This window comes from Thamnophis sirtalis, unplaced genomic scaffold (assembly GCF_051295495.1).
Source record: "Thamnophis sirtalis isolate CommonGarterSnake01/CBP01778 unplaced genomic scaffold, rThaSir2_p1.2 scaffold_4, whole genome shotgun sequence".
Classification (NCBI taxonomy): Eukaryota; Metazoa; Chordata; class Lepidosauria; order Squamata; family Natricidae; genus Thamnophis; species Thamnophis sirtalis.
The window spans coordinates 113790526-113934704 of record NW_028261384.1 but is presented as its reverse complement, the minus strand read 5'-3'; the positions used below and the strand labels follow the sequence as shown (position 1 = coordinate 113934704).

The 144179-nt window shown below is 37.1% G+C and overlaps 11 protein-coding genes and 1 pseudogene across 11 annotated transcripts in view; 1 reads left to right on the top strand and 11 right to left on the bottom strand.

Moving 5' to 3' along the window:
* Positions 1-3890, bottom strand: part of LOC148046275 (vomeronasal type-2 receptor 26-like) — a 10656-nt gene extending 6766 nt beyond the window's left edge. Inside the window, exons 1-3 of the mRNA XM_087714651.1 lie at positions 3805-3890; positions 2789-2938; positions 1784-2075 (exon numbers count right to left, since the gene is read on the bottom strand). Of these exons, the coding sequence (XP_087570777.1) occupies positions 1784-2075; positions 2789-2938; positions 3805-3890 (528 nt within the window). The remainder of the gene's footprint in view (positions 1-1783; positions 2076-2788; positions 2939-3804) is intronic.
* A 3301-nt stretch (positions 3891-7191) lies between these two features.
* LOC148046274 (vomeronasal type-2 receptor 26-like) lies at positions 7192-16902 on the bottom strand. Its single transcript, XM_087714650.1, has 6 exons — positions 16712-16902; positions 15680-15971; positions 12484-13344; positions 11427-11654; positions 10836-10962; positions 7192-8093 (listed from the first exon to the last, which is right to left on the bottom strand). Exons 1-6 carry the CDS (start codon positions 16900-16902, stop codon positions 7192-7194), a joined length of 2601 nt encoding a protein of 866 aa, XP_087570776.1.
* Positions 16903-20566: 3664 nt separating this feature from the next.
* LOC148046273 (vomeronasal type-2 receptor 26-like) lies at positions 20567-31279 on the bottom strand. The gene is made up of 5 exons (XM_087714649.1): positions 30986-31279; positions 29937-30164; positions 28619-28745; positions 25651-26519; positions 20567-20892 (listed from the first exon to the last, which is right to left on the bottom strand). Exons 1-5 carry the CDS (start codon positions 31277-31279, stop codon positions 20857-20859), a joined length of 1554 nt encoding a protein of 517 aa, XP_087570775.1. The 3' UTR covers positions 20567-20856.
* A 2566-nt stretch (positions 31280-33845) lies between these two features.
* LOC148046272 (vomeronasal type-2 receptor 26-like) lies at positions 33846-42111 on the bottom strand (annotated as a pseudogene).
* Positions 42112-46207: 4096 nt separating this feature from the next.
* LOC148046271 (vomeronasal type-2 receptor 26-like) lies at positions 46208-55730 on the bottom strand. The gene is made up of 6 exons (XM_087714648.1): positions 55540-55730; positions 54537-54828; positions 51334-52194; positions 50049-50276; positions 49456-49582; positions 46208-47109 (listed from the first exon to the last, which is right to left on the bottom strand). The coding sequence occupies exons 1-6, from the start codon at positions 55728-55730 to the stop codon at positions 46208-46210; spliced, it is 2601 nt and encodes an 866-aa protein (XP_087570774.1).
* A 3447-nt stretch (positions 55731-59177) lies between these two features.
* Positions 59178-64397, bottom strand: LOC148046270 (vomeronasal type-2 receptor 26-like). The gene is made up of 4 exons (XM_087714647.1): positions 64389-64397; positions 63542-63769; positions 62221-62347; positions 59178-60076 (listed from the first exon to the last, which is right to left on the bottom strand). Exons 1-4 carry the CDS (start codon positions 64395-64397, stop codon positions 59178-59180), a joined length of 1263 nt encoding a protein of 420 aa, XP_087570773.1.
* A 502-nt stretch (positions 64398-64899) lies between these two features.
* Positions 64900-69433, bottom strand: LOC148046269 (vomeronasal type-2 receptor 26-like). Its single transcript, XM_087714646.1, has 3 exons — positions 69219-69433; positions 67675-67966; positions 64900-65829 (listed from the first exon to the last, which is right to left on the bottom strand). The coding sequence occupies exons 1-3, from the start codon at positions 69431-69433 to the stop codon at positions 64900-64902; spliced, it is 1437 nt and encodes a 478-aa protein (XP_087570772.1).
* Positions 69434-71671: 2238 nt separating this feature from the next.
* Positions 71672-89537, bottom strand: LOC106555872 (vomeronasal type-2 receptor 26-like). Its single transcript, XM_087714645.1, has 7 exons — positions 89477-89537; positions 87650-87833; positions 85237-85528; positions 76119-76979; positions 75440-75667; positions 73844-73970; positions 71672-72573 (listed from the first exon to the last, which is right to left on the bottom strand). Exons 1-7 carry the CDS (start codon positions 89535-89537, stop codon positions 71672-71674), a joined length of 2655 nt encoding a protein of 884 aa, XP_087570771.1.
* A 3127-nt stretch (positions 89538-92664) lies between these two features.
* Positions 92665-101008, bottom strand: LOC148046268 (vomeronasal type-2 receptor 26-like). The gene is made up of 6 exons (XM_087714644.1): positions 100917-101008; positions 99774-100065; positions 98050-98913; positions 97026-97253; positions 95139-95265; positions 92665-93566 (listed from the first exon to the last, which is right to left on the bottom strand). Exons 1-6 carry the CDS (start codon positions 101006-101008, stop codon positions 92665-92667), a joined length of 2505 nt encoding a protein of 834 aa, XP_087570770.1.
* Positions 101009-110347: 9339 nt separating this feature from the next.
* Positions 110348-114984, bottom strand: LOC148046267 (vomeronasal type-2 receptor 26-like). The gene is made up of 4 exons (XM_087714643.1): positions 114910-114984; positions 114574-114801; positions 111698-111824; positions 110348-111249 (listed from the first exon to the last, which is right to left on the bottom strand). The coding sequence occupies exons 1-4, from the start codon at positions 114982-114984 to the stop codon at positions 110348-110350; spliced, it is 1332 nt and encodes a 443-aa protein (XP_087570769.1).
* Positions 114656-119470, bottom strand: LOC148046266 (vomeronasal type-2 receptor 26-like). Its single transcript, XM_087714642.1, has 3 exons — positions 119355-119470; positions 117937-118228; positions 114656-115892 (listed from the first exon to the last, which is right to left on the bottom strand). The coding sequence occupies exons 1-3, from the start codon at positions 119468-119470 to the stop codon at positions 115026-115028; spliced, it is 1275 nt and encodes a 424-aa protein (XP_087570768.1). The 3' UTR covers positions 114656-115025.
* A 5573-nt stretch (positions 119471-125043) lies between these two features.
* On the top strand, positions 125044-130182 carry LOC148046265 (vomeronasal type-2 receptor 26-like). The gene is made up of 3 exons (XM_087714641.1): positions 125044-125159; positions 126283-126574; positions 129248-130182. Exons 1-3 carry the CDS (start codon positions 125044-125046, stop codon positions 130112-130114), a joined length of 1275 nt encoding a protein of 424 aa, XP_087570767.1. The 3' UTR covers positions 130115-130182.
* Positions 130183-144179: the final 13997 nt, after the last annotated feature.

Sequence of the window (144179 nt, the reverse complement as noted above, 5' to 3'; positions counted from 1 at the left end):
GAATTCCATTGAGATGGTAGTTCTGGAAAGCATAACTGCATGGAAGGGATTGGAAGTGTGTTGATTGTCATTAGTGATATCTCCAGATCTGAAGGAATTACTGATATGGATGTATCTAAAACCAAGCTGCAGATTTGTAAGTGATGGATAATTGCTTTTTCATATCTTTTAAATATCAAAAGAGGATATGCCATCCCTGTTTGTCTTCATGCATGGGTATACATAGTAGTTTTGACTACATGCACACAGGTAGACAAAGGGATTTGTATCTTGATGTCAAATTTCAAATGATTAAATTTCTACAGCTGAAGGTGAGATAAAACAGTTACATCAGCAATAATCACAATTGCAGATTTCACCTAAATTCATATTCTTGCAAACCCCTTTTCTATATAACAATTTTATAAAGAAATGTGTAGCTGCACAACTAATCATAATCTTGTCATCATAACCATGGGGGAAACATCTCTGCCATACACTAGCATTGCTGATGTTACCTGGTTTGGGTAATAAAATGTCTGTAAGGAAACAAGCAAGCTCAAATATGTCAAGGACATCATACATCAAAACATTTAGGACACAACTTGAAGCTTAGCATAATTTACTGCCATCTCAATAATGTACAAGGCAACAAACTGATTCAAAGTTTATAAATTCAGAGTTCATAAACATAATCAAAGACTCTTTAGGTTCAGAACACAAAGCTTTCATTTACAAAACACAGCTTAAGGATTTTTCTATGACAGTAATAAAGTTTTGATTTGAGTTGAAGATGTAGGACAAAGAAGTGTAAGATTTATAGAACACACCCAATGTCAAGGGGTAGTCAAAAGACATGATGAAACTTTCTTAATTTCATAACAGACATGGTTTTAACTGGTAAGTGGTACACATTTTAAATTATACCAGGTTTAATAAACTAAGATAATTTTCAGAAGACTGGCACTGACAAATTAGCCACGCTGTAGAAATCTACAAATAATTTAAAGCATTTGTGAAATATGATACATTCAGATTAATGAGCCACCTAATTATGGAATGTAAGACAAAACCAAATTAGGGCCCAGAAAGGAGGAAACCCAGCTTCTTTCAATAATTTGCAATAAATTTAATAGTTGGCCAATGTGCGTTCGGTTCCACCACAAAAGCGCGTAGGACAAAATCGCGCTCGACAAAAGCGCGCTGTGACGTCATCACAGCGCGACGAAAAAGATCGAAAAAATGTAAAAATAAAGCTAAAACCTTCCCCTAACCCCCCCAAACCTAACCCTAAACCTAACCCTAACCCTAACTCTTAACCTAACCCTAACCCTAACCCTAAACCTAACCGTTAAAGTAACGAAAAACGTAACGCTAACCCTTATCCTAACCCTAACGCTAACGCTAACGCTCTAAAGCTAACCCTAACCCTTACCCTTACCCTTACCCTTACCCTAACCCTAACCCTAACCCTTACCTTTATGTGAATCGGCTTGCTTTAATTTAATTTTTATTAAATTTTTTTTGAATTTTTCGATCTTTTTCGTCGCGCTGTGATGACGTCAAAGGCGCGATTTTGTCGATCGCGCTTTTGGCGTCCGCGCTTTTGACGGGTCACGGTGCGTTCAAGGCACAAAAACAATCACATCAGTTTTTAATTGAAAAAAGTCAAATTTCAGGGGAGACATTTTTCAATTCCTGAATCATTTACTAAAATATACCTAATGTTGCCAAACAAAACTGTATTGTAAATGTAGGACTCTACAGGTAGGATGACATTTGCATGTAAGGTTGTCCAACCTACCTGTGGAATCTTAAAGATATCCAAGAGAGTTGCCACATAGAGTGAAATTTCAGCATCCAATCCTCCAATAACAGCTGTAACTTTATTCTGGAAGTTACATAGGTAGTTGGGAACCAGTCTCTCAGCTGTCGATAGAAGTAGCATGGTGGCTTGATAAGTTCTTTGAGCATTGTCATAGCTATCATAAATGTAGAAGCCCAGGGTGAGATTAGGTAAGATTTGTGGGTTTTCATTGATCTCCTTTACTGCAAATGCAAAAGCCAGGATGTGCTGGTAATTCTTAGGAACTCCACTATAATGAGAGTTGCATTAAACATCAGAAGTATATTCTACTATTTTTTTCATTATAGTCAGTAGTTACAAAATAACATGCCAGCTCCATCAAGCATATCTTGCTGATTTGATAAATCAACACTCATTAGGATATACAAGTGTATGTGAACAAAGAATTTCAGAATACAGACATTTCTTCAGGAAAATTGTGCAAATAATGTCAGGTATAAAACACTGGGGGAATGTGGAATCCACATATGTGGATTTAAAAAAATGAAAAAAGGAAGACTGGCACAGAGCCAGGGTAGCAGATACTCTTCATTGTTAATAGAAGTAGAAGATCTTGCAGGTTTTTTTTGAAGGGGTAATTTTATTAGATACAAGGTAAGTTAATTTATTTTATATAGGAGGACTATGTGGAAAAATGGGAAAAAAGCACCAAATCAGAACAAGCTACCTGCCCCACAGTAGTGTTCAAGCAGATTAGCAATAACTGAGACTTAGAAGCATGGAAGCTCGGCTATTTGGAGATAATTCGGTTTTGGAAATTTGCTTTTAATATCTCATTATATTCTACACTATATTTTGCCCAGATGAGAAGAGAACACTGTTCTTAGCATCTAATTTCAACCCAGACAATTAACTATTGCTTTGTGCTGAAAATGCTATAATTAATTATTCTGGCATTCATACATGCAGAAAAGTATAAGCAAATGTAAGTCCAATACTTACAAAAACTCTCCAGGCAATACTGGTGGGGGGTGAACTTGAAAGGTGAGTTTTTCAGAGACTGGACCAACTTGAGATGAAATTCCACCAACCATAAGATCTCCTGGATGTTGATACTTGTGATATGGAGGATAGGGATGAAAGATGCTGCATCTGTAAGTAATGCACACAACATGGGGACTCAGCACTAGGGTTAAGATTAGTAAAAATGGTCTCCCCATTACAAGGGTAAGTCACAAAGAACCCCTTTATCCCTAAGATAAAGCCATTAGCTGTTCCAAAGTTAACACCTCCTGACTTGTTGTAACTGAATCTTGGTCTGTCTAGGATAGATTTGGGGATGCTAATCGAGCCCTAAGCCTGTTTCTCTTACACGCTAAAAGGAGCTGATATTTTAAGAGAAAGAGGGAGAAGCAACATCCTATGTCAGTACTGTTTTAGTCTTTCTAATGGGCACTGAAATTCAGAAGGATTTGAGGAAACAACAGAATTAATAACAATAATCTAGATGTAGAATGAAGGTAATTATTAAGTGTGAATCCCTTAGGGAAGACCTGAAGAAATTATGTTTTTCAGAATTGGACAATTGCTTTCTTTCCTATTGTTATATGGACTACTAGGACATTGGTCAAGATCAGGAATAGGGAATATCTGAATGACTGAAAGCAACATACATATTTTGAGTGATAATGGTGATGATGAGCAATTGATGAAACTAAGATATGGGCTTTAGATTTTCATCAGTTGTTTGAGGTGTTATTCTTGCTTACTATTCTAATTTGCTAATAATATGAGCCAATTTTGCATGGACACATTTTTTTTGTAAATTTTATGTACATTTTTAATAAATTTTGATGTACATTTTTTATAAATTTTATGTACAGTTTTTGTAAGTTTGTGTACATTTTGGCACACTTTGATACATTTTGTGTACATTTTTGTACATTTTATGTAAATGGGGATCACCAAATGATTTATTGAAATATAAATAAGAAGCATTTCTGTTTAAACAAACATACAGTTTGAGACTATACTTCTTGTTCATAACATATATCCCAAATACCAAGCAGTTACTCTCAACAAGACATTGTCCTTCAAAGAACATTCCACCCAGAATGAACTGTCCACAGACTCTCGGGAAAATTTGCTGCTCTGAAAATGCTCAGGATCCATGAAGTTGAACTTTGCTAACAGGTGCTTTTCCACTAGGAAGAGAAGTCACATCCCAAAATTCCCAAGAAGTCAGAAGTGATATCCATGCCAAAGTTCATGAAACATAGGCCCAAGAAAAACCTGCATATTGTATGTGTGCTCTCATATGTGTAGGCCCTTAATAAGTTGGGTCAGTGAGTCCACTGCTGCATGGTAGCCATAGAATCCTGGACCAATCTAATCCACTCACCAATGGAAAGTTGAATTTTTCCAATTTAACAAAATGGTGGAATATCACCAGCAGCCAGCAAATTGGTGGGAAACTATAGTAATGATATAGAAGTAGCAAAATGAGCAGCCCCTTTTGACTTCAAAAGTAGCCCCTTTTGACTTAGCTATACAATGAAAGTCTGTATCTTTTTGCCCGTGGACTAGCAGTGCAGGTGATGCCAACAATATGGATGAGAGTGAAAGAATTAAGAAATTCCTTAATCCAGGTAGTAGGAAAGATGAGAAAGAGGCTGAACCTACTTTTTGGCCCTTGCTTTTAGACAATGTTCTTAATATTATGAGTGTTCATCAGAGCAAAGGAAGTATGAAATTCTCAAGAGCAACTTGCAAAAGCTACCTAAGTGCATGACGTGGAATATTTTGCAATGCTGGAGAGTGTTCCCTATATTTGTCAAGCTGGAATGTAATCTCTTTTATAACTGCAAGCTAACTTTAATAAAATATAAGTGAGATTCCTTTAATCATTGAATAGGCAGCAACTAGCCTACCTCTGCCTAGAACACTGCTGGAGCTGATGCCAAACTTTTGCATTTCTTTAGATGTGAGACAAGAGACATGAATGTCTTTCCTTTAGAGCTCCTTTTTCTTGCTGATGGCGACTTTGACCCAATATATTGCTGATTTGTGACATATATGGAGCATCCTCATTTGTGGAAGAGGGAATATCGCTTTAATGCTGGTCCCTTGTTGTATTAGTGGCGCAGTGGTTAAATGCAGCACTGCAGGCTACTGCTAGATCAGCAGGTCAGCGGTTCAAATCTCACCGGCTCAGGGTTGACTCAGCCTTCCATCCTTCCGAGGTGGGTAAAATGAGGACCCAGATTGTTGGGGGCAATATGCTGACTCTCTGTAAACCGCTTAGAGAGGCCTGAAAGGCCTATGAAGCGGTATATAAGTCTACTGCTATTGCTATTGCTATTAAACAGTGTTTCCAGGCCATTTTCTTTGTATTTTGACAATTTCCTTAGGCCTAACTTATATGCACCTGCAATGAGCTTAACTTTCTAACCTGAACAGAGCAATAATTGTAAGCTCCAGGATTCAGACTTCCTCATTTATTTCCCCAGTTTGGACTTGAAACAAAGAATAGCCATGAAGGACCTGGGAACCTCTAAGACTCATGAGTATGATAAGAATTTCTCATCACACACCAGTCCTTGCTATTCTTGTCTATATTTAATTTTCCTGTTAAGAAACTGAAACAGATATTCTCTCATTCATTCACTCACTTCCCCTCCACTGCAAATGTTCCTTTAAAAAGGTGCTATTTCACTGAAGTGTTGCAGATGTGGATTGCTACTTATTTTACTACCAGTTTGCTCATGCACATGTACACGCACGCTCACATGCAACACATGTGCAGAAGCTTACTGGTGGGTGGGTGGAGCCTCACACCACTGCCACTACCGGTTCACCTGATCCAGGCCGAACCAGCAGCAACCTACCTCTGGAGTGTTGCCTTTTTCTATTCTATATGCCAATTTCAACAAAAACATCTTTAGGTTAGGTTACATTTTGTATAGAATACATTTATTTATTGGTTCAATGTCTAAGGTTACCTACAAACAAGCAGCTTTTCAGTTATTGTAGCATAATACTCCCCTTAATTTTGCTTGCAGCTCTAGAACTACTTAGCAACTCTTGTCTGCCAATTCCCAACTTCAAGAATGAATGGAAACACATATTATAACCAAATGTATTGTGTCCATTGCCAAGAACTAAGGACTTTAGAGTGACAGTACAAATAGCATCAAGTGCTATGGAATTTTAAGAAGACATCCTTTTGGAGAGTCCAAAATGAAACTTCAATCAACATTCAATCAATAGAATTTATTAAATAAACACTGTGGTTGCTGATATAAATGACAACCAAATAAGGTTTTGCTGTTCAATACCTACAATGAGTTTACAAGCTAATGTGGATGTCTTAAGCAATTAACAATCTAAATGTTAACAGAGAGTTCATAGACTACAGTGGCTAATATTCCAGACTGTGGCTACCGTGCTTTCATATAAAGCTTGTTCTCCTACTGAGAGCATGGGGAGGCAGGAGTGGAACTGTGTAGGTAAATGACTCTGTTTTGTTGGTACAGCTAGGTGATATACAGTTTAAGGCAAGAAATCCATCTGAATTTGTGTTTATTTCTGAAGGGTGAGCTCAGATGAGAAGAAAACACAACTAGATAAACTAATTCTATTTTATTATAAGACTACATTAACAGAACTTTGCAAGTCTGAAAATACAATTCTTCCACCAACATTTAAGGAAGGTCCCTTCCGAGCCTCTTGCTCTGCCCACTGTGCAACTAGGAGCTATGCTGTCTCTTATTTGATCATCTTTAGGCAGCATGTCTTGGCCACATCTGTCTTTCCACATTCCAATAAAGCAGTAATTAAATAACCAATAATAATTGGTAGCTCTTTGAAACTGAGATCAAGATGTTAAGTCCTTCCAACTACTACATACAGAGGGAAAACACTGTTGTTGCTGAGAAATTATCCAGCTGCCCAGCTGTCACTGATACAGAGAGAATCTTGAATTGATTATACCCTAGGCAGTAGGCATTTTGCTGTGCTTCATAGTTGATAGTTACAGAGTTAGTAAAAATGATATGTTAGACTTTAGATCCAGAATTTAAACTATTTGCAACTCCTAGAAAGATAATACATAATTCTATACTAGCAGTACAATCACTGAAATTCCTTATCATCAGTAAATAATTAATAATGGGACAAAAAGTTATTGTTCTTCAGAAAAAATATTGAAAACAAAATAAAGTATCAAAAACAGATAAAATCATTGGATGCATCATTCTTCTTTAAGTAAATATTAGAATATTTAGAAAATGCAGAAAAATATATAAATCACTATCTGATAGCCACAGTTTATGAGTATTTTAATTGTATAAGAATGAAGCATTTATATTAAAATTTGAAAGAGAATAAAATTGTGATTATATTAATCAGTCCTTTTTTCTCATTAGTTGCTCCCTGTTGTTCAGGTCAGGTCGAAACACAATGATATAACATTTGGGGAAAAAGATGCAACCTAAAAGCCCAGCACTAGAAGTCAAGATGGAAAAGATCTCCACAGCTACCATGTATTTCCCTTTGGAGCTCAGGTATGCTGGGACAAAGGACAACCAAACACTACAAAAGACCAACATGCTGAAGGTGATGAATTTGGCTTCATTGAAACTATCTGGTAACTTCCTGGCAAGAAAAGCTGTAGTGAAGCTGACAAGAGCCAAGAAACCCATATAGCCAAGGACACAATAAAACATGGTTGCAGAGCCTTCATTACACTGCAGGATAATTTCTTCAGTCATTGAGGTCATATCAACATCTGGGAATGGGGGGTTCATTGACAACCACAGAGTACAAATGCCTGCTTGGATCAGGGAGCAGGAAACAATAATGCAATTAGTTAATTTTTTCCCCACCCATTTTCTCATCCTGGATCCTGGTTTGGTGGCCATAAAAGCCAGAACTACTGTGATGGTTTTTGCCAAAACAGAAGAAACAGCCACTGAGAAAACCATTCCAAAAGTTGTTTGTCTTAGGAGACAGGTAAACTTTCCTGGTTTGCCAATGAATAGCAGCGCTGAAAGGAAGCAGAGCAGGAGGGCAATCAGGAGAGTGTAAGTCAGGTCCCGGTTGTTGGCTACCACAATGGGAGTGTCATGGTGCCTTATAAATGCTCCAAGCACAAGAACAGTAGTCAAAGATAAAGACTGTGCAAGACACGCTAAACTGATTCCCAATGGTTCTTTGTAGGTTAAGAAACTAATACTTTTGGGAATACAATAACTGTGTTTCTTGTTTGGATAGAAGTTGTCTTCACATCTTGAACATTCATTTCTGTCTGAAAAAGAAAAAAAATATGTGATTTTTTTTCTCATACATATTCTGTATCCAAGATTGCATAATAATAAAGTTAATTTATAACTATAATTATAATTATATAATCTTTATTTTGAGTAATCTATATAATATTAAGATGATCAATATATCCTTTAAATGTTATTGTCATGCTAGTTTTGTTGTATTCTCATAAAATAGTGACTGTAATTATTCTGGTTCAGTGTCTGGGGATAAGCCAGATCTTTAACACTTTCTTGAAGGCCTGTAGTATCCTGTGTCTCATATAGAGACTGTAGAAAATGATTCCAAAGTTCCATCTGAAATTTTCTTTAACTGCCCCTTGCCTTGCCAGATTTTGATCACCAGGGAGAAGAGGTCACTTCATCTACTGCCATATCCTTCTTTTAAGTTGCTGTTTCAGAGTCAGGTTGAACAGTTTCTTCTCCAGACTTTCATGTATGTCCTTAAGAACATAAATCTACCTCTCCTCTGTGTTGTGGCAATGTAGGGACCATAAAATTCATAATGGAAATAGAGACTGAGTCTAACGAGAGAAGTAGTATGGAAAAATGTCTAACAGACCTGGAGTACAAAAGGAGGAGGGGTGACAGTCCATAAAAGATTTCAGTTTATACTTAGTTAGGCAAAGGAAAAGTTTCCCCTTGCACATATGTGTTAGTCGTTCCCAACTCTAGGGGGCAGTGCACATTTCTGTTTTAAAACCAAAGAGCCAGGGCTGTCTGAAGATGTATCCATGGTCATGTGGCTGGCATGACTAAATGCCAAAGGTGCATAGAATGCTGTTACCTTCCCACCAAAGGCGGTCCCTATTTTTCTATTGCAATTTTACATGCTTTTGAACTGCTAGGTTGGCAGAAGCTGGGACAAATAATGGGAGCTCACTCCAGTACGTAGAGGTAGGATTCAAACTGCTGAACTGCTGACATTTCTGAAGAACAAACTCAGCATCTTAGCCGCTGAGCCACCGCGTCCCTTATACCTAATTACAGTAGTTATAAATTAATATGGAGAAACATGACGTTAGGCTTTTAAGATTTTATTCCTTTAATCTATTAGTGATAAACATCAATCAGAAGTTCAAGTGGTTTTAGTCTTCTGATACTTTTAACTTCTAAGGGTTTGACAGTATGTGAACAAGAGGGTTTATCATAACTTTGTTGATAAAAAAGAAGTACCATATTTTTCGGAGTATAAGACACACCCTTTTCCCCTCAAAAAAGAGGGTGAAAATCTGGGTGCATCTTATACACTGAATACAGCATTTTTTTTGCTGAAACCCCACCCCTTTGCAAAAATGGCTGTGCAGATTAAATTAGATTAGATAAGTTTATTTATAGGCCGCCCTTTTCCCTGAGGGGACTCAGGGCGGCTTACAACTTATGGGGAAGGGGAATACACACAATGACGTATAAAGACAATACATAATTAAAAATAGAAACAACATTCATCATTCAGGTGGGGGCGGATTATAATCTTTAACCCCAGGCCTGACGGGATAGCCAGATCTTAAGGGCTGTGCGGAAGGTCTGGAGGGTGGTGAGGGTACGAATCTCCACGGGGAGATCGTTCCAAAGGGTCGGAGCTACTACTGAAAAGGCTCTTCTCCGCGTAGTTGCCAGTTGACACTGACTGGCGGATGGAACTTGGAGGAGGCCTAATCTGTGAGATCTAATAGGTCACGAGGAGGTAATTGGCAGGAGGCCATCTCTCAGAGCCTTTAGAAGACTTCCAAAGTGCTCCTGGGGACTGGGGAGGGCAAAAAATGAGTGAAAAATGGGCATTACTTTGCGTGTTTTTGCCCCCACTCAGCCTCCAGGAGCACTCTACAAGCCTCCTAAAAGCCCTTTTCTTTTTGAAAAAAAGGTCCGTTTTTGCAAAATAGAGGCCTTTTTGGGAGGTCTGCAGAGTGCAATTATTTTTTTAATTTGCCTCTTCAAAATCCTGGTGCATATTATACACCGGTGCATCTTATACTCTGAAAAATACAGTACATAATAAAAAGGTTGAATAATGGAACATTTATAAAAATTTGGACTTAAAGTTTGGTTGCTAAATGTGAGTACAAAAGTATATGATTGAATACCCCCCCAAAATGAGCAAAAACGGCATTTTTTTGCAAAAACAGGCCCGTTTTGGTCAAAAAATTGCATACATAGCCTAATGGAGGCTTATAGAGTGCTGCTGGGGTCTGGGTGGGTGGGGGGCAAAAATGGCTTGTTTTCTGCTTATTTCTGCCCTACCCAGCACCCAGGAGCTCTTTGAAAGCCTCCACAAGGCTATGCACAGCCATTTTGGTGAATGGGTGGGGGTTCAGGAAACAAAAAATGCTGTATTCGATGTATAAGATGCACCCAGATTTTCAGCCTCTTTTTTGAAGAAAAAAAGTGCATCTTATACTGTGAAAAATACAATATGTCTATAATTATAGTCCAGGAGACCAGGGCTGTAGAAGATGTGGAAAAATGATCTAAAATGGGTTCACAATTGCAGTGATGTTTCATAATGTGTAAATGAAAATCTGGTAACCTAATTTAGCCATGATTATCATCATCCTTAATCATCTTTTTTTTAATTGAATATTCCTAAGAACTGAAATAATGAACCCACAGATTTAGAAAATATCTTGTGTGTACTATAGAGGCTCATGCCATGTTCAATTTTATCAAAATGCATTCCTTTCTTTCTTTAGGAAATAAAATCAGGAATGATGAATATTTCTTACCATTCTCAATTGAAACCCTCCCGTCTGGGCATGGCTGACAGTCATAACAGCAAAACGCCTCTCCTTCCTTCACCTTTTTGCTGGAACCAGGATAACAGCTCTCACTGCAAACAGAGATGGGTATTACCTGGAAATTAAAGAGGAAATGAGGCTTGTTATTCCAATGTCCACATTTGAAATGATGAAATCATGTCATGGGCATCATGGATAGGATTAATCATTTGGAAAACATTTTTACATTGTACAAGCTCAATGATATATACTTATTTCTAGATTAAATAAGTGCAACCGTGAGTTGGGCAAAGACAAAAAACCCTGGATTCCTACCCTATGGCAAAAATGGGCTGGGAATGAAATATTATTGTTTTATTATTACTTATTATTACATAAGGAAATATGATGTTTCACAAATGAAAAACTAAAACTATTAAATCTTTATTTAAGAGATATTCACATATGATAATGAGGCCTACAAGTTGCTTTTCTGAAAGATTTATTTAAGAATTTCCTTTTGTGCAATAATATGAATTTGCATATCAAAGTAAAAAAAAGCATGTTTATTCAGAATCAAATACAATAATTAAATCCTACCTGGTTAAACCAGCTGTGCCATGTAATCATGTCATCATTGATGGTTAATATTTTATCTGGAGATGCTGAATGATCGACATTTCCAACTTTCATGTGAAGAAATGAATTATTTGGGAAAGCTATCAAGTTTAGAATATCAAATCCAGTTGCTACAATCCCATTCTGATCAAAGGATACTGGTTCCCCAGCACCATTGTTAAAAGCAACATTTCTCAAAAAATAGTGGAACTAAATTGAAAGGAAAAAGGCAAATAAGAGTCTACGTGGCACAGAGTGCAGTACTGCAGGCTACTTCAGCTGACGGCTAGCTGCAGTTCGGCAGTTCAAATCTCAACGGTTCAAGGTTGACTCATCCTTCCATCCTTCCGAGGTGGGTAAAATGAGGACCCAGATTGTTGGGGACAATATGCTGACTCTGTAAATTGCCTAGAGAGGGCTATAAAAGCACTATGGAGTGGTATGTAAGTCTAAGTGCTATTGCTATTTGGAAAGACTAAATTATCTTACTAGTCTCCATGTTGATACTTTTCACAATAGAATAGATTTAATAGTATTCCTTTCCCCCATTTCATTATATTGAAATTGAAGACAAAATAGAATTAAGGATATTAATTAAAAGGATCAACAGGAGAGCCCGAATTATTTTTTTGTTCAAAAATGAGACAGATCTAAGGATTATGATTAATGTCTCCCTGATTTTCCCCTGATATTTTGCTTAACAGAAAAAAAATGTTTACCATATTAGAATGATTCTTCTAGATCAGAGAATTATAAAGACACATAGTAAAACAGATATAGGAATCATGGGAGTTGGAAAATAAGCTTTCTAAAATCTGATAGAATTATGAGATATATAAAAGAAGAATAATCCCAAAATAATTCAGTCTAAAATAGCCATATAGTAATCAACACTAAAGATAGAGGAAATAAATAAAGTTCAGCATGATGAAGGAAGCATAATTTTATTTTATTTTTTAATTATAAAACATGGGAAAAATAGTCAAGAGAATTTCCGGGTTCCCATCAATCATAGTATTTTTCCTAATGAGGCTCTTACCTTCCAGATGTCTTGACTATGAATCTTCCTTCCTACTCTACCAATCATTGATCTCTCAGTATTTCTAAAGGAGGACAGAGCATGTAAAGCATGAGCTATTGCATGAACAATATTGTAGATGCTGTAGCTGTGGCCAGTCATCTCCATTTCAAAAAGAGTCCCAGGAAGGCTCTCCAAATTCTCTTTACCATTGCAAATATTCTCCTCTATATCACTCATAGTTGTATCTGGGAATACACAGTCAAAGGCTTCTTGCCAGAACTGTTTAATAAACGTATCTTTATTTGGGCTGAAGGGGTTTTGTTTCTTAGCAAACGATTTGAACTCTGGTAAAGCAGTGGAATGCATGGTGAAGGAAAGGGCACCATCAATTATTTTGAGATCCCAAGAACGTTGAAGAGGAATTAAACTGAACTCCATCTGTGCTGTCATAATCCAAACAATACCTTTTGGTTTACTTTTCACCTCTTCTATATTTGAAATATACTGAAGCCATAACAAATTTCCCATTGCAAAAGATTCTCCATTATACACCACTGCATTCGCCTTACTATCCATGATAACATCATAGATTTTGGCTGCCTGTTGAAGCAAACCATCAATTCTACTGAAATCAGTTAATTTGGGGAATCGGCAAATGAAAGGAACACAAACCCCATTTTTGGAAAAAAGAGGAATCATTGTTTCTATAAATTTTTCTCCCTGGTCATTCTCCATGATAAAAATCCCAATCCATGTCCAGTTAAAATGCAGCAGCAGAGAGACAATCCCGTTATACTGAAGTTCTTCTGGAGGAACCATCTGATAAAAGGAAAGGCCTGGAGTTTTATCATTCATTATTGGAGCAGAGCCATAAATGAACTAGAGAGAAACAGGACAAGGAGATAAGAGCAGCACTTACAGATCATTTCCAATATCATTTTCAAAACAATCAACATATAGTATATTGAATTAATAATCCTCATACCAACCCTTTCAAAGAACTTTGCCTGTTTCATTGAGATGAAAATTCCCTGAATTTCTATTCCTGGAAATTGTAGGTGTGGAAGGCATAACTGCATGGAAGGTGTTGGAAGACTGTTGATTGCCATTCAGTGATGCTCCAGATCTGGAGGAATTACTGATCTGAATATATCTAAAACCAAGTAGTAGATTTGTAGGTGATGGATAATTGCTGTTCCACATTTTCAAAATGTCAAAAGAAGATATACTGTTATAATCCTTGTTTGTACACATGCACAGGTATTTCTGGTAGTTTTTTCTACATGCAGATGGACAAAGGGATTTGTATATTGATATGCATTTTTTAAAAGTATAAATTTCTATAACTGATGGTGAATCAAAGCAATTCAAGTTAGAGAAGGGTTTTTTAAAATATATTTTGCTATATAAGAATAAAAAAAATCATAAGGAAATGTCTAGCCACAACCAATAAGAGTAAAGTAACTACAATCCACAAGGGGGAAAAAAGCTCTGTCATACATTGTAAACATTTAAGAAACCATCAAATATTTACTAAAACCTTCGGGCATCTCTGTAGCACACAAAATAACAGTATATTTTCAAGGCCTCTAGGCATTCCCAAAGTTTCTTTAGCTGAGAAGACAAAGCATCTTTTCACAGCATGTAATGTAAGGACTGGCCTATTAATGTATGTAATAAAGATTTGATCTGATTGATTTGACTTGACCATGTTTGACAAAGTATAATGTTTATAGAACGTATTCATGATTGTCAGCTGGCAGTCAAAAGACATTAAATTCTTTTAATTTCACAAGAGAGATTGGAAAGTAGTATACATTTTATATTATGCCAAGTGTAAGAAAGCAAGAAAGCTTCTAGAAGAAATTAGTGATAAATAAATATGAAAAACAAATTCTACTTATATATCATTCAAAAACAAAAATGGAAAGTTAAAGACAGAAAATCAGCTTTAAGAATATCTTTTCTTCTTTTGTTCCTATTAATCAACATCCAGATAAGCAATAAAGATGAGCAAGAACAATCTATACCAAAAACTGATATGTCAAACTGCTATATAAAAATATCCACTAACTCTCCCTTCATATCAATACACTGATTGTTCTCTCTGCAAGTTAATGTATGTGCATGCTTGAATTACTGAAATGAGGATGTTGGCTCTTGCTGCACATAGGAACAGGCATCATTCAGAAATTAGAGGAAAATGTTTTTTCAAAAGTGTTTTTAAACCTCTTTGGTCCAAGAACCACATTTGAAAGGATGAGAGTATATCATAGGATTTTTCAAATTTAAGAATAAGAATAATAGTTTAGAAAACGCTTTCACATTGTAACATCTTAGCTAAATATAATAGATTGTAGATTAAACAATGAAATCATCAGTTGAGAAAATACAAAAAAGTCTGAACTGAATCATGGCAGATCAGTTATCCTCCCTTAATTGTCACATAATGGATATTTCGGATTGGGAATCATATCCACCAACAAAAACTTTGACATTTTTCTGGATATTTTGTAGTTAATTGGAGACAATAATTATTTATTAGTATGGAATTAAATTTTACAGACGATGAAAACATTGATAGTTTTCCAAAACATTTGTCTTTAACCATATTAATTTCAAAAGTATTATTGAACATGACAAAAATATTTCTATATGCAGAGCTTGATTCATCTTGTTTGAAAGAAATTTCTCTTTAAATTATCACTGAAAACATTGCATGTTATATTAATCACTTGAATGTTGGTCCCTATGGTAACAATAGATCTTAATTTATTAGATATTAATTTCTGAGATTTATTTTGATTGAATCTTATTGAAACTTAAAGCCTTAACACTAAAACCAGGCTAAAAAGATTGTTATACTGTTTGTGAAATATGGGGCATCAAAATAAATAAGTCAACTGTTTATGGTATGGTTCACCCACTTTGCTAAGAAAATGAATCACAAAAAATTGCATATCATTGTAGTCTAAATATCCATGAGGTTATTTAGAAAAAGAAAAGCCAATCTTTTTTCAATAATTAGAAATAAATGAAATAATTGAACAATGTAAGCCCAAACCTAGAACAAAAACAAATCTGGTTTTAAGTCAAATTTTCCAACTCCTGAACTATTTACTTGAAAATACCTAATGCTGCAAAACAAAATTACATTGTGAAAGTAGATCACTATAAGTAGCATGACATTTGCATGCAAGGTTGTCCAGCCTACCTGTGGAATCTTATACATATCCAAGAGAGTTGCCACATAGAGAGAGATTTCAGCATCCAGTCCTCCAATAACAGCTGTGACTTTATTATGGATGTTACATAGGTAGTTGGGGACCAGTCTCTCCGTTGCTGCTAGAAGTAACATGGTGGCCTGATAGGTCATTTGAGCATTGTCATAGCTATCATAAATATGGAAGCCCAGGGTGAGATTGGGTAAGATTTGCGGGTTTTCATTGATCTCCTTTACTGCATAAGCCAAAGCCAGGATGTGTTGGTAATTCTTTGGAATGCCACTACAATTAGAGTAGTATTGCACATCAGAAGGATATTGTGTCCTTATATTTTCATCAGTATTTATACTATAGCAGCCAAAGCCCATCAAGTAATTTTGTCTTTCTGATATAGTATATTAACAGCAATCAGGATATAGAATTAATATATGTACAAATGTACATTGAAAAAGGAGACAACATTTATTGACTTCAGATAATTTATTCAGATAATTCTGCAGAAAAAATATGCAAACGATTTCAGACAAAAACACAGGGAATGTCTGGAATCCGCATATATAATGTCACTTTGTAAAAAAATAATAATACATCAAGTCCTCTTGCAGACACTTTTGTATTGTTGGCTGAAGATCTTGTAGTGTGTTTGAAGGAGTTATTTAGTACAAGACTAATTGATGTACATATTTTAAGAGGATTATATAGAAAAATGCAAAAAAGCCTCAAATCATCCTCTCACAAGCTGTCTGTCCCACAATATTGCCCAGAAGGTGCACCAATGGCTGAGGATTATATGTGTGGAAGCTCACCTATTTTGAGGTATTCATTTTTGGAAGTTTGCTTTAAACATCTGATTATATTCCATACTCTATTTTGTCTGGTTGAGGAAAGAATGCTGTTCTGAGGATCTCCTTAACTTCAACTAAATCAATTAATTATTATTTTGTGATAGCAATGCTATAGTCTATTGTTTCAGCAAATACAAATGTAGTAAAATAGAAACAAATAACAATAACTTTCCTTACATAAACTGTCCAGGCAATACTGATGAGGGACGATCTTTAAAGGTTATGTCTTCAGAGACTGGACCAACTTGAGATGAAATTCCACCTACCATAAGGTCTCCTGGATAATGGTACTTGTGATATGGACTATATGGATGAAAGATGCTGCACCTATAGGTCAGGCACACCACATGGGCACTCAACACTAGCATTAAGATCAATAAAATTTCCATCCCCATTACAAGGGCAAAGCTCAAAAAATCCCTCTTATTCCAAGAACAAAGCCATTAACATTTCTGCAACTTACACATCTTGACACCTTAAGTCTGAATCTCGATCTATCTAGGATCAAACCTGGGAGTCCAGAAGCCAGCCTTGTTTCTCTTGATCTCTAAATAGTATGGCTATTTTAAGAGAAAGAAAGAGAAGCAAAAGTTTACATTAGTCTTTTTTTGTTGATGTTGGGCACTAAATTTCCATGGGATTTTGATAGAGAGTAATTTAGATGCACAAACAAGAAGGTAATTTTTAAGTCAGGGTTCAGTTCCTTTGGGAAGACCTGAAGAAATCATGCTTTTTTAGAGTTCAATTATTGTTTTCACTTGAATTCTTAAAAGAACTAGGACATTTAGCAAGGATGAATGATGAGGATTTTTTTTATATATATATAATTTTATTTTTTATTACATAGACAACATCACATAACAATAAAAAAAACAATGGGAAAAGGAGAGGAAAAAAAAGGGGGAAGAAAAAAAACCCCATCATCACATACAATATGTCATTTGATCACAGGTGCATCCCTACTACGTTTATACATCCCGTATCTCTCTGTTGTATATTTAATAAACACCACAATAACCTAGGGTTTAAAAAAAGGGGGGGGAGGGGGAAGACAAAGAAGACAAAAAGACAAAAAAAACCATCATCACATGCAGCATGTCGTTTGGTTACAGTTGTTTTAACCTCTGCATCTTCAAATAATATTTACCGTCTCAGATATTTCATCTAATATAACTAAAGGCCTTATTTTCATTCTACAATATATATTTAGTTAACATTAGCATTATTTTCCCCCAGAGAGTATACTTCTATTTATTGTTAACCTTGCATTTCATACCTTCAAAAGAGATCTTATTCCTTCATTGTTCAACAAAGCATCGCTGCCTATATATACCAGTTTTCATTTGTTCCCCTATTAGAATTGCTTTATCAGCAGCGACATATCATTATAATAAGTTCTTAACCTTATACATTATATCCCCAGACCTTATATTAATACTTCATTGTGTCATTATTAGATTATTTCACAGCATAATTATATCATCATTTACTTTTTTCAATTAAGGCATAAGTATATCATTTTTCATTTCCAAAGTTTTTTTTTCCCCTAGCCACCGATAAAACAAATCCCATATCTTATAAAATTGTTCATCCTCTTGCTCTCTAATTTCAAATGTCAATTTACTCATTTCAGCACAGTCCATTATTTTTCGGATAACTTATTCCTGTTTTGGTATTGTTTCGTTTTTCCAGTTTTTTGCAAAAACAGTTCTGGCTGCTGTTAGCACATTTACAATCAGATATTTTAAGTCTTTGTTATAGGTTTCTGGTATGATCCCCAATAAAAAGACCTCTGGTTTAAAGTCTATTTGTTTGTGTGTCATTTTCTCCAACCACATGTGGATTTTAGTCCAGTATCTTTTAGCTTCAGTGCAAGTCCACCACATGTGGTAGTATGAGCCAGGTATCTGGTGACATTTCCAACATTTTTCTGATTTATTCTTGAACATTCTTGCGATTCTGGTCGGGGGTAGGTGCCACCTGTAAAACATCTTATACAAGTTTTCTCTATATGCAGTAGACATTGTCATTTTGTAATTTTGAGACCACAATTTCTGCCAATTCTCTAAATCAATCCCATACCTAAAGTTTTTTCCCCAAGCTATCATAGTTTCTTTAACTTGTTCTTCATGCAATTTAAACTCCAATAAATATCCATATAGTTTTTTAATTACTTTTTCATCAGTACCTGTTAGAATTTTGTCTAACTCAGTCATTTTATTATAAAGACCTTCAGTTTTTCTATCTTCATTATATCTAGATTGTATCTGTACATATGAATACCAGTTCATTTCCATCCCTTCTTGTTTCAACTCTTGACTAGATTTGAGCTCACCCTCTGTATTCAATAATTCTGTGTATCTAACTGTTTGTTCCTTTTTATATATTATCGGATATGAAAATGCTTCAATTGTTGATATCCAGACTGGAATTTTTAAATAATGTAGTCTTTTAACCTTTTCCCAATTTAACAACTACGCCTCCCTTATATAATGTCTTCTAAAGTAACTATGTGATTTAGTACCCTTATACCATAGGAAAGCATGCCATCCCAACAGCAAGTTGTGACCTTCTACATTCAATAATCTAGAGTTTTTTAATAATATCCATTCCTTAATCCACATCAAGTTTGTTGCCTGATAGTATAGCTCCCAATCAGGTAACCCAAATCCTCCTCTCAATCTAAAATCTTGTAGTAATTTAAGTTTTATTCTAGCTTTTTTCCCTTGCCAAATAAATTTAAAAACTATTTTATTTAAATCTTGCAAAAAATCCTTACCCAATCTGATTGGGATTGTCTGAAACAGATATAGAATTCTAGGTAGAATGTTCATTTTAATTGTAGAGATTCTTCCCATCATTGATAAATGCAAATTTTCTCATTTCTCCAAGTCAATTGCTACTTGTCGTTTTAATCTGGTATAGTTATCCTCTTTAAGAGTGCTACATCTAGGTGATAAATATATCCCCAAATATTTAACCTTACTTGTGTTTTGAATCTGCAACATTTCTGACAACTCTTCCTTTTGTGTTGCTGGGATATTCTTTGTCATGATCTTTGTTTTATCTTTGTTTATTTTCAAGCCTGCTACTTCTCCATATTCCTCTATTCTTTCCAGCAATTTGGATGCTGTTTCTAATGGATCTTCAAGAATAAAAACTAAGTCGTCTGCGAATGCTTGCAATTTATACTCTTCTCTCTTAATTTTCATTCCTCTTACTTCTTCTTCTTCTCTGATCTTTCTGTTTAAGACCTCTAGTGTTAGGACAAAGAGTAGTGGTGATAGTGGGCAGCCTTGTCTTGTGCCTCTCTTTATTTCAATAGGATCTCTTAGTTCTCCATTTACCATTATCTTTGCTGCTTGTTTCTGGTATATCATTCGTATAGTTTGAGTGAATTTCTTGCCAAAATTCATCTGCTCCAGTTGCAAAAACATAAATTGCCAATTCACATTGTCAAAGGCCTTCTGCGCATCGAGGAACATCAGTGCCAATTGTTTTTCAGGATGGGCCTCATAGTATTTCAAGGTATTCAAAATCATTCTCATATTGTCTTTAATTTGTCTTTTAGGTAAAAAGCCATTTTGATCTGAGTGGATGAAGCCATTTAAATATTTTTTAAGTCTCTCAGCTAGTATAAATGCAAATAGCTTGTAGTCTGAATTTAATAAAGAGATTGGTCTATAATTCTTGATTTGTGTTAAATCAGTCTCTTCCTTGGGTAGTAGTGTGATATACGCTTCTGACCATGACTTCGGTATTTTGCTCTCAGACATCACTTCATTCATGACTTGTAGGAGTGGGAGGGTCAATATTTCTTCAAATGTTCTGTAGAATTTCACAGGTAGTCCATCTGGTCCTGGAGCTTTCCCATTGTTTTGTTTTTTAAGTACCTCTGTTAGCTCCATCATTGTTATTTTACTTTCTAACATTATTCTAGTTTCGTCTGGTACCTGGGGGAGATTGGCATCTTGTAGGTACTTTTTAACTCGTCCCTCCTCCGTTCATAGAGTTTAGCATAATAGTCTTGTATAATATATTTTTTTTCAGTATTTCCATACTGAATTTCTCCTTGTTTATCTCTTAGTTGAAGTATTTTCTTTGTTTCTCTCTCTTTTTTCATCTTATATGCCAACCACCTGCCTGGCTTGTTCGCATTTTCAAAATAATTCTGTTTGGCACCTCTAATTTTTTGTGCCAGTTCTTCCTTTTCTAATAGGTCCATTTTGTGTTTAATTATGTCCATTTTTATTTTGACATCTTTTTTTTGTGGTGCTCTCTGTAGTTCTCTTTCAAGTATTTTATAGTCATTGTCTAGAGCTTTATGCATTTGTCTTTTCTTTGAGTTTCTCTTCCTTGTGTAGTCTATTGTCAAACCTCTGATAACAGCCTTCATTGTATCCCAGAGATTCTGCAACGACGTATCTTCTTTCCTATTTTCTTTAAGGAAAAGGACTAGCTCTTTTTCCATTTTTTGTACAAACTCTTTTTCTTTCAATATAGTGTTATTTAGTGTCCATCTAGGTCTTGCCCTTTGGCCTTTCCATTTAATTAAAATTGGATTGTGGTCCGCCCAGGTACTTGCTTCAATCTCAATTTCTTTTATGTTGGAGCTCAACTCTGCTGAGACCCATATCATATCTATTCTAGAGAATGAAGAATGTCTGTTTGAGTAGAAAGTATATTGTTCTTTTTTAGCATTTCTTTCTCTTCATATATCTTTTAGATTTACTTCATCTGTCATCCTAAAAAAGGATTTCGGCAGAGGCTTCCTATTTAATTTTTTTGTTTTATGTGTTTTATAGTCCATATTTTGATTCACAATGCCATTAAAATCTCCCATCATACAAATATCAGCATAGTCTAGTTCCAAAACTTTTTTGTGTAATTTTTTGTAAAATTCATCTTGTTTTTCATTGGGGGCGTAGATTCCAATTAGGAGTGTCTTTTTGGTATCCATAATTTCCACCATCAAAATTCTTCCCTCTTCCTCTGCATAGACTACTTTTGCTGGGATGTTGCCTTTAATATAAAAGACCACTCCTCTTTTCTTGCAGTTTGCCAATGATGAAAACATTTTCCCAAGCTTTGGTTGAGTTAATAAATGTTCATATTTCTTTTGGATATGTACTTCTTGCAGACAAATTATGTCAAGTTGTAATTTCTCTAATTTATGGAATATTTTCTTCCTTTTAATTGCCGAATTAAGTCCATTAATGTTAATTGTAATCATTTTTCTTTCTTCCATGTTTATACTTTATATACAGGATTTATCGTTCTAGTAGATCTGGGTTCTCGTTTTTCTTTACGGCTTCCATTCCCTGTCGCCCCTTCTTTCTCACTTCCACCTACTGCTCCTTCTATTTTTTCGGTCGCGGTTGCAGGTGGTTCCAGTATTTGTACTGCTGAATCGTCCTTCCCAGCTTTCTCAGCCATTTCTCTAAAGTATTCTTCGTAGAAAGCTTCTGCCTTCTCAATTGTATCTATCCTATGTCCTTGCCAAGTACAAAGTAAACCTTCCAGTATGAGCCATCTGTAGTTAACACCTTTTTTTTATCAATACTTTAGTCAGAAATTGATATTCTCTTCTCCTCTCTCTCACCTCTCTCGGAATTTGTTTGAGAACTACAATCTCCTTACCTTTATATTCTAATTTTCTATCTCTCAATTTCTGTAAAATTTGTGATTTAATTGTTTTCTTAGTAAATCTTACATGCACTTCCCTTGGGAGAGCATTTCTCATTGCATATCTTGTGTATACTCTAAAACTCTCATCAATAATTTCTATTATTTTGTCCTGGGACATCCCCAGAACATCTATCAAAATATTTGAAATTATCTGAACTAAGTCCTCTCCTTTTTCTTCTTCTATGTTTTGAAATCTTAAGAAAAATTCAGACCTATCCATCTCCCATCTTAATATTCCACTGCTCTCTCTTTCTACATCACTTAGTCTGATCTCTAGCTTCTCGGTTTTCTTCTCTCCTTCTTGAATTTTATTTTCAATTTTTTGAATTCTGTCTTTGTATTTCAGCATCCAGTTGTACATACTTTCAACTTTCCCTTCCATATTATCAACTTTTTGCACTATGCTTTGATTTTGTTGTTCCATTACCTCCATTTTTTTTACAAGGGTGTCTAACTTGCTATCTTTTCTGTCAATTCCTGCTTGCATTTTCTGCATCATTTGCATAAATGTTTCAAAGTTTGCTTCCTTCTCTTTTTCATGCTGGGATATCGTCTGTGTTGTCCTCTGGCCTCCCGCAGGTGAGGAGGCAGAGGTTGATGTAGAGCCAAAAGCAGCTGCTTTTCTACTCATAGCCAATTAGTATTAGAGAGTGGGGGGTTATAAGTATAGTGGATGAAATACATAAAGTACACAGAGGAAAGGGGGTGAGATGAGACAAGGGAGAAAGAGAAAAAAGAAAAGGGAGAAGGGAGAGAAAGAGAAAGGAAGAGAAAGGAACTTTTCCAACTATTTTGTTCAAAATTTAAATTAGATCATCTGTTGATGTCCCAATTTCTTCAGAGAAGAAATAAATGCAGTAAGAATATATATATCCTTTTTGGAGGGGGGGTCTTATATATATATATATATATATATATATATATATATATATATATATATATATATATATATATATATATATATATATATATATATATATATATATATATATATATATATATATATATATATATATATATATATATATATATATATATATATATATATATATATATATATATATATATATATATATATATATATATATATATATATATATATATATATATATATATATATATATATATATATATATATAACCCCCCTCCAAAAAGGGAAGGAGAGGTGCTTCAGCTACAAGTGGGAAAAAGAAAAAGCAGAAAAAATGTAAATAGTCAAGGGGTCAAAAAGAATGATCCAAAGGTTAAAAAGAATAATCAAAACAGAAAAAAAGTGTAAAAGATCAAAAAGTCAATGGGGATGATCAAAAAAGAAAAAATCAATGTCGATGTCTCCACAGCAGATGGTGTGAAAATGGTGTTGAGAGATGAAAGAATGTCAACAAGCTGAAACAAATGATTTTTTTCTGACTCTTTCCCCCCCTAAGATAAAAGACTTTCCAAGGTCACTCTCAGCTCTGCTGTTTTGTCTAGCAAGATTCCAGCTGCGTAAATACGTAAATCAAATGCATTACAGGGGGGATTTTGATAACAAAGTTCAAGTCCACTAGATGGCAGTGTTAGCTTGTGGTTTGTAGTTTATAGCTTGCCTTAGCCTGTTGTTCCGTAGTGTTTGTTAATTACTAATTGTTAAAATACAACCAAAAGGCTGAAAGGGAACAAAAAAAAACAAAAAAACAAAAACAAAAAAAAAGCAAATCTTCAAGGCACTTTAAGTTTAAAATTCAATGTCCCCATTAGGTTCAAAGTTAAAAATATCAACAACAAAAAGGAGGAACACAAGAGACCGATTTAAATTACAAAAGAGTCCAGCCTGGCTTCCAAAAATAAAAAAAGAAACAGAAAAATAATCTTTCAGTCGGCAACATTTATCCCCACCGCTTTTCTCACTAGTCAGCCTTATTTTAAACTAAGTTTCCAAATTTAGAGTGTTCTCTTTCCAACAAGAAAAAAAGATTTAAAACTCACACCAAACGACATGCTTATATCCACTCTCTCTCTGGGCTTTTGCAGTTGTAGTCAGCATCGGCTGATCTGGAAGTCACTGGATTAGGAGGGCTTTCCTTAGGTTCCCAGAGATTTTGCGAACATCTCTGGGACCACTGGAGTCCCCTCCAACTTTCACTGTGTCTCCGGGACAGCATAGATTCGAAACGAATCGTCCAAATAACCTGGCATAGATGGTCTCTCAGGAGCTGCCTGAAAGTCCGTCTTCTCACTGCTAAGCCCCGCCTTCTTCCCCATCTAAGTCCTGTTATTTTCTGCAACCAATGATGAGGAATTTTTGAATGATTTTATAACTCGGACTTTTAGCCGTTAAAATTTTTAAAAAACAAAAGAAATTCCCACCTACTTCAATCTTTCTTGTTTTTAAAATGAGAAATGTTTTATCTATTGTTTCTTTTAAAATATCAGGTATCTGCATTAGTATAAATGCAATATACAGGTAGTCTCCAAATATAATAGTTCATCTAATGTCCATTCAAAGTTGCAAAGGTACTGAAACATGTGACATGACCATTTTTTGCACTGATGACTTTTGCAGCATTCCCATGGTCATGTGACCAAAATTCTTTGTAATATACTCATAGTGTCCACGAATCATATTATCATCTTTGTCAACCTTATGACAAGCAAAATCAATGGGGAAGGCAGATTCACTTAACAACCATGTTACTAGCCCAACAACTGCGATAACTCACTTAACAAGTATGGCAAGATAGATGGTAGCATTTTTTTTTACTAGGGTTTTGGGCAAACTAGTAGCTTTTTTTTTTACTACAGTTCATGTGACTGGTAGCATTTCACCCCTGGGCTATAGGTAGCTTTTTAAAGGTACATGATAAATTTGAATAGTCATTAAATGAGGTCTACCTCACTTAGAGCCAAGGTGGCACAGTGGTTAAATGCAACACTGCAGGCTACTTCAGCTGACTGCAGTTCAGCAGTTTGGCTGCTCAAACCCCACCAGGCTCAAGGTTGACTCAGCCTTCCATCCTTCCGAGGTGGGTAAAATGAGGACCCGGATTGTTGTTGGGGGCAATATGCTGACTCAACAGCTTAGAGAGGGCTGAAAGCCCTATGAAGCGGTATATAAGTCTAACTATTGTTATTGCTATTGTTAATACCATGTTGGACCCAAAATGGAGAATAAAAACAAAGTTCCAGTTTGCACTACTGGATATTTCTATGGTTTTGTTGTTTTGTTGTTGTTTTAAATGTGCTTCGGAAAAAAGATTCTGGGGGAAAAAAGGGCTAGTTTCAAGAAATGATCAGAAGAGATGAGATGCATGCAGTTTCATTTCATTTTGTCAAAATTGGATAACTTTCCATAAATATTCAACATTGCATACAGAGAAAGAAGTCTAAATTAAAAACATTGAGAAAGTGGGAAAGGCTTATTTTTGTCTTATTAATTATCCTCTGATGTTTAGATCAGGCCTGAATACAATGATATAACATTTGGGGGAGAAGATGCAACCCAAAAGCCCAGCACCAGAGGCTAAGATGGAAAAGATCTCCACAGCCACCATGTATTTCCCTTTGGAGCTCAGGTATGCTGGAACAAAGGACAACCAAACACTACAAAAGACCAACATGCTGAAGGTGATGAACTTGGCTTCATTGAAACTGTCAGGTAATTTCCTGGCAAGAAAAGCTGTGATTAAGCTGATAAGAGCCAAGAAACCTATATATCCCAGAACACAATAAAACAAGGCCACAGAGCCTTCATTACATTGCAGGATAATTTCTTCAGTCACTGAGAACATATCAACATCTGGGAATGGGGGAGTCATTGCTAGCCACAAAATACAGATGCTTCCTTGGATCAGAGAACAAGAGGCAACAACGGAATTGGTTAACTTTTTTCCCACCCACTTCCTCATTCTGGATCCTGGTTTGGTGACCATAAAAGCAAGAACAACTGTGATAGTTTTTGCCAAGACAGAAGAAACGGCGACTGAAAAGATGATGCCAAAAGTTGTTTGTCGGAGAAGACAGGCCACTTTCCCTGGTTTACCAATGAATAGCAATGCTGAAATGAAACAGAGCAGGAGGGAGATAAGGAGTGTGTAGGTCAGGCTCTGGTTGTTAGCTTTGACAATGGGAGTGTTATGGTTCCTCATAAATGTTCCTAATATAAGGATTGTAGTTAAAGAAAATGTAAGTGCAAGAGATGCTAAACTGATCCCTAAAGGTTCTTCATAAGACAAGAAACTTATAACCTTGGGAATACAGAAATCCTTTTTCTTGTTTGGATAGTATTTGTCTTGGCACCTCAAACATTCATTTTTGTCTGAAATAGAAGAAGTTGTGTAACATTAGTACTTCATGCATATCATAAATCTGACTAGTATGTGATCATATTATTGCCTATACTATTAGGCAGCTACTTTTATTAATGGATATATAGGAAGGCCTGCAGATGTCAAGTAGTCATGCTTTGTCTTATACGCAATATAACCTTCTAACTTTTGCAGATTGTACTTAATATTAAGATTAGAACCTTGGTATATGAGAGACAAAAGGTGTGATAAAGATAACTGCTTTAATCATTTTGTCACTTTAAAACAATTAACAGTATTTGGATTTTTGAAGTTACAACAGCCCCCCCTCCCCCAAAAAGAGAGTACATATGACCCAGTTTCAAAGTTGAATCTGATACAGTGTCCCTGCAGTTATTCATCCTTATGACAAACTGCAGACAAGCTGCAGTATGTCTCCCTGATTGTCTAGCTCTCCATCCTCCCTGCTAGATCCTCGCAGATGCTGGTCTTATTTTGTCACCCCACTGGGTTTCACACACTTCGTCAATCACTCAATTACCTTTTGAAGATTTCACATGTTCAGGAGGCAAGAATATGGAAAGAGAACAGGTTGGTTTGTTGTTGGGCCACACAGCACAATCTCACACGTGACCATCTTTTTTTTTTTCTGAATACAGCCACAAATTGCTTCAACCCAGCAACCCATTCAACATGGCAATGAAGCCATGTGCAGCATGATTGCAGAAGCACAAACTTGGAAAATGACAGCTGCTTATGGGATGCAAGCAATGGAACAGTTTGTTTTCCTTAGTAACACTAATATTAGAGAGCTGAGATGGTGCATTGGTTAGTGTGCTGTACAGCGGGTTACTTAGGCTGACAGTTCAAATCTCACTGGCTCAAGGTTGACTCAGCCTTTCATCCTTCCAAGGTGGGTGAAATGAGGACCTTATGTGGGCAATAGGCTGAATGTAAACTGCTTAGAGAGGGCTGTAAAAGCACTATGAAGTGGTATATAAATCTAAGTGCTATTGCTATGGCTATTAACTTTGTCAGCATTAGCAAGGAAAAGCAAACCATACTGTGTTTGTTTTCCCTTGTTAACACTAACATTAGCATTTCTGTGTTAACTTGTGCCTCTATTAGGCTCCCTATGGTTTCTCCCATTCTTGAACCTCTCCTCCATGTTCCACTTAATAATCCATACATGTGCTTTTAACAATTGTATTGACAGCAGGGATGGGGTTGTTAATTGAGACAGTTCACTTAATGTCTATCTCAATTTTGGTCATAACTCGAGGAGTACATTTTTATACAATATCTATCTATCTGCACACCAAGATTGGAAGGGAACTTATGTTACAGGTTCCATCTATTAAGGAAATTCATCTTGTACCATATAAATCTGTTTAATAAATCAATTAATAAAACATTTATCATGTTAAAAGATGTCTCATCATATTATCTTACATTTCTAAAAACTATTTATGTTTAGCAAACTTTATAATTTTGAGATTCAAATTTAATACAGAAAAAGTGAATCATAATGTAAAGTCAACCTATAGGACAAAATATTATTACAGTTCCCAATGGCTAGCTTCATACATAAATGATGATTTTATTTGACTATTTATCAGGAAGTTCTTTTATTAAATAAACTATGAACTAACTTTTCCAGTCAAATACAATCAATAATTATGTTCTGATCTTGTCATTTTGTAATCTGATTCCTAGATGCCCTTTGATCTAAGGGATCTTCTATACCCTTCAAATTTACTTCAGTGATGTTGAAGACTACCGATGAGAAAAGTTGGAGAAAACAGATCAAAAAAGTGTTTAGAGATAAGTTAGCAATAATATTTCATAGATGCTTTGATGGCAGCTGTTAGATCTATAAGAAAACCTGACAACTTCTACATATTGATCTACAGTATATACATACAATACATACAGTACATACAAAATTAGATAATCTTTGTTGTTAATGCATTGAGACAGTTCAACATTCTGGTGAATATAAGTTTTTAATCTTCACATCTAAAAATGTTTTTTTTTAAATCTACTTGTTAACATTACATTATTCTTTTTATTGCCTGAATTTATTTTGAATAAGGAGGGACATGATTACCATTCTCAGTTGAAATTCTCCCTTCTGGGCAGGGGATGCAATCATAGCAGCAAAATGGCTCTCCTTCCTTCACTTTTTTGCTGAAACCAGGATAGCAACTATCACTGCAAACAGAGATGGGTATCACCTGGAAATTAAAGAGGAATGTGTTGCAATATAGAAAGATAAAAGAAAGGATGAAATTTGATGCGTATTTAAATTCAAAAGACCAGTTCAAAATGGTTATGCTAGAAATTGTTGTTACAGATGGATAAATCGCTCTATTTCAGTAGCTGTATCACTTTTGCATATCTTCACTCGGCACTCTAAGGTGAAAAGATGCCTTGAAATTGTAACTTGTGAATTATTTTCTCCCAAATTTTCACTTCTAAATGTATTTTGTATAATTTGATATTCTACATTTCAATTTAAATTGGGATTTTAATTCATTATGTGTATTAATAAAAAAGACAGAAGCCACTGGATGGAGCAAATAAATTTATGCCCAAGCTTCTCACTAGAAATTAAATCAAATGTGCTTTTTATATTAAGAAATACAACACATTCAGGGGTGGGGTCCTACCAGCTGAACAACAGGTTCACTCCATACGAACTTCACAGTTTAGCAAAAAAATTGAACTTCCACATTGCAAACAAGAAAGGAGCAAGGAATACAGCTGAAGGGAGGCAATTCAGTCTGCTGCCACCTATCAGCTGGGCTTCGGAAGAAGAAATAAAGGTCAGTATAACCCAGGGATGGGCGGACAAGCCCACTTTCAGAGAAACATAGAACCGGTTTGCTCTCGGCTTGCAGTCAGAGCTACCAATTCTACTGAACCGGTCTGAACCAGTAGGAACCCACCACCGAACACATTGCTTTCTAAGTTTGTAACATAATTTTCTAACCAGTGATGTTGCATTAATAATATTTGAAGTATGGATTCACTTTAAACATTATAAATATGTCTTCTAGAAATGTCGCATTCATCAACTTCTTAGTTAAAATTTTAGCATAAGCATTAATTACATTTTTAGTAGATTTAAAGAGAAATAGTTTATAGGAATATCTGATTTATAAGAAAACTATCAATGTTATATCTCTATACTTTGGCCCAATTAATGATAATATCAATTGCAAAATGTCTATCATGGCAATTAGGGTAGACATTTGTAACTCAGAAGTGCATTTATTATATAAATTCATATACTGAAATTAATTCACCTATTTTTTCAAAAGATTGTTAAACATAAGGAATTTCCATGTCATAATAGACACACATAATTTAAAATAAAATAATTAGATTTGATTACTAGGCTTATAATTATAATTAGATCCTACCTGGTTAAACCAATTATGCCATGTAATGATCTCTTCATTAATAGTTAAAAGTTCATCTGGAGAAGATAAGTGATTAATTTTCCCAACTTTCACACGAAGAAATGATTTGTTTGGAAAAGTAATCCAGTTGATGATATCAAATCCAGCTGCTACTATTCCATTCTGATCAAAAGAAACCAGATCTCCAGTACTGTTGTTAAAAGAAACACCCCTCAGAAAATAATGGAGCTACAGCAAAAAAAATTAAAGACCAATTTTGAGAACATTTTTCTAATCATGATGGTAGCAGTAGTCTGTCTGTCTAGAAGTCAGATTGGTGTGCATTAGGGAAGAAGAAAAAGAATTACACTACCATCAGCGAGATTAGCAAACATGTATGAAAATCTATCAGCTAAATGTTGGAAGTGCAATCAGATCAAGGTACTTACTACCCTCCCGGCCTTCTGTAAAGCTACCAAGTCCTGGCTGTTCCGACAGGCTGGGGGCTGTTGAAATATCCAGCCCTGCCTCAATTGTGAATGTTGTGCATTTTTAAATTCTTTGTATTGTCTTATTTATTTCCCTTTCCCTGTTTATTGTGAGCTGCGAGGAGTCCTTCGGGAGTAGGCGCCATAAAAAACAAAACAAAACAACAACAACAACATACTATCATATGTGGTGGACATGCTCAAAGGTGAATAAATATTGGACTAAAATACATATTTGGCTAGAAAAAATAAGACAACATATAGATTTGAAACCAGAGATATTCTTGTTTGGAATATTACCAGAAAAGTATGACAAAGGGAAAATAACTATATTTTACCTTTGTCATCCTGTTCTGGTAATATTAATATTATATGTAATAATAAGTGGTAATATTCATTTTACATGTATTGATATTACCATTAATACATGTACAATTAAATATGTGTGACGTTTGAATTTTATGTGTATTAATGACAGCAAGAATTGTACAATAATGGAAAATTGAAAATAAAGGACTGCAAATATTGTCAGGCACATCACTCATTGCCATATTAGGAAAGACACAGTTGAAAGCTTCTTGCCATGATAAACCCATCTTCTTTTGCACTGAAGGGCTTTTTTTCCTGAATAAATGATTTGAATTCTGGTATATCAGCAGATTGCATTGACAAGGAGAGGGCACCATGGATTATATCTGTATCCCAATGGAGTTGAAAAGCTGATGAAGTGAATTCCATCTGGGCTGTCATTATCCACACAATACCTTTGGGTTTACTTCTCACTGATTCCAGATTTGGAATATACTGAAACCATCTCAAGAACATCATAGAGAAAGATTCTCCATAAATTACAAATGCATTAGCTTTACTACCCATGATACTATCATATACTTTTACCCCCTGCTGAATCATACCTTCAAGTTTAGTAATATCACTAAATTTTGGGATTCTTTCAATAAAAGAAAAACAAATCCCCTTTTTTGAAAGAAATGGAATCATAGTTTGTGCCATTTTTTCTCCATGATCATTGTCCATGATGAGAAACCCTATCCAGGTCCATTTGAAATGTAGTAGCAGTGAGACAATTCCTGCATATTGAAGAGATTCTGGGGGAACCATCTGGTAGAATGAAAGGCCGGGAGTTTTATCATTCATGAGGGGAGAGAATCCATAAATCAGCTACAGAGAAGTGGGTAAAAAATAATGGACACAAGTATATAATATTTTCAATTATTTTCACAATCTGCATAGATTAAATTAAGAAACCTATTTTTTTTTTACTATTTGTAAACAAATATTCAATAAACTAATACTATTTGTTTATTGAATATATAATCACTTTCCAGTTGGGGTTATATTGGGCTTCATTCATATAAAATAGCTTTCAACATTATTACTTGAAATTATGTTTGTGATTTTACTAAATTTGTTATATACTCCATTTCTACATAAATCCTACAGGTTATTTCAACCATTCCTGAGTGTTGAATCACAGAAGTGCTTTAATGTATAAAATCCGGTTGGAGTGATTTGAAGGGATTCCAAATGTGGGTTTTTTTGTGTGTTTGGGGGGGGGATTAGGAGGGGTGGGGTGTATTCCTTAAATTTCCTGACTGTTGCATTTTAGATATTTTATAGATTAGAACACATGAATAAGTAATTGTCCACTATATATAATTTACTTTTTTGTAAAAGTATCTATCTTCCAGGGAAAACATTATCTGTTGACCATCCCCTAACCCTGCTATTTGACGCAGATTACCTATTGCATTATTATTGTGCTTCTTTTCTGACAATTAAAAATTCAAAACACAAAAAATAAAAGTAATTCCAGTGGTGTAATCTCCTGTCCATACCCTGTAGAGAAACCTCATGAAGAGATTTCATCCCTTTTTGGAAGATAATAAACGTCACAAGTGGAATAAAATAATTCTTCATAAAAAAGGCTAAAATCTTAACTCTCTTCTTAATTATAATATGAACACATATAACATTAAAAATACAGTACAATTCAGATCATGGAACAGTGAAGCTGCAAAGGAATTAGACAAAAAAAAAAAACACCCAACACCCTTACAAATGTCTGTTCCATGAAAAGATATTGGAATGGTTTTAAAAATATTCTTATAGGACAGTTTTTCAACTTCATGAATAAGTCTAAGGTTTGAATAAAAAGTTGAAATTATGCTGAACTTGAACAAACCCAAGATGTCCATTCCTCTAATTCCTTTCCCTCTGCCTCCCAGCAATTTCCCTCCTTGTAGCAAACAATAAACAGTACAGACAATATACACTGTTTGTGTATATTGGAATGAGCTCCCCGTGGAGATTCGGATGCTCACCACCCTCCAGGCTTTCCGCAAAGCCCTTAAAACCTGGCTGTTCTGTCAGGCCTGGGGCTGATGAGTTCTTGTCCCCGCTCGAATGGTGTGGCTGTTGATTGTTTTTAAATTGTGGTATTGTTTGTCTGTGTCTTTTTTTCTTGTTTGTTTCCCCCCCCCCCGACTTGGTTTGTGAGCCGCCCTGAGTCCCTCTGGGAATAGGGCGGCATAGAAATACAATAAAATTGAAAATCGAAAAATCGAATTGTGGTGTTACATTTCAGTCTATACTTGTACAGATGCCATTAAAATTGATGTGGCTTTCTGGAAGTATACCTTATTCTCTGCTATTTAAAAGAAGATACAATAGCACTGGGCCTCTTTAGATCAAGCATTTATTTTTAAAAGCTTCTTCATATTGTTAAGTTGTATAGAATAATAATAAAGCAGTCTTTAAAAAATAAGTCTAATAATTTGAACATTCTATAGGCATTTATACTTATTGACTTACCTTCTTGCAGCAAACAGCCTGTTTCAGTTTAGCCTGATTAGAAGAAAAATAAATAAATCTGTCTCTGCCTCCCAGCAATTTGCCTTGTTGCATCAAATAGCAAGTTTCACTTTCCATTTCAGCAAGCTCTCCCAATGATCAGCTGTTTCCAGCTGCAGGGATTACTGTAGCCTATTGCCATCTCTGTAAGCCCCATTTTTCCCATTTGCTACAAGGTGGTAAATTGCTAGGAGGCAGAGGCCAAATGGTAGGGAATGGTGGGTGGGCGGGGCTACATTCGGTATATAAGACACACCCAAATTTTCACCTTCTTTTAGTGGGGGAAAATGTGCGTCTGATAGTCCAAGAAATATGGTAAATTGAAATAACAATATGCTTTAAGAAAAGGGTACTGGACAAAAACAAAATTGAACAAGCATAGTTTGCAGGATAATTATCTGTTACTTAAAAAAATGATTCCGTTTTTAAAATAACAAATGAGAGGTTTTGGAGAATAGAGGAAATTTATATAAATCGGAAGCTAAAAGAGACATTTTTGTAAATAATAAACAGTGTCTACAAAGAAATCTAGATTTAAAATGTTGAGAAAGGAGATAGACACTTATTTTTATCAGTCTTTTCTTCTTATTAGCTGTTCCCTATTATTCAGTTCAGCCCTGAACACAATGATATAACATTTTGGGGAAAAGATGCAACCTAGAAGCCCAGCACCAGATGCTAAAATGGAAAAAATCTCTACAGCCACTATGTATTTTCCCTTGGAACTCAAGTATGCTAGGATAAAGGACAACCAAACACTGCAGAAGACCAACATGCTGAAGGTGATGAACTTGGCTTCATTGAAACTGTCAGGTAATTTCCTGGCAAGAAAAGTTGTTGTGAAGCTGATAAGAGCCAGGAAACCCATATAGCCAAGGACACAATAAAACATGGTCACAGAACCTTCATTACATTGCAGTACAATTTCTTCAGTCACTGAGACCATATCAACATCTTGGAACGGGGGTGCCATTGACAGCCACAAAATACAGATGCTTGCTTGGACGAGGGAGCAGGAAACAACAATGGAATCTTTTCCCCACCCATTTTCTCATGCTAGATCCTGGCTTGGTGGCCATGAAAGCAAGAACCACTGTGATGGTTTTGGCTAAAATAGAAGAAACAGCCACTGAGAAAACCATTCCAAAAGTTGTTTGTCGGAGAAGACAGGTCACTTTTCCAGGCTGGCCAATGAATAGTAGCACTGAAAGGAAGCAGAGCAGGAGGGAGATGAGGAGAGTGTAGGTCAAGTCCCGGTTGTTAGTTTTGACTATGGGCGTGTTGTGATTCCTCATAAACACACTTAGCACAAGAACTGTGGCCAAAGAAAAAGAAAGTGCAAAGAGGCTAAACTGATTCCTAAAGGTTCTTCATAAGACAAGAAACTAATTATTTTGGGTATACAGAAGTCCCTTTTCTTGTTGGGATAGGTTTTCTCTTTGCATTTGGAACATTCACTTCTGTCTGAAAGAAAAAGATATGAATGTTAATTTATCATGCAAATCATAAATTCATCAGTATGGTATTATTGTAATTCTAATAGAAACTTAAACTTTTAAGATTTTGATATGGAAAGCTCGGAAATCACAGGAGCCACCTTCATTTAGCTGATTTAAAAATAGATTTTATTATGAATTAATAAATAGTAGATTTTCTGTAAGTAAATAAATAAGAGATAAAATATGAAACCAAAGGCTTGCTAAATTTATAATAATATTGTAATTCCTATTATGTCCCTTTGCTTTATAAAAGTAAAAATATTTTATTTTAAAACAATTTTAGCCTCTATATTCTGACTATTTAATGACCATTAAAATTAATATTTTTAATTTTTCCTTTTGAGTTGCCTCAATAAACAATGCTGTCTTATTCTTTGATGGTTTCAATATGAATCTTCTTTATTCCTCTTCATTTGGATGCATGTAATTGTGGAATGGGTTCGTTTAAGATATAAAGGTAAAGGTAAAGATTCCCCTCGCACATATGTGCTAGTCAATCCCAAATCTAGGGGGCAGTACTAATCTCTGTTTCAAAGCTGAAGAGCCAGTGCTGTCCAAAAACATCTCTGTAGTCATGTGGCTGGTATGAGTAAATGCCAAAGGCACCCAGAACACTATTTCTTTCCCACTAAAGGTGGTTCATATTTTTCTACTTGCATTTTTACATGCTTTAGAACTGCTAGGTTGGCAGAAGCTGGGACAAGTAATGGGAGCTCACTCCATTATGTTCCTTTATAGGGATTCGAACTGCCGACCTTTCTTATCAACAAGCTCAGCATCTTAGCCACTGAGGCACTGCGTCTCTCAATTTAAGGTATATGGTGAATTACATCTATTAGTTTACTTCATAAAATTTGTAAAATCTATGCATATATATCATATTTAGATAGCACCAGAAAAAGAACTTAGATTTATATACAGCTTTACAGTGCTTTATAGCACTCTCTTAGCATTTTACAGAGTCCCAACAATCTGGACCCTCATTTTACCGACCTTGGAAGGATGGAAAGCTTGAGCAAGTCAGGATCAAAGGAATTGAATTCCAAGCAAAGAGAGCAGAGTTAGTAGCATACAGTACTTCATTCTAACCACTGAGCCACTATGGCTCATATGAACCATTACTCAGATGAAAGTAGAAACAACAACAACAACAACAACAACAACAACAGAGAAAAAACCCTCTTTAACCTCCTTTAAATCCATTTTAACTTTTAATGATGGTCCCCTACAGTATTCATATAAATGAAGAACTCAGATTACCAATCTCAGTTGAAACTCTCCCTTCTGGACAAGGGATGCAGTCATAGCAGCAAAATGGCTTCCCTTCCTTCACTTTTTTTTGCTAAAACCAGGAAAACAACTCTGACTGCATGCAGAAATAGATTGCACCTAGAAATAATAAAAAGGGAAAATAATGTTCTGGAATAGGAGTTTGAAACTGCTTGTCCAGTGGGCCCATTAGAAATTCTGAGAACCAATTGTGGGTATTTTCAGAGCAAGTATAGAATGTTTAAAGTTATGCAGTCAATTAAACATCTGATGATAAAGTAGTAAAGGCAGACCAGGATAGCTTATTTGACATGCTAAAAGCTTACAAGTAGTCAAATTAGTTCATCTCTCAGCCATATTATTATAACATGTGTTGTGTCATAAACTAATTGTGTCCTCTTTCAGTAATTAAAAGAACCTGGATAATATTACTGAATTTCATATAATGGATTTGGATGAGATTATTGAAATAGCAACAAATTTCAATGAGTTTTTTTGAAGTATTTCCTGTTTCATGTGTGTAATAATGCTCAATTTGACATTTAAAAAAATTCCTTTAAGTCCTTTTTATGCAATGCATCAAAGTAGGCCAATGAAAGTGATCTCTTATATTTAGGGATTGTAATCTTTCCAAGACATCTTGCTGGTTTTAAAACATAGCTCTGACATCTCAAAAAGGGGGGAAAGTTTGGTTAAGAGATTTCTATCTCTTTTAATTCATATATCCCATGCTAAGGAACTTAATTCAAACTGTGAATTCAATAATATTTATAACATTTTCTTTCACATAAATGAAATCAATAAGTCATTCAACCAATAAATAAAATTCAGATTTACCTGATTAAACCATTTGTGCCATGAAATGTTTTCATCATTGATGTTTAACATTTCATCTGGAGGATGTAAGTGATCTATATTTCCAATTTTCAGTCGAATAAATGATTGGTTTGGGAAAACAATCCAGTTCGTAACGTCAAATCCACCTCTTACAACCCCATTCTGATCAAATGAAACAAGTTTTCCAGCACTGTTGTTAAAAGATACAGTTCTCAGAAAGTTATGGAACTAAATCAAAAGAAAAATGCAAGAGTATTGGAAGGGTTAAATTATTCCTCTCCATTGTGGTAATTTTCAGAAGAGGCAAATGGATATATAGTTGCATTCTATGTATATTACTTCTCTTTTTAATAAAATTAAAAGAAGAGTTAAGAGTATAATTTATAAGGATTGTTGGAAGAAAATTAGAAAATGTATGATAGGAGAGATGGAAGATAATGGATTTCAGTAATCTCTTAATTTTGCTAACCATTCTTTTATCATTTGAATGTTACTTAATATAAAATCAACTAGATCCAGTAAATTAAAATCTGCATGCTGTTCAGAGTTAAACAGTTACACATACAAATATAGATCCATGTGAGATTTGTGAGGGACAGGAATTGAGGAAATGGAGATCAGCCTTGCCATCATGCAAACACTGTTGCTCCTGTACCAAATAAGGTCATTGGGTCCATTACCTGCCAGAAGTCTTTTTTATGGATCTTCCCTCCTATCCTGTCTGTCAGACCTCTTCTTTTATGTTTTGAGGAGGACATGGCATGTAAAGCATGAGCTAAAGAATGAATAGCATTATAGATGCTGTAGCTGTGACCAGTCATTCTCATTTCAAAAAAAGGGCCCAGCAATGGTCTCAAGATTCTCTTCCCCATTACAAATTTTCTCAGGCACATCATCCAGAACTGCGTCAGGCATATCACAGGCAAAAACATTTTGCCAGAACAGATAGATAAATCCATCTTCCTTGGCGACATAGGGTTTTTTTTTCTTAACAAATGATTTAAACTCTGGTAGATCAACAGATGCATTGTGAAAGAAAGAGCACCATTGATTATATCTGTTGTCCAATCGCGTTGAAATGCTGATGAAGCAAACTCAATCTGAGCATTCAGTATCCATACAATTCCTTTAGGTTTACTTGTCACATCTGTGATATTTGGTAGATATGTGAACCATCTCAATGTCCCCATGGTGGTAGATTCTCCAAAGACAATTATCACATTCGTTTTATTGTCCATCATAAGCTCATATACTTTTGCTCCCTGAATAATCATACCTTCCAATCCACTTACATCACTATATTTTGGGAGTTTTTCAATAAAAGAACAACATATTCCTTTTTTGAAAAAAAGTGGAACCACATTTCGAATAATTTCTTCTGCATGCTCACTATCCACTTCAAGGAGACCAATCCAGGTCCAGTTGAAATGCAGGAGCAGTGATGCCATCCCTGCATGTTGAAGGGCTTCTGGTGGAACCATCTGGTAAAAAGAAAGGCCTGGAGTTTTATCATTCATCAGTGGAGCAGAGCCATAAATGAGCTGATGAGACATGGAAGAGAAAATAATAGTCAAAACTGTACAGCATTTTCAGATTGTCCTAACAAGCTACATAATGTAGATGATAATAATAACAATTACATCAGTCATATAAGGCAATCTTCCACACTACTAATACAAATAATGTTTGCAGATCCTCTGCATTACATATTACTATTTCTATGTGAAATCAAGGAGATTGCCTTAGATTTAATAATTGCTTAAAATTAAATACTGGGCATTCAGTCAAAACTGGGCATAGCTAGTCTAGTGAAGAGAAGGAACAGGGGTGACATGATAGCAGTATTCCAAAATTTGAGGGTCTGTCACAGAGAGGAAAGAGATTTTTTGAAGGCCAGATAAGGAACAACAGAAGGAAACTGATCAAGGAGAAATTCAACCTAGAAATAAGGAGAAATTTTCTGACAGTGAGAACAATTAATTAATGGAACAGCTTGCTTCAGAAGTTGTGGGTGCTTCATCACTGGAGGCTTTCAAGAAGAAACTGGACAGCAACTTTTCAGAAATCATATAGGTTCTCCTGCTTGAGCAGGGAATTGGACTAGAGACCTTCATGGTCCATTCCAAATCTGTTATTCTGTTAAATGAATGTTTGGGTAATTCAAGATGATGCATTGAATCAAGTGCCATGACATGGATATGATCTGAAACTTCAAGGGGTTTCTAGGTTCCTAATGGCTCAAGCATTATTCCCAATGTCTTTCCATACAGTATTTAGAATATACAGGAAATACTTTTTGGTGCCACTTAGTTTGATAGAATTTGTTTAAGGGAAATAAATACAGATTTATCCTGTAACATTTTTTCCAGACAAAAATAGTACATGTGCTTTTAAAGCAGGCACCTTTCTAAATAAGTAAATAAATTTGATCCTTTTGCGTGGATGGTCAACACATCTTTAAGTGAACACCCTTTTATTTCTTATCTTTATTTCTCAGTCTATTGTTTGGTCTTTAGTTTGTCCTGTTGACTCTTTCCAATCTGTAGATGCATTGCTCCCTGTTATATAGCATAAGCAAGTCCTCGCACTTGCGAATGACAGCTCGGTAGCAGCCAGGCACGTCTTAGCCAATCAGACGCGCCTGTCAGTTGCCGAGCTGTCAAGTGTGAGTCTGCTGGAGTATAAAAGGCAGGCTATTTCCAACCGCCACCCGATCTACTCCGTAACCGCCGACGATACCGGTCTACTGTTCAGACCTCCCGGTCTACTGTTAATACATTCCTGTCTACCGCGCGTCCAGCCCGGTCTACTGTCTGTTACTTGTGTGCATCCAGCCCGGTCTACTCTCTGTTACTTGTTACAAAGTTACTGTTGATTAAATGGTTACAGTTACCTGCGTGCCTCCTGCTTCTTCATGAAGTTACAATACTGGCGACGAGGACTGGGGAAAACCTGTAACCAGAAGACAACCAACGTTACAACTGCCTCAACGCTCTACTTTCTACAAATTAAACTCAGAGCTTAACCTCACTGTAATGGCTGCCCTTTGGGGTTGGAGGTGAGACTTGGGAAGCATTCCTCGAGAGATTCGAGTGCTTTCTGATTGCGAACAACCGCCAGGGATACTCGCAAGCGAGAAAGTGCGGGGTTTTTTTGACTGCTTGTGGACCGGAGATGTTCACCACCGCAAGATCTTTTGCAGCCCCCAGAGCAGTCTATGACCTCTCTTGGCAGGAGTTAACGGATGGCCTCCAGGCATATTATGCACCGACGCCCTCTCAAATTGCCAGGCGTTTTGCGTACCGTAGGCGGGTGCAGAAGCCAGCAGAGACGGTTAACCAGTTTCTTTAGGCTCTGCGAGTCGCCGCGGCACAATGCGAGTTCCCCGACTTAGAGGCAAACCTGGCAGAACAGTTTGTATGTGGGCTGAAGGATATTTTTCTACTCTCTGTTACTTGTTACAAAGTTACTGTTGATTAAATGGTTAGAGTTACCTGTGTGCCTCCTGGTTCTTCGTGAAGTTACAATACTCCCCATTTTCTGTGATTCCCTCTCAAAGAAAAATGTGTTCTTTCTGTTATTTGTCCTGTCTTCTTATGGCCCAAGTGAGCCTTCATTATTCTGTGTGCGGCTCAAAACCTCTTTTCTTTACTACCTGTTTGGTAGTGGGAGCACCTCTGGGCATGTGCAGAGCCTTGTGCTGCCACCCCTACCAGTTCGCCTGAAAGGATGCAAACTGGGAAAATACCACCTCTAAATACCAGCTTTGAACTTATGAGCTTGCTATAATTGCCAATAACACAGGGTGCTTCTTTACACATTATATAAACAATGGAGCATACAATTCCCAAATATGGTAACATTAGAATAAAAAATAACTGTTTTAGGACATTACAGAGAAGACCTGCCATTTGTCAATTGTATCAAAATATAGCATACACATATGAATGCGGAGGATGGAGCTTGAGTGGTGATGTTTGATCCACATTCACTACTTGTCAACTTTATACCTTCAACAGATACCTATGTGCAATAGTGATTGGGATCAGCTTCCAAAAGTTTTTAAAATCTATTCACAAGCAGCAGGTAAAGAATTATTTCAGAACCACCTTTCCATATTCAATGTCAGGTAATGATTGGAGGATGGCAGTTTGTTCAAAGTTTAATAAGAATTTACTTTTTCTATCTAGGTTCTCAGTTTGAGAAGATTTTCTGCTGTGCTTTTCTTTCCTAATCTGTACTATTTCTGTCTTAAAATGGGGAAATAGTTCCCAAAATATTTTGCCATGTAACCATTTAGGATACTTGATTAAAAATTGCAATCTTATTGTTTTTTAAAAGATCTATTTATCCTTGTCATTTCCCCCCATTGTGTTGGAAAATAAAACAAATATAGCTGTGTCTATACCAAATCTTTAATTGAACTGAATCTCAACTTGAATCTTGGTGAATTTGCATTTCTGCTAATTAATTCAGACTCATGATGTCTAATGAAAAATACATAAAACAACCAATATTATATAGGCAAGATATATTATATACATGTTATTTATATACACATATGTTATTTATATACACATATGTTATTTATATATACATAGTTATACAAGCTGCCCCTAAGCACCACATTTTTCTTCTTGCTTTGTTACAGAGCCCCTGATTCCGATCTGGTACATGCAAACAAACTACTGTATTTCATTGAAAGTAAGACAGTAGATACAAAGCAAGTTAATTTATTTTATATAGGAGGACTATGTGGACAAATGGGAAAAAAGCACCAAATCAGACCAAGCTACCTGCCCCACAGTAGTACTCGAGCAGATTAGCAATAACTGAGACTTAGAAGCATGGAAGCTCGGCTATTTGGAGATAATTCAGTTTTGGAAATTTGCCTTTAACATCTCATTATATTCTACACTATATTTTGCTCAGCTGAGAAGAGAACACTGTTCTTAGCATCTAATTTCAACCCAGTCAATTAACTATTGCTTTGTGCTGGAAATGCTGTAATTAATTATTCTGGCAATCATACATGCAGAAAAGTATAACCAAGTGTAAGTACAATACTTACAAAAACTCTCCAAGCAATTCTGGTGGGGGGTGAACTTGAAAGGTGAGTTTTTCAGAGACTGGACCAACTTGAGATGAAATTCCACCAACCATAAGGTCTCCTGGATGATGATACTTGTGATATGGAGGATATGGATGAAAGATGTTGCATCTGTAAGTCATGCACACAACATGGGGACTCAGCACTAGCGTTAAGATTAGTAAAAATGGTCTCCCCATTACAAGGGTAAGTCACAAAGAACCCCTTTATCCCTAAGATAAAGCCATTAGCTGTTCCAAAGTTAACACCTCCTGACTTGTTGTAACTGAATCTTGGTCTGTCTAGGATAGATTTGGGGATGCTAATCGAGCCCTAAGCCTGTTTCTCTTACATGCTAAAAGGAGCTGATATTTTAAGAGAAAGAGGGAGAAGCAACATCCTATGTCAGTACTGTTTTAGTCTTTCTAATGGGCACTGAAATTCAGAAGGATTTGAGGAAACAACAGAATTAATAACAATAATCTAGATGTAGAATGAAGGTAATTATTAAGTGTGAATCCCTTAGGGAAGACCTGAAGAAATTATGTTTTTCAGAATTGGACTATTGCTTTCTTTCCTATTGTTATATGGACTACTAGGACATTGGTCAAGATCAGGAATAGGGAATATCTGAATGACTGAAAGCAACATACATATTTTGAGGGATAATGGTGATAATGAGCAATTGATGAAACTAAGATATGGGCTTTAGATTTTCATCAGTTGTTTGTGGTGTTATTCTTGCTTACTATTCTAATTTGCTAATAATATGAGCCAATTTTGCATGGACACATTTTTTTTGTAAATTTTATGTACATTTTAAATAAATTTTGATGTACATATTTTATAAATTTTATGTACAGTTTTTGTAAGTTTGTGTACATTTTGGCACACTTTGGTACATTTTGTGAACATTTTTGTACATTTTATGTAAATGGGGATCACCAAATGATTTATTGAAATATAAATAAGAAGCATTTCTGTTTAAACAAACATATAGTTTGAGACTATACTTCTTGTTCATAACATATATCCCAAATACCAAGCGGTTACTCTCAACAAGACATTGTCCTTCAAAGAACATTCCACCCAGAATGAACTGCCCACAGACTCTTAGACAAATCTGCTGCTCTGAAAATGCTCAGGATCCATGAAGGTGAACTTTGCTAATAGGTGCTTTTCCAGTAGGAAGAGAAGTCCCCAAAATTCCCCAGAATAAGTTGGGTCAGTGAGTCCACTGCTGCATGGTAGCCATAGAATCCTGGACCAATCTAATCCACTCACCAATGGAAAGTTGAATTTTTCCAATTTAACAAAATGGTGGAATATCACCAGCAGCCAGCAAATTGGTGGGAAACTATAGTAATGATATAGAAGTAGCAAAATGAGCATCCCGTTTTGACTTCAAAAGTAGCCCCTTTTGACTTAGCTATACAATGAAAGTCTGTATCTTTTTGCCCGTGGACTAGCAGTGCAGGTGATGCCAACAATATGGATGAGAGTGAAAGAATTAAGAAATTCCTTAATCCAGGTAGTAGGAAAGATGAGAAGGAGGCTGAGCCTACTTTTTGGCCCTTGCTTTTAGACAATGTTCTTAATATTATGAGTGTTCATCAGAGCAAAGGAAGTATGAAATTCTCAAGAGCAACTTGCAAAAGCTACCTAAGTGCATGACGTGGAATATCTTGCCTCAGTTGCAATGCTGGAGAGTGTTCCCTATATTTGTCAAGTTGAAATGTAATCTCTTTTATAACTGCAAGCTAACTTTAACAAAATATAAGTGAGATTCCTTTAATCATTGAATAGGCAGCAACTAGCCTACCTCTGCCTAGAACACTGCTGGAGCTGATGCCAAACTTTTGCATTTCTTTAGATGTGAGCCAAGAGATATGAATGTCTTTCCTTCAGAGCTCCTTTTGCTTGCTGATGGCGACTTTGACCCAATATATTGCTGATTTGTGACATGTATATCCTCATTTGTGGAAGAGGGAATATTGCTTTAGTGCTGGTTCCTTGTTGTATTAAACATTGTTTCCAGGCCACTTTCTTTGTATTTTGACAATTTCCTTAGGCCTAACTTATATGTATCTGCAATGAGCTTGACTTTCTAGCCTGAACAGAGCAATCATTGTAAGCTCCAGGATTCAGACTTCCTCATTTATTTCCCCAGTTTGGACTTGAAACTAAGAATAGCCATGAAGGACCTGGGAACCTCTAAGACTCATGAGTATGATAAGAGTTTCTCATCATACTCCAGTCCTTGCTATTCTTGTCTATATTTAATTTTCCTGTTAGGAAACTGAAACAGAGATTCTCTCATTCATTCAATCACTTCCCCTCTACTACAAATCTTCTTTAAAAAAGGTAAAGTGCTATTTCAATGAAGTGTTGCAGTGGTGGGTTGCTATTTGTTTTACTACCGGTTTGCTCATGCGCGTGTACACGAACGCTCACATGCAACACATGTGCAGAAGCTTACTTGTGGATGGGTGGAGCCTCACACAACTGTCACTACCGGTTCGTCTGATCCAGGCCGAACCAGCAGCAACCTACCTCTGGAGTGTTGCCTTTTCTTATTCTATATGCCAATTTCAACAAAAACATCTTTACGTTAGGTTACATTTTGTATAGAATACATTTATTTATTGGTCCAATGTCTAAGGTTACCTACAGACAAGCAGCTTTTCAGTTATTGTAGGATAATACTCCTCTTAACCTTTCTTGCAGCTCTAGAACTACTTAGCAACTCTTGTCTGCCAATTCCCAACTTCAAGAATGAATGGACACACATATTGCAACCAAATGTATTGTGCCCATTGCCATCAACTAAGGACTTTAGAGTGACAGTACAAATAGCATCAAATGCTATGGAATTTTAAGAAGACATCCTTTTGGAGAGTCCAAAATGAAACTTTAATCAACATTCAATCAATAGAATTTATTAAATAAACACTGAGGTTGCTGATATAAATGACAACCAAATAAGCTTTTGCTGTTCAATACCTACAATGAGTTTACAAGCTAATGTGGATGTCTTAAGCAATTAACAATCTAAATGTTAACAGAGAGTTCTAGGCTACAGTGGCTAATGTTCCAGATTGTGGCTACTATGCTTTCATATAAAGCTTGTTCTCCTACTGAGAGCATGGGGAGGCAGGAGTGGAACTGTGTAGGTAAATGACTCTGTTTTATTGGTACAGCTAGGTGATATGCAGTTTAAGGCAAGAAATACATCTGAATTTGTGTTTATTTCTGAAGGGTGAGCTCAGATGAGAAGAAAACACAACTAGATAAACTAATTCTATTTTATTATAAGGCTACATTAACAGAACTTTGCAAGTCTGAAAATGCCATTCTTCCACAATCATTTAAGGAAGGTCCCTTCCGAGCCTCTTGCTCTGCCCACTGTGCAACTATGAGCTATGCTGTTTCTTATTTGATCATCTTTAGGCAGCATGTCTTGGCCACATCTGTCTTTCCACATTCCAATAAAGCAGTAATTAAGTAACTAATAATAATTGGTAACCTCTTTGAAACTGAGATCAAGATGTTAAGTCCTTCCAACTACTACATACAGAGGGAAGACACTGTTGTTGCTGAGAAATTATCCAGCTGTCCAACTGTCACTGATACAGAGAGAATCTTGAATTGATTATACTCTAGGCCAGTGGTCTCCAACCTTGGCAACTTTAAGACCTGTGGACTTCAACTCCCAGAGTTCCTCAGCCAGCAAAGCTGGCTGAGGAACTCTAGGAGTTGAACTCCACAAGTCTTAAAATTGCCAAGGTTGGAGACCACTGCTCTAGGCAATAGGCATGTTGCTGTACTTCATAGTTTATAGTTACAGAGTTAGTATAAATGATATGTTAGACTTTAAATCCAGAATTTAAACTATTTGCAACTCCTTTGCACATCAGCAATTGGCTTCTGACAAATTCTAGAAAGGTGATACATAATTCTATACTAACAATACAGTCACTGAAATTCCTTATCATCAGTAAATAATAATGGGACAAAATGTTATTGTTCTTCAGATATGGAAAACAAAATAAAGTATCAAAAACAGATACAAACATTGGATTCATCATTCTTCTTTAAGTAAATATTTGAATATTTAGAAAATGCAGAAAAAATATATAAATCACTATCTGATATCCACAGTTTATGAATATTTTAATTGTATAAGAATGAAGCATTTAGATTAAAATTTGAAAGAGAATAAAATTGTGATTATATTAATCAGTCCTTTTTTCTCATTAGTTGCTCCCTGTTGTTCAGGTCAGGTCGAAACACAATGATATAACATTTGGGGAAAAAGATGCAACCCAAAAGCCCAGCACTAGAAGTCAAGATGGAAAAGATCTCCACAGCTACCATGTATTTCCCTTTGGAGCTCAGGTATGCTGGGACAAAGGACAACCAAACACTACAAAAGACCAACATGCTAAAGGTGATGAATTTGGCTTCATTGAAACTATCTGGTAACTTCCTGGCAAGAAAAGCTGTAGTGAAACTGACAAGAGCCAAGAAACCCATATAGCCAAGGACACAATAAAACATGGTCACAGAGCCTTCATTACACTGCAGGATAATTTCTTCAGTCATTGAGGTCCTATCAACATCTGGGAATGGGGGGTTCATTGACAACCACAGAGTACAAATGCCTGCTTGGATCAGGGAGCAGGAAACAATAATGCAATTAGTTAATTTTTTCCCCACCCATTTTCTCATCCTGGATCCTGGTTTGGTGGCCATAAAAGCCAGAACCACTGTGATGGTTTTTGCCAAAACAGAAGAAACAGCCACTGAGAAGACCATTCCAAAAGTTGTTTGTCTTAGGAGACAGGTAAACTTTCCTGGTTTGCCAATGAATAGCAGCGCTGAAAGGAAGCAGAGCAGGAGGGCGATGAGCAGAGTGTAAGTCAGGTCCCGGTTGTTGGCTACCACAATGGGAGTGTCATGGTGCCTTATAAATGCTCCAAGCACAAGAACAGTAGTCAAAGATAAAGACTGTGCAAGACACGCTAAACTGATTCCTAATGGTTCTTTGTAGGTTAAGAAACTAATACTTTTGGGAATACAATAACTGTGTTTCTTGTTTGGATAGAAGTTGTCTTCACATCTTGAACATTCATTTTTGTCTGAAAAAGAAAAAAAATGTGATTTTTTTTCTCATACATTTTCTGTATCCAAGATTGCATAATAATAAAGTTAATTTATAACTATAATTATAATTATATAATCTTTATGTTCAGTAATCTATATAATAGTAAGATGATCAAAATATCATTTAAATGTAATTCTCATGCTAGTTTTGTCGTATTCTCATAAAATATTGATTCTAATCATTCTGGTTCAATGTCTGGGGAGAGGCCAGATCTTTACCACTTTCTTGAAGGCCTGTAGTATCTTGTGTCTCATATACTGTAGAAAATGATTCCAAAGTTCCATCTGAAATTTTCTTTAACTGCCCCTTGCCTTGCCAGATTTTGATCACCAGGGAGAACAGGTCAATTCATTTACTGCCATATCCTTCTTTTAAGTTGCTGTTTCAGAGTCAGGTTGAACAGTTTCTTCTCTTGCAGATTTTCAGCTGTCCTTAAGAACATACATCTACTTCTCCCCTGTGTTGTGGCAATGTAGGGATCATAAAATTCATAATGGAAATAGAGACTAAGTCTAACGAGAGAAGTAGTATGGAAAAATGTCTAACAGACCTGGAGTACAAAAGGAGGAGGAGTGACAGTCCATTAAATAAAAGATTTCAGTTTATACTTAATTAGGCAAAGGAAAAGTTTTCCCTTGCATGTGCGTGTTAGTTGTTCCCAACTCTAAAGGCAGTGCACATTTCTGTTTTAAAACCAAAGAGCCAGGGCTGTCTGAAGATGTCTCCATGGTCATGTGGCTGGCATGACTAAATGCCAAAGGTGCATAGAATGCTGTTACCTTCCCACCAAAGGTGGTCCCTATTTTTCTATTGCAATTTTACATGCTTTTGAACTGCTAGGTTGGCAGAAGCTGGGACCAATAATGGAAGCTCACTCCAGTACGTAGAGATAGCATTCAAACTGCTGAACTGCTGACATTTCTGATGAACAAACTCAGCATCTTAGCCGCTGAGCCACCGTGTCCCTTATACCTAATTACAGTAGTTATAAATTAATATGGAGAATCATGATGTTAGGCTTTCAAGATTTTATTCCTTTAATCTATTAGTGATAAACATCAATCAGAAGTTCAAGTGGTTTTAGTCTTCTGATACTTTTAACTTCTAAGGGTTTGACAGTATGTGAACAAGAGGGTTTATCGTAACATTGTTGATAAAAAAGAAGTACCATATTTTTAGGAGTATAAGACGCACCTTTTTCCCCTCAAAAAAGAGGGTGAAAATCTGGGTGCGTCTTATACACTGAATACAGCATTTTGTTTTGCTGAAACCCCACCCCTTTGCAAAAATGGCTGTGCAGAGCCTTTAGAAGACTTCCAAAGTGCTCCTGGGGATTGGAGAGGGCAAAAATGAGTGAAAAATGGGCCATTTCTTTGCATGTTTTTGCCCCCACTCAGCCTCCAGGAACACTCTACAAGCCTCCTAAAGGCTATGCATGCCCTTTTCTTTTTGAAAAAAAGTCTGTTTTTGCAAAAAAGAGGCCTTTTTGGGAGGTCTGCAGAGTGCAATTATGTTTTTAATTTGCCTCTTCAAAATCCTGGTGCGTATTATACACCGGTGCATCTTATACTCTGAAAAATACAGTACATAATAAAAAGGTTGACTAATGGAACATTTATAAAAATTTGGACTTAAAATTTGGTTGCTAAATGTGAGTACAATAGTGTATGATTGAATACCCCGCCCAAAAATGAGCAAAAATGGCAATTTTTTGCAAAATAGGCCCATTTTTTGTCAAAAAATTGCATAGATAGCCTAATGGAGGCTTATAGAGTGCTGATGGGGGCTGGGTGGGTGGGGGGCAAAAATGGCTTGTTTTCTGCTTATTTCTGCCCTACCCAGCACCCAGGAGCTCTTTGAAAGCCTCCAAAAGGCTATGCACAGCCATTTTGGTGAATGGGTGGGGGTTCGGGAAGCAAAAAATGCTATATTCGATGTATAAGATGCACCCAGATTTTCAGCCTCTTTTTTGAAGAAAAAATGTGCATCTTGTACTCTGAAAAATACGATATGTCTATAATTATAGTCCAGGAGATCAGGGCTGTAGAAGATGTGGAAAAATGATCTAAAATGGGTTCACAATTGCAGGGATGTTTCATAATGTGTAAATGAAAATCTGGAACCTAATTTAGCCATGATTATCATCATCCTTAATGATCATTTTTTTAATTGAATATTCCTAAGAACTGAAATAATGAACCCACAGATTTAGAAAATATCTTGTGTGTACTATAGAGGCTCATGCCATGTTCAATTTTATCAAAATGTATTCCTTTCTTTCTTTAGGAAATAAAATCAGGAGGTGATGAATATTTCTTACCATTCTCAATTGAAACCCTCCCATCTGGGCATGGCTGACAGTCATAACAGCAAAACGCCTCTCCTTCCTTCACCTTTTTGCTGGAACCAGGATAACAGCTCTCACTGCAAACAGAGATGGGTATTACCTGGAAATTAAAGAGGAAATGAGGCTTGTTATGCCAATGTCCACATTTGAAATGATGAAATCATGTCATGGGCATCATGGATAGGAGTAATCATTTGGAACACATTTTTACATTGTACAAGCTCAATGATGTATACTTATTTCTAGATTAAATAAGTGCAATCGTGAGTTGAGCAAAGACAAAAAAAACCTGGATTCCTACCCTATGGCAAAAATGGGCTGGGAATGAAATATTATTGTCTTATTATTACTTATTATTACATAAAGAAATATGATGTTTCACAAATGAAAAACTAAAACTATTAAATCTTTATTTAACAGATATTCACATATGATAATGAGACCTAGAAGTTGCTTTTCTGAAAGATTTATTTAAGAATTTCCTTTTGTGCAATAATATGAATTTACATATCAAAGTAAAAAAAAAGCATGTTTATTCAGAATCAAATGCAATAATTAAATCCTACCTGGTTAAACCAGCTGTGCCATGTAATCATGTCATCATTGATGGTTAATATTTTATCTGGAGATGCTGAATGATCGACATTTCCAACTTTCATGTGAAGAAATGAATTGTTTGGGAAAGCTATCAAGTTTAGAATATTAAATCCAGTTGCTACAATCCCATTCTGATCAAAGGATACTGGTTCCCCAGCACCATTGTTAAAAGCAACATTTCTCAAAAAATAGTGGAACTAAATTGAAAGGAAAAATGCAAATAAGAGTCTAGCTGGCACAGAGTGCAGTACTGCAGGCTACTTCAGCTGACTGCTAGCTGCAGTTTGGCAGTTCAAATCTCAATGGCTCAAGGTTGACTCATCCTTCCATCCTTCCGAGGTGAGGACCCAGATTGTTGGGGACAATATGCTGACTCTGTAAACTGTCTAGAGAGGGCTATAAAAGCACTATGGAGTGCTATGTAAGTCTAAGTGCTATTGCTATTTGGAAAGACTAAATTATCTTACTAGTCTCCATGTTGATACTTTTCACAATAGAATAGATTTAATAGTATTCCTTTCCCCCATTTCATTACATTGAAATTGAAGTCAAAATAGAATTAAGGATATTAATTACAAGGATAGCAATAGCAATAGCAATAGCAGTAGACTTATATACCGCTTCATAGGCCTTTCAGGCCTCTCTAAGCGGTTTACAGAGAGTCAGCATATTGCCCCCAACAATCTGGGTCCTCATTTTACCCACCTCGGAAGGATGGAAGGCTGAGTCAACCCTGAGCCGGTGAGATTTGAACCGCTGACCTGCCGATCTAGCAGTAGCCTGCAGTGCTGCATTTAACCACTGCGCCACCTTGGCTCATCAACAGGAGAGCCCAAATTATTATTTTTTTCAAAAATGAGACAGATCTAAGGATTATGATTAATGTCTCCCTGATTTTCCCCTGATATTTTGCTTAACAGAAAAAAAATGTTTACCACATTAGAGTGATTCTTATTTCTAGATCAGAGAATTATAAAGACACATAGAAAAACAGATATAAGAATCATGGGAGTTGGAAAATAAGCTTTTTAAAATCTGATAGAATTATGAGATATATAAAAGAAGAATAATCCCAAAATAATTCAGTCTAAAATAGTAATATAGTAATCAACACCAAAGATAGAGGAAATAAATAAAGTTCAGCATGATGGAGGAAGCATTATTTTATTTTATTTTTTAATTGTAAAACATGGGAAAAATAATCAAAAGAGAATTTCCCATCAATCATAGTATTTTTCCTAATGAGGCTATTACCTTCCAGAAGTCTTGACTATGAATCTTCCTTCCTACTCTACCAATCATTGATCTCTCAGTATTTCTAAAGGAGGACAGAGCATGTAAAGCATGAGCTATTGCATGAACAGCATTGTAGATGCTATAGCTGTGGCCAGTCATCTCCATTTCAAAAAGAGTCCCAGGAAGGCTCTCCAAATTTTCTTTACCATTGCAAATATTCTCCTCTATATCACTCATAGTTGTATATGGGAATACACAGTCAAAGGCTTCTTGCCAGAACTGTTTAATAAACGTATCTTTATTTGCGCTGAAGGGGTTTTGTTTCTTAGCAAACGATTTGAAGTCTGGTAGAGCAGTGGAATGCATGGTAAAGGAAAGGGCACCATCAATTATTTTGAGATCCCAAGAACGTTGAAGAGGGATTAAACTGAACTCCATCTGGGCTGTCATAATCCAAACAATACCTTTTGGTTTACTTTTCACCTCTTCTATAATTGAAATATACTGAAGCCATAACAACTTAACCATTGCAAAAGATTCTCCATTATACACCACTGCATTCGCCTTACTATCCATGATAACATCATAGATTTTGGCTGCCTTTTGAAGCAAACTATCAATTCTACTGAAATCAGTTAATTTGGGGATTCGGCAAATGAAAGGAACACAAACCCCATTTTTGGAAAAAAGAGGAATCATTGTTTCTATAAATTTTTCTCCCTGGTCATTGTCCATGATAAAAATCCCAATCCATGTCCAGTTAAAATGCAGCAGCAGAGAGACAATCCCGTTATATTGAAGTTCTTCTGGAGGAACCATCTGATAAAAGGAAAGGCCTGGAGTTTTATCATTCATTATTGGAGCAGAGCCATAAATGAACTAGAGAGAAACAGGACAAGGAGATAAGAGCAGCACTTACAGATCATTTTCAATATCATTTTCAAAACAATCAACATATAGTATATTGAATTAACAATCCTCATTTCAACCCTTTTAAAGAACTTTGCCTGCCTCATTGAGATGAAAATTCCCTGAATTTCTATTCCTGGAAATTGTAGGTGTGAAAGGCATAACTGCATGGAAGGTGTTGGAAATCTGTTGATTGCCATTCAGTTATGCTCCAGATCTGGAGGAATTACTGATCTGAATATATCTAAAACCAAGCAGTAGATTTGTAGGTGATGGATAATTGCTGTTCCACATTTTCAAAATGTCAAAAGAAGATATACTGTCATAATACTCGTTTATATACATGCACATGTATTTTTGGTAGTTTTTTTCTACATGCAGATGGACAAAGGGATTTGTATACTGATGTACATTTTTAAAAAGTATAAATTTCTATAGTTGATGGTGAATCAAAGCAGTTCAAGTTAGAGAAGGGTTTTTAAAATATATTTTGCTATATGAGAATTTAAAAAATCATAAGGAAATGTCTAGCCACAACCAATATGAGTACAGTAACTACAATCCACTGGGGGGAAAAAGCTCTTTCTTACATTGTAAACATTTAAGAAACCATCAAATATTTACTAAAACCTTCTGGCATCTCTGTAGCACACAAAATAACAGTATATTTTCAAAGCCTCCTAGGCATTCCCAAAGATTCTTTAGCTGAGAAGGCAAAACATCTTTTCACATCATGTAATGTAAGGACTAGCCTATTAATATATGTAATAAATATTTTATCTGATTGATTTGGCTTGACCATGTTTGACAAAGTATAATGTTTATAGAACATATTCATGATATTCAGCTGGCAGTGAAAAGACATGAAAATCTTTTAATTTCACAACAGAGATAGCTTCATCTGGGAAGTAGTATACGTTTTACATTATGCCAAGTGTAAGAAAGCAAGAAAGCTTCTAGAAGAATTAGTGATAAACAAACATGAAAAATAAATTCTACTTAAATATCATTCAAAAACAACAATGGAAAGTTAAAGACAGAAAATCAGCTTTAAGAATATCTTCTCTTCTCTTGTTCCTATTAATCAACATCCAGATAAGCAATAAAGATGAGCAAGAACAATCTATACCAAAAACTGATATGTCAAACTGCTATATATAAATATCCACTAACTCTCCCTTCATATCAATACACTGATTGTTCTCTCTGCAAGTTAATGTATGTGCATGCTTGAATTACTGAAATGGGGATGATGGCTCTTGCTGCACATAGGAACAGGCATCATTCAGAAATTAGAGGAAAATGTTTTTTTTTTCAAAAGTGTTTTTAAAAACTCTTTGGTCCAAGAACCACATTTGAAAGGATGAGAGTATATTATAGGATTTTTCAAATTTAGGAATAAGAATAATAGTTTAGAAAAAGCTTTCACATTGTAACATCTTAGCTAAATATAATAGATTGTAGATTAAACAATGCAATCATCAGTTGAGAAAATACAAAAAAGTCTGAACTGAATCATGGCAGATCTGTTATCCTCCCTTAATTGTCACATAATGGATATTTCGGATTGGGAATCATATCCACCAACAAAAACTTTGACATTTTTTGGATATTTTGTAGTTTGGAGACAATAATCATTTATTAGTATGCAATTAAATTTTATAGACAATGAAAACATTGATAGTTTTCCAAACTATCCATATTAACCATATTAATTACAAAAATATTAATGGACATGACAAAAATATTTCTATATGCAGAGCTTGATTCATCTTGTTTGAAAGAAATTTCTCTTTAAATTATCACTGAAAACATTGCATGTTATATTAATCACTTGAATGTTGGTCCCTATGGTAACAATAGATCTTAATTTATTAGATATTAATTTCTGATATTTATTTTGATTGAATCTTATTGAAACTTAAAGGCTTAACACTAAAACCAGGCTAAAAAGATTGTTATACTGTTTGTGAAATATGGGGCATCAAAATAAATAAGTCAACTGTTTATGGTATGGTTCACCCACTTTGCTAAGAAAATGAATCACAAAAAATTGCATATCATTGTAGTCTAAATATCCATGAGGTTATTTAGAAAAGAAAAGCCAACCTTTTTTCAATAATTAGAAATAAATGAAATAATTGAACAATGTAAGCCCAAACCTAGAACAAAAACAAATCTGGTTTTAAGTCAAATTTTCCAACTCCTGAACTATTTACTTGAAAATACCTAATGCTGCAAAACAAAATTACATTGTGAAAGTAGATCACTATAAGTAGCATGACATTTGCATGCAAGGTTGTCCAGCCTACCTGTGGAATCTTATACATATCCAAGAGAGTTGCCACATAGAGAGAGATTTCAGCATCCAGTCCTCCAATAACAGCTATGACTTTATTATGGATGTTACATAGGTAGTTGGGGACCAGTCTCTCAGTTGCTGATAGAAGTAACATGGTGGCCTGATAGGTCATTTGAGCATTGTCATAGCTATCATAAATATGGAAGCCCAGGGTGAGATTGGGTAAGATTTGTGGGTTTTCATTGATCTCCTTTATTGCATAAGCCAAAGCCAGGATGTGTTGGTAATTCTTTGGAATGCCACTACAATTAGAGTAGTATTGCACATCAGAAGGATATTGTTTTCTTATATTTTCATCAGTATTTATACTATAGCAGCCAAAGCCCATCAAGTAATTTTGTCTTTCTGATATAGTATATTAACAGCAATCAGGATATAGAATTAATATATGTACAAGTGTACATTGAAAAAGGAGACATTTATTGACTTCAGATAATTTATTCAGATAATTCTGCAGAAAAAAATATGCAAATGATTTCAGACAAAAACACAGGGAATGTCTGGAATCCGCATATATAATGTCACTTTGTAAAAAAAATATATCAAGTCCTCTTGCAGACACTTTTGTGTTGTTGGCTGAAGCTCTTGTAGTATGTTTGAAGGAGTTATTTGGTACAAGACTAATTGATGTACATATTTTAAGAGGATTATATAGAAAAATGCAAAAGAACCTCAAATCATCCTCTCACAAGCTGTCTGTCCCACAATATTGCCCAGAAGGTGCACCAATGGCTGAGGATTATATGTGTGGAAGCTCACCTATTTTGAGGTATTCATTTTTGGAAGTTTGCTTTAAACATCTGATTATATTCCATACTCTATTTTGTCTGGTTGAGGAAAGAATGCTCAACTAAATCAATTAATTATTATTTTGTGATAGCAATGCTATAGTCTATTGTTTCAGCAAATACAAATGTAGTAAAATAGAAACAAATAACAATAACTTTCCTTACATAAACTGTCCAGGCAATACTGATGAGGGACGATCTTTGAAGGTTATGTCTTCAGAGACTGGACCAACTTGAGATGAAATTCCACCTACCATAAGGTCTCCTGGATAATGGTACTTGTGATATGGACTATATGGATGAAAGATGCTGCACCTATAGGTCAGGCACACCACATGGGCACTCAACACTAGCATTAAGATCAATAAAATTTCCATCCCCATTACAAGGGCAAAGCTCAAAAAATCCCTCTTATTCCAAGAACAAAGCCATTAACATTTCTGCAACTTACACATCTTGACACCTTAAGTCTGAATCTCGATCTATCTAGGATCAAACCTGGGAGTCCAGAAGCCAGCCTTGTTTGTCTTGATCTCTAAATAGTATGGCTATTTTAAGAGAAAGAAAGAGAAGCAAAAGTTTACATTAGTCTTTTTTTTGTTGATGTTGGGCACTGAATTTCCATGGGATTTTGATAGATAGTAATTTAGATGCACAAACAAGAAGGTAATTTTAAAGTCAGGGTTCAGTTCCTTTGGGAAGATCTGAAGAAATCATGCTTTTTTAGAGTTCAATTATTGTTTTCACTGGAATTCTTAAAAGAACTAGGACATTTAGCAAGGATGAATGATGAGGAATTTTTGAATGATTTTATAACTCAGACTTTTAGCCGTTAAAATTGTTAAAAGACAAAAGAAATTCCCACCTACTTCAATCTTTGTTGTTTTTAAAATGAGAAATGGTTCATCTATTGTTTCTTTTAAAATATCAGGTATATGCATTAGTATAAATGCAATATACAGGTCGTCTCCAAATATAATAGTTCATCTAATGTCCATTCAAAGTTGCAAAGGTACTGAAACATGTGACATGACCATTTTTTGCACTGATGACTTTTGCAGCATTCCCATGGTCATGTGACCAAAATTCTAGGCAATATACTCACAGTATCCACGAATCATATTATCATCTTTGTCCACCTTATGACAAGCAAAATCAGTGAGGAAGCCAGATTCACTTAACAACCATGTTACTAGCCCAACAACTGCAATAATTCACTTAACAAATATGGCAAGAAAGGTTGTAAAATGGAGCAAAATTCATTTAACAACTATCTTGCTTAGAAAAAGTCGAGGACTACTTATATAGAAAAAATATTTAAAAAGCTACTCAAAATATCTATTAGCATTTAAATACAAAATCAGGTGCTTTACATGTGAAAAATTATCATGTATAAGAAGTATGCCAGATTATAATTTATTGTTATTAAAATAAATCACAAAATCCACCAAATTTGATCAAACTGTGGTTCCTGTTTCTGAAATTCTTTTTCTGTATTTTTTACCTGATGTGCCAATTGTGGAGGCTTTGCTAATTCCCAATTTAGCTGTTGTTGACAAAGATGATAATATGATTCGTGGACACTGTGAATATATTGCCAAGAATTTTGGTCACATGACCATGGGAATGCTGCAAAAGTCATCAGTGTATTATCTAAGCTTTCCAGAGTTGCACAATTATTATTTTGGCTGCTATAATTAAATAAATAATCATTTTTTATTTTTAAGCTTAAGAAAGATAGTAAAAGCCATATCTCTTTTAAGTATTCATAGGTATGTGCATATATAGCATTAGTAAGCCTTATATGAATCCTGTAGTGCACATAAACAGAAAGAAAAGAACAGACTAAGACAAGCATTAGCCAGGAGTTCTGTTATGCCCCTAAATTCCTTAACCTTAAACAAGATTTGTAAGATGTTTGTTTTGCTTTACAGACAAAGCTAATTAAAATTATGTTTGAGATGTTAATAAATTTTCCATGTCTTTTATTTCTACCTAAAACCTATGAGATAATGCTTCTTTGAATTTAATCTGAGAAATCAGAAGTAGGAGGGAACTGAATCCCTTTAAAATATCTTGGAGATTTGAAAGAATTGCAGATTCAGGTGGAATTTATGGCTTTGGAGGGAATGAAATGTGTTTGCAATTTTTCTGCATGCATCAGAAACCAAAAAGAAATGTGTCTCTGCTGCTTAAAGCTTACTTGTCTTCTGAATTCTACTTAGGCAGGTTTATTTCAAAGAGCTGTCTGTTTCTCTCTTTCTTATCTGATAATTTCACTTCTGATATTTTCATATCACTCTCATCTTTTTTTAAACCATGTATCTTTGTTCACAGTTCTTTTCATTGCCCTTTTATTTTATGTCCTCCCATTACAAGTAAAACCTTAATTTGGTTGTGATATTGTCTCTTAATGATTTGTCTTAGCCTAGTTAAGTCTAAAGTTTACAATGTAGAACAAAATCAAGGGGAAGGAAGAAATTGAAAGTAGTGTTTTGTATGTCAATAGATAAAGGATAACCCTATCTGCAAAATCTTATAAAAGTCCAAAATAGTTGCTACATGGAATGAAATTTTAGAATCTAGTCCATCTATAACAGCTACTGTGTAATTGTGGGTATTGCATTGGTAATTAAAAATCAATTTCTCCATTGATGATAAATTAACATGGTGGCTTGAAAAGTCTTCTGGCATTGTCAAAGCTGTGATAGATGTGGAAATCCAAGGTAAGATTAGGTAAGGTTTTGGGGTTTTCATTTATTTCCTTTACTGCCAAAGCCAGGATGTGCTGGTATTTCATAGATACTAGATGACAACAAAATGATATTCTGTATTAAATAATATTCTACATTTAATGCTCTTGTTTTAATCAGGAATAATAGAAGTAAGTAAATTCAGCAGGCTAGCTATACTAGACATGCCCATATTTTTATTAAATTGACAGCCAATCTTATAGTCCATTTGGCATGCATATATGTCCATATGACAATGAAATGCTGCAACCAATTATCAATGCAAACTGGTTGCCAAATGCCTATGGTAAAATAAAATCACATAGCCTAGGGTCAACGTGGAACTTCAAGGAGAGGTTATAGCAGGGGTGAAATCTACTTACCTTGGCTACCAGTTTGTAAATGTTCGCAGGACCTTCTGTGCATGCACAGAGTGTCAAAAATGGACATGATGACATCTGGGCAGGTGAGCAGAGCCTACTATTGAGTGTGCCTGCAAAGGTAAGTAGAACAGCAAGGGGAAAATCTGCTGTGCCACATAATTTAGATTAGCTAGAAAGCAGGAAATCCTGCTTTCTAGCTAATATAAATCATGCATCACAGCAGAACATCAAAAATACCAGTTCACCTGAACTGGTAGCATTTTTTTTTACTATAGTTTCGGGTGAACCAGTAGCTTTTTTTTTTTTTACTACCAGTTCATGCGACTGGTAGCATTTCACCTCTGGACTATAGAGAGATTTTTTGAAGTACATGGTAAATTTGAATAGTCATTAAATGAGGTTTACCTCACTTAATACCATGTTGGACCCAGAACGGAAAATAAAAACAAAGTTCCAGTTTACACTACAGGATATTTCTATTGGTTTTGTTGTTTTGTTGTTGTTTTAAATGTGCTTCGGAAAAAAGATTCTGGAAAAAAAAGGACTAGTTTCAAGAAATGATCAGAAGAGATGAGATGCATGCAGTTTCATTTCACCTTGTCAAAATTGGATAACTTTCCATAAATATTCAACATTGCATACAGAGAAAAAAGTATAAATTAAAAACATTGAGAAAAGAGGGAAAGGGTTATTTTTGTCTTATTAATTGTCCTCTGATGTTTAGGTCAGGCCTGAATACAATGATATAACATTTGGGGGAGAAGATGCAACCCAAAAGCCCAGCACCAGAGGCTAAGATGGAAAAGATTTCCACAGCCACCATGTATTTCCCTTTGGAGCTCAGGTATGCTGGGACAAAGGACAACCAAACACTGCAAAAGACCAACATGCTGAAGGTGATGAACTTGGCTTCATTGAAACTGTCAGGTAATTTCCTGGCAAGAAAAGCTGTGATTAAGCTGACAAGAGCCAAGAAACCCATATATCCAAGGACACAATAAAACAAGGCCACAGAGCCTTCATTACATTGCAGGATAATTTCTTCAGTCACTGAGAACATATCAACATCTGGGAATGGGGGAGCCATTGCTAGCCACAAAATACAGATGCTTCCTTGGATCAGAGAACAAGAGGCAACAACGGAATTGGTTAACTTTTTTCCCACCCATTTCCGCATTCTGGATCCTGGTTTGGTGACCATAAAAGCAAGAACAACTGTGATAGTTTTTGCCAAGACAGAAGAAACGGCGACTGAAAAGATGATGCCAAAAGTTGTTTGTCGGAGAAGACAGGCCACTTTCCCTGGTTTACCAATGAATAGCAATGCTGAAATGAAGCAGAGCAGGAGGGAGATAAGGAGTGTGTAGGTCAGGCTCTGGTTGTTAGCTTTGACAATGGGAGTGTTATGGTTCCTCATAAATGTTCCTAATATAAGGATTGTAGTTAAAGAAAAGGTAAGTGCAAGAGATGCTAAACTGATCCCTAAAGGTTCTTCATAAGACAAGAAACTTATAACCTTGGGAATACAGAAATCCTTTTTCTTGTTTGGATAGTATTTGTCTTGGCACCTCAAACATTCATTTTTGTCTGAAATAGAAGAAGTTGTGTAACATTAGTATTTCATGCATATCATAAATCTGACTAGTATGTGATTATATTATTGCCTATACTATTAGGCAGCTACTTTTATTAATGGATATATAGGAAGGCCTGCAGATGTCAAGTAATCATGCTTTGTCTGATACGCAATATAACCTTCTAACGTTTGCAGATTGTATTTAATATTAAGATTAGAACCTTGGTATATGAGAGACAAATGGTGTGATAAAGATAACAGCTTTAATCATTTTGTCACTTTAAAACAATTAACAGTATTTGGATTTTTGAAGTTACAACAGCCCCCCCCCCCCCAAAAAAAGAGAGTACTTATGACCCAGTTTCAAAGTTGAATCTGATACAGTGTCCCTGCAGTTATTCATCCTTAGGACCAACTGCAGACATGCTGCAGTATGTCTCCCTGATTGTCTAGCTCTCCATCCTCCCTGCTAGATCCTCACAGATGCTGGTCTTATTTTGTCAGCCCACTGGGTTTCACACACTTCGTCAATCACTCAATTACCTTTTGAAGATTTCACATGTTCAGGAGGCAAGAATATGGAAAGAGAACAGGTTGGTTTGTTGTTGGGCCACACAGCACAATCTCACATGTGACCATCTTTTTTTTATGAATACAGCCACAAATTGCTTTAACCCAGCAACCCATTCAACATGGCAATGAAGCAGTTTGTGGCTGTGCAGCATGATTGCAGAAGCACAAGCTTGGAAAATGACAGCTGCTTATGGGATGCAAGCAGTGGAGCAGTTTGTTTTCCTTAGCAACGCTAATATTAAAGAGCTGAGGTGGTGGAGTGGTTACAGTGCAGTACTGTGGGCTACTTAGGCTGACAGTTCAAATCTCACTGGCTCAAGGTCGACTCAGCCTTCCAGCCTTCCAAGGTGGGTGAAATGAGGACCCAGATTGTTGTGGGCAATAGGCTGACTCTGTAAACCACTTAGAGAGGGCTGTAAAAAAGCACTATGAAGTGGTATATAAATCTAAGTGCTATTGCTCTGGCTATTAACTTTGTCAGCATTAGCAAAGAAAAGCAAACCATACTGTGTTTGTTTTCCCTTGTTAACGCTAACATTAGCATTTCTGTGTTAACTTGTCCCTGTGTTAACTTAGGCTCCCTATGATTTCCCCCATTCTTGAACCTCCCCTCCATGTTCCACTTAATAATCCATACATGTGTTTTTAACAATTGTATTGACAGCAGGGATGGTGTTGTTAATTGATGCAGTTCACTTAATGGCTATCTCAATTACGGATATAATGGGCAAGCTCCATTTTGGTCATAACTCGAGGAGTACATATATTATACAATATCTATCTATCTGCCAACCAAATTGGAAGGCAAGTTATGTTGCAGGTTCCATCTATTAAGGAAGTTCATCTTGTACCATATAAATCTGTTTAATAAATCAATTAATAAAACATTTATCATGTTAAAAGATGGCTCATCATATTATCTTACATTTCTAAAAACTATTTATTTATGTTTAGCAACTTTATAATTTTGAGATTCAAATTTAATACAGAAAAAGTGAATCATAATGTAAAGTCAACCTATAGGACATAATATTACTACAGTTCCCAATGGATAGCTTCATATATAAATGATGATTTTATTTGACTATTTATCAGGAAGCTCTTTTATTAAATAAACTATGAACTAACTTTTCCAGTCAAATACAATCAATAATTATGTTCTGATCTTGTCATTTTGTAATCTGATTCCTAGATGCCCTTTGATCTAAGGAATCTTCTATACCCTTGAAAATTACTTCAGTGATGTTAAAGACTACAGATGAGAAAAGTTGGAGAAAACTGATCAAAAAAGTGTTTAGAGATAAGTTAGCAATAATATTTTATAGATGCTTTGATGGCAGCTGTTAGATCTATAAGAAAATGTGGCAACTTCTACATATTGATCTACAGTATATACATACAATACATACAGTACATACAAAATTAGATAATCTTTGTTATTAATGCATTGAGATAGTTCAACATTCTGGTGAATAGAAATTTTTAATCCTCACATCTAAAAATGTTTTTTTTTTAAATTGTTAACATTACATTATTCTTTTTATTGCCTGAATTTATTTTGAATAAGGAAGGACATGATTACCATTCTCAGTTGAAATTCTCCCTTCTGGGCAGGGGATGCAATCATAGCAGCAAAATGGCTCTCCTTCCTTCACTTTTTTGCTGAAACCAGGATAGCAACTATCACTGCAAACAGAGATGGGTATCACCTGGAAATTAAAGAGGAATGTGTTGCAATATAGAATGATTAGAATTTGACTGCAATTTGATGCTTACTTAAGTTCAAAAGACCAGTTCAAAATGGTTTACTTGATATGCTAGAAATTGTTGTTACAGATGGATAAATTGCTCTATTTCAGTAGCTGTATCACTTCTGCATATCTTCACTCGGCACTCTAAGGTGAAAAGATGCCTTGAAATTGTAACTTGTGAATTATTTTCTCCCAAATTTTCACTTCTAAATGTATTTTGTATAATTTGATATTCTACATTTCAATTTAAATTGGGATTTTAATTCATTATTTGTATTAATAAAAAGACAGAAGCCACTGGATGGAGCAAATAAATTTATGTCCAAGCTTCTCACTAGAAATTAAATCAAATGTGCTTTTTATATTAAAAAATACAACACATTCAGGGCTGGGTTCCTACCAGCTGAACAACAGGTTCACTCCACACAAACTTCACAGTTTAGCAAAAAATTTAACTTCCACATTGCAAACAAGAAAGGAGCAAGGAATACAGCTGAAGGGAAGCAATTCAGTCTGCTGCCACCTATCAGCTGGGCTTCAGAGGAAGAAATAAAGGTCAATATAACCCAGGGACGGGCGGACAAGCCCACTTTCACAGAAACATAGAACCGGTTCGCTCTCGGCTTGCAGTCAGAGCTACCGGTTATACTGAACCGGTCTGAACCAGTAGGAACCCACCACTGAACACATTGCTTTCTAAGTTTGTAACATAATTTTCTAACCAGTGATGTTGCATTAATAATATTTGAAGTATGGATTCACTTTAAACATTAGCCTAAATATGTCTTCTAGAAATGTCCCATTCATCAACTTCTTAGTTAAAATTTTAGCATAAGCATTAATTACATTTTTAGTAGATTTAAAGAGAAATAGTTTACAGGAATATCTGATTTATAAGAAAACTATCAATGTTATATCTCTATACTTTGGCCCAATGAATGATAATATCAATTGCAAAATGTCTATCATGGCAATTAGGGTAGACATTTGTAACTCAGAAGTGCACTTATTATATAAATTCATATACTGAAATTAATTCACCTATTTTTTCAAAAGATTGTTGAACATGAGGAATTTCCATGTCATAATAGACACACATAATTTAAAATAATGATAATTAGATTGATTACTAGACTTATAATTAGATCGTACCTGGTTAAACCAATTATGCCATGTAATGATCTCTTCATTAATAGTTAAAAGTTCATCTGGAGAAGCTAAGTGATTAATTTTCCCAACTTTCACACGAAGAAATGATTTGTTTGGAAAAGCAATCCAGTTGATGATATCAAATCCAGCTGCTACTATTCCATTCTGATCAAAAGAAACCAGATCTCCAGCACTGTTGTTAAAAGAAACACCCCTCAGAAAATAATGGAGCTACAGCAAAAAAAAGTAAAGACCAATTTTGAGAACATTTTTCTAATCATGATGGTAGCAGTAGTCTGTCTGTCTGTCTGTCTCTTTCCCTCTCTCTCATTTATAAGGCTTAGTGGTAGAAGTCAGATTGGTGTGCATTAGGGAAGAAGAAAAAGAATTACACTACCATCAGCGAGATTAGCAAACATGTATGAAAATCTATCAGCTAAATGTTGGAAGTGCAATCAGATCAAGGTACTTACTACCCTCCCGGCCTTCTGTAAAGCTACCAAGTCCTGGCTGTTCTGACAGGCTGGGGGCTGTTGAAATATCCAGCCCTGCCTCAATTGTGAATGTTGTGCATTTTTAAATTCTTTGTATTGTTTTATTTATTTCCCTTTCCCTGTTTATTGTGAGCCGCCCGGAGTCCTTCGGGAGTAGGCGCCATAAAAAACAAAACAAAACAACAACAACATACTATCATATGTGGTGGACATGCTCAAAGGTGAAGAAATATTGGACTAAAATACATATTTGGCTAGAAAAAATGATAAGACAACATATAGATTTGAAACCAGAGATATTCTTGTTTGGAATATTACCAGAAAAGTATGACAAAGGGAAAATAACTATATTTTACCTTTGTCATCCTGTTCTAGTAATATTAATATTATATGTAATACTAACAAGTGGTAATATTCATTTTACATGCATTGATATTACCATTAATACATGTACAATTAAATATGTTTTGCCTTTGAATTTTATGTGTATTAATGACAGCAAGAATTGTACAATAATGGAAAATTGAAAATAAAGGAAAAATGAAAAGATGAAAGTGTTATAAAAATATTGGAACATGCTGAGATGGACAGATTAACACTTAAAATAAAATAAAAGGAAGAAACAGAATACTTTTTGATATGGGACTTGTTTTACCAATGGTTAATTAACAGAATCAAAGATTAGAAACTAAAAAAATCCAAAAACTAAATTCTAGAGTCAAACATATGCTTATTATAATCGTATTCATAGTTGTCCTAAATATGGAAAAGTGTCCAGCACAAATCAGTGTACAATACTGCATTTATATAGTATGCTCAATAATAATTAAAAGGAATTCTGATATAATCTGAGCTTTTGTTACATTGCTAAGAGATAGGAAAACTGCTGAAATTCAGACCTAGTTTGCCATCATATGAGAATGTTGGTGCCATTACCTGCCAGAGGCCTTGATTAGGTATCATCTCTCCTTCTCTCTCTGCCATAACTTTGTGTTTATGTTTAAAAGAGGACAGAGCGTGTAAAGCATTAGCTATAGCATAGAGAGCATTATAACTGCTGTAACTGTGACCAGTCATTTTCATTTCAAAAAGAGATCCAGGAAGGCTCTTCAGATCCTCTGTTCCACTGCAAATATTGTCAGGCACATCACTCATTGCCATATTAGGAAAGACACAGTTGAAAGCTTCTTGCCAGAATAGACTGATAAACCCATCTTCTTTTGCACTGAAGGGCTTTTTTTCCTGAATAAATGATTTGAATTCTGGTATATCAGCAGATTGCATTGACAAGGAGAGGGCACCATGGATTATATCTGTATCCCAATGGAGTTGAAAAGCTGATGAAGTGAATTCCATCTGGGCTGTCATTATCCACACAATACCTTTGGGTTTACTTCTCACTGATTCCAGATTTGGAATATACTGAAACCATCTCAAGAACATCATAGAGAAAGATTCTCCATAAATTACTATTGCATTAGCTGTACTACCCATGATACTATCATATACTTTTACCCCCTGCTGAATCATACCTTCAAGTTTAGTAATATCACTAAATTTTGGGATTCTTTCAATAAAAGAAAAACAAATCCCCTTTTTTGAAAGAAATGGAATCATAGTTTGTGCCATTTTTTCTCCATGATCATTGTCCATGATGAGAAACCCTATCCAGGTCCATTTGAAATGCAGCAGCAGTGAGACAATTCCTGCATATTGAAGAGATTCTGGGGGAACCATCTGGTAGAAAGAAAGGCCGGGAGTTTTATCATTCATGAGGGGAGAGAATCCATAAATCAGCTACAGAGAAGTGGGTAAAAAATAATGGACACAAGTATATAATATTTTCAATTATTTTCACAATCTGCATAAATTAACAAACCTATTTTTTGCTATTTGTAAACAAATATTCAATAAACAAATAATATTTGTTTATTGAATATATAATCACTTTCCAGTTGGGGTTATGTTGGGCTTCATTCATATAAAATAGCTTTCAACATTATTTCTTGAAATTATGTTTGTGGTTTTACTAAATTTGTTATATACTCCATTTCTACATAAATCCTACAGGTTATTTCAACCATTCCTTTAAACTGAGTGTTGAATCACTGAAGTTCTTTAATGTATAAAATCCGGTTGGAGTGATTTGAAGAGATTCCAAATGTGGGTTTTCTGTGTGTTTGGGGGGATTAGGAGGGGTGGGGTGTATTCCTTAAATTTCCTGACTTTGTTGCATTTTAGATATTTTATAGATTAGAACACATGAATAAGTAATTGTCCACTATATATAATTTACTTTTTTGTAAAAGTATCTATCTTCCAGGGAAAACATTATCTGCTGACCATCCCCTAACCCTGCTATTTGACGCAGATTACCTATTGCATTATTATTGTGCTTCTTTTCTGACAATTAAAAATTCAAAACACAAAAGGTAAAAGTAATTCCAGTGGTGTAATCTCCTGTCCATACCCTGTAGAGAAACCTCATGAAGAGATTTCAGCCCTTTTTGGAAGATAATAAATGTCACAAGTGGAATAAAATAATTCTTCATAAAAAAAGCTTAAATCTTAACTCTCTTCTTAATTATAATATGAACACATATAACATTAAAAATACAGTACAGTTCAGATCATGGAACAGTGAAGCTGCAAAGGAATTAGACAAAAAAAAAACCCAACACCCTTACAAATGTCTGTTCCATGAAAAGATATTGGAATGGTTTTAAAAATATTCTTATAGGACAGTTTTTCAACTTCATGAATAAGTCTCAGGTTTGAATAAAAAGTTGAAATTATGCTGAACTTGAACAAACCCAAGATGTCCATTCCTCTAATTCCTTTCCCAGACTTTTTGTTGGTGTGTGTGTGATAGTGGTGGGTAGGTAGGAAGGACTCCAAATAATATTCAAAAGCCCAATTCTTCCCCAAACTCAGTTTATAGCTATACATATTTTCCAATAGTATAAGAGATGCAACATATCTCTTATTCATGTTGCAAATTTAAAATTATACTACCAATCAGTAAATCTTGAACTTTGAATTGAAGCTGACAGATTTACATTGTCATACTAAGTAATATTAGCTCTTTATTTTATAGTTAGTCAGAAACCTGACACCTTAATTAAAGCAGACTCACAAAATATGGGGCTGAATCTGAATTCAACAGGGCTATATATTATTTATTTATCAGACTCCCAATCAATAGATTTGCTCTGAGAAGATGGTAATTATGAAAGACTTAAACACAGAATACAATTGTCAAATGCAATACATTATCTTTGATGCACCAATTTCTTCTTTAATTAATTAGAAGTAAAATGAAATAGTTTTACTATAACACATACGATATATAAACAAAAACAAAAGTTATCCAGTACCTGAAAATACATAACACCATTCTTTGGATGTCTTCAAACTTATAAATTCCACTTACATAGTGCATTGTAAATGGATGGAGGATTGAAATTAAACTGTGATATTTACAAGAATGTGACTCCTGGAATTGCAGGGATAAATCCCCTTTTCCATCCCAGGACTTTGTAGTGCAGTGTAGGACTGAAATGTAATACAATAATCAAAATAATTTAAAAAAAAATAAAAATTGTATTAACTTAGCATACCAGATAGATAAATAAATCTTACCTGTGGTTTCTTGTAAGTATCTAAAATAGTTGCCACATGAAGAGAAATTTGCGCATCCAGTCCTCCAATAACAGCTACTACGTCATTCTGGATGTTACATACATAGTTGGGGACCAATTCCTCCATTGATGATAGAAGTTGTAAGGTGGCCTGGTAGGTTTTCTGGGCATTATCATAACTATCATAGATGCAGACACCTAAGGTGAGGTTGGGTAAGATCTGTGGGCTTTTATTGACCTCCTTCACTGCAAACGCCATAGCCAGAATGTGCTGGTAATTCTTAGGAATTAAGCTACAATGAGAGTTGCATTCCATATCAGAAGGCCATTCTGCATTGAACAGCTTTTTTGTTTTAATCAAGAATTCAGCAGGCTGACTGAATCATTTCTCTGACATTGTAAAATCATAGCCACCTGCATATACTGTTAACATGCATGGAGATGATTTACATTATTGCAAAAAACTTGCATTCTATATTTGGATTTTTTAAAGAATTAAAATATGCTTATGTCAAATTTTCCACCATGCACATTAGGAAAGAAATATATAAATGTTAGGTACTTCAAGAGGCTTTTCTTCTAAGTTATGATATCCAATTCCAAATTATATTGAGGTTTTACATTGAAAATAACCTTAGAATTTTTGTAGTGTTTTTATATACATTTGTCTAAATAATTTTTACTTACAAATATTTGCAAATTTTCCCAACGTACATAATTTTGAAAATAATATGTACATTCTCATTCATGTTTATCTTAGTGTTCAGAAAATACAGATATCCCTAATACAAATGTCTGGATTATTCTTGGTTTACAAAATGATAGAAATGAGATTGTATATGGTGAGTTCATTTATTTTGTAAAATAATACGGTAGCTTTGTATTTCTGTAGAATTGAAAGCAATTTTAAAAAGTGTGACTTAGATAAAAGCTACACAAATAAAATAGTGGAGATTTCTAACATTTGAAGGATGAAACAGATTAATTTATTTATTATTGTTTGAAACGGGGAAGTTACAATGTTTCAATGTTACATTGTAATAAAGGAATTATCACAAAATCTGCAAAATAAAAGCATAACAGACCAAGCATAATCAAGACCATGCATAAAGAGTAAGGAAGGTTGTCAAGGATGAAACTGGTTTAATGAAGAGATTTGGCAGGCAAAAAAGACAACAACAACACTGAAAGGAAGATAGTGAAAGCAAAATAGAAAGAAGCTAGTCTTCAAACCAGTTTCTCCATTCTGGGTTCCCTGCAGGAATGGGTCCAATTCTCAGGGTTTCTCAGTTGGTTAGATATTTCAAAAAATTATGACAGTCAAAGGTACCGTATATGTTGGAGTGGGTGTGGGGAATTTCCTGAATTTGAGGAATGCTGCTTTAAAATTCTGAATATCTACCATAATGTATTCTTCCTCAGATGATCCTTCCTCAGCATCTTACTATCACCCAAGCAAAGTATTGTATTGAGATGATATCACTCATTTTTCTGAGACAAGTGTGCCAAAATGATTAAAAATGAAGCAATTATCCAATTTCTTACACAAACTCTCCTGGCAATACTGGGGAAGGGGTTTCAGTGAAAAGGACTTCTTTTGGTAGGATGCCAGTTTGAGAAGCTATGCCACCAACAATGATATCTCCTGGTTGTTGGTATTTATGATATGAAGAATATGGATGGGTGATGCTGCACCTACGAGATTTGCAGACTATCTGAGGAAGCAGCACTAGCAGCAATATGAGTAAACTGAAATCCATGCTCCGATATCAAATATCTCTCTCACGTCTACAGCATTTCTGCGATTAACAGTATCTGGTCTTGAATGGTGGGTGCTAAAGTCTGAATCTTGGACTTTGGAAATGGTATGGGAAAATAAGACTCTTCATCAGTCTTCATTATAAGGTTCACTGAAATCCACAGGGATTTGGAAAATAAGCAGAATTAAAAACAGTCATTAAGATGAATAATGCCAAACTAAAATTTGATTCCTTTGGGAACTGCTGGAGAAGCAATGTTTTCCTGAGTTGAACTTTTTTTTTTCTGAAATAGAAAATGACATTTGGGCTTATATTTGTAATGATGAAACTTTCGGTGAATGAAATCCCATAATTTGGGATCAGCTTTACGGTGACAATGAGGGAACTGATCATGCAAATGATGGTTTAGATTATCATGGAGTAGCCATTCTCGAAACATATAGTGTGGTCAGAAATGAACATAACATGAATAAAAGCTAAAAATCTCACAGACATGACATTAACTGGGTGAAATGGACTATCATAGTGCAACAATTTTTGAAACCAAGATACCTCAAATGAGCTAATGTATAGAATGTGTCCAAATTCTGTGCCCATTAATCCCAAGGGAATGAAATTTGGGGATGCTGTGGTTAATACATTGCTACTGACTGCTGCTGAGTTGTTGCTACAGTTATGAGATTTTTATTTTAAATGCTCCATGACAGTTTCTCAGCCAGTCTTGCAATCCTTCACTCCTTCCTCCACCCAACAACAACCACTTATCTGTCTGCTGGTAAAAAAGGGGAAAGCAAGGATGGGGGAAGGGGGAAGGGGGAAGGAAATAAGTAAGTTTTAAAGAAAGGAGTGTGAAAGAAAGTGAAGAAAGAAAAAATGAAGGAAAGAAAAAAGGGAGGGAGGAAGGAAATGGCAATCACTCCAGTATCTTTGCCATGAAAACCAAAAAGCAAAAAGGCCTGGAGATATGTTGTCCATGGGGTCGTGATGGGTCAGACACAACTTCACAACTAACAACAATAATCACATTAGGAGAAACAATCTAATATTTTATATGTACTTGTTGAAGTCTGTAATGGTTCTGCTGGTGTAGATATAGGCAAAGTAATATGTGTGAGTCTTACTTCCTTGATCTTGCCTACCTGCACATTTGGGACCAAAATAACCTCCATCACCTTTGTTTATTTTCTAGGGAGATGTGTTTTCTTCCAAACACAGCATCAGACAGCAAACCTCTTTTGCTGCAAGCCAGTTTGTTGAACTGGTTAGCTTGTACAAAATGTTTCTCTCAGGCACAGGAAGAAGGAATTGGCAATCCACTTCCCCAAAAGGCTGCTAAGAATACTGTAGGGGACCATCATCAAATGTAAAAATGGATTTAAAAGAGGTTAAAGAGGGTTTTCCTCTGTTGTTGTTGTTGTTGTTGTGTTGTATCACTGACTGCTAGTCAAGGGTTCGCAGGCAGCTGTGATCTGATTCCTCACACATTGGTAGCTTTTTTCTCATTTTTCCCTAAGTTGTATAGAATAATAATAAAGCAGTCTTTAAAAAATAAGTCTAATAATTTGAACATTCTATAGGCATTTATACTTATTGACTTACCTTCTTTCATCAAACAGCCTGTTTCAGTTTAGCCTGATTAGAAGAAAAATAAATAAATCTGTCTCTGCCTCTCAGCAATTTGCCTTGTTGCATCAAATAGCAAGTTTCACTTAGCATTTCAGCAAGCTCTCCCAATGATCAGCTGTTTCCAGCTGCAGGGATTACTGTAGCCTATTGCCGTCTTTGCAAGCCCCATTTTTCCCATTTGCTACAAGGTGGTAAATTGCTAGGAGGCAGAGGCCAAATGGTAGGGAATGGTGGGTGGGCGGGGCTACATTCGGTATATAAGATGCACCCAAATTTTCACCTTCTTTTAGTGGGGGAAAATGTGCGTCTGATAGTCCAAGAAATATGGTAAATTGAAATGACAATATGCTTTAAGAAAAGGGTACAAATATGACAATATGCTTTAAGAAAAGGGTAAGAAAAAATAAAATTGAACAAGCATAGTTTGCAGGATAATTATCTGTTACTTTAAAAAATGATTCAGTTTTTTAAATTACAAATGAGAGGTTTTGGAGAATAGAGGAAATTTATATAAATCGGAAGCTAAAAGAGACATTTTTGTAAATAATAAACAGTGTCTACAAAGAAATCTAGATTTAAAATGTTGAGAAAGAAGATAGACACTTATTTTTATCAGTCTTTTCTTCTTATTAGCTGTTCCCTATTATTCAGTTCAGCCCTGAACACAATGATATAACATTTTGGGGAAAAGATGCAACCTAGAAGCCCAGCACCAGATGCTAAAATGGAAAAAATCTCTACAGCCACTATGTATTTCCCCTTGGAACTCAGGTATGCTGGGATAAAGGACAACCAAACACTGCAGAAGACCAACATGCTGAAGGTGATGAACTTGGCTTCATTGAAACTGTCAGGTAATTTCCTGGCAAGAAAAGCTGTTGTGAAGCTGATAAGAGCCAGGAAACCCATATAGCCAAGGACACAATAAAACATGGTCACAGAACCTTCATTACATTGCAGTACAATTTCTTCAGTCACTGAGACCATATCAACATCTTGGAATGGGGGTGCCATTGACAGCCACAAAATACAGATACTTGCTTGGACGAGGGAGCAGGAAACAACAATGGAATTAGTTAATCTTTTCCCCACCCATTTTCTCATGCTAGATCCTGGCTTGGTGGCCATGAAAGCAAGAACCACTGTGATGGTTTTGGCTAAAATAGAAGAAACGGCCACTGAGAAAACCATTCCAAAAGTTGTTTGTCGGAGAAGACAGGTCACTTTTCCAGGCTGGCCAATGAATAGTAGCACTGAAAGGAAGCAGAGCAGGAGGGAAATGAGGAGAGTGTAGGTCAAGTCCCGGTTGTTAGCTTTGACTATGGGAGTGTTGTGATTCCTCATAAACACACTTAGCACAAGAACTGTGGCCAAAGAAAAAGAAAGTGCAAAAGAGGCTAAACTGATCCCTAAAGGTTCTTCATAAGACAAGAAACTAATTATTTTGGGTATACAGAAGTCCCTTTTCTTGTTGGGATAGGTTTTCTCTTTGCATTTGGAACATTCACTTCTGTCTGAAAGAAAAAGATATGAATGTTAATTTATCATGCAAATCATAAATTCATCAGTATGGTATTATTGTAATTCTAATAGAAACTTAAACTTTTAAGATTTTGATATGGAAAGCCTCAGAAATCACAGGAGCCACCTTCATTTAGCTGATGTAAAAATAGATTTTATTATGAATTAATAAATAGTAGATTTTCTGTAAGTAAATAAATAAGAGAGAAAATATGAAACCAAAGGCTTGCTAAATTTATAATAATATTGTAATTTCTATTATGTCCCTTTGCTTTATAAAAGTAAAAATATTTTATTTTAAAACAATTTTAGCCTCTATATTCTGACTATTTAATGACCATTAAAATTAATATTTTTAATTTTTCCTTTTGAGTTGCCTCAATAAACAATGCTGTCTTATTCTTTGATGGTTTCAATATGAATCTTCTTTATTCCTCTTCATTTGGATGCATGTAATTGTGGAATGGGTTCGTTTAAGATATAAAGGTAAAGGTAAAGATTCCCCTCGCACATATGTGCTAGTCAATCCCAAATCTAGGGGGCAGTAGTAATCTCCGTTTCAAAGCTGAAGAGCCAGCGCTGTCCAAAAACATCTCTGTAGTCATGCGTAAATGCCAAAGGCACACAGAACACTGTTACTTTCCCACTAAAGGTGGTTCATATTTTTCTACTTGCATTTTTACATGCTTTAGAACTGCTAGGTTGGCAGAAGCTGGGACAAGTAATGGGAGCTCACTCCATTATGTTCCATTATAGGGATTTGAACTGCCGACTTTTCTGATCAACAAGCTCAGCATCTTAGCCACTGAGCCACTGCGTCTCTCAATTTAAGGTATATGGTGAATTACATCTATTAGTTTACTTCATAAAATTTGTAAAATCTATACATATATATCATATTTAGATAGCACCAGAAAAAGAACTTAGACTTATATACAGCTTTACAGTGCTTTATAGCACTCTCTTAGCATTTTACAGAGTCCCAACAATCTGGACCCTCATTTTACCGACCTTGGAAGGATGGAAGGCTTGAGCAAGTCAGGATCAAAGGAATTGAATTCCAAGTAAAGAGAGCAGAGTTAGTAGGATACAGTACTTCATTCTAACCACTGAGCCACTATGGCTCATATGAACCATTACTCAGATGAAAGTAGAAACAATAACAACAACAGAGAAAAAAACCTCTTTAACCTCCTTTAAATCCATTTTAACTTTTAATGATGGTCCCCTACAGTATTCATATAAATGAAGAACTCAGATTACCAATCTCAGTTGAAACTCTCCCTTCTGGACAAGGGATGCAGTCATAGCAGCAAAATGGCTTCCCTTCCTTCACTTTTTTGCTAAAACCAGGAAAACAACTCTGACTGCATGCAGAAATAGGTTGCACCTAGAAATAATAAAAAAGGGGAAATAATGTTCTGGAATAGGAGTTTGAAACTGCTTGTCCAGTGGGCCCATTAGAAATTCTGAGAACAAATTGTGGGTATTTTCAGAGCAAGTATAGAATGTTTAAAGTTATGCAGTCAATTAAACATCTGATGATAAAGTAGTAAAGGCAGATCAGGATAGCTTACTTGACATGCTAAAAGCTTACAAGTAGTCAAATTAGTTCATCTCTCAGCCATATTATTATAACATGTGTTGTGTCATAAACTAATTGTGTCCTCTTTCAGTAATTAAAAGAGCCTGGATAATATTACTCAATTTCATATAATGGATTTGGATGAGATTATTGAAATAGCAACAAATTTCAATGAGTTTTGTTGAAGTATTTCCTGTTTCATGTGGGTAATAATGCTCAATTTGACATTTAAAAAAAAATTCCTTTAAGTCGACTTTATGCAATGCATCAAAGTAGGCCAATGGAAGTGATCTCTTATATTTAGGGATTGTAATCTTTCCAAGCCATCTTGCTGGTTTTAAAACATAGCTCTGACATCTCAAAAAGGGGGGAAAGTTTGGTTAAGAGATTTCTATCTCTTTTAATTCATATATTCCATGCTTAGGAACTTATTTACCTTTGCCTATTCCATTAAAACAATGAACTGACCATAGTAGTATAGTTAATTCTGCATTAGCAATCAGCATTTACTTCTAGATGGAAAATTATTCAATAGTACATGAATTTCTAAATTTCTAAGATAATACATTGTGCATGATTGGTCTATAGGGAGAAAATAAATGAGGATTTCATTTCAAACATCTAAAGACATAATGAATTAATGGAAAGCATCTAGATAATGGAAAACCTGGATAGAATTGACGAGATTCTCAGAAACAGGGAGATGAGAAATTTGAAGAAGAAAAAGCTGTACATGAATTGGTCTATGTATGTGGTAGAAGCAAATACAAAAGCAAAAAGAGAAATAAATAGAAAAATAAAGTGAATGGTGTAGGTGAGGACTATAATGAGATACTCAGAATTTTGTTTTCTCTTAAGTTATGCCTTTAATTTCTTTTGTTTATTAATTGTCAATCTTTTTGTTGTGCTTTTACATGAATGAAATAATCTGAATGCTATATTCTGTAAGTATAGAAGCTGTAGAATTAAACCAAAATTAAGTAACCTTGTCTGATTTTTCTATTGACGGAGATTTGGTTGCGACAAGATCCAATATAGGAGAATTCATTTTAATATGGAATTATTAATTAAAATGCAGCCAACCGCAAGTTGTAAGAAAAGTTCACTTACCCAGATTGCTTAACTTTCCTAATATTTACCAAATACAATGAAGTCAAATTTTTGAATAGAGAAAAATATAATTCAAACTGTGAATTCAATAATATTTATAACATTTTCTTTCACATAAATGAAATCAATAAGTCATTCAACCAATAAATAAAATTCAGATTTACCTGATTAAACCATTTGTGCCATGAAATGTTTTCATCATTGATGTTTAACATTTCATCTGGAGGATGTAAGTGATCTATATTTCCAATTTTCAGTCGAATAAATGATTGGTTTGGGAAAACAATCCAGTTCGTAACGTCAAATCCACCTCTTACAACCCCATTCTGATCAAATGAAACAAGTTTTCCAGCACTGTTGTTAAAAGATACAGTTCTCAGAAAGTTATGGAACTAAATCAAAAGAAAAATGCAAGAGTATTGGAAGGGTTAAATTATTCCTCTCCATTGTGGTAATTTTCAGAAGAGGCAAATGGATATGTAGATGCATTCTATGTATATTACTTCTCTTTTTAATAGAATTAAAAGAAGAGTTAAGAGTATAATTTATAGGATTGTTGGAAGAAAATTAGAAAATGTATGATAGGAGAGATGGAAGGTAATGGATTTCAGTAACCTCTTAATTTTGCTAACCATTCTTTTATCATTTGAATGCTATTTAATATAAAATCAACTAGATCCAATAAATTAAAATCTGCATGCTGTTCAGAGTTAAACAGTTACACATACAGATATAGATCCATGTGAGATTTGTGAGGGACAGGAATTGAGGAAATGGAGATCAGCCTTGCCATCATGCAAACACCGTTGCTCCTGAACCAAATAAGATCTTTGGGTCCATTACCTGCCAGAAGTCTTTTTTATGGATCTTCCCTCCCATCCTGTCTGTCAGACCTCTTCTTTTATGTTTTGAGGAGGACATGGCATGTAAAGCATGAGCTAAAGAATGAATAGCATTATAGATGCTGTAGCTGTGACCAGTCATTCTCATTTCAAAAAAAGGCCCAGCAATGGTCTCAAGATTCTCTTCCCCATTACAAATTTTCTCAGGCACATCATCCAGAACTGCGTCAGGCATATCACAGGCAAAAACATTTTGCCAGAACAGATAGATAAATCCATCTTCCTTGGCAACGAAGGGATTTTTTTTCTTAACAAATGATTTAAACTCTGGTAGATCAACAGATTGCATTGTGAAAGAAAGAGCACCATTGATTATATCTGTTGTCCAATCGCGTTGAAATGCTGATGAAGCAAACTCAATCTGAGCATTCAGTATCCATACAATTCCTTTAGGTTTACTTGTCACATCTGTGATATTTGGTAGATATGTGAACCATCTCAATGTCCCCATGGTGGTAGATTCTCCAAAGACAATTATCACATTCGTTTTATTGTCCATCATAAGCTCATATACTTTTGCTCCCTGAATAATCATACCTTCCAATCCACTTACATCACTATATTTTGGGAGTTTTTCAATAAAAGAACAACATATTCCTTTTTTGAAAAAAAGTGGGACCACATTTCGTATAATTTCTTCTGCATGCTCACTATCCACTGCAAGGAGACCAATCCAGGTCCAGTTGAAATGCAGGAGTAGTGATGCCATCCCTGCATGTTGAAGGGCTTCTGGTGGAACCATCTGGTAAAAAGAAAGGCCTGGAGTTTTATCATTCATCAGTGGAGCAGAGCCATAAATGAGCTGATGAGACATGGAAGAGAAAATAATAGTCAAAACTGTACAGCTTTTTCAGATTGTCCTAACAAGCTACATAATGTAGATGATAATAATAACAATTACATCAGTCATATAAGGCAATCTTCCACACTACTAATACAAATAATGTTTGCAGATCCTCTACATTACATATTACTATTTCTATGTGAAATCAAGGAGATTGCCTTAGATTTAATAATTGCTTAAAATTAAATACTGGGCATTCAGTCAAAACTGGGCATAGCTAGTCTAGTGAAGAGAAGGAACAGGGGTGACATGATAGCAGTATTCCAAAATTTGAGGATCTGTCACAGAGAGGAAAGAGATTTTCCAAAGGCCAGACAAGGAACAACAGAAGGAAACTGATCAAGGAGAAATTCAACCTAGAAATAAGGAGACATTTTCTGACAGTGAGAACAATTAATTAATGGAACAGCTTGCTTCAGAAGTTGTGGGTGCTTCATCACTGGAGGCTTTCAAGAAGAGACTGGACAGCAACTTTTCAGAAATCATATTGGTTCTCCTGCTTGAGGAGGGAATTGGACTAGAGACCTTCATGGTCCATTCCAACTCTGTTATTCTGTTATATGAATGTTTGGGTAATTCAAGATGATGCATTGAATCAAGTGCCATGACATGGATATCATCTGGAACTTCAAGGGGTTTCTAGGTTCCTAATGGCTCAAGCATTATTCCCAATGTCTTTCCATACAGTATTTAGAATATACAGGAAATACTTTTTGGTGCCACTTAGTTTGATAGAATTTGTTTAAGGGAAATAAATGTAGATTTACCCTGTAACATTTTTTCCAGACAAAAATAGTACATGTGCTTTCAAAGCAGGCACCTTTCTAAATAAATAAATAAATTTGATCCTTTTGCGTGGATGGTCAGCACATCTTTAAATGTACACCCTTTTATTTCTTATCTTTATTTCTCAGTCTATTGTTTGGTCTTTAGTTTGCCCTGTTGACTCTTTCCAATCTGTAGATGCATTGCTCCCCATTTTCTGTGATTCCCTCTCAAAGAAAAATGTGTTCTTTCTGTTATTTGTCCTGCCTTCTCATGGCCCAAGTGAGCCTTCATTATTCTCTGTGTGGCTCAAAACCTCTTTTCTTTACTACCTCTTTGGTAGTGGGAGCACGTCTGGGCATGTGCAGAGCCTTGTGCTGCCACCCCTACAAGTTCGCCTGAAAGGGTACGAACCGGCAAAATACCACCTCTGAATACCAGCTTTGAACTTATGGGCTTGCTATAATTGCCAATAACACAGGGTCCTTCTTTACATATTATATAAACAATGGAGCATACAATTCCCAAATATGGTAACACTAGAATAAAAAAATAACTGTTTCAGGACATTACAGAGAAGACCTGCCATTTGTTAATTGTATCAAAATATAGCATACACATATGTATGTGGAGGATGGAGCTTGAGTGGTGATGTTTGATCCACATTCACTACTTGTCAACTTTATACCTTCAACAGATACAGATTGGGATCAGCTTCCAAACGTTTTTTAAATCTATTCACAAGAAGCAGGTAAAGAATTATTTCAGAACCGCCTTTCCATACTCAATGTCAGGTAATGATTAGAGGATGGCAGTTTGTTCAAAGTTTAATAAGAATTTACTTTTTAAAACAGTCTTATTTATCTAGGTTCTCAGTTTGAGAAGATTTTCTGCTGTGCTATTCTTTCCTAATCTGTACTATTTCTGTCTTAAAATGGGAAAATAGTTCCCAAAATATTTTGCCATGTAACCATTTAGGATACTTGATTAAAAATTGCAATCTTATTGTTTTTTAAAAGATCTATTTATCCTTGTCATTTCCCTCCATTGTGTTGGAAAATAAAACAAATATAGCTGTGTCTATACCAAATCTTTAATTGAACTGAATCTCAACTTGAATCTTGGTGAATTTGCATTTCTGCTAATTAATTTAGACTCATGATGTCTAATGAAAAATACATAAAACAACCAATATTATATAGGCAAGATATATTATATACATGTTATTTATATACACATATGTTATTTATATATACATAGTTATACAAGCTGCCCCTAAACACCACATTTTTCTTCTTGCTTTGTTACAGAGCCCCTGATTACGATCTGGTACATGCAAACAAACTACTGTATTTCACTGAAAGTAAGACCGTGTCTTACTTTCTTTTGACTTTTGAAATAAGCACTTGGCCTTATTTTTCGGGATGTCTTATTACTTTTGAGGTACAGGAGGCAGCAAACTTGGTCACCTCATAACTGCAACAGTGCTGCAATATTTTGGGAGGGCTTATTTTTTGGGGAGGGCTTATTTTTTGGGGAGGGCTACTTTTAGCGCATTGTGCTCAAAAGCCCAATTGGGCTTATTATACGGGGAGGTCTTATTTTCAGGAAACAGTGTAACTTTACTACTAACGTGGGCAACCTCTTGCCCACATCCTGTTATCTTTCTTGGTGACCTCAATCCACCTTTTATTAATTGGATCCTAAATGAATGTACAACAGAAACAATACATACAACCATGCCATTACTGCTAATCTGGGATTGGATCAACTAGTAACAAACAACACTAGATGCAACAACTGCCTAGATCTCATTTTCTGCAATAGTTTACATTCAATCTATGGTCTACAAATAAATAAACCCTTTTCCAACAGTGACCACAGCATGATTGACCTTTGTCTCAATTTATGTCCTTACAAAAATGATAATAATGATAGAATCCCAAAGTATAACTTTAGAAAAGCCAACTATAATCTCATAACTGAGGACCTCTTGTCCATTGACTGGCAAACTCTGTTCACTGTCTGCAACACTGCCGAAGACCATTATAATATTTTTTGCACAAAATCAAAAGAATCATCAAACAATACGTACCTCTAATAACCACCAAAACCAGGAACAACAAGTTGCCAATAACAATAAGGAAGCTTCAGTAAAAAAAACACTCTGGCACAAAAAGAAAACTGGCTATGTAGCTAACTTTAAAAATCTTATGCCGACAGATAAAGGCAGAATGCATCAATTATCATAGCAAACAGAAGGAAAACCTACTATGCACAAAATCCACCTGGGCCTTCTATAATTTTATAAACAACAAACTTAAAGACTCAAGATCCATCCCACCACTAAAAGGGCCAAACAGGAAAGACTGTAATGGTGAAACCATTACAGCCAACCTCTTCAACACATTCTTTGGTTTAGTCTTTGTAAATATCAACGGCTCATGCCCCACATTTCCCAGTTGTACCACAACCAATTACAACAATCTACTTCATATTGATTTTATAGAAGATGCTGTTGAAAAGGCACTACGCAACCTAAAACTATATCTATCTTTTGGCCCTGATGGATTATGTGCCTACTTCTTAAAAAACCTCTCAACCACCATTGCATAATCTATGAAGTATCCTTCAAAACCAGCTCCTTGCCAAACTTATGGTACTAGCCATAGTCATCCCTGGGTGACCCCAGCCTAGTTGAAAATTGCAGACCAATCTCATTACATTGTGTCACCTGCAAAGTCATGGAATCAATCATAAACCAACCCATTACCCTCTACTTTGAGACAACAACCTACCCTCTAACAAGCAGTTTGGCTTCAGAAAAAATCTATCCTGCAATCTGCAACTCTTACACTGCAAAAACATATGGACCTCACAACTCGACTAGGGTAAAGCAATAGATGCAATTTACATAGACTTCTGTACAGCTTTTGATTCAGTAGTACATGACAAACTAATTTTAAAACTAAAATCTTATGGCATATTTGGTTCCCTGCATAAATAGATAGATGTGTTCCTATCAAACAAGCAACAAGTAGTCAAAATAAGAAACATCTTATCAAACCCTGTACTTGTTAACAGCCGTGTCCCCCAAGGTAGCGTTTTAGGACCCACTCTTTACATAAATGACCTTTGTGATCATATTATAAGCAACTCTTCACTGATGATGTAAAACTATTCAATATCACTCACAATGCTGCTACCCTACAAAAAGACCGTGACTATGTGTCAGAATAGTCAAAAAATTGACAACTCCAAATCTCATCCAACAAATGCTCTGTCTTACACATTGGCAGAAAAAATCAGAATACAAAATACAAGCTGAGTGGATATGACATCATAGATGACCCCCACACTGTTAAGGACCTTGGAGTACTCATCTCAAATGATCTAAGTGCCAGAGCTCACTATAACAGCATTGCCAAAAAGGCATTAAGAATTGTTAACCAAATCTTGCGTAGCTTCTTTTCTGGTAATATTGAACTGCAAACTAGGGCAAACAAAACTTTTGCTAGACCAATTCTTGAATACAGTTCATCTGTCTGGAACCTGCACTGTATATCAGACATAAATACAATCGAACAAGTCCAGAGATATTTCATGAGAAGAGTCCTCCACTCCTCTGCTCGCAACAGAATACCTCATGCCACCAGTTTTGGGGCTTAGACAATTTAGAACTACACCGTCTTTGATCCAACCTAAGCATAGTACATAAAATTATCTGCTACAATGTCCTATCTATCAATGAATACTTCAGCTTCAACTACAAAAACACATGAGCTCACAAAAATGCAAACTTATGGTAAACCACTCCAAACTTGATTGCAGAAAATACGACTTCAGTAAAAGAGTTATCAGTGCCTGGAATGCACTACCTGATACTGTGGTTTCTTCCCCAACCCCCAAAACTTTAACCTTAGACTGCCTACTGTTGACCTCACCCCATTCCTAAAAGGTCTTTATGGCAGGTGCATAAGTGCACCATCATGCCTACCATCCCTCTCCTTATATTCCCTTGTATTTGTATTCATTTCATGTATTCCTAATCATCTCTATACTTATATCTGTTATCTAATTCATACTTGATGAAATAAATAAATAAAAATAAATAGAGTATGTATATCATATTTTTACAGCTTATATAATGGATAAGATACATTAGCAATGTAGATTTTTGAGATATAAATGAAATAAAAAGACATTTAATTTAATGCATTTGAATTCAAATAGAACAGACCAAACAGTTATGTTGTGTGTGTGTTTTTGAGTGAGTTTTTGAATGCTGGTGACTGCCTAGACCAATCCCTGCAATTTTCTTGGCAAGTTTTATTTTGGAAGTAGGTTGCCATAGCCTCCTCCCTAGGCAATGGAAAAGAGTGATTGAAAGAGAATGGCTACATCAAAGACACACATCTGACTTTATACCCAAGGCGATAGTAGAAATCAGTCTCCTGGTTTCTAGCCCAGTGTCTTGCCTTGACTGCTGCACTACAGCAACCATAAACAAGATGTAAATGTAATGAGAATTTGGAATGGGAAACAAGTGAAATCCAGTGCACCTTAACTGAGGGAGATATTTTATGCTTCCAATGATATCATAATTGATCTTTTAATTTGTGTAATTCCTTTAAAAAGATTCCTGGGAACAGCCCATTGGTTTTGGCTAAATGAGTAATACATACTCTGCAGATGGCTAATGGTAACCAGCTTTTCCCTGATTGAAAAGGGGTACAGATGTTAAACTATTCACAGATTATCATTAATACTTCTACCAACTACACTGCCTTGAATACTAAGGGGCAGAAGAAGGTCTATGACTTTTCTTAAATTATAAACTTGATTCATGGTGGAAAAATATTTCCATTTGGGACAAATGAATTTATTGATTCAAAATAACTTTGTCATCTGCATGCTGTTAGGCTTCTCTAGATTCATTTTCAATTTATTTACCACAATCCAGACCTCAAGCGAATCCAAGTAGAACCAAAACATTTCTGATGATCTGTTTATTATGAAAATTAGGACCAGGGGTAATATGATGGCAGTGTTCCAAAATCTAATGAGCTGCCACAAAGAAGAAGGGGTCAATCTATTCCCCAAAGCACTTGAAAGCAGGACAAAAAGCAATGGATGGAAACTAATTAAGCAGAGAACCAACCTAGAACTAAAGAGTAATTTCCTGACAGAACAATTAATTAATGGAATGACTTGCCTTTAGAAATTGTGAGTGCTCCAAAAGTGGAATTTTTAAAGAAGATATTGGATAAATCATTTTCTGAAATGGTATCGTTTCCTGCTTGAGTAGGGGGTTGGACTAGAAGACCTCCAAGGTTCCTTCCAACTTTGTTATTCTGGAACCTACATTGAGACACTTCCCTTGTAGTACTTGATGATCATACCCAGTGGCTTCATAAATAGCATAGAGCACAAGAATGATTCTTACAACCCTTTATATCTAATCATATGGAATAGAACAAGAATCTCCCAATAGTACTTTCTGAAATGCATCCTTGAGATAGGAACAATATCATGAAAGAACCATGCAATCTATCTTGCATTCTCAAAGGCATTCCAAAAAGAAACTCTAGTTGGTGATACTAATCACCATTGAGATATCCACAAGCCTAAGCTAGGACAATTGTCCATCTTCTACTTCCTTCAGAGATTACTTTAAGTGTCCCAAAGCTGTCTCTATGCTATTGTCAAGTCTGAATCTGAACTGAAATATATTTAAACAATTACCTTCTGAAGCACTTATAGTTGTGTGTAAAGATAATATTAGGTGTAGGCTTATTTAGAAGTATTTTACTCTTACATTGATTTCTTATGGATCTCATTGAAACTAAAGGACTGAGTTTATAAAATTAAGCAATAGTTAGTGTGAGTAAAATTGCTGTGCTCACAAAACATGCTTTATTCTTTGACAAAGTGAAAAAATTAGTGGACCAGAGGAATGCTGTCGATATAGTTTACTTGGACTTCAGTAAGGCATTTGATAAGGTACACTATAACCTACTACTAGATAAAGTAGAAGAATGTGGGTTAGACAGCATCACCGCCAGATGGATTCATAACTGGTTGACCAACCGCACTCAACGTGTAGTCCTCAATGGAACTGCATCTATATGGAGAGAAGTATGCAGTGGAGTTCCCCAAGGCTCTGTTTTAGGCCCAGTACTCTTCAATATCTTCATCAATGATTTGGATGAAGGCATAAATGGGGAATTCATCAAATTTGCAGATGACATCAAGCTGGCAATAATAGCCAACACTCCAGAAGATAGGCTTAAGATACAGAAGGATCTTGACAAACTTGAACATTGGGCACTATCTAATAAAATGAAATTCAATGGTGAAAAGCATAACGTTCTACCTTTAGGCAAGAAAAATGAAATGCACAGGTACAGTACAAATGGTGCCTTGCTCAATAGTAGTAACTTTGTGAGGGATCTTGGAGTCCTAGCGGACAACCATTTAAATATGAGCCAGCAGTGTGCAGCAGCTGCCAAAACAGTTCTAGGCTGCATAAACAGAGGGATAGAATCAAGATCATGTAAAGTGTTAATACCACTTTATAATGACTTGGTAAGGCCACACTTGGATTACTTCATCCAGTTTTGGTCACTAGGATGTAGAAAAGATGTTGAGACTCTGGAAAGAGTGCAGAGAAGAGCAAAAAAGATGATTAGGGGACTGGAGACTAAAACATATGAAGAACGGTTGCAGGAACTGGGTATGTCTAGTCTGATGAAAAGAAGGACTAGAGGAGACATGATAGCAGTGTTCCAATATCTCAGGGGTTGCCACAAAGAAGAAGGAGTCAAACTATTGTCCAAGGAACCTGAGGGTAGAACAAGAAGGAATGGATGGAAACTAATCAAGGAGAGAGGCAACTTAGAACTGAGGATAAATTTCCTGACAGTTAGAACAATTAATCAGTGGAACAGCTTGCCTCCAGAAGTTGTGAATGCCCCAACACTGGAAGTCTTTAAGAAGACCCTAACCCTAACCCTAACCCTAACCCTTAGCCATTTGTCTGAAATGGTATAAGCTTTCATGTCTAGGCAGGGAGTTGGACTAGAAGACTTCCAAGGTCCTTTCCAACTCTGCTATTGTATTGTATTGTATTCTATAGTTCTGTTCATTGATTTACAATAAGTAGAGCAGTCTTGTATGGAAATTAAATGCAACAAAAATTAACGTGATGCAGTAATTAAAACTCTAGTTCAACATTTCTTAAATTCCTTACAAGTACATATGCCATGTAGTCAGTGGACATAACTGCAGGTAAATATATGATGGATTCAATTCAATGGGACTACTTATGATACTATGACTGTTGGAAATACAGAAATACTCAATTATAGTTTGGAGTTCAATACAACATTCAGAATAATCAAGAAATTGAAAACATTATTAAATTGGCATATAGATAAAAGTATCTTACCTGTGGAATCTTATAGATATCCAACATAGTCGCCACATAAAGTGAGATATGGGCATCCAGTCCCCCGACAACAGCTATTGCACTGTTGTGAGGGTTACATATGTAGTTGGGGATCAACCCCTCCATGGATGATAGAAGTAGCATGGTGGTATGATATGTGCTCTTAGCATTATCATAGCTGTCATAGATGCGGAAGCCCAAGGTGAGATTGGGTAAGATCTGTGGGTTTTCATTGATCTCCTTCACAGCGAATTCCAAAGCCAGGATGTGCTGGTAATTCTTAGGAATTAAGCTACAATGAGATTTGTGCTGCATATGAGAGTGCTATTCCATATTGAACTATTACTGGTTTCTAGGCAGGAATTATTGAGGTAGAAAAATTGAGCAGGCTAGTTCCACTATTTGTCTGATATTGTAAACTAGTAGCCGCAAGCTTATACTGTTAAGATGCAGTGAAGTGGTTTTCATATCAGTGTAAACCTTGCAGCATTTTGACTTTGAAGTCCAAATATGTACAGTATGAAATAACAGAACCTCTCCCATCTAAATTAGTAATGGACAAATATTAATTTGGGGTTCTCTGAGATTTTCATATGTAAGGTTTGGTCACCCATTATCATTTTACAAAGAAATTGGGTTTTTTTTAAAAAAAACACATGCACACATTCTCTGAATGTTTGTGAAAATACACATGTTAAATATATTTGTCAAAAACGGTCATTTTGCAATTTTATTTGTAATTTTGCCCTGTGTGCATAATTTTGTAAAGAATTTGGAATTCACTTTTGCATTGATGTTCACATTCCAGTTATACAGATATCCATTATTTAAATGTCTATACTATATAGATTCTTTTTTAAATCTAACATATCACTAAAACTTTGAGAGATATGGAGTTATGCCTAATATATTTATTTAAAAAAAGCTGAGTATTGCTAAGCAAAATAACTATTCAAATTTATGATACAGCAATTCTCCATTTCTGGTAATAGGTCTTTTTAAATATGGCAACTCAAAATTAATACTGTGATCCAGCATAGTTCAACATACTTAACATGAACGCACATAGTTGTGCACTCAAGCATGTAATATTGAAAACCTTCATGAAACCTGATTGCCAAGTAATTTATATTTCGGTATTGAAATATTGAAAAAATGCACAGTTCAGGATAACAAACATCAACTTATCTTTTTAAATATCAAAAATGTAAGCAATGAATGTGCTCATATAGAAAGTATTTTTTTCAAAATATTTTAAATCAGAAGAAACTGAACAACATTGAAAGTATGGTAAGAAGTTCCTGAAGGAAAAAAAATGAGACAGAGAAAAATAGAGAAATCTGAAAAGAGCTCAAAATTCAACAATAGTTGCATTTGGAGGGATAGATACTCAAACTGCTGTTTTATATATCCACAAAGATCCATCGGATGTGTGTGATTTTATTATGAAAGAGGATTAAATTTCTAAATTATCACTTAATATTTTCAAAAAGGAAAACAGTGATAAAGCACAATATTTGGAAAATAATTCTAATTCGTAATAAAAATTACAGAACAACCTTTCCCAGACAGGTACTTAAGTGATGAATTTCGACTCTGGGTTTCAACTCACCAAATAGTAGAGTGTTGAAGGAAGGAAATGGTAGAAGTTGAAGTACACATGAGTGCATTCCATTAAAAAGGGGCTACTATAAATTCACTTCCTGGAAATACTCATGTCATTATAGAAAAACCTTGCAATGATCTATGTGAGCGTGTCCTTTGAGGAGTGATAAAGCAATGTCCCTATTTGGCTGGATCTTAGCACTATTTGTGTTAATTTTACACACCAAGGCAAGTTTAAAGACAGTGTTACATCAAAGTAATAAAATTTACAATCTTTTATTAAAGGGTATACAGGATATGAGAAATGGGTTTATTTATCCTCCATGGTATAAGTGTAAATTCAATTTCATTATTTTTTTAAATTAAAAATGAGGAAAATTTTATGTAACTAGAAGACAAATGTGAGTTGACAAAATCCAAAGCATGAAACGGAGAGAAACTGTCATGATGAGATAATTGGTAGGAGAAAGCATTGAAAAGAGAAACATAGAACAGTAAAACAGTTTTAAACTAGTCCTCAATCTGGGAATTTTCAAGCTGCATAAACTGCATTTCCTAACATTCCCCAATCAGAATGTGAATTCTGGAAATGATACTTTGGGTGGCCTTTAGTTTGGGGAATACTGCTTTCAATATTGGAATATATATTATCCTATTGTCTTTCTTTTTTCTTTGTATTCAGAAAGAAGAAGCATCTCCTTAATGATGCTCAAGCTTGTCAGTATTATTGTATATGGCAGTACTACATTTGATTATTCCAGAGATCAAAAACCAGGAAGTATTAGCAAGCAGTGATTTAATTCCTTACACAAAGCTGCCGGGCAATGCTGGTGGGGGGAAATTAGTGAAGGTAATTTCCTGGCTGAAGATGCTAGCTTGAAAAACAATGCCACCAATCATAAGGTCTCCTAGCTGATGGTACTTGTGATATGGTGAGTGTGGATTACTGATGCTGCATCTGTCAGTCTTGCACACCACATGAGGAAGCAATGCTAGTAGTAGGACCAATAAAATTGCCATTCTCAGGACAAGGCATTAGTCAAGAATCCTGTATTTTTTTCCTCCTAAGGCATAGCTATTAACATTCCTGTGATTTACTCTGTTTCACTTCAAAGATTTTCATATGCTAGAAAAATCTGAACCTTAGACTATCCTGTATAGATACAGTTGATCTTACAGTTGATCTTACCTGACCATACTCCCCCCCTCTCCCCCTCTAAATGATATTATTATTTGTATATATACATATATATATCTCCATATATTGCAAAGGTAAAGAAGCAATTATTTCACAATTAGAAGTTTTGTAATAAGGCAGTGAAATCCACAGGGATTTGAAAAAAGAAGAGAATTAAATGTAGTTATTTAGATTCCCAAATAGAAAGATAATTATTAAGCCTTGACTTGATTCCCTATGGAATTGCTAGAGAAGCTGCATTTCTTACAGTTCAGCAAGTGTTTTCTTTTCTACTCAGACAGGAAAGGCTATTTTGGCATAATTCAAAATGGACATTTTTGTTGCCAATTGAGGGACCACAAATAAGCATTTGTGAGACGGTTGAGGGCCACATCATGAAAGTTGGTAGACAGAGGGTTGGGATTGGGGTTTGTGTTGATGTGTTTCCCTTCATTTGGAGAAGGGGTTTAGGAATGTTTACATCAAAGTGCCGGCCGATCTTGTTTTGGGTTATTTTAAAATTATTATGTTTTCTTATAATTGGCTTTGTCCTGCTTTCTGAATTGTGAAGATATGTATTGCAAGACAACAGTCATTTAAATGTAAAAAGCAAACAAATGAAACTGAAATATATTATTCTTGGCCATAATAGGAATGAAACTCTGAGTTGGGAGGTTAGCTAGTCCAATTTTAGGAGAGTGAGTTGTCATTCTCTTCTGTAACTATTACTTTAAAATCCCAGTGTGCTATCAGCTGTGATCTTCCTTAGGGTTCCTCTTTTAAATATTAACAAAATTTGAGCATGCATAATTAAGACATAAGCAAATTTAAGAAAGTGCTGCTACTACACAGACATTCTTATATGAACATTTTTGATAAAGGATAATATTTATTTACATGAATCTATTCTTCTTTATTCATGTCATAAATAAAGAGCCGAGGTGGCGCAGTGGTTAGGGTGCAGTACTGCAGGTCACTTCAGCTGACTGTTATCTGCAGTTCAGCGGTTCTAATCTCACCGGCTCAAGGTTGACTCAGCCTTCCATCCTTCCGAGGTGGGTGAAATGAGGACCCAGACTGTGGGGGTGATATGCTGACTCTGTAAACCGCTTAGAGAGGGCTGAAAGCCCTATGAAGCGGTATATAAGTCTAACTGCTATTGCTAACTGCTATGTCATATCATCATGCATAATTTGGGTAGAAGGACAGCCTACTATCCCTGAATTTGAAGTTGAGATGGACAAAAGATCTCCAGCAATCACATATTTTCCATTTCCTCTACCAATGGGTTAGAACAAAGCGTAATTAAGCTTTGCAAAGTATCCAAATATTTCCTTCATTGAAAGTGTCAGATAGTTTTCTGACTGAGAAAGATAAAGTATTGCTCTGACATTTGGGATTGAAAGAAAAATTCCCAAACATGCAGTAGAATTACTTGAAGAAGCATGAAAGATCAACCAAAAAGCATGTTAATGCCATTTTGACTGGGGGCAGAACCCAGATCAGTTGTGGCCGCCATTTCGATACCCCAATCGGGCAATTACTTCGATGGCTGACAGCAACGGACAAGGTCTTGTGGCAGGCACTGTCAGATGCACTTCTGAAATCGATCAGGGCCGCCTCACGATAGGGCAAACGGTGCCCTCTCCTCCCTCATGTTCGCCACCTCAAGTCCTCTCAGGAAGAAAAGCACCCAGTAAGACCTCCTCCTCCTCATCATCTCTTAAGGGGTCCAAGGCCAAGAAGTCATCAAAGTCGAGGTCCAAAATCTCCCATAGGGAGCCTACACAGCAGCGCGCTGATGCCTTGCCTGCCTCAGCAGGCTGGCCTAGCCCACTGCCATCTCTACAGCTGGAGATCAGCCAGGGGCTTTTCAGTCCGATGCTCCCTATAGATACCTCTGGGCTCTGGGGTAGTGCAATACCCAGGCCGCAACAAGGCCAGCAGAGGCCACCTTTACCCCAACTGCGGCAGGCCTGCTGTCTGAGGAACAATGGATCACACTGCCAACAGCCTATCCAGTGCCTGCCATCCCACCAATGGCTTAGGCATCCAAGACTTCCTCGCAGAGGCCATCAGGCAGGGTATCGCGGCAGGCCTCCAAGAGAGATCCCAGGGGGTGCAGTCAGGGGGCACTTGGGCTACGCTGGGTGACAGGGTCTCACAAGTGGGGGCACCTACAGTCACTCACTCACCTGCCTCCTGCAGACCTTCTCCGCAGCCCTTCCCCCATATCTGAAGAAGGAGAGATTAGAGACGTCGAGCTCTCAGGTGAAGACGTGCTGGGTCCTTGTTCAAGCCGCTGTTAACTAAGGCCAAGGCATCCTCTGATGTCAAGGTTCCGCCCTTCATCACTGCTGCCCTGGCTCAACTGCCATTGGCCAAGGTATTGTTTACAGAGCAGAAAATTGAAACTGATACCTGTGCCTTAGCTATTCATCGACATGGTGCAGAGGCAGTGGGCAGCTCTCGACAAATCCCTCTTATGGCCCAACATTGATTGCCATGGCCCTATTGCTGTGCTGCATTCCAATACCACCCTGCCCGGAGCACAGGAGGACATCCTTAAGCTGGAGGACAGATGAGCCAACCAAGTCCTCCAGCGGGATCATCAGGCAGTGGCCTGGGCAGTGTGGGCCTCCATGTCAGCGTCCTTCTTTTCTCACTCCAGTCTCTGTTGGCTCCAACAGCTAAAGGAGTGCATCCCAGCGGGCGATTCATGAGCACACCAGGACCTTAACAAAATAATTGCAGCTGTGCAGTTCACCACAGATGCCACCCTGAATGCTAACAGATTCACATCCAAGGCCATGGCATCTTTGGTGGCTTCGTGAAGGCTCCTATGGCTGCACCAATGGCAATCTCATGTCAAGCACAAGAGGTGTCTGGTGTCGGAATCATACAAGGGGAGAGACCTCTTTGGGGACTCGCTTAATCCCTTATTAGTCGAGGGAAAGGATGAGCGTAAGATCCTACCCTCTAACCCTAAGAAGGGCTTTGCCCGCTCCACACCCTACCTTAGACGACAACAGTTCAGGGCTCAGGATTATGGGGGATCCTTCAGACAATCAGATTATTTCCCCTCAGGTTTTCGCCAACAGGACGGATTTGTTTACTGCTCCCGGAACCAACAGCAGTATCTGCAGCTGAGAGGGGGGAAATCCAAAAGGCCTTTTCGGGGTGGTGGTAACCAATACTACCGGAAACCTTAGACTGCCCCAGGCTCAGACTCTCATTGAGGGAAGGCTGCGAATTTTAGCAGACCAATGGGAGGCCACAACTTCTGATCCCTGGGTCAGGGCCACAGTCAGGTTCAATCTGATCTTGGAGTTCGTCTCCATCGGAACAGATAGTGCTCACCCAGGGATCTCTGGAACACCCGGAGGCCTGTTGGCTCCAGTTGACCACCTGGTGGTTGAGCAGCTAGCTCTGAAAGGGGGTGAGTACTCAGATAGAGTCTAGGTATGGGACATACCCAAGTCCAGCCATTCTCAAGGGACGGAAGTAGATCGTTCTAGCTGGTGACTCTCCGACCCGACCGCTTGCAAGATTCTATGGCCAAAGGCTGCGTCTGCAGAAGCGAATTTATCTAGTTGATAGTGTCTGAAAAAGGACAAAGGGGACACCCACGCTGCTGCCCTGCAGATCTCGTCCAATGATGCCAGAGTAGACCACACCATGGTGGAAGCGGTGCTCCTTGTGGAATGAACAGTAATGGATGCTATCTCCACCCTTATTGAGAAAGGGTGTTGATACTTACCTGATACGCCTCTTCTAATAAGGGGAGAGATAGCATCCAGCCCCCCCCATCTGTTGTACCAGTTCTAGCTCTGCCTCCATGTTGTGTATAATCTGACCTCCTTTAAAGTTCAAGACTCTTTGTACCAATTATAATTTCTTACTAAAGCCATTGTTGGATAACATCATTGAGTCTGTATTTATTTCCTTTGTGGAAAAACTGGGTAGAGTCACTCCAGGATGGGGTTATAAGGCTTGTTAATTAATTAATAATCAGACTCAGTCCAATCAGAGTATGGACAGTGTCAACCCATACATGGATGCTATCTCCCCTCTTATTAGAAGAGGCGTATCAGGAAAGTACCAATGCCCTTTCTCTTTTCTTTTGGACTTTACGTGTACTCATCGTTTCTGGTGTTGCCAATAAAATAGATAGTGAGTTTACCATCCCAATACCACCCAGGAGTGACTGCCTCTTTTGTTTTTCTTTCTTTGTTAAACAGTGTTAGAACTAGGTACAAAATATGTTTAAGATTTTATTTTTTACTATCTTAGTTTATTGCATATTATAAGATAATACAGAAAAGGAGGAAACTTTCTGACCATGTTAATAGCCAAAAATACCACAATAGGGACCAGGAAATGCATTACATTTGAACAGATATTAGAGCACTTATCAGTCTCTGCTTTTTAATCTTGGCCAGTTCCTAGATTATTTTAGAGAGCTGGTCCACTGTTTAAGTTCAAGAAATCAAAGTTTCAGTGAACAAATAGGGATAGAGCGGGCAAAATGTACAGTATATAAACAAGTAGATAAAAGTACTATTTTCCTAAATCTTCTACTATGAATACAGAAACAGAATTCTATCTCCAGAAGATTCTATCAAGAATATAACAAATGCTTTTTATCATTCTTTTCTTCTAATTAATAGTTCCCGGTTATTCAGTTCTGGTTGTAATACAATGATATAGCATTTTGGGAAAAAGATGCAAATTAGAAGTCCAGCACCAGAGGCTAAGATGGAAAAGATTTCCACAGCCACCATGTATTTTCCCTTGGAGCTCAAGTATGCTGGGACAAAGGACAGCCAAACACTGCAAAAGACCAACATGCTAAAGGTGATGAACTTAGCTTCATTGAAACTGTCTGGTAGCTTTCTGGCAAGGAAAGCTGTGGTAAAACTGATAAGAGCCAGGAAACCCATATAGCCAAGGACACAATAAAACATGATCACAGAGCCTTCATTACATTGTAGTACAATTTCTTCAGGCACTGAGACCATATCAACATCTGGGAAAGGAGGAGCCACCGACAGCCATAAAGTACAGATGATTGCTTGGATCAGGGAGCAGGAAACAACAATGGAATTTGTTAATTTCTTCCCCACCCACTTCCTCATCCTGGATCCTGGTTTGGTAGCCATAAATGCTAGAATCACTGTGATAGTTTTTGCCAAGATAGAAGAAACCGCCACTGAGAAGACCATTCCAAAAGTAGTTTGTTGCAAAAGACATGTCACTTTTCCAGGCTGGCCAATGAATAGAAGTGCAGAAAGGAAGCAGAGCAGGAGAGAGATGAGGAGAATGTAAGTCAGATCCCGGTTGTTGGCTATGACGATGGGAGTGTTGTGGTTCTTCACAAATATTCCTAGCACCAGAACTGTGACTAGGGAAAAAGAGTGTGCAAGACAGGCTAAACTCAACCCTAAAGGTTCTTTGTAAATCAAGAAACTGACAATTTTTGGAACACAGAAGTCTTTTCTTGTGTTGGGATAATAGTCAGCTTTGCATCTAAAGCATTCATTTTTGTCTAAAGAAAAGAAGAAAAGATGTTGTTTATTTTGCAAGCATGTCATTAATATGAATGGTGTCCAATTATAGTAATAAACCAACTTTTAAAAGAAAAAATTAGGTTTATAGAAGGTCTCCAAGCTCACTGGGTTTTGATAAATTTTGAACAATTTAATTATCTTTTTATTTTTTGAATTTTATTTAAAATTAAGAATCTGTCTCTCATGAAGAGTAGAAGCATAGGCATATTCCAACAAAATTGGAAGAATAAAAGAGTGTTCAAATTCAGTGAAAGAAAAAATATCAAGGCAATTAACACCTTCCAATTCCAGATATTAGATATACAGCTGGACATTAGATATGAACTAGGAGCCTTGGATAGGGAGTCCAGAAAAATAATGATATGGCGAGAAAGAATATTTGTATCTCAGGGTTGAATTGTGGGGGTTTTGGTGATCTCTGAACTTGGTTGTTTTCTTGCAGACATTTAATTCCCAAACTAGATAAGAGCAGCAATACTACAGTGCTGTTGATTAGTGTTTGTTTATCAGACTTGGTAGCTCCTTGTTTCGGATATTGTTTACTGCTTAATTGTCGGTGTTAATATCTTCTGGGTGTTGATTGATAGCATGGAAATGGTGTGGTCTTTTAGCATTTTGATGTCGCGTATCTTTCTGTGCCTGTTAATGGCTGATTTGTCTGAATATGTGACCCGTCAAATGCCCTCCTGACAAAAGTGCGCTGACAAAACCGTGGCAAGAAACCCGCGACGTCGAAAGCACTCCCACAAAAGAGCGCCGACAAAACCACGCCTACAAAAGCGTGATTAGGGTTAAGGTAAGGGTTAGGGTTAGGGTTATTACGTTGTTTTCGTTGTTTTTTGATGGCGCGCTTTCATCAGCGCGCATTTGTGGACACGCTTCTGTGGGTGCAATTTCAACCTTGCGGTTTTCTCGCCGCAGTTTTGTCGGTGTGCTTTTGTCATGTCCGCATTTGTCGGTGAACTGTCTGAATGTCAGGGTTCCAGCAATTGTCTATCATTTTTAGACATTGCTTGCTCTAGGACAGTGTTTCTCAACCTTGGCAACTTTAAGTCCTGTGGACTTCAACTCCCAGAATCCCCCAGCCAGCATAAATCCACAGGATTTAAAGTTGCCAAGGTTGAGAAACACTGCTCTAGGATGTTCAAGGTTTCCTAGTTAAAACTACAGTAAAATCTGTCCAATTAAGAAATTTTCATTATGTATTCTGATTTCTAATTGGTTTCATAAATATGCTCTGCTAGTCTTCTGCCGGTGTGTCCTACATAGGATTGTCTTACACTATATGTTGTAGACATATCCTGTTTTCTTTTCTTACTCTAATGTATTTTTTGGTTTACTTAAGATGTTAGGTGGGCTTTAGTTTGCTTCTGTACTACTGTGATGCCATGTGGTTGAAATAGTCTTTTGGTTGTTTCTGAAATGTTTTCATGTGTGGCAGTATTACCTTTTTCACAAATTGCATTGGTTGTGTTGTAGTGTATTAAATGGTCAGGCAGATTTATGCAAATTTATTTCCCGTAGTCCAGATCAAATGATAATATTTTTACCATTCTCAGTTGAAATGCTCCCATCTGGGCATGGGATGCAATCATAGCAGCAAAAGGGCTGCCCTTCCTTGACTTTCTTGCTGAAACCTGGATGACAGCTCTCAGTACAGATAGAAATAGGCTGCACCTAGGAGTGAAAGAAGATAACAGTAGTCTGAAGAAGTCATCAATTTTTATCAACATTTAATGCACACATTAATCTCTTTCTGGTCTGTAACACTTTTGCTTATATTCATCCATTTATATAGTTTGAATAAATCCCCCTCCCCATTAATTTGTTTAAAGCAGAAAAGGCAATCAATATGTATAGCAAAAAAAGCTCTCTAACAAAAATATTTTGTCTTGCAACAAAAGAGTTAACTTCCATTTCTCAAACGATTGGCAGAACCTTTAGGAGGCAATAAAATATTGTATTCCAAAAAGTGGAAATAAAACATTGCTACTGTAGAAAAAAAATAGAAGAGGCTATCATCTTTCAGGTGCTTCCTTTATTTTGGACAAAATAAATCAAAGAACTACCTGTCTCAATTTAGCTAAGAGTATCCAAACACTTTATCATATACTGCCAAACATTTTAAATGTTATAAGTGATGCGAATGGATGTCTTCTTATTTTAATATTCCCCCAATGGTCACTTCCGAAGTCAACTGTGCTACTCTGAAGATCTGGGTGTCAACACTTGAGTATTTAGGGTTTGTGTAATAAATATGGTAGAAGTTGGTGCCTTTAATAGCAAGCTCATCTAATTCAAGCCACATGCATCTAATATTATTTATTATGTCCTAACCCCTTCAATCTTTTTAATCTGGTAATTTCATTTAAAATTGAGCTATGACTAAGAGTTCTTGCTATTACTTCATTGAGGTTCTAATCCACACCCAACTTCCTTGGCCAGTATGATCTGGGTTAGGAAAAATGACATACAGTAGGTATTACAATTCCTAGATTTATATGGTCAGTAAAGGCCACAGGAGTGGCAGGAATGACAATTATTTCTTATTTAGACAGAATTATTTAGACAGTCACTTGATCTACGTGAGCTCTCATTTTGAATCCACATCCTGCAAACAATTTAGATATATAAATTTCACTGTATCAATTTCACTAGTTCACCATCAGTTTATCAGCATGTCATGACTAACTCTACTTGTATCAAGCAAAAACTCTGGTTTGACCAATGCTACATACAAATAGTCCTTGACTTATAACCACAATTAAGAACAACTTTTCTATTTCTGAGTAAGATGGTTGTTAACATTGAGTCATGTTAATTATTTTTGCTACAGTTGTTAAGCAAACCACTTCAGTTGTTAAGTAAATCAAGTGGTTGTTATATTAATCCAGTTTTCCCATTTGACTTTGCTGATTGGAAACTGGCTGGGAAGGTTGCAAATGATAGTCACATAACCTCAAGATCTTGTAACCATCATAAATACCATATCAGATCCTACAACCATCATATATCTGAGAAAATCAAAGGAAGAAAGAAATCAAACAAATAAATAAAATACATAAACAAACAAACAGGAAGGCTGATTGGCATTGTATCTTTGTAGAGTTGCTAAACAAAGTCAAGGATTAATTGTGCATGCCAGTATAGATGAAGTAAAAGATTTCAATTTTAAGAGCAAAGTTACCAATATGAAGAAAGCTTAAACCAATATGTATAAATGTAGAACAACACCAATTTGCAGCAATAGATGTAATATTAAATAATATGCTTTTGTTCCAGACATTATTAGCAGAGGTAGCCATCTAAGCTGATATGAGTAGGATCTCATCATACGAATTGACATAAAAATTTTTAAACTCAATAGTCTGTACAGATCTAGCATTGTCTAGAAAATGAATACAAATCAGAATTATGGTGGGATAACTGGACCTTACCTGTTTGAACAAATTGTGCCATGTAATGAGGTCGTCGTTGATAGTTAATGCTTGATCTGGAGGTGCTAGGTGATCCACCTTCCCAACTTTTACACGAAGAAATGATTTGTTTGAGAAAGCAATCCAGTTGATAATATCAAATCCAGCTCTTACTATGCCATTTTGGTCAAAGGAGATCTGGTCCCCAGCACTATTGTTAAAAGAGACTCCTCTTAGAAAGTAATGAAGCTGAGCAAATAAATAAATAAACCAAATAAATAAAATTTAACTTGGAAAGTTAAAATACTCATTGCCATGATGATAGTTTTCATAGCAGAAAAAAAGATATACAATTGTATTCTTTGTTCACATCTTTTACATTTACTGTAATTGGATCACACCCACATAGAACAATAGAGTTGGAAAGGACCTTTGCAGGCAGGAGACCCTATACCATTTCAGATAAATGATTTTCCAAGCTCTTTTTTAAAGCCTCCAGTAATGGAGCACCTACAACTTCTAAAGGCAAGTTGTTCCATTGGTTAATCACTTTCTTTGATTTCTCTTCAGTTCTCGGTTTTTTTCTCTCCTTGGTTATCCATTTTTTCTCATCTTGCCTATTGGTGCTTTGGAAAATAGTTTGACCTCCTCATCTTTGTAGGAGCCCCTCAAATATAGGAACACTGCTGTCATATCTCTCTCTCTCCCTCCCTCTCTCATATAGTTAGTCAATCAGTCAGACAGACAGATACAGAAACAGGCATAGACAGACAAACACAATTCCATGAGAGATTCAGAAGGAAAGAGAGTGGGTTTTCTACTGTTATGCTCACAAATATGACTTTAACATCCTAAACTTCGCTCAGAGGGATTCAATAGAATTCAAAGTAAACCATTCAGATAGTCACAATGGAAATGAAATATTGGGACAAAGCTATGAACTGTTATTTCATATTCAGGAGATGGGAAAGCAGATGAAATGCAGATGTAGGCTTACCAACATACCTAGATGCATGGTGCTGTGGCAAATGAGGATATTGATTACCTGTAGGATATCTTGTTTATGATTTTTTTCTCCTCTTCTGACCCCCATTGCTCTATGTTTATATCTAGCTGTGGATATGGCATGGAGAGCATGAGCTATTGCATAAATACCATTGTAGATACTGTAGCTATGGCCAGTCATGTCTATTTCAAAAATAGGTGCAGGAAGGCTCTTCAGATTCTCTGTCCCAGTACAAATGTCTTCAGGCACATCACTCACAACCTCACCTGGGAATACACAGTTGAAAGCATCTTGCCAAAACTGACTGATAAATCCATTTTCCTTTCTACTGAAAATGGGGTTTTGCTTTGCAACAAATGACCGAAACTCTGGTAGATAAGCAGAGGGCATTGAGAAGGAAAGGGCACCATGGATTATTTCTGTACTCCAGGAACGTTGAAATGCTGAGCAAGTCAGTTCTACCTGGGCTGACATTATCCACACAATACCTTTTGGTTGAGCATTTGTTTTTTCTATACTTGGCATATATTGCAACCATCTCAAAAATATCATGGTGAAAGACTCTCCATAGATGACAAATGCATTGGCTTTACCACCCATAACCTGATCATAGATTTTTATTCCTTTGTGAAGCATATCATAAAGTCCATCAATATCACTAAATTTGCCAAGTTTTTCAATGAAAGAGTAGCAAATCCCTCTTTTGGATAAAACTGGAATAACAGTTTGTACAAATTTTTCGCCTTGATCATCATCCATGGTAAGGATCCCAACCCATGTCCACCTAAAATGTAGGAGCAGTGAGACAATCCCTGCATACTGGAGTGGATCTGGAGGAACCGTCTGGTAAAAAGTGAGGTCTGGAGATTTTTCATTCATCAATGGAGCCGAGCCATAAATAAGCTAGAGAAAAGCGAAGAAAAATAAAAACAGCATGCATAGAACCCTGACAATGTACATAAAACATATTAAGAATCCTACCAGTACTTACATAAAGCAACCTTCAACATGTTTAGTTGAAATCCCATTTCAGTTCCTGCTGTATATACTGTATACATCGTTTTATCATAAATCCTATGGTGGTGCCTTAAATTTAGAACTCATTGGAACATCCCTTCAAACTCATCACAATGATACTAAATTGCATTAGGCAATTCTGAAATGTTTTACTGGAATTAAAAATGATTTAGAGAGATTATGTATGTTTTTGAGCCCCTGATCCATGAAAGAACATGGATCCTTCTTCCTTATTTTGCTAGAATTTGGTGATATTCACTGACAGGTAAACAAAGATGCATTCTACTTTCATTTTTTATCTGATGTGCAATTTTTTCTGTGTGTGGCTTTTACCCAAATTAAAACCATCAATATTTAGGTTGCTATTTCATTTTAAGTCTTAGTAGCTTTGTCTTATTTGTACAATGTTCCTTTCGGCCTTCCTGTTCTGATCTGGTCCTGTTGCTTCCCAATATCCTGCATTTTGTTTCCAAGAAAGTCATGATTTCCTTTCTGTCACTTCTTGTTTCTGCTTATCTTGTAGTCCACAAATGTAAGGTGTAGTGTGGAACCAATGCTAAGGATGGAATTTAGACTATTTATTAATATGGTTTGAGGAGAGCCCTTTCTGCCAGTCATTGGTCTCTTCTGCCTTGAAAGGGATGTTAAGAAATTATTCAACAATATTCAACCAATTAAAATTACCTAACTGAAAGGTTACAGAATTTATTTACATTAGATTTCATGCACATAATAAAAAAAAATACCTGTGGAATTTTATAGATATCCAAGATGGTGGAGATGTGAAGAGAGATTTCAGCATCTAATCCTCCAACCACAGATACTAAATTATTATGGATGTTGCAGCTGTAGTTGGGAATCAGTCTCTTCACAGATGAGAGAAACAGCATTGTAGCCTGGTAAGTCCTTTGAGCATTGTCATAGCTGTCATAAATATGGAAGCCTAAAGTAAGATTGGGTAAGATTTGAGGGTTTTCATTTATCTCCTTTACAGCAAATGCCATAGCCAGGATGTGTTGGTAATTCTTAGCAACAGGGCTACAATGAGACAATATGAATAGAGATAAATAGTACCAATTTTTGCTTCAGAACACTTTATTCTCTGCACAAATTGAAAGCAATGTATAACTTTTTCCCAGATACACACTCACACTATAAATACATATATAATTATATATGGACATCACCCATGAAACTTTATTAGGTAACAGACAGAAGGACAGGGATAAAGGCATTCATATATGTGGATTTATAATTACTTGTACTGATTATATAAATGAAATTAATTATATTTAAAATGAGGAACTGAAGGAAACTAAAACTCAGATTAAATGGTTTTTAAAGGTAGAGCTATTTAAATTTCTGCAAATTGCTAGGCTTATACACCTTGGCATTTCTATAAAAGTTTCTTACTTGTGTTTCTGTAAGAAAGCAGATTGCTTTTCCAGAAGATTTTTCAAATTATGAATACATATTTCCCAATCAGAAAACTGTATTGAAATTGAAAGGGCAAAGTCTTGAAAAATTGTATGAAAAAAGTAGCAATATAAGAGATTTGGCAGGAGAAACAATGAAGACAATGGAAATATTACAGGAAGAAAAAGAAGAGGTTTAAATTAGTCTTCTACTATCCAAGTGGATACCATCTTCTATCTCATGCTTCAATTCCCACCCATTTTCAGAAAACTAGTGAAGAGAGTCACAAATATGAAGGAACCTAAGATTTGGGAACGTTGATTTAAATGTGCGAATACTTTCCAAACTATATTTCTCAGTATCTCCTTAGTGTTAGCAAGAGTAATTAGCTTATATTAGAAGACACCAGAGCCAGATATTAGTATTTTAATAACTGATATATTTAAAACATAATTAAAAGTACAGTTCCTTACATAAAATCTCCACGCACTGCTGATGGGGGAGGTTCAGTTAAGCTGATTTGTCTGAAGACAATTGCAGCCTGTGAAACAATGCCACCAACCATAAGGTCTCCCAGATAATGGTATTGGTGATACGGAGTGTGGGGATTATAGATGCTGCACCTGTCCCTCTTGCATACCATGTGAGGAAGTAGTACTAGCAGCAAAACTAATAAAAATGCCATCCTCTGTAAAAGGCAAATAATAAGATTTTCTCTTCTTCTAAGACCCAGCCATTACTGTATCTGTGGTTAATACAGCCTGACTGGAATGGTGTCTCAATCTCAGTGGTGGGATTCAAATAATTTAACAACTGGTTCTCTGCCCTAATGATTTCTTCCAACAACCAGTTCAGCAAATTGCTCAGAAAGTTAACAACTGGCCCTTTGGAAGTAGTGCAAACTGGCTGAATCGCACCACTGCTCAATCTCCTGGTAAAGTCTGAACCTTGGACTGCCTACCATTAGAACGATGAATTCTTTCCTGTCCGAAATCTTGACTCTTCTCTGTGGCTCTAAATGGCATCAGTGTTTATGCATATATATCTCAAGAGAGAAAAAGAAGAAGGCAGCAATCTTAGTTGTGAGTTTTTTTAGTGAGCAGTGAACTCCATGGTGAAGGAGCAGAATAAAATGCAAATCTTTAGATTCAAAACAGAAAGGCTATTATTAAGTCATATGTCCATTTCCAAAGGGTTTGCTGATGAAATAGCATTCCCTATAGATTAGCAAATTGGAGTATGTTAATAGTACAGAAGCTCACAGTTACAGTGGAAAGGTTCCCCCTCTCCAATTAATTAATGTGGAAATAGAAAAATACTGTCTCACCGGGACAATTTCCATTTATATGTTTCTGACAGACATTCATGTATGCAAAGAAAAAAGAAATGGTTTTATTTCAGAAAAATGATGAAATAGTGTTCTGAGCTTAGGTGATATTCGGCTGTTCTCATTTTAGGACATTGCTGATATAATCCAGAATGTAACAGCTTGCATGCTGTTGGATGTTCACAGATTTACCCTTGTTATGCTTTTATTGCACAAGCTATAGTGACTCCCAATTTCCTTCTGAGTCCAATTCAAAATGCTGGTTATCACCTTTAAAGCACTACATAACTTGGGACCTGGCTATTTACAGAATTTGATCTCCCGAAGAATATATGTCTGTGCCACTAGGTTAAGGTGACCAGATTTTCAGATTGGTAAAGAGGGACACCATTGACCGGGGGGGGGGGGGCTTGATTAAAAATTTTATTCACCCCTGGGTCACCCCAGGACACTGAAACCAGCATAAATACAAATCTGTTGCCAAACAAAATTTTGATCACGTGACCATGAGGATGCTGCAATGGTAGCTAAGTGTGAAAAATGGTTGCAACGGTCGCTAAGTGTGAAAAATGGTCATCAGTCACTTTTGTAACTTTGGTCACTAAATGTTTTCCCCCTCCTCAAGACTCCTCACTTCTTCCTTCATTCCTCTTGCTTATCTACCTTCACCTTATCCGTCTTCTTTTTTTTCCCTCTCTTCCTTCCTTGCTCCTTCCATCATCTCTTCTTTCCTCATTCACTCCCTTCCTCCTTTTTTCTCTTCCTTCCTCCTTCCATTCTTTCAGCTTCATTTCTTTTGCCTATCTACCTTCTCTGTCTTTCTGCTCTTTCCATTTCTCTCTTCCTCTTCGCTTCTGTTCCTTCCTCCTTCCCTCCTTTCCTATTTCTTGCTTCTTCCTTCCTTCTGCCTATCTACCTTCACCTTCTCTGTCTTTCTGCTCTTTCCCAGTCTTCCCCTTTCCTCCCTCCCTCCCTTCTTTCCTTTCTAGTTCCATCTTTTCTTCTTTCCTCTCTCCCTCTTTTTCTTTTTTCCTTCCTTCCCCCTTCCTCTTGCCTATCAACTTCATCCTCTTTGTCTTTCTGCTCTTTCCCTCTCTTCCACTTTTCTTCCTACCTCCTTCCCTCTTTTCTCCCTCCCTTCTTCTTTTTCTTCCTTTCTTCTTCCATCTTCCTCCTTCTCCTTCCATTCTTTCTCCTTCCATCCATCTTTTCTCCTTCCATCTTCTCCCCCCTCCCTTCTTCTTTTTCTCCCCCCCCCCCTTCCTTCCTCTCCTTCCCTTTCTCGCACACAGGAAGGGGAGGGGGGGCTTTCTAGTCGCTTTCACAGCATAATTTCTTTATCTAACTTTTAAAAAACAGTGTGCAAATCAAACGAGATTTTCGTAACCTGCGAAGCACCAAGTTATATTATGTTGTTACAAATTCGCAGCTACTCCATTCTTTCCGATAGGGAACTGCATTTCCCAAGATGCCTCAGGTTCTCAAAGTGCTGAACGCGGTTTTGCAATTGACTCCAGCGAGGCCCGGTAGCCGCCGGCTGGGGTGGCTGTCAGGGCGCTGCGGAGCGGACGCGCCGTTTGTTACTGCTTCCAGCAATCAAGACACACAAGGGAAGGGACTGAAACGGACGCTGGCCACAGGAGAGCGAGGCTGCTGCCGGCCGTTTCACCTCGCGCAGAGAACTTCCACTGGGTCCCGGGGTGTCTGCCGGGCGGCACAAGCCCGGGAGGCGAGTGGAAGTTTTCTGCGCGACTGAAACAGAAGCCGCGGCAGGAGAGTGAGGCTGCTGCCAGCCGTTTCACCTCGCGCAGAGAACTTCCACTGGGTCCCGGGGCTTCTGCCGGGCGGCACAAGCCCGGGAAGCGAGTGGAAGTTTTCTGCGCGACTGAAACAGAAGCCACAGCAGGAGAGCAAGGCTGCTGCCAGCCGTTTAACCTTGCGCAGAGAACTTCCACTGGGTCCCGGGGCTTCTGCCGGGTGGCACAAGCCCGGGAAGCGAGTGGAAGTTTTCTGTGCGACTGAAACGGAAGCCGTGGCAGGAGAGCCACAGGGGAGGGTGGTGGGACACGACCATGCCTCACGGACTTGCAGTGTGGTCGCTGGGAACCGCGCAGCATAGGTGCCACCACGCCAGTGAGTCCGTGACCGAGTGGAAGTTCTATGTGCGAGCGGCGGCAGTTGTTTCACTCGTGCAGAAAACTTCCACTCGGTTCCAGAGCTTCTGCCACCCGTGGCGGCCCAGCACAGGGGCTGGCTGTGACGCGAGGAGGTGAAATGAACTCCGCAAAGGGGGAGAAGGAGGAGACTAGGGCTGTCTCCTCCCCCCAGCACCTCCCGATTCCCATCCGTACCAATTCATAACATGATTACTCACCAGTGAGTAAGCGCAGCTGCAACCCCAAAAGACGAAATGAAATGGAGACTCGCGCAGGCGTGCTCAGCTAAGCGGAGTCCAGCCAATCAGTGAGCTGGTTGGGATGGAAAATTATCAGCATGTGGCGTGCTGAAAATTTCCCATCCCAGCCAGCTCACTGATTGGCTGGAGTCCACGCCAATCCAATGAGTGAGCGGCAGGCTGGGCTGGCTTAAATTTGTAGGATAGAACGGAACGATGAGCCAGCCCAGCGAGCTAGCAGCTGATGGGCGGGGGAGTGAGGGAGCTGCGAGCGCCAAAAAAAGCGTGTTTTTTAAAGAACCGTGCAGGACGCGGGAAAATTTATGAAAAAGCGTGGCTGTCCCGCCAAATGTGGGACGTCTGGTCACCATACACTAGGTCCACTAGGGATATGCATACACCAGGTCACTTCGCTGAAATCCATCTACCTTTTGGGACTTTGGAAGTTGGCCTTTTCAGTGACCTAGCTAGTAAAACAATCTCCTTTGGGCCCACACTCTTTTAACCTTTTGGGAGGCTATTAAAACCTGGCTTTTTATCAATATGTTGGGAAAAGATTCTATAGATCAAGAGTCCCCAGTTGTTTTGGTTCTGTGGACCGGCAGCAGTGGCTTTAGCTGCGGGGCGGAATGTTTCACGCATACAGCCTAAATCCTGTGTATGAGCAAATAAAGTTTTGCATCCTGGCCTGCTGCTTTGGTGGCCTGGTTCCCAATGGGTCAGGGTCTAGTATTAGGCCACAGCAGGGAGGTTGGGGGGTCCCTGCTATAAATAGAAAGGACAAATTCTATAAAAAGAAAATATGGTTTATATACTGATACATCAGTGGTGGGTTTCAAAATTGTTTATTACCAGTTCTGTGGGCATGGCTTATTTTGTGGGTGTGGCTTGGCAGCCATGTGACCAGGTAGGAGTGGCTTTGCAGCCATGTGACTCGATGGGCATGGCCAATGTAGCCGTCTGTTTTGCCAATGTAGCAGTCCATTAAACAATACATAGCAGCCCCCTTTTTTATTCTTTTTAATACTGCATGAAGTTTTTGCTCTAGGGTTTTTTTTTACTAGGGAAGTGGAGGTTGGCAATGCCTGGGGATTTCTGGGAAATTCTCCTCTGTGTTGGTAGCACTAAAATAACCAAGATGATATAAGGTCTCCTGCTGGAGGAGGGGGTTGGACTAGATGATCTCTGAGGTCCCTTTCAGCCCTGGTTTGCTGTGCTATTTCAAAACATCCTCTGAAGCTGTGTCTAGTGCCAGGTTTGTAGTCCTTTTTCTCTCCCACCCTCCCTCCCTCCCTCTATCCATCCATCTATATCTCATTCACTTTCCCTTCCCTTTTCTCCCTTCCTTCCCTCCCTCCCTCTCTCCTTCTCCTTCCTTCCTTCCTGTGAAGAACCCCAGGAGGTCTTTAGTAGGAGGAAGAAATGCCAGGCATTTTTAAACTGAGAACATGTCCATTGATAATCTGGCATTCTTAGAGCTCTATTATTGATTAGCTTAGCCTGAGCCTAAGGATAGCAGCTACCAGAGGTCTTCAAACTTGACGACTTTAAGACTTGTGGACTTCAACTCCCAGAATTCTCCAGCCAGCAGAGCTGAATTCTGGGAGTTGAAGTCCACAAGTTTTAATGTTGCAAAATTTAAAGACCTTTCTGCTTGCCCTATGGTAAGGATTACTTTCTTTCTTTCTCTCTTGAAGCCTGCCCCCCACTTTTGCTCCCAGGGGGCTGCAGGGAGGCTTGCTAGCCCCCCCAAAAAATCTATTTTGGGCCTAGCAGACCTGCTGGGAACCACAATGGGCACACACACATACCCACGTTCTATTTTGGGCCTAACAGGCCTGCCTGAAGACTGCTGGGAGCCATAATGAGGCCTCGTGGGGACTCTGGAAGGGGCTGGGGAAGGGAAGATTGTGAGCGGCAAGATGGGGACATTGGGATGGGGTGAAGCAAACTCCAGGTGGGGGGTAGTGAAACTTACCTATAGGCAGGAGGAGGAGGTAGCTCAGTTAGGGCACAGGGCAGGCACCACATGGCAGCTAAGGCAGGCAAGGCATCTTAGGCAGAGAAACCACCCGGGAGGTGAGGAGTGACTGGGTGGAGTGGGCGGGCGGGGCATTTGCACTTGGCGCCTTCCAGATGCCAGTGAATAGCACTCTGCATGGCTGGAGCGGGGGATTGCGCGGCCTCATGATGCATGGCCCAGTTCCCATTCCGGAGCCAATGCACCTCTGCCGCCGCCGCTGCTGCCACCCCAGTCTGGCTTTTTCCACGGATTTCAAGCCAAGTCTTTCGGCAGTGGCTGCTCTGGACGCCACCATAGGGTGTGCCCCCAATATCGGCATGCTACGTTCACTAGATGTCTGATTAAATTGGTACCTCAAAATACTTTAAATGGTAGGGGAGCTTTTGTCTTCCACCCAGAACCCTTTTACATTTTCCCACAAATCTTGTTAAAATGATGCTGAGGTTAAAGAATGAGCTTGAGAGAAAAAATATTTCTCTGTGTGCAGATAGAACAAAATAAGACTTGGAATGCAAAGACACAGAACATATCAAAGTATAATGAAATAATAGAACATTTCCTTACATTATTTGAAGTATATTGATTTTCTGACTTAGCATTCAATTTACTTTAACTAACACTTTAGCCTGCTAATGGAGTTGCAAAATTCATCTTATTGGGGACCTAAATTGAAAGTTATTGTTTAAAATGACTGCATTTTTTTTGCCAAAATTGGAAACTCCATTTTCTCAGGGTTCAGTTTTAAGTGTTTTTCCTGATATCAAAAGTGGAAGAAAATATTAGACTATATATAACTGTATATAAAAATAACTGTCACAATTAGAGCCATGAAAATAGAATATTGTTCAGTCCTTGATTCTCTCTGAACTTGGGTGCAGATTATCAGCCTCTGCTTCGCTGCTGCTTTGGCTTCCATTGAAACGGGGAGGAGGGCATAGTATTTGGGAGGGGAATCATGTGCTGGAGGAGTGTTCTAGAAGCTGTCCTGACCATCTCTCTGCGCATGTGGAGAAAGGGAGTTTCCCGCCAAGGCTAACTGTCCAGCATGATGATGTTTTTTGAAGATATCTCCCACCTGACAGTTGGGTGAATTATTATTGGACTATGGAATGGGGTGCCAGGGGAGGGGATTGCATTATACATGATATCCATTGCTTTCGTGCCAATTTACCCAGACTCAGCTTTGCATTGCTACTTATCGTTTGTAATTAGTAAAAATATACTTAATTCTAAGAAATGGAGTTGAGTGGTTTCTTTCCTGATTATTAAATGAAGCAGCACCTGACAATAAGCTGAGTCTCACCTCACACCCAACCCGGAGCAAACACCTTCCGAGGGGGGTGCCCTCACAGAAGAAAGGGAAAAGATGTCTTTACACGACAGCGACCAGGAGGAAGAAATGGGTGCAAGCACCATCATTAACAAATGCTGGCCGATCTGAGAGTGGAGAAACCTGCTGTTCAACCAAGGTGGAGTTGGGGAGTGGGACAGAAAGAAGAACCGGATGAATCACTAACTGGAGTCACGAGGAGGAGGCCCAGGAAACCAGTTGCTGACTGGCGTGGCTCTAAGGATGAAGACTACAAGATGTCCCAAGCCATGAAACTCCTCGAAGAGGCATGGAGCGAATGCCGGGCTTGAGAGAGTGCTGTGGAAAGGGGACCGGCGGAGGAACTAGAGGGAAGGTACCCGTTGCTTTGCTTAAGGGAGACGGGGGGGGGGGGCAGAAGGGGGATGTGCACAAGAAAACCCAGCACCGACCTCTCCCCCTACAGCTAGAGACATTCCGAGAGCAGGGGGGGGGGCAGGCGACGCCAGATGGCTAAGGTCCCAACCTTAAGCATAAAGTATGATGGAGAACCCAGCAATTTGGTTTTTTTTATAATTCAGGTCTGGAATTATATGCAAATATATGGGTCTGATCTGGACTCTGATGAATCCAAAGTAAGAATAGTGTTAATGGCCCTAGAGAAGAAAGCAGCTGACTGGATGGTCGAATTACATAATAGTGATTCCCCTCTCCTGAGGAATTTTGATGACTTTATGGCAGCAATGAGGAGACATTTTGACGACCCTCTCACCAAGCGCCGAGCTAGGCTAAAATTTACGACCCTCAGACAGGGGAAAAAGACTGTGCCTGAGTATGTACAGGAATTTCAAGAATTATCAGCTTATATGAGGGGATGGCCTGAAGAAGCCTTGTTAGATCGATTCACAGATGGCTTGAACAGAGACGTTTACCAGCAGTGAGTAAACAGATGAATTCCCCACTGCTTAGAACTGTGGTACGAACATGCTGCAGATATTGAGCTTAATTTGGCTAGACTTCGTTACAAGGAAGAGGGAGAAACTAAGGATTCCCATCCCCCCACTAAATCTCCCCTCCCAAAAGTGCAGAAAGGGGGAAGGGGAGGTTTCACAGGCAAGCCCAAACCCTCCGCCTGCTTCTGCTGTGGGAAGGAGGGGCACCGTGCTGTGAATTGCCAAGTCAAGCTGACCCACTCCGCTCCGCCCCCCTGGAGGGAGAAGAAACCTGAGAAGTCTCCTGGCAAGAAAAAAGAACCTGCTTTGAGAGGGGAGGAGATTTCTCGACGCCTCGAGCCAGAGGAAAGAATAAGCGGAAGCCCCAGCTCGTATGAAAACAGTGACTATGAGGACGCTGATCGCAGGGTGAGTTCCCGCTTGGGACCCATGCTTATCCCAGTTGAGCTTAGAGTGCCCTCTTCTGACACAAAAGAGAAAATTCTGGCTCTTTTAGATTCTGGTTGCTCAGGTTGCATTATAAGCCCTGAGATAGTTGAGAAAATGGGCTAGAAACTAAGAGCTTAAAAAATCCCAATTGCATTTTGCCAATTAGATGGCTCTATTGCAGGGGGCGGTCCTGCTCATTTTTCTACTGAACCCACCGAGATGTGGCTAGGAACCCACCATGAAATGATAACTTTTATTGTGGCTCCAGGGATGGACCGGCCCCTTATTTTAGGACTCCCCTGGCTCCATAGATGGAACCCACGCATTAACTGGAGAGATGGGTGGTTGCGGATTCGGTCTGCCACATCCCCTGAGGGGAATATGGAAGCTCTGGAGTCTGATGATACTGTCCCCAAACTGGCGGCCAGAGGGAGGGAAAAAATTGAGGGGGAGGAAAGAATTCCGAAGGAATATTGGGACCTAAAAGATGTTTTCAGTGAAAAATCTTCTGATAGGTTGCCCCCCCCCAATAGGGCCACCATAGGCACCATTGATATTTTACCTGGGGTGAAGCTCCCAAAACCCCAAATATATTCAATGACCCCTAGGGAGATGGATGAAACGAGGAAATTCATTGATAAAAACTTAAAAAGGGGCTTCATTGAACCGCCCAGAGCCTTGTGGGATCTTGTTCTCACTCACCTGGGCTTCTGCAGAAGCTTCCCCACGAAGCCCTCCGAGGGAGGAAGGGCCAGTTGGGAGAGGGGCTTTGGTCCTGCTCCAGGCTGTAATTGTGCAGGGCGTGTGCGAGCCAATGTTTTCCATGGCATGGGGTTGCGGCTGGAAGGTGAAGAACACGAAGAGGACCAGGAGGGCCTCGTCCTTCTGAAGAGGATCTGTCCCGAAGAGGGCAGATCTGGTGGCATCGATCTTGGGATGTTCTGCGGAGCCTCCCAGGCAAAAATGCCACGGAGGATGGCTTTTTAACCAGGTGGCTGACAGAGAGAAGAGCACAGCGTGCGCCCGTGTCTTAGGCGACCCCTGTGAAAGGGCCACGTGATCCCCAAAGGGGTCGCGACTCACATGTTGAGAACGGCTGATTTACAGAGTGCTGTGAAGCACTATATAAATGTAAGTGCTATTGTTATTGCTAAATATCCTTATATATTTCAGGATGAATAAGGTAGTTACAGAAGCTATCAGGTGCAGCCTATTTGTGGAATTACACATTGCACCACCTTCTTTATCACAAATTTAAGGCTGGGGTTATACATAGATCAATAAAATGAGCAGGTTGGAAATATTCTATAAAGCAGACATAAGTTGATAAAAAGGGCTGCTTTTACAATTTCAAAAGAGGAGCTTTGTCTACACATTTTAAATGTTCTAAACAATTTATTGTGAACAGCTTTATATATATATGTTCTACCTTGTAAAGTATGGGAGAGGGCATCACTTGATAAAATCTTCATTTTTTCCTCCCCATTAGGTGTTCTTTGCTATTCAAGTGAGGCCTTAAAACAATTATATAACATTTGGGAAGAAAGATGCAGCCCAGCAAACCAGCACTAGAGACCAGGATGGAAAATATCTCCACTGCCACTATGTATTTTCCTTTAGTGCTCAAATAGGTTGGAACAAAGGATATCCAGACACTGCAAAAGACCAACATGCTGAAAGTGATGAACTTGGCTTCATTGAAAGTATCAGGTAACTTCCTGGCCATGAAGGCAACTATGAAACTAATAACAGCCAAGAAGCCCAAATAGCTTAGGACACTGTAGAACATAGTCACGGAACCTTGGTTGCACTGCACAATAATTTCTTCAACTACTGAATCCATATCTTGGTCTGGGAATGGAGGAGAAGTTGTTAGCCATACTATGCAAATACCTGTTTGAATAAGAGAACAGGAAATGACAATGGAGTTGGACAGTCTCTTTCCCACAAACATTCTCATCCTGGATCCTGGCTTAGTGGCCTGGAAAGCTAGAATCACTGTGACGGTTTTTGCTAATACTGAAGAAACCGCCACTGCAAAGACAACCCCAAAAGTCTGTTGTTGCAGGAGACATACCATCTTCTCCGGATGACCAATGAATAGGAATGCAGAAAGAAAGCAGAGCAGGAGGGAGATGAGGAGAATGTAGGTGAGGTCTCGGTTATTGGCAATGATGATAGGTGTGTTGTGGTTCTTCACCAATATTACAAACACCATCACTGAGAGCAAAGAAAACAAAAGAGCAAAGAAAACTAAACTGATTCCCAAAGGTTCCTCGTAAGACAGAAATGTCAAGGTTTTAGGAATACAGGAATCCTGATTGTTGCTTGGATAGTTTCCTTCTGGACACAAGTAACAATCATTTGTATCTGAAAAATAAAATGATTTGAAGACCTTCTGCAGAATATAGAGTAAAGTTTATCTTTATAATATTCTTTATGTAGTTAGAATGTTTTTATTTCCACTGCAGTAAACACTTAAATATTAGCCTGTAGATTTTAAGAATGCTCTAACTCTTTAAACAATCTATTTAATGGTGATGATATTGTATTTTAATTTCAAAATGATATATAAAAGACTTTTAGAATTTTAATTCTTTATATAATTATATAATTCTTCCTATAATTTATGCATTTGAGCTAGGTAGGATAATAATAGTCACTTCATTGTCTTCAGCAAGTCCCAATACTACAGGATGTCAATCTCATTCAAAATATTGGACATAATATCAGGCAAAATGAGACTTCAGGTATACAGTGTTGCATTTGGAAACTGCTACCCTTGTGGGAAATAAATGTGTGACATAACATTTCTTACCCTCCTTTTCCGAAACCTTCCCATCTGGGCATGGAATGCAGTCATAGCAACAAAAGGGCTGCCCTTCCTTTATTTTCTTGCTGGAACCAGGTTGGCAATTCCCAGTGCATATAGAAACAGGCTGGGACTGAAGGAACAGACAGACAGACAGACAGACAGACAGACAAGAACAATGATGATATTAGTCTGAATTAGTATATAATTAATGTTATTAAATTTTTATGTTATCCAATTCAACATCTCTTAACAATCAAACAAATGAAATTACAATAAAGCTAATTGATGATGATGATGCATGTAGATATAGTGCATATAGATAAATGCTGGGACTGAAGTAGAAACAATAAACAAACACAATAAAGATATTAGTCCAAGTTAGGATATAATTAACAATAAGTTATTAAATTCGTATGCTACCCAATTCCAAAACTCTTAACAAAGAAATGAATTCTTCTCCTTGTGCCATATCCGTCATCAGACGTTGCAATCATATTAGCGATCCTATTTTTGTCAACAGCCACATGAAAAAGTGCTGCTAGTTACTGTTTTGTCCAAAACTCAGTCCCTTAGATTTTGAAGCCATGATTTTTTTTCCTTCTGCCTGGACCTCAAGTTTTAATACACTTAATTCAAACAAATAAATTACAATAAAGCTAATTGATGATGATGATGATGATGATGATGATGATGATGATAATAATAATAATGATGATATGATAATGTTACTCATTTAGTTGTGTCGGAAACCTGTTGATTCAGTAGCCCAGATCTCTCCACATTTTCTGATCTTGCACTACTTTTTTGAGTTGTTTTATGGTCTGGCAGGAGTCAGCTATGATGGTGTCTAGTTTCCTTTTACCACTAATTCTTCCAAGCATAATTGTTTTCTATAAAATTGTTTAAATACTGTGTTCTACCTGGCCTACAACAATAATATTGTTTATGGAGAGATGCATCAGATTACCATCCTTTCAAATATATACAATTGTTATTGTAAGAATATTGTTATGCACTTTGCAGGTACTTTTAAAGATGCTTCCTTGACCATTTTTGGCTACATAAAATAATGTTTAATCCATTCTATACAATCTGAAAAGTGCTTTTGCAAGATGCAACTGTAAGATATATTGCTTCTTGGATGAGAAGCAATAAATCTTCAAACAGAAAGTCCAGTTGCCTCTTGAAAAAGCACCTTTGGGACAACCATGACCTGGATGACTGACAATTTCCATAGATGTTATATATAATGTACAAATCTTTAGCAGCATACCTACTATGGTTTTACAATGATAGTGTAATATTTCAGTATTACTATTACTACACTACAGGTAGTCCTTGACATATAACCATTTGTTTAATGACTTTTGAAGTTATAACAATACTGACTTATGGAATTATAGTATCTTTCCAATTATAGTATCACAGCGTCCCCACAGTCATGTGATAAAAATGTAGGCACCTGGAAAATGGCATGTATTTATGATTATTGCACAATTGTATGTCCACCATTTGTAACTAGCCAGCCAGCTTCCAACAGGCAAAGTCAAAGTGGGAAGTTGTATTTGCTTAATGAACATATGTTTCATGTAATCATGGAAAAAAGGTCATAAAATCAAGTACAACTCACTTAACAACTTCCTCCCTTAGCAACGGACGTTCCAGTCCAATTTTGTCCTACATGGAGTACTACCTGTAGTCAATTAACCCATAGCTATGTCAATAATCAGTCCTTTCTTAGGATGTTATATAATAGTTTTTAAATTTTCTTTCTGGCACCAGGATAGCAACTCTTCTATATAGTAAAACTCAGTCTGACATCACATTTGAGTAATATTTGATGTGGTTTGGCTTTTTACAAATATCATTGATAGAATATTATTTCTCTAATTTGATGAAGTTTTAACTTTGGGAGATCTCATATCTATCTTATACCTACTTTAAGGATTGCTGATGAAAGCTTATGAAAGTGATGAAGTATGAAAATTTTCCAGAACTTTGAGAAAGTGAGAAATATTGGGCTGCTTGGAGGAAATGTACCTAGACATTTAACTAGCTAGGACATTTGCAGAAAGTCTGCATTGTTCTATCTACTTATGTATATCAATGAATCTGCATTTCAGGGCATCTTTTATGTGATTATGCCCATGCAAAGATTTCTTGGGGAGGAGAAGTTGCAAGTTCCAAGAAGTTGCACCATTTTTTGCTGGGGTCTAATTTCCTGGGTGTAAGAAATCAATCAGAATCAGTGACGTCAAGCACGGGTAGGAAATTCAAGTTTACTCACATTAAACAATCTCATACATAAAATGTTTACGTTTCCTGTTTCCAAGTAAAGTTCCTTTTTAGACTTTTGTTAGGTCTCAATTGGATAATCTTAAAGAGAGATGGGCTGCTTGTTTCAGCCTTTTGGGTAGCATGTAAAAATGTGGCATCCAATATCTATTTGAATTAATGTCTATCTCAAGGTGGTAAAAGCAGGTCTCCTAAAAAAACAAGGGGCTGAAGGGTGGGGGGCTGAAGGGTGGGGGGCTGAAGGGTGGGGGGCTGAAGGGTGGGGGGGCTGAAGGGTGGGGGGCTGAAGGGTGGAGGGCTGAAGGGTGGGGGGACAGGGACTGAAGGGTGGGGGGACAGGAGGTACTTTCTCTGTTTGTGCATCAACAACCAGAAGCCAAAAGCATCTCCTTCAGAACCCAATGCCAGCCAGCACAACCACAGTTTTATGAAGGCTAAAAGGGAATGGATTTAATCTCCCATAACAAAATGTTCTAAATGGTAAGAGCCTTGGTAAAAAGATGTCTTATACTCTGGTGCGTATTATACTCCAAAAATACATTATAAAAATACATTGGCATAAATTCCCAGAAGTAGGATCCCACCTGGTTAAACCAACTGTGCCAGGTTATGACATCTTCATTTATGGTGAACCTTTCATCTGAAAAAACTGCAGGGTTTACCCTCCCAACTTTAACTCTATGGAAGGAGTCATTGGAAGAAACAATCCAGTTCAGTATATCATATCCAGCTAGTAATTCTCCATTGTAGTCAATAGAAACCAGATCTCCAGCACTGTTATTAAATGACAGACCTTTTAAAAAGGAGTGCAGCTAGATGGAAAAGAAGTGATAAAAGATTAAAACAGCATCCCTTGGGGCGGTGTTTATGTCCAGGATGTGAGGGTTTAATTCATCAGGATGTGATGTGGCTCATGAAACCAGAGTATTGTGTCCTTTCCAGAGATGGGAAAGGACATCAAACTGAATTCCTATAATTGATGTTAAAGGGCTCATTTTCCTTTGTACAAATAATGTTTTTTTTTCAAAGGTGATGCTCAGTCCATTACCTGCCATGAATCTTGATTTTGAAGCTTCAACCTCCCATTATTTGCCATTGACCATTGGGCAGATCTGGATGAAATCAGGGCACGCAATGCATGTGCTACTGCATAGACAGAATTATAAATACTGTAGCTGTGACCGGTCATTCTCTTTTCAAAAAAAGTTACGGGAAGATCTTCCAGTTTCTCTTCTCCTGTGCAAATATCACCAGCTACCTCATCTACATTTGAAGTTTTAAATGCACAAGCAAAGGATTGTCCCCAAAAATCCTTGATAAATCCGTCTTCTCTCATGGAAGGATTTCTACTTTTAATAAATGACTGGAATCCAGGTGGATCATTGGCATGAATTGTGAAAGACAGAGCACCATTCATTATGTCAGTATCCCAATTTTTCTGATATACATGTGAGTTCAGCCCCATTTGTGCTGTTAATATCCACACTTTACCTTTGCCAGTATCTGGCACGTTTTTTCGTGATAAATATGATAGCCATCTCAGCCTTACCATAGTATGAGATTCTCCATAAAATATCAGAACGTTAGCCTTGCTATCCATAATTTTATCACGCGTTTCTGCCCCTTCACTGATCAAGTTGTAAAGTTCATTAGGACTTGATATTTCACTAATTTTCTCTATATATGAAACACAGATGTTGTTTTGGTACAATAATGGAACAATCTTTTCTATAACCCTATCTCCATTATCATTGGCTGTTACAACTATGCCAATCCATGTCCACCTGAAATGGAGAAGCAAAGACAGAATCCCTTGATATTGAAGTCTTTCCAGGGGGCTCATCTGGAAGAAAAAAAGGCCTGGTGTTTTATAATTCATGATGGGGCTAGAGCCATAGATGAGCTACATAAGGATTGAGAGCAAAGGAAAGAGATGGAGAGAAAGTAACATATCAGTGTTATTTTTATGCTTTTAAAAATATGACATACATTCATATAACAATACAAGAAATGCTTATGTGAGTGAGTAAAACATAGCATTGCTGGAGTTAGAAAGAGGGGACAGAAAAGAGAGATACAGGGAGGTCCACTTCTAGAGAGATAGGAGAGTGCAACAAGTATCCTCCTTTACAGGTAGGAAGGGAAGAAAATAGATAAAATATGACATTTCAGAGAAAATTCTGTTTCTCTGAAGAGAATAGAAGAGCTAATCTATTCATTCACAAATAATCATGTTTTGAGCAATTTTAAATGAAGTGCAGTATTGATGAATGAGTGAATGAATGAATGAATGAATGAATGAATGAATGAATGAATGAATGAATTAATTAATTGATTGAATTTATTTTATGACATGTAGCTATGTCACATTTAGGCTTTAAAAGTAATAGTAATATTTATAAATATTTTCTTAATTTATTAATATTTGTTTAATATGTAATAAGCAAATCTCCCTTTCCCTCTCTGCATTTAACTAATGTTCATTCATTCATAAATAAAATACATGAATTGTTACTTTTAAATAGGAACAATTCAGACTTTTTCTTGAACTCAGCAACCCTCTGCTGCATTGAAACCTAAGTGAATGACTTGATTAATGATAATTGCTTGCAAATCCCAGGATTTCAGATGCAAAGAGCAGATTGAAATGCAAAAACATCTGGTAATGAAGGATGGGGGTCTCATCAACAACCTATAGTGTAAAAATGTAATCATACTAAAGAAATTTTGTGATGTAGTCTTAGAGACATGATTTATAAGTTGCAAACTGTTTTATTGTCCATAAGAATGTTCTTCATTTATTATAGCTTCTAGTTACATTCCACCACAAGCTTGCATAAACAAACTCTAGCTGACCATATTCTATGGGTTGGACAAAAATATCCAGACTCACTTTCATTGTATTAAGAGATTTCAACAGTGCTTACTTAAGGCAAGAATTTAAGTTAAGAATATGTTAGACCACTGCTACACTACATTAACCACAAACAGTTCTCAGACATTCTGCTCACTGTATGATTCACCTTGTATCTGTTTACAGATAGGCCTAAAACCCTAGAAGAGCCATTGGGGAGTGAGGAGGAGGGAGGAGGAGGAGGTGCATGTGCGGAACCATGCCAACTGGGCAACTGGTAGAGGCAGGAAGGTTCTCCGGAGCGCTGAGAACCTTCCTACCTCTGCTGGAGTTCACATTATTCTCTGCGCGCTCCTCACGACTGCAATAGACATCCAGAAGCAGCTTTTGGGGCTAATGGAAGTTGGGCTTCCATCAGATAGCTCCCACCATTTCTGGATGTCTATTGCAGTCGCGAGGAGCGCACGGAGAAGACAGTGAAGTCGAGCAGAGGCAGGAAGTTTGTTGGCACTCCCTAGTTGCTTTTGCGGCTTCCCAGAGCACCCAGAACCTTCCTGCCTCCACTGGATTTTGTGCTCTTCTCCACGCTTCCAAGCGAGCAAGGTGGGGGATCAGGCTTCCTGATCCTCCATTGCTTGCTTGCTCTTTCACCCACCACTGCTCTGGCTACCTCCGTCTGTCCGCGCCCGGCAGCTGCGACAACATCATCAAGACGAAGTGGCTTCCCTCTTGCTCTTCATCTTGATGATGTTGCTGCAGCTGCCGGGCATGGACGGATGAAGGTAACCACAGCAGCGCCGAGGCGGTCCAGTTGGGTGAAAGAGTGAACGAGCGATGGAGGATTAGGTGGCCTGATCCTCCCTCGCTCGCCTGCTCACATGCTTGCCAGGAAATGCGGAGACAACCACAAAGTCCAGTAGAGGTAGGAAGGTTCTTGGCGCTGCCCAGTCGCTTTCTTTAAAAGAAAGTGAGGTAAAGGGATTTTAATTTAGAAAAAGCACACAAGGCTATTTAGAAGAATCCCAATTTCTGCCTGTAATTTACCAAATAAAATAGAAAAGTTCTAAAAAATTAGGTATGCTCTGTTTCTTACCTGTGGGATCTTATAGATATCCAAGAGATTTGCAATGACAATGGAAGTTTTGGAGTCTAGTCCACCAATCACTGAGGTCAGATGATTCTGGATACCACAGATGTAATTGAGAAAAGGATTTTTCCTGTTGTAAATCAGTAACATTGTTGAATGGTATGTTTTCTGTGCACTGGCGTAACTGTCATAGATGTTGAAGCCAAGGGTGACATTGGATAATATCTCTGAGTTTTTATTGATTTCCTTGATGGCAAATGCCTGGGCCACAATATTTTGGTAATGTTTAGGAACTAATCTGAAATAGAAGATAAATTCAAAATCAGATAAATATTTAAAAGGTCTTTTAAAATAAAATATACATGAATTGTTACATCTCACTTTACAAGTCTCAGAATATTTATTTTTATTAGTATGTATATGAAAATAATGCAGTGGTTATTTTATAAAGCAGTTATTTCATATAATATAATGTATGGAAAGCAACAGTATTTTGTACACATCTATTTATTTACACAACCCATCAGCTTTACAACTTGATATTTAAAACTACACCATCTATAGATTTGTAGTTTTCCTTTGTTTTTGGAAATCACGCTTTAGTTCTTTGATATGGAATAGTATATTACAATACAATACAATAGCAGAATTGGAAGGGACCTTGGAGGTCTTCTAGTCCAGCCCCCTGCCTAGGCAGGAAACCCTATATCGTTCCAGACAAATGTCTATCCAACATCTTTTTAAAGACTTCCAGTGTTGGGGCATTCACAACTTCTGGATGCAAGCTGTTCCACTGATTAATTGTTCTCACTGACAGGAAATTTCTCCTCAGTTCTAAGTTGCTTCTGTCCTTGATTAATTTCATATTGGAACACTACTATCATGTCTCCCTTAGTCCTTCTTTTCATTAAACTAGTCATACCCAGTTCCTGCAACCGTTCTTCATATGTTTTAGTCTCCTGTCCCCTAATCATCTTTGTTGCTCTTTTCTGCACTCTTTCTAGAGTCTCCACATCTTTTCTACATTGTGGTGGCCAAAACTGAATGCAGTATTCCAAATATATTCATAATATATAGATAACAACCATCCATATCTCTAATGTATAAGTAAATGCCACATTTTACTACAATCATCTCAATGGTGTATACCTTAAAAGGAAGAAAAGCATGAGGAAGAATGAGTAAAATTCTCAAAGAAGATGCAGACTATTAAACTTTACCAGGCAAATCTATATAGAATAGTAATGTTTTAAATGATGTTTTCTCCTGGCCCAGACTTAGCATTAAACATTGACTGGGTAAAATAGTAAACATTATACAAATCTCCAATGCTTTGATACAACATTAAGCAGAGTAGACTAATTGAGTTATCTAATAGCATCTTATACATTTAGAATACATAGAACTAAGCATAAAATCCTTACACAAGCTCTTCAGGCAATGGTGGTGGTGGGATTTTGGTGAATTCCATAGTAGCATGCATGATAACAGCTAATGTGACAATGCCACCCACAATATGATCACCTGACTGATAGTACATATGATATGGATCATGAGGACTTTGAACTCTACATTGGATTTTATATGACTTAGAGAGTGGGAGATAAAGTAATGCTGGTGAGAATATTATTAAGACTAACATTGTTGGACAGAAGCCATAGGTTTCCTTGACATATAGTTTCTTTTTGCTTCTTTGATGACAGTGATATTAGTATTCTGGTAACAAAAGGTGGTGTTAATGTAAACCTTCAGAAAGAGTAAAAAACTTCCACAAAGTGCTGTATAATTGAAGTGCTTTTAGTCTACCTAACATGAAGAAGTTGAGACATTTATAATACTCTTCATGTTTTGTTCTTAAACACTGACATTCTGCATCTGGTTGAACATAAACAAGTTAGCTACCATCCTTTCCAAATTAAATAGGTATGCAATTACTTTATGGAAATCCCAAGAGAATTGAAGGAAACATGTTTTGACTGATAGAAAAAAAAGATTTCTATCTCATTTGAAAAGAAGATGCTTAAAATGGACAAGATGTTTTCTTAAGGGAAAAAAAATCCCACCCAAGACAATCCTCCCTATCTAAAGAGGTCAGCTGCAGCTTTTTGCTTACAAGATAAAAACTAATTCGGTAAAGTGGCAGGCTTAAAATAAATAAAGAGAAAACTAAAATATTAACTAAGAATTTAACTAAAAGACAAAATGAAGAACTGGAGGAGAAACTGGGAATTTCGAGGGCCAAGAAAATTAAATATTTGGGAATAATGCTATCAGCAAAATGTATTACAATAAAAGAAGATAACTACAACAAATTGATACAACATATACAAAAAGATTTGGATAATTGGACTAAACTACATATATCACTGGGTATGTCTAGTTTAATGAAAAGAAGGACTAGGGGGAGACATGATTGCAGTTTTCCCAGTTGTGGGTTTCAAAAAATTTTGGAACCTCTTCTGTAGGTGTGGCCTGCGTTCCGGGTCCACTGGTGGAACCTCTTCTAACTGGTTCGGTAGATTTGACGAACTGGTTCTACCAAATAGGTGCGAACTGGTAGGAACCCACCTCTTGAGTGTTCCAATATGAAACTAATCAAGGAGAGAAGCAACTTAGAACTGAGAAGAAATTTCCTGTCAGTGAGAACAATTAATCAGTGAAACAGCTTTCATCCAGAAGTTGTGAATACCCCAACACTGGAAGTCTTTAAAAAGATGTTGGATAGCCATTTGTCTGGAATGGTATAGGGATTCCTGCCTAGGCAGGGGGCTGGACTAGAAGACTTCCAAGATCCCTTTCAATTCTGCTATTGTATTGTATTGTAATATATTATTCCATATCAAAGAACTAAAGAATGATTTCCAAAAACAAAGGAAAAATACAAATCTATGGATGGCATAGTTATTGAGTTTTAAATATCAAGTTGTAAAGCTGATGGGTTGTGTAAATAAATACATGTGTACAAAATACTATTGTTTTCCATTTAATCTACCGTCTCTCGGTGAACACTCTGATGGGGCACAGGAGTTCATGGCTTCCATGACAACCATGGACCTTACCCAGGAAGTTCAGGGTCTGATTCTTAGGGCGGGACACATGCTTGACCTTGTATTTCTCTCGGAGCAGTGGAGACGTGATCTTGATTTAAGGGGAATAGAGACCTTGCCCTTGTCATGGTCAGATCACTCCTTGCTGAAGCTTGACTTCAGGACACTACCCCCACACTGCAGGGAGGCGGAGCCGATTAAGTGGTTCGGCCCCAGGCACCTGATGGACCCTGAGGGGTTTCAGAGGGAGCTTGGAGAGATACCTGACTCCCTTGTCTGCAATCCGGCCGAGTCTTTGGTCACTGCCTGGAATTGTGCGGCGGCTAGAGCATTGGATCGGATTGCGCCTTTGAGGCCTCTCCGTGTCAGCGTCTCCAGAAGGGCACCTTGGTTTACCAAGGAACTCCGGGAGATGAAGCGCCAAAAGAGACACCTAGAGCGACGTTGGAGGGCTAGTAACTCTGAGTCTAATCGATCACTACTAAGAGCCTTTATTAGGACTTATCTAGTGGCGATACAGGCGGCAAAATGTGTGCATTTTCCCACTTTTATTGCATCTGTGGAATCTCGCCCAGCCACCCTGTTTAGGGTGACCCACTCCCTCCTGAAAGGTGAGGCAGTGGGGGAACCCTTTCAGGGAAGAGCTGAGGAATTTGTTCAGTTTCTGTCAGATAAAACCACTCAGATTTGGATAGACCTGGACTCCGTTTGGGCAATGCCAGCCAAGATGCTGAAGGCTAGTCTTAATCAGAATTTTTGGGATGAGTTTGAATTTGTCACCCCAGAGGAAGTGGACAAGGCCATGGGAGCGATGAGTGCCTCCACCTGTTTATTAGACCCGTGCCCCTCCTGGCTGGTTTCGACCAGCAGAGAGGTGATACAAGGCTGGCTCCAGACAATTATCAATGCATCTTTGCAGGAGGGCTTTTCCCCGCAACCATTAAAAGAAGCAATGGTGAGACCCCTCAAGAAGCCTTCCCTGGACCCAGCTGTTTTGAAAAACTATCATCCCATCTCCAACCTTCCTTTTTTAAGGAAGGTTGTTGAGAAGGTGGTGGCGCTTCAACTCCGATGGATTATCTAGACTCCTGTCAGTCTGGTTTCAGGCCTGGATACAGCACGGTAACTGCTTTGATCGTCCTGACCGATGATCTCTGGTGGGCTAGGGATAGAGGACATTCCTCTATCCTGGTGCTTCTTGACCTCTCAGCGGCTTTCGATACCATCGAACATGGTATCCTTCTGCGACGCCTGAGGGAGGTGGGAGTGAGAGGCACCGTATTATGGTGGTTCTCCTCTTACCTCTCTGACAGGTCACAGTTGGTGTTGGTCGGGGGCAGAGGTCAACCCCTAGGCCCCTAGAGTGTGGTGTGCCGCAGGGTTCGGTCCTGTCCCCCCTCCTATTTAACATCTATATAAAGCCGCTGGGTGAGATCATGCGACAGCACGGGGTAAAGTATCATCAATGTGCAATGATACTCAATTATATCTCTCTGCCCCTTGTCAGCTCAGTGAAGTGGTGGACATGATGTGCCGATGTCTGGAGGCTGTTAGGGTCTGGATGGGGGTGAACAAACTTGTGCTCAATCCCAATAAGACGGAGTGACTTTGGATGTTGCCCCTGAAGGACTGTTTGGACAGTCCATCCTTAACCCTGGGGGGAGAAAATTTACACCCCTCAAAGAGGGCTCGCAATTTGGGAGTCCTCCTGGATTCACAGCTGAAATTGGAACATCATCTGTCGGCTGTGACCAGAGGGGCTTTTGCCCAAGTTCGCCTAGTGCACCAATAGTGGCCATATTTGGATCGGAATGCACTTCTAAGGATCACTCATGCCCTTGTCACCTCGAGGCTGGATTATTGTAACACGTGCTACATGGGCTACCCTTGAAAAGCATTCGGAGACTGCAGTTAGTTCAGAATGCGGCCGCGCGGGTGATAGTGGGTGTGCCGAGGTACACCCACATTACACCTATGCTCCGAGAGCTGCACTGGCTGCCTATTGGTCTCCAGACTCAATTCAAAGTGTTGGTTATCACCTTTAAAGCCCTACATAGCTTAGGGCCAGGATACCTTCGAGACAGCCTGCTGACGCATACCTCTCAGCAACCAGTAAGATCCCATAGATTGGCCTCCTTTGGATGCCATCATCCATACAATGTCGGCTGGCGGAGCCTTGGAGGAGAGCCTTCTCAGTGGCTGCTCCAACTTTTTGGAACCAGCTTCCCCCTGAAATCTGGACCATACCCACTCTGATGGCCTTCAGGAAAGCCGTAAAAACTTGCTGTTCCGGCAGACCTCGGGCTGTTGACCTCACTATTGAGGTCCGGCCCCGACTAGAATGAATTTGATGGATGATTGTTATTTTAAATTGTATTGTTTTTACGTTTTTTTATATTTTGTTTGTAAGCCGCCAGGAGTCCTTTGGGATTGGGCAGCATATAAAAGTTTTAAATAAAATAAATAAATAAATAAATAAATAGTTTTTAAAATCATAAAAATAACACGGAAATATTAATTTCTCTGCATCTCTTTCCTTTGCTCTCAATCCTTTTGCAGCTCATCTATGGCTCTAGCCCCATCATGAATTATAAAACACCAGGCTTTTTTTTCTTCCAGATGAGCCCCCTGGAAAGACTTCAATATCCCCTCCAATAGATATTTATTCCTTATGTTTTCAGATCTTGTACAGATTTTAGTTCTCCTTTTTCATCTAAAAGCTCTGCATGTATTACCATTTTACTGAGATCTATAGTATTTGGAGATGTCATTGCCTCCATCATTGATAACCAGATTGGGATTTTCAGGCAGTGGTTTTTTTTTTACTTTTCCCAGACCGTAAACAGGGCATCCCTTATTATACGTCTCTGGAAGTAGGAATAAGATTTATTTTTTCCTTCCCAGAGGAAGTCATGCCAACCTAGTTGGAGATTGTGGCCTTCTAGAATAAGCATTCTTTTATTTTTTAGTTGAATCTAGTCCTTTAGCCATGTTAGGGTGCCGCCTGATAATAAAACTCCCAATCTGGGAGGCGGAAGCCCTCTTTCTTTCAACTATCTTGTAGAAGTTTGTATTTAATTCCCCCTTTTTTCCCCTGATCAGATAAATTTGGATACCATTTTGTTTAGTTGTTCGAAAATAAATTTCTCTAATTTAATCGGTATTGTTTGAAAAAAAGAAAGTAGTTTGGCTAGTACATTCATTTTAGTTGTTGAGATTCTGCCAATTAGTGATATATGTAGTTTAGTCCAATTATCGAAATCTTTTTGTATCTGTTGTAGCAATTTGTTGTAGTTATCTTCTTTTATTTTAATACATTCTGTTGATAGCCATATTCCCAAATATTTAATTTTCTTGGCCCTCGAAATTCCTAGTTTCTTCTCCAGTTCTTCATTTTGTCTTTTAGTTAAATTCTGAGTTAATATTTTAGTTTTCTCTTTATTCATTTTAAGCCTGCCACTTTACCGAATTGGTTTATATCTTGTAAGCAAAAAGCTGCAGCTGACCTCTTTGGAGAGCACAAACTTGAGGGAGGATTTTCTTGGGTGGATTTTTTTTCCCCTTAAGAAAATATCTTGTCCATTTTAAGCATCTTCTTTCCAAATGAGATAGAAATCTTTTTTTCTATCAGTCAAAACATGTTTCCTTCAATTCTCTTGGGATTTCCATAAAGTAATTGCACACCTATTTAATTATGAAAGAATGGTAGCTAATTTGTTTATGTTCAACCAGATACAGAATGTCAGTGTTTAAGAACAAACATGAAGAATATTATAAATGTCTCAACTTCTTCAAGTTAGGTAGACTAAAAGCACTTCAATTATACAACAGTTTGTGGAAGTTTTTTACTCTTTCTGAAGGTTTGCATTAACACCACCTTTTGTTACCAGAATACTAATATCACTGTAATCATAGAAGCAAAAAGAAACTAGATGACTAGGAAACCTACGGCTTTTGTCCAAGAATGTTAGCCTTAATAATATTCTCACCAGCATTACTTTATCTCCCACTCTCTAAGTCATATAAAATCCAATGTAGAGTTCAAAGTCCTCATGATCCATATCATATGTACTATCAGCCAGGTGATCTTACCGTGGGTGGCATTGTCACATTAGCTGCTTTCCTACATGCTACTATAGAGTTCACCAAAGTCCCACCACCACCATTGCCTGAAGAGCTTGTGTAAGGATTTTATGCTTAGTTCTATGTATTCTAACTGTATAAGATGCTATTAGATAACTCAATTAATCTACTCTGCTAATGTTGTAGCATTGGAGATTTGTATAATGTTTACTATTTTACCCAGTCAATGTTTAATGCTAAGTCTGGGCCAGGAGAAAACATCATTTAAAACATTACTATTCTATACAGATTTGCCTGGTAAAGTTTAATAGTCTGCATCTTCTCTGAGAATTTTACACATTCTTCCTCATGGTTTTTTTCCTTTTAATTTATACACCATTGAAATGATTGTAGTAAAATGTGGCATTTACTCATACATTAGAGATATGGATAGTTGTTATCTATATATTATGAATATACTTGGAATACTGCATTCAGTTTTGGTCGCCACAATGTAGAAAAGATGTGGAGACTCTAGAAAGAGTGCAGAAAAGAGCAGCTAAAATGATTAGGGGATGGACAACTAAAACATATGAAGAAAGGTTGCAGGAACTGGGTATCACTAGTTTAATGAAAAGAAGGACTAGGGGAGACATGATACCAGTGTTCCAATATGAAACTAATCAAGGAGAGAAGCAACTTAGAACTGAGGAGAAATATCCTGTCAGTGAGAACAATTAATCTGTGGAACAGCCTCCAGAAGTTGTGAATGCCCCAACACTGGAAGTTTTTAAAAAGATGTTGGATAGCCATTTGTCTGGAATGGTATAGGGTTTCCTGCCTAGGCAGGGTGTTGGACTAGGAGACCTCCAAGGTCCCTTCCAATTCTGCTATTGTATTGTATTGTAATATATTATTTCATATCAAAGAACTAAAGAGTGATTTCTAAAAACAAAAGAAAAATACAAATCTACGGATGGCATGGTTAATGAGTTTTAAATATCAAGTTGTAAAGCTGATGGGTAGTATAAATAAATAGATGTGTACAAAATGCTGTTGTTTTCTATACATTATATTGTATGAAATAACTGCTTTATAAAACAACCACTGCATTATTTTCATATACATACTAATAAAAATAAATATTCTGAGACTTGTAAAGTGAGATGTAACGATTCATGTATATTTTATTTTAAAGACCTTTTAAATGTTTATCTGATTTTGAATTTATCTTCTATTTCAGATTAGTTCCTAAACATTACCAAAATATTGTGGCCCAGGCATTTGCCATCGAGGAAATCAATAAAAACTCAGAGACATTATCCAATGTCACCCTTGGCTTCAACATCTATGACAGTTATACCAATGCACAGAAAACATACCATTCAACAATGTTACTGATTTACAACAGGAAAAACCCTTTTCTCAATTACATCTGTGGTATCCAGAATCATCTGGCCTCAGTGATTGGTGGACTAGACTCCAAAACTTCCATTGTCATTGCAAATCTCTTGGATATCTATAAGATCCCACAGGTAAGAAACAGAGCATACCTAATTTTTTAGAACTTTTCTATTTTATTTGGTAAATTACAGGCAGAAATTGGGATTCTTCTAAATAGCATTGTCTGTTGTGCGTTTTTTCTAAATTAAAATCCCCTTACCTTACTTTCTTTTAAAGAATGGCAGTAACAAGCTAGATAATTTAAGACAGAAAATTACTTTGGTATGAATGAAAAATATAAATTATTTTTCTGTTTAAATGGGCTTGAAATATTTCCACAGTCAGAACTGTAGAACCCAATGTATAACTTTAAATGCATAATATTAAGATATCTTCTTGTTGATAAATAATTTTAATAAGCAAGTAATAAGTGACTCTTTAGAATACCTTGTTGAAAAATGAAGGAATAACATCTTTGTTTGAATGTATGATGTATAAGGACAATAATGAACATAAGCAAACTCGATAGTTGATTGGTGGGATTATACATAATTGAAAACAGTGACATACAAATATAAATGGTTGGTAAAATAAATTTCATATCGGGATATGTGATTTTGTTATTATGTGATATTGTTATTAAACAGACAATCAAGAATGTAAGGAAATTACGTTTATTGGGAAAAAATATTAATTGTAATTGAATATACACTGTACAATGAAATGAGGTACCTAGTTATATTAGATGAAAACACTGTGATTGTAAATATAATTGAGAATATGGATGCAAAAACAATTGTAACCAAACAACATGCTGTATGTAATGGATGAGAATTTTTTTATGTATTTTTTTATGTTTAAAAATAAAAACAAATCCCCCCCCCCCCCCAAAAAAAAGAACTGTAGAACCCTGATACCAAAAACTCTTTCAGCATTATGGAGAGAGTGGCAATAGTTCACAGTGGTTTCCTCTCAAACCTACAGCAAAACACATTCAGGTTATGTTGCTAGTGGTCAAATCTCTTCAGCCTGGGAAGGAAGTTTGCTGAAGCCAGTGATATATTTGAGAGTTTCCACACATTTGCTGGTTCATAATAGCTATTTTTTGTTGTTGTTGCTCCTATTTCCCTTGTTACTACATCCCTGGCTTGATTGTACAGCATCCTATCTCCTTTTCTATAAGATTCTTCTGTGGCAGGATGTAGCTGCTTGAGTTTAGCTGTAAATCAAATTTGGTGTTGCTGTGTATTCATAGGCTTCTGGTTGGCACATATACAATAGAACTTCACAAAAAACTATCATATGTTGTCACAGTATCTCTGAGTTCATCCAGGTCTGCAGAGGTAGCTTCAAAAATGTTCCAGTCTGTGCAATCTCCTCATTCCAAGCTTTCACTAATTTAATTGTTGGTTTTAGACAGTGGTGGGTTTCAGGTTTTTTTAGAACATCTTCTGTAGGTGTGGCCTGTGTTGTGAGAGTGGCTTACCAGCCATGTGACTGAGTGGGAGTGGCTTGGCAAAATAGGGTGAAAGTCACTTAACAACGATCTTGCTTAGCAACTAAAATATTGGCTCAGAAACTCTGGCATTTGAAGCACGCAAGTCTTAAAGCTGTCAAGTTACAAGAACCTTGCACCGGTTACCAGTTAGGAAAAAATCAATCCCCAGGGGTGTTCAAACTTGACAGCTTTAAGACTTGTGGACTTCAACTCCCAGAATTACATACATACATACATACATACATACATACATACATACATACATACGCAATTTTTATGACTCACCAGAATCTGCATCTATAGATAAAAGTATGCCAATAAAATATACATTCATTTCACTGTCTCCCATCTATTTTCCAGCTAGAAGTATTCATCCATCTGTAAAATGACCATTATCTTGACAATATTCATGTTACATTTAGCATAAAAGATAGGTAGTGGATATTGCATATCAAACATTTTGTATATCAGCTTAAAACATGCTCACTAAATATCAGAATTTCATATGATACCAAACAGAAAATTCTTTTTCCTATAAAAAACATTGTACTGAGAAAATGGAATTAATTCATTGCATCATATTATTCTTACGTTAATATGTACTTTAAAAAAAAAATTAAGATGAATGGTAATCTAACTAGTTTCCTCTTCTTGCTTTCTTAATGTTATCACATTTCAGAACCTAAAAAGCCTCCGGTATTTGATCAACCTCTTAAACCAGTAACAATAAATGAAGGCAAGATCCTGCAATTTGCTTGCCATGTAGTTGGACCACTTATTACATATTAAACAAACATTAATAAATTAAGAAAATATTAATAAATATTACTATTTTAAAGCCTAAATGTGACATAGCTACATGTCATAAAATAAAATTAATTAATTAATTAATTCACTCATTCATTAATACTGCACTTCATTTAAAATTGCTCAAAACATGATTATTTGTGAATGAATAGATTAGCTCTTCTGTTCTCTTCAGAGAAACATAATTTTCTCTGAAATGTCACATTTTATCCATTTTCTTCTCTTCTTTCCTGTTAAGGAGGATACTTGTTGCACTCTCCTATCTCTCTAGCAGTGGACCTCCCTGTATCTCTCTTTTCTGTCCCTTCATTCTAACTCCAGCAATGCTGTGTTTTATTCACTCACATAAGCATTTCTTGTATTGTTATAAGAATGTATGTCATATTTTTAAAATCATAAAAATAACATGGAAATGTTACTTTCTCTGCATCTCTTTCCTTTGCTCTCAATCCTTCTGCAGCTCACCTATGGTTCTAGTCCCATCATGAATTATAAAACACCAGGCCTTTTTTTCTTCCAGATGAGCCCCCTGGAAAGACTTCAATATCAAGGGATTCTGTCTTTGCTTCTCCATTTCAGGTGGACATGGATTGGCATAGTTCTAACAGCCAATGGTAATGGAGAAAGGGTTATAGAAAAGATTGTTCCATTATTCTACCAAAACAACATCTGTGTTTCATATATAGAGAAAATTAGTGAATTAACAACTCCTAATGAAATTTATGACTTGTTCAATGAAGGGGCAGAAACACGTGATAAAATTATGGATAGCAATGCTAATGTTGTGATATTTTATGGAGAATCTCATACTATGGTAAGGCTCAGATGGCTATCATATTTATCACGAAAAAACGTACCCGATACGGTCAAAGGTAAAGTGTGGATATTAACAGCACAAATGGAGCTCAACTCACATGTATATCAGAGAAATTGGGATACTGACATAATGAATGGTGCTCTGTCTTTCACAATTCATGCCAATGATCCACCTGGATTTCAGTCATTTACTGAAAGTAGAAATCCCTCCATGAGAGAAGATGGATTTATCAAGGATTTTTGGCGACAATCCTTTGCTTGTGCATTTAAAACTTCAAATGTAGATGAGGTAGCTGGTGATATTTGCACAGGAGAAGAGAAACTGGAAGATCTTCCCATAACTTTTTTTGAAAAGAGAATGACTGGTCATAGCTACAGTATTTATAATTCTGTCTATGCAGTAGCACATGCATTGCGTGCCCTGATTTCATCCAGATCTGCCCAATGGTCAGTGGCAAATAATGGGAGGTTGAAGCTTCAAAATCAAGATTCATGGCAGGTAATGGACTGAGCATCACCTTGAAAAAAAAAACATTATTTGTACAAAGGAAAATGAGCCCTTTAACATCAATTATAGGAATTCAGTTTGATGTCATTTCCCATCTCTGGAAAGGACACTATACTCTGGTTTCATGAGCCACATCACATCCTGTTAAACCCTCACATCCTGGACATAAACACCTCCCCAAGGGATGCTGTTTTAATCTTTTGTCTCTTCTTTTCCATCTAGCTGCACTCCTTTTTAAAAGGTCTGTCATTTAATAACAGTGCTGGAGATCTGGTTTCCATTGACTACAATGGAGAATTACTAGCTGGATACGATATACTGAACTGGATTGTTTATTCTAATGACTCCTTCCATAGAGTTAAAGTTGGGAGGGTAAACCCTGCAGTTTTTTCAGACGAAATGTTCACCATAAATGAAGATGTCATAACCTGGCACAGTTGGTTTAACCAGGTGGGATCCTCCTTCTGGGAATTTATACCAAATATACCGTATTTTTGGAGTATAAGACGCACCAAGGTTTTGAAGAGTCAAATTTTTTAAAAAGTTTTTGCACTCTGCAAACCTAAAAACAGGCCTGTTCCCACCCAACCCTCCCCAAAAGGCCATGAATAGCCCTTAGAAGGTTTGTAGAGTATTCCGGGAGGGGGGCAAAAATGAGCAAAAAATTGCCTGTTTTTTACAAAAAAATAAGAGTGCTGCTGTGGGGTAGGGACAAAAAATGGGCCGTGCTCATTTCTTTCCTCCCCACCCCCAGGAGCTCTCTGAAAAACTCCTACAAGCTATGCACGGCTATTTTGGTGAAGGGGCGGGGTTTCAGGAGGCAAAAAAAAGCTGTATTCAGTATGTAAGATGCACCCAGTTTTTCAGCCTCTTTTTTGAAGGAAAAAGATGAATCTTATACTGCAAAACATACTCTACTTTTTAACTAGATGCTTAAAAGAATAATTCAGACCTGATCAATTATCAACATGTACTATAATTCAACTAACAATGTCTACAAAGTTGCTGCTTCAGCTGAACTTTTTATGAATTCATTAGTTAATGATGAAATAAAATATTTGATATGATATATGAATTAACTTTCTCAAATGGGATTGGCCTACCCCACTTGTGCTGGCAGAAGGGGTCTATCACAAATCCCACCAGCCAAGGAATTTCAGCTAGTGTGACCCAGGGAAAGAAGCCTTTTTACCAAGGCTCTTGTCATTTAGAACATTTTGCTATGGGAGATTAAATCCATTCCCTTTTAGCCTTCATAAAAGTCTTAAAATTGTGGTTGTGCTGGCTGGCATTGGGTTCTGAAGGCTTCTGTTGGCTTCTGGTGGTTGGTGCACTAATAGAGAAAGTACCTCCTCTCCCCCCTTCAGCCCCTTGTTTTTTTAGTTTTTTTTCATTTCTGTAATTTTAATCTCTTCTTTATTTATAATTGTTAGATGTTTGTCTGTGGATTTTTGTTGTTGTTGACAGAGTTGTTGACAGAGTTGACAAATAGATAGGCAGACAGTTCATTATTTCATAATCTTTTTTGTTCGTGCTGGCTTACAACAATTAATTATTAATATGACAGTTTATTTAAAAGAAAATCCAAATAGTTGATATTTTGCTTTTTAAATTTTAATTGAATAATTGTGGCTGCATGATGCCTCTTTTTTTTCCAAATTTTAATCTATAAAATACAGAATATGTAAACTATTTTGTTTATCTTCTTTGAATCTGTTGTTTGGCTATTTCAATAGCACAAATATAAATAGTTCTTTTTGGATCAACACTTACAATTAAATTTTAGCTATACAAAATGTATGGGTTTCTTAAGTAAATTGTTAGATAGAAATTGAGCAAGGAGACCTGCTTTTACCACCTTGAGATAGACATTAATTCAAATAGTTATTGGATGCCACATTTTTACATGCTACCCAAAAGGCTGAAACAAGGACCGCATCTCTCTTTAAGATTATCCAATCCAGACCTAATAAAAGTCTAAGAAGAAAATGCTGTATATCTAATGCAGCACTTTACTTGGAAACAGGAAACTTCAACATTTTATGTATGAGATTGTTTAATGTGAGTAAACTTGAATTTCCTACCAGTACTTGACCTCACTGATTCTGATTGATTTCTTACACCCAGGAAATTAGACCCCAGCAAAAAATGGTGCAACTTCTTGGATCTCCTCCCCAAGAAATCTTTGCATGGGCATAATCACATAAAAGATACCCTGAAATGCAGATTCATTGATATACATAGGTAGATAGAACAATGCAGACTTTCTGCAGGTGTCCTAGCTAGTTAAATGTCTAGGTACATTTCTTTCAAGCAGCCCAATATTTCTCACTTTCTCAAAGTTCTGGCAAATTTTCATACTTCATCACTTTCTTTTTTTTTTCTTTTTTTTTTCTTTTTAATTTTTTTTAATTTTTATTTTAAACACATAAACACATCAACAGAAACAAACACATAACTTAAAAACACCATAGGAACAATAAGTTCCATCATATATCATACAGCAGTTCCGAAGCGGTTTCTTTGCAGTTAGTGTTTTCCCTTCTATACATTTCTATCTTGCGTTCATAATCTCGTTATTCATTATCCATTTTTATATACAATTCTTTATTTATTTATACTTAGCTACTTATGATCAAGTATTATTTACCTATATTGTACTTTACATTTTTACTGTCATTTATTCTCTTACATACAGTTATAGGTATACATTCACATAGTTATTCTTTTTCTTTGCCATTCTTATATTATTATTATTATTCCATTTAAAAGGTTATAAGGTATAATTTGGAATGCTTTGTTTACCATCCTTCACACCTGCTATGACACCACCTTATTTTCTCTTTCTTTTCTTTTCTCCCTCCCTCCCTTCTCTCCTTCCTTCCTCCTCTCCTTCCCCTTCTTCCTTCCCTTACTTCTCCCCTACTCCTACCTTCTTTCTTCTCCTTCCTACCCTCTCTCCTTCTCTTTTTCTCTCTTCCTCCCTCCTCTCCTTCTCTTTCTCTCCCTTCCACACACCTGTCCTTACCTCTTTCTTCTTCCTCTACCTCTCCTGCACATTTCTTCTTCCTCTCCTACTATCTCTCCTTCTCTCTCTCTCTCTTCCACCCTCCACTCCTTTCCTTAGTCCCTCCATTCCCTACTTCCTTCCTCCCCTCTTTTCCTTCCTTCTTCCCTTCCTTTCTTTTTCTATTGTTATAGCTGTCTCTTTCAGATCCAGTTTATGTTTTCTTGGGGATGTTATTTCCACAAGTCCATTTTTTTCATATCATTTCTTTTCTCTCTCTATCATTCTACAGTAAATATGCCAGCTATCATCCTGATTTGATTTCACTAATCATGACCCCCTTGTTTTACTCATTATTATTTTTGAGAGTTGCTCTATTCTTTCATTGCTTTTTATTTCTTTGCTCCATCCATCTATACCAATTATCCCATATCTGGTCTACTTTCAATTTCTTAAGATTATTAAACATCTGGGCTCTTTTTTTTTAGTGCGTTCAGTCCATTCAAGTTTATTGACATAATTGTTATTTCTTGATCCACCTTTAGCTGAGATTGTTTTTTTTTACTTCTAGTTTGTATCTGACTTTTCCCTCTCATGCCTTCCTTCTCTGCTCTCTCTCTTTCTTGCCTCTGTTCTTCTCTCCTGCTTCTTCCGCTGTCTTCTAATGTTTCTTCCTCTTGACCTCTGCATTCTAGTTCCTCTTTGCTTCCTTGTTCTCCCTCCCTATTGCAGTGTTCTTCATAGAATTTGTGTGCTTCTTCTAAATTCTCTATCTTATATCTTTTTCCTTGCCAAGATACCAGAACTCCTTCTGGTACCAACCATCTGTACATTATTGTATTTTTATTTAACTCATTTGTTAAGAATTGGTATTGCCTACGTTGTTCCCAAATTCTCCGTGGGATCTGTTTAAGTGTGGTCAGCTCTTTTCCCTGTAGTATAATAATCTCTTCTCTAGTTTTTTTGTACACTTCATCTCTGGCAGTTTTCTTAGTGAATCTTACATGCACTTCTCTCGGGAGTCTATATCTTCTTGCATAGTTAGTGTTCACCCTGTAAGCATCATCAATGTTCCCTCTCACTTTCTGTTCTTTTTTTTTTTTTGGCAGAAATTCAGTGAGGATATTAATCATTTTTTCTTTCAGATCTTCCTCCTTCTCTTCCGGTACGCTTTGAAATCTTAGGTAGAATGCCGCTTTTTCATTTTCAAGTCAGATTATTGATAATTCTAATTCCTTATTAAGTTGTCTATATTCTATTTCCATTTTTCCCATCTTCTGATCAGAATGTTGTATTTTTTCTTCCATACATTGAATTTTCTGTTCATTGATTGCTAAGGCATTCTGTATCTTTTCAACTTTATCATCTACATTCTTGATAGTTCCTTTCAATTCTCCCATTTCATTTTTTAATTCTTCATGGTTCTTCCTTGTCTCTTCTTGGCTTTTTGCCAATGTTTCCTGTATCATCTGGAACATTGATTGCATATTCTGCATTGTTGGTGCTGGTCCCGCAGATTCTGCCATCTTTTCACCTTTCTCCAAACCCCACGCTCTCTCAATTGATCTTTGATTTGAAGAGGGAGGTGTTGCTAAACTCACATTAGGTATGGTTTTTTCCCCTAATTTTACTGAGGTTGCCATTTTTAACCCCCTATTTGTCCTTGCCCACAAATGGCTATAACCTTTACCTTATTTCTAGTTTATCAGTAGAATCAATGATATAAATAAATGTATAATCCAATATTCTACAACAATTCAACAATTAACCTTTCTTGATATCACATTTCACTAGTTAAACATTCCCATGTAGTATTTTACCCTATTTGGTTATTTGATTTTTAGTCCTTAATTAAGTCTTTAATTAATTTGTTTAATATATATCATAGATTTATATATCACACTCTTATCTTATGGCAATAAATGTCTCTCAATTTTATCAGTTATGCAAGTATTCGATTCTAGTACTTAGTCTCTCTATGTATGTATGTATATGTATGTGTGTGTGTGTGTGTGTGTATGTATGTATATACATACATACATACATACATACATACATACATACATACACACACACACACACATACACATACACATACACATATATATATATATATGTATATATAAGATTTTTTACAACCCCTGGTAAGCCCCAATTATGGGAGGAAGCTAACTGCTTCCATCATCTGTCCTTCGGCTCGTCACAAGAGTCCATCACGACAGAAACTCCAAGAGCCAAGGTGGCGCAGTGGTTAAATGCAGCACTGCAGGCTACTGCTAGATCAGCAGTTCAGCGGTTCAAATCTCACCGGCTCAGGGTTGACTCAGCCTTCCATCCTTCCGAGGTGGGTAAAATGAGGACCCAGATTGTTGGGGGCAATATGCTGACTCTCTGTAAACCACTTAGAGAGGGCTGAAAGCCCTATGAAGCGGTATATAAGTCTACTGCTATTTTTACTGTTGCCTTTGTTATATTTGTGTTTTTTTTATTTTTTTTTGTTTTTTTAATTATTTATTTATCAGCACAAATAAACACACACACACACACACACACGTGTGTGTGTGTGTGTGTGTGTGTGTGTGTGTGTGTGTGTCAGTTTATAGCAATAATTGTTCTCTTACATCCGGCTTCACAATTCAGATTTACAGTCCACTAGATGTCACACTCTCCTCAGTGACACTGTTAATATCCACGAAGCAAAAGACTCTTCCAGACAGACTTCTATTTATTGTCTCTGGCACTGTTCCAAGCTCCTAGTCAGATAAATATCAAATACTTAAAAGTTCAACACAGCAGCAGAAGGAATAGTGAGCAGAAAAAAAAAGGAACTCAGTTTACCAACCCGACTTTTAAACAGTCTCTTCTTTGAACCTTCCAAACCTTTTCGGCAAATATTATCCCTGCAGTCCATGTCGGATTTTCGTTCTTACTGTGGCTGATCTTTAGGTTCCTCCGGCTGTCCCTTCCTGTCCCTTCGAACTCAGCGTCTCTGCTCCGCTTCTTTTCGGCAAATTAAACTGCAAAGGCAACCTCTCTCCCAGCTTCTTCTTCTTCCAGTTCACGCTCTCTGCCAGTTTCGCGTTGCTCTCCTCTTTGGGTTGTCAGCAATAAAAACAAGCATCCGATTTCAACTGCTTCTATCTCTGTTCTTCCTTCTATGTGGACGCCATTGCTAAGGTCCTAACCAAAAGGTAGGATATTTCTTCGTCCGTTTAGGGGGTTTCTCCTATCCACAGGGGGATTTGCCTTATCACCCCAGAGTCTACAGAGTATCGCCTTTGATCTGCTGATCTCTTCGGGATCAACAGTGCTCCAAAAAAGAGCCCAAACGAAGAGGTTAGAGTTAGGGGTTAGGAGAGCTCCCATACCCCGCTCTAAGCACAATGACGTCACCACCAGAAGCTCTGACGTCACCACTGGAAGCTCCATACTTCATCACTTTCATAAGCTTTCATCAACAATCCTTAAAGTAGATATAAGATAGATATGAGATCTCCCAAAGATAAAACTTCATCAAATCAGAGAAATAATATTCTAGCAATGATATTGGCAAAAAGCCAAACCACATCAAATGTTACTCAAATTTGGTCTCGGACTGAGTTTCAGTACGTAGAAGAGTTACTATTCCTGGTGCCAGAAAGAAAATGTAAAAATATTGTGTAACATCCTAAGAAAGGACTGATCATGTGACATAGCTATGGGTTAATTGACTACAGGTAGTACTCCATGTAGGACCAAAATTGGACTGGAACTTCCATTGCTAAGGGAGGAAGTGGTTAAGTGAGTTGTACTTGATTTTATGACCTTTTTTGCCATGATTACATGAAACATATGTTCATTAAGCAAATACAACTTCCCACTTTGACTTTGCCTGTTAGAAGCTGGCTGGTTGGTTACAAATGGCGGACATACGATTGTGCAATAATCATAAATACATGCCATTTTCCAGGTGCCTACATTTTTATCACATGACTGTGGGGACGCTGTGATACTATAATTGGAAAGATACTATAATTCCATAAGTCAGTATTTTTATAACTTCAAACAATCATTAAACAAATGGTTATATGTCAAGGACCACCTGTAGTGTAGTAATAGTAATACTGTAATATTACACTATCATTGTAAAATCATAGTAGGTATGCTGCTAAAGATTTGTACATTATATATAACATCTATGGAAATTGTCAGTCATCCAGGTCATGGTTGTCCCAAAGGTGCTTTTTCAAGAGGCAACTGGACTTTCTGTTTGAAGATTTATTACTTCTCATCCAAGAAGCAATATATCTTCAGTTCCGTCTTGAAAAAGCACCTTTCAGATTGTATATAATGGATTAAACATTATTTTATGCAGCCAAAAAATGGTCAAGGAAGTATCTTTAAAAGTACCTGAAAAGTGGAATACAATATTCTTACAATAACAATTGTATATATTTGGAAAGGATGGTAATCTGATGCATCTTTCCATAAACAATATTATTGTTGTAGGCCAGGTAGAACACAGCATTTAAACAATTTTACAGAAAACAATTATGCTTGGAAGAATAAGCAGTAAAAGGAAACCAGGCCAACAAAGAATCATTTCTAGACACCATCATGGCTGACTCCTGCCAGACCATAAAACAACTCAAAAAAGTAGTGCAAGATCAGAAAATGTGGAGAGATCTGGCCCACAGAATCAACAGGTTTCCGATACAACTAAATGAGTAACATTATATCATCATCATCATCATCATCATCATCATCATCATCATCATCATCAATTAGCTTTATTGTAATTCATTTGTTTGAATTAAAACAAGTGTATTAAAACTGAGGACCAGGCAGAAGAAAAAAAAATCATGGCTTCAAAATCTAAGGGACAGTAACTAGCAGCACTTTTTCATGTGGCTGTTGACAAAAATAGGATTGCTAATATGATTGCCAACATCCGATGACGGATATGGCACAAGGAGAAGAATTCATTTCTTTGTTAAGAGTTTTGGAATTGGGTAGCGTACGAATTTAATAACTTATTATTAATTATATCCTAACTCGGACTAATATCTTTATTGTGTTTGTTTGTTGTTTCTACTTTAATCCCAGCCTGTAGCTATATGCATTATATCTACATGCATCATCATCATCAATTAGCTTTATTGTAATTTCATTCGTTTGATTGTTAAGAGATGTTAAATTGGATAACATAAAAATTTAATAACATTAATTATATACTAATTCAGACTAATATCATCATTGTTCTTGTCTGTCTGTCTGTCTGTCTGTTACTTCAGTCCCAGCCTGTTTCTATATGCACTGGGAATTGCCAACCTGGTTCCAGCAAGAAAATAAAGGAAGGGCAGCCCTTTTGTTGCTATGACTGCATTCCATGCCCAGATGGGAAGGTTTCGGAAAAGGAGGGTAAGAAATGTTATCTCACACATTTATCTCACACAATGGTAGCAGTTTCCAAATGCAACACTGTATACCTGAAGTCTCATTTTGCCTGATACTATGTCCAATATTTTGAATCTCATTTTTGAATGAGATTGACATCCTGTAGTATTGGGACTTGCTGAAGACAATGAAGTGACTATTATTATCCTACCTAGTTCAAATGCATAGATTATAGGAAAAATTATATAACTATATACAGAATTAAAATTCTAAAAGTTTTTTACATATCATTTTGAAATTAAAATACAATATCATCACCATTAAACAGATTGTTTAAAGAATTAGAGCATTCTTAAAATCTACAGACAAACATTTAAGTGTTTATTGAAGTGGAAATAAAAACATTCTAACTACATAAAGAATATTATAAAGATAAACTTTACTCTATATTCTGCAGAAGGTCTTCAAATCATTTTATTTTTCAGATACAAATGATTGTTACTTGTGTCCAGAAGGAAACTATCCAAGCAACCATCAGGATTCCTGTATTCCTAAAACCTTGACATTTCTGTCTTACGAGGAACCTTTGGGAATCAGTTTAGTTTTCTTTGTTCTTTTGTTTTCTTTGCTCTCAGTGATGGTGTTTGTAATATTGGTGAAGAACCACAACACACCTATCATCATTGCCAATAACCGAGACCTCACCTACATTCTCCTCATCTCCCTCCTGCTCTGCTTCCTTTCTGCATTCCTATTCATTGGTCATCCAGAGAAGATGGTATGTCTCCTGCAACAACAGACTTTTGGGGTTGTCTTTGCAGTGGCGGTTTCTTCAGTATTAGCAAAAACCGTCACAGTGATTCTAGCTTTCCAGGCCACTAAGCCAGGATCCAGGATGAGAATGTTTGTGGGAAAGAGACTGTCCAACTCCATTGTCATTTCCTGTTCTCTTATTCAAACAGGTATTTGCATAGCATGGCTAACAACTTCTCCTCCATTCCCAGACCAAGATATGGATTCAGTAGTTAAAGAAATTATTGTGCAGTGCAACCAAGGCTCCGTGACTATGTTCTACAGTGTCCTAAGCTATTTGGGCTTCTTGGCTGTTATTAGTTTCATAGTTGCCTTCATGGCCAGGAAATTACCTGATACTTTCAATGAAGCCAAGTTCATCACTTTCAGCATGTTGGTCTTTTGCAGTGTCTGGATATCCTTTGTTCCAACCTATTTGAGCACTAAAGGAAAATACATAGTAGCAGTGGAGATATTTTCCATCCTGGTCTCTAGTGCTGGTTTGCTGGGCTGCATCTTTCTTCCCAAATGTTATATAATTGTTTTAAGGCCTGACTTGAATACCAAACAACACCTAATGGGGAGGAAAAAATGATGGTTTTATCAAGTGATGCCCTCTCCCATAATTTACAAGGTAGAACATTTTTATATAAAGCTGTTCACAATAAATTGTTTAGAACATTTAAAATGTGCAGACAAAGCTCCTCTTTTGAAATTTTAAAAGCAGCCCTTTTTATCAACTTATGTCTGCTTTATAGAATATTTCCAACCTGCTCATTTTATAGATCTATGTATAACCCCAGCCTTAAATTTGTGATAAAGAAGGTGGTGCAATGTGTAATTCTACAAATAGGCTGCATCTGATAGCTTCTGTAACTACCTTATTCATCCTGAAATATATAAGGATATTTAGCAATAACAATAGCACTTACATTTATATAGTGCTTCACAGCACTCTTTAAATCAGCGGTTCGCAACTTGTGAGTTGCGACCCCTTTGGGGGTCCCGTGACCCTTTCACAGGGGTCGCCTAAGACACAGACACACGCTGTGCTCTTCTCTCTGACAGCCGCCTGGTTAAAAAGCCATCCCCCGTGGCATTTTTCCCTGGGGGGCTCGGTAGAACATTTCAAGATTTATGCCACCAGATCTGCCCTCTTCGGGACAGATCCTCTTCAGAAGGACGAAGCCCTGCTGGTTTCCTGCACATCCCCCCCCCTCTGACACAATTACAGCCTTGGAGTCTTCATTAATGGGAGGAACCTGTTCTCACTTATCCAGACTTCTGCAGAAACTTCCCTCTGAAGCCCTCCAAGGGAGGAAGGGCCAGTTGGAAGAGGGGCTTTGGTCCTGCTCTGTAATTGTGCTGGGCGTCCGTGTGCCTATGTTTTCTATGATGTGGAGCCGTGGCCAGAAGATGAAGAATGTGAGGGGACCAGCGGGGCCTCCTCCTTCTGAAGAGGACCTGTCCCTGAAGAGGGGAGATGTGGTGGCATCAGTCTTGGGATGTTCTGCAGAGCCCCCCAAGGAAAAATGCCCCTGCTGGGTACTTTTAACCATATATTTTGGTCCTATAACTGCTGAATGCTGCAAAATGCAGGGCAGTTGTTGAGTGTTTCAAATGTGATTGCAACACTCAACAAGGTGACCATACTGTGTGTGTGAGAGAGAGAGAGGGGGGGGGAGTGAGGGAATCAGAAAAAGAGACAGACAGACAAACACAGAGAGACAGTGAGAGAGACAGAGAGGGGAGGGAGGGAGAGACAGACAGAGAGAGACACACACAAACAGAGAGAGTGAGTGAGAAACACACACACAGAGTGACAGAGATGGAGGGAGGGAGGAGGGAGAGACAGTGATACAGAGAGAGAGAGAGACAGACAGACAGACAGACACATAGAGAGAATGACAGATAGATACAGAGAGGGAGGGAGGGAGAGAGAGAGATAAAGAGCCACAGAGAGAGAGGGAGAGACAGAAAGAGAAAGAGAGAGAAAGAAATGAAGAAAGAAAGAAAAAAGAAAAAGAAAGAAAAAGAAAGTTGGAGAGAGAGAAAAGAGAAAGAAAGAAAAAGAAAGAGAACTTATGACCACAATTGAGCCCAAAATTTTGGTTGCTAAGCAAGAGCATCGTTAAGTGAGTTTTACACCACATTTTGTGCAATTGTGCAACGAGTTGGATGTGCCGAACAATTCTCTGCCATTTCATATTGCGCATACTGTCACAAAATGTAGCAATGTAGTTTACTGTTGTTAAGACTGTTACCCATGCTACATCATGCTTCAAGAAAAAAATTCATTTATTTGTAATTAGAAATAAATATTTTACAATATATAATTACATATTGTTTTTGTGATTAATCACTATGCTTTAATTACAGTATGTTCAATTTGTAATAGTGATTATACATACTGCATATCAGATATTTACATTACAATTCATAACAGTAGCAAAATTAAATTTGTGAAGTAGCAACGAAAATTATAATTTTATGGTTGGGGGTCACCACAACATGAATTATTAAAGGGTCGCAGCATTGGGAAGGTTGAGAACCACTGCTCTAAGTAGTTTAAAATGTCAGCATATTGACCACAACAATCTAGGAACCAATTTTACTTATTTTGGAATGATGGAATTTTGAATGAATCCTGAGCCAGTCAGGATCAAATCCTGGCTATGCTCAGAGTTAACCTGAAATACTCCATTCTAACCACTGAGGTACCATGGTGCCTTAATGACAACTAAGGTCATTTGGGGAAAAAAGAATTGTTTCTTATCCCCAATGTTTTACCTGCAATTTTTAATTTGAGAATATCTGACAATTACATGTTTCAATAGACTGCAATATATGTAGTTCAGGGTTGAACTGTGGAATTCTCTGAACTTTGTTGTTTGTACTGATATTGTTATCTTGTTGGTTAATAAAATATCTGTACCCAAGCTCAGAGAGAATCAAGGACTGAACAATATTCTATTTTCATGGCTCTAATTGTGACAGTTATTTTTATATACAGTTATATATAGTCTAATATTTTCTTCCACTTTTGATATCGGGAAAAACACTTAAAACTGAACCCTGAGAAAATGGGGTTTCCAATTTTGGCAAAAAAAAAATGCAGTCATTTCAAATAATAACTTTCAATTTTGCAATTCCCTTATCAAGCCCAAGGGTTAGTTAAAGTAAATTGAATGCTAAGTGAGAAAATCAATATACTTCAAATAATGTAAGGAAATGTTCTATTATTTCATTATAGTTTGATATGTTCTGTGTCTTTGCATTCCAAGTCTTATTTTGTTGTATCTGCACACAGAGAAATTTATTTTCTCTCAAGCTCATTCTTTAATTCTCAGCATGACTAATAAAAAAAAACTTACACTTTTTCCTGGTATCATTTTAACAAGATTTGGGGGAAAATGTAAAAGGGTTATGGGTGGAAGACAAAAGCTCCCCTACCATTTAAAGTATTTTGAGGTACCAATTTAATCAGACATCTTGTGAATGTAGCATGCCGATATTATAACAGTCCATGTTTATATGCGGGTGTGTTTCAGCTGTATTTTTTAATTACCTAACTATAAGGGAAAGGAGTCCTGCAATTTTACTCCATTAGTCATTGCTGACTATATGGGGCAGTGCTCTCATCTCCATTTTGAGGTCAGTGCTGTCTGAAGATATTGCCGTGGTCAGGTGACCAGTATGAAGTCGTGGAGCACGGTTTCATCCACAACAAAGTGGTATCCTATTTAGCTACTTGCATTTGCATGCTTTTAAACTGCTAGGTAGACAGGAGCTAGGCGAAGACAGGTGTTCATCCCCGTTGCACAATGCTCTAGTCTCGATCCTACGCTATTGGCCTTCCAGGTGACAGATCCAGTATCTTAACTACTGAGCCATTGCGCCACCCTATTACTATAACTAAATTATAGGTATAAGTAACTTCAATTTATATAAACTATAACTAGTTTAGTTATATTTATATTTAATTTATTTAAATTTCATAAATATTGTCAAGAAGCGACAATCCTAAATCAACTAAAGCCTATCAGGAATCAAGAGTGTCCTTACCAATCCTTGTGTTATCTCACTAAAGTCAGCATTGCAAGACAGAGAAAATATGTCATCCAGTAAGAGGACATTATAGTATTAGTCATTCCAAACCTGTCATATTAATGTGTTTCCCCAAAAATACGACAGGGTCTTATTTTCTTTTTACCTACAAAATATGGCTTGGGCTTTATTATGGGGGGAGCCGGGCACAGCCTCACCCGCCTCCCAGCCTCACAATGCATGGTCTTGGTCTCATTATGGGGCCAGGGAACCTCCGCCGCTGCCGCCATCCCAGCATGGCTTTTTCCGCGGTTTCCAACCCAAGTCTTTTGGCAGTGGCCGCTCTATGGTTGTGGGCCAGCTGCCTGCAGAGCGTACAACCATGCAGCATGCGGTTAGCTTCATGGCCGGTGAGGCAAGTGCAAAAGCCCCACTGAAGCCCCGGTGCCACGTCCGCTATAGAGGGGGACCCTCACCGGCCATGAAGCTCACTGATCTATAACCACCCTTGGCAGGACCTCCTGCCCCCCCTCCCTCCACCCAGGACCTCCAACCATGTCCCTCCACAAGCCCCCACCACGGCCTGCCCCCAGGTGCCCCTCCCCCCTGGGCCTGAAGCCCCCCACCCTCCTGGGGGGAGCGCTCACCTGCCACCACTTGAGAGACCGCCTCCTGCCAATCACCTCCTCTCGACCCATTAGATCTCACAGATTAGGCCTCCTCGGAGTGCCATCTGCCAGCCAGTGCCGGCTGGCAACTACGCGGAGGAGAGCCTTTTCAGTAGCAGCTCCGACCCTCTGGAACGATCTCCCCGTGGAGATTCGTACCCTCACCATCCTTCAGACC

Coding starts and splice junctions, on each gene's coding strand:
- LOC148046273 (XM_087714649.1), bottom strand. CDS start 31,279: ATGGGTAGTAAAGCTAATGCATTTGTAATTTATGGAGAATCTTTCTCT. Junction 30,165..30,985: donor AAGAAGATGGGTTTATCATG/GCAAGAAGCTTT, acceptor TTTTTGCTGTAG/CTCCATTATTTTCTGAGGGG. Junction 28,746..29,936: donor GGCATAATTGGTTTAACCAG/GTAGGATCTAAT, acceptor TTTAATTTCCAG/GTGATACCCATCTCTGTTTG.
- LOC148046267 (XM_087714643.1), bottom strand. CDS start 114,984: ATGAGCCCTTTAACATCAATTATAGGAATTCAGTTTGATGTCCTTTCC. Junction 114,802..114,909: donor GGAAAGGACACAATACTCTG/GTTTCATGAGCC, acceptor TTTTCCATCTAG/CTGCACTCCTTTTTAAAAGG. Junction 111,825..114,573: donor GGCACAGTTGGTTTAACCAG/GTGGGATCCTAC, acceptor CTGTTCCTTCAG/TCCCAGCCTGTTTCTATATG.
- LOC148046269 (XM_087714646.1), bottom strand. CDS start 69,433: ATGGATTTCAGTTTACTCATATTGCTGCTAGTGCTGCTTCCTCAGATA. Junction 67,967..69,218: donor GTATTGCCAGGAGAGTTTGT/GTAAGAAATTGG, acceptor CTCTCATTGTAG/CTTAATTCCTAAGAATTACC. Junction 65,830..67,674: donor ATACTTACAAGAAACCACAG/GTAAGATTTATT, acceptor ACTTCTCTGTAG/CTGATTTATGGATTCTCTCC.
- LOC148046274 (XM_087714650.1), bottom strand. CDS start 16,902: ATGCTAGTGTTGAGTGCCCATGTGGTGTGCCTGACCTATAGGTGCAGC. Junction 15,972..16,711: donor GTATTGCCTGGACAGTTTAT/GTAAGGAAAGTT, acceptor CTCTAATTGTAG/TGGCATTCCAAAGAATTACC. Junction 11,655..12,483: donor ATAGTCAAGACATCTGGAAG/GTAAGAGCCTCA, acceptor CTTTCAATTTAG/TTCCACTATTTTTTGAGAAA.
- LOC148046268 (XM_087714644.1), bottom strand. CDS start 101,008: ATGGTTGGTGGCATTGTTTCACAGGCTGCAATTGTCTTCAGACAAATC. Junction 100,066..100,916: donor GCAGTGCGTGGAGATTTTAT/GTAAGGAACTGT, acceptor GTCTCATTGTAG/CCCTGTTGCTAAGAATTACC. Junction 93,567..95,138: donor GAGCATTTCAACTGAGAATG/GTAAAAATATTA, acceptor TCTTTTCTTTAG/ACAAAAATGAATGCTTTAGA.
- LOC148046271 (XM_087714648.1), bottom strand. CDS start 55,730: ATGCTAGTGTTGAGTGCCCATGTGGTGTGCCTGACCTATAGGTGCAGC. Junction 52,195..54,536: donor ATATGTATAAGATTCCACAG/GTAGGCTGGACA, acceptor GTTTCTCTCTAG/TTCATTTATGGCTCTGCTCC. Junction 50,277..51,333: donor ATAGTCAAGACTTCTGGAAG/GTAATAGCCTCA, acceptor CTTTCAATTTAG/TTCCACTATTTTTTGAGAAA.
- LOC148046265 (XM_087714641.1), top strand. CDS start 125,044: ATGTACTATCAGCCAGGTGATCTTACCGTGGGTGGCATTGTCACATTA. Junction 125,160..126,282: donor CCATTGCCTGAAGAGCTTGT/GTAAGGATTTTA, acceptor CTTCTATTTCAG/ATTAGTTCCTAAACATTACC. Junction 126,575..129,247: donor ATATCTATAAGATCCCACAG/GTAAGAAACAGA, acceptor ATCCTTCTGCAG/CTCACCTATGGTTCTAGTCC.
- LOC106555872 (XM_087714645.1), bottom strand. CDS start 89,537: ATGGCGGCCACAACTGATCTGGGTTCTGCCCCCAGTCAAAATGGCATT. Junction 87,834..89,476: donor TGGCATTAACATGCTTTTTG/GTTGATCTTTCA, acceptor TCCTACTACTAG/CATTGCTTCCTCATGTGGTG. Junction 85,529..87,649: donor GCATTGCCCGGCAGCTTTGT/GTAAGGAATTAA, acceptor ATCTCATTGTAG/CTTAATTCCTAAGAATTACC.
- LOC148046266 (XM_087714642.1), bottom strand. CDS start 119,470: ATGTACTATCAGTCAGGTGATCATATTGTGGGTGGCATTGTCACATTA. Junction 118,229..119,354: donor CCATTGCCTGAAGAGCTTGT/GTAAGGATTTTA, acceptor CTTCTATTTCAG/ATTAGTTCCTAAACATTACC. Junction 115,893..117,936: donor ATATCTATAAGATCCCACAG/GTAAGAAACAGA, acceptor ATCCTTATGTAG/CTCATCTATGGCTCTAGCCC.
- LOC148046270 (XM_087714647.1), bottom strand. Junction 62,348..63,541: donor GGCATAATTGGTTTAACCAG/GTACGATCTAAT, acceptor TTTAATTTCCAG/GTGATACCCATCTCTGTTTG. Junction 60,077..62,220: donor GAGAATTTCAACTGAGAATG/GTAATCATGTCC, acceptor CTTCTATTTCAG/ACAAAAATGAATGTTTGAGG.